At 44.0% G+C, this 144,179-nt stretch overlaps 3 protein-coding genes and 2 long non-coding RNA genes across 8 annotated transcripts; 3 read left to right on the top strand and 2 right to left on the bottom strand.

Annotated features, from left to right (window-relative positions):
• Positions 1-54,688: 54,688 nt before the first annotated feature.
• On the top strand, positions 54,689-55,815 carry LOC110522484. Its single transcript, XR_005051519.1, has 3 exons — positions 54,689-54,827; positions 54,934-55,062; positions 55,388-55,815. It is a non-coding gene; the product is annotated as an uncharacterized LOC110522484 (long non-coding RNA).
• Positions 55,816-81,072: 25,257 nt separating this feature from the next.
• On the top strand, positions 81,073-97,546 carry LOC110522480. The gene is made up of 10 exons (XM_036976085.1): positions 81,073-81,673; positions 81,940-82,269; positions 82,387-82,665; positions 82,882-82,932; positions 83,347-83,403; positions 95,901-95,999; positions 96,117-96,145; positions 96,266-96,313; positions 96,450-96,521; positions 96,727-97,546. Exons 1-10 carry the CDS (start codon positions 81,613-81,615, stop codon positions 96,835-96,837), a joined length of 1,137 nt encoding a protein of 378 aa, XP_036831980.1. The 5' UTR covers positions 81,073-81,612; the 3' UTR covers positions 96,838-97,546.
• Positions 97,547-111,942: 14,396 nt separating this feature from the next.
• On the bottom strand, positions 111,943-118,586 carry LOC110522477 (alpha-1,6-mannosyl-glycoprotein 2-beta-N-acetylglucosaminyltransferase). 3 transcript variants are annotated; one of them, XM_021600906.2, is made up of 3 exons: positions 118,130-118,586; positions 113,807-114,160; positions 111,943-113,473 (listed from the first exon to the last, which is right to left on the bottom strand). In XM_021600906.2, the coding sequence occupies exons 2-3, from the start codon at positions 113,861-113,863 to the stop codon at positions 112,103-112,105; spliced, it is 1,428 nt and encodes a 475-aa protein (XP_021456581.1). In that variant the 5' UTR covers positions 113,864-114,160; positions 118,130-118,586; the 3' UTR covers positions 111,943-112,102. The 3 variants fall into 3 exon arrangements, with proteins under 3 accessions (XP_021456581.1, XP_021456579.1, XP_021456582.1); XM_021600904.2 differs by lacking the exon at positions 118,130-118,586 and adding an exon at positions 116,978-117,200; XM_021600907.2 differs by lacking the exon at positions 118,130-118,586 and adding an exon at positions 116,978-117,200 and having other exon boundaries at positions 113,837-114,160.
• Positions 118,587-120,338: 1,752 nt separating this feature from the next.
• On the top strand, positions 120,339-121,396 carry LOC110522478 (40S ribosomal protein S29). The gene is made up of 3 exons (XM_021600908.2): positions 120,339-120,492; positions 120,983-121,082; positions 121,305-121,396. Exons 1-3 carry the CDS (start codon positions 120,431-120,433, stop codon positions 121,311-121,313), a joined length of 171 nt encoding a protein of 56 aa, XP_021456583.1. The 5' UTR covers positions 120,339-120,430; the 3' UTR covers positions 121,314-121,396.
• A 15,918-nt stretch (positions 121,397-137,314) lies between these two features.
• Positions 137,315-138,783, bottom strand: LOC110522479. 2 transcript variants are annotated; one of them, XR_002473325.2, is made up of 3 exons: positions 138,273-138,783; positions 137,965-138,057; positions 137,315-137,698 (listed from the first exon to the last, which is right to left on the bottom strand). It is a non-coding gene; the product is annotated as an uncharacterized LOC110522479 (long non-coding RNA). The 2 variants fall into 2 exon arrangements; XR_002473324.2 differs by having other exon boundaries at positions 137,318-137,650.
• Positions 138,784-144,179: the final 5,396 nt, after the last annotated feature.

Genomic DNA, 144,179 nt, shown 5'->3' with positions numbered 1-144,179 from the left:
GTAGGTGTCCTGGAGGGCAGGTAGTTTGCCCCCGGTGATGCGTTGTGCAGACCTCACTACCCTCTGGAGAGCCTTACGGTTGAGGGCGGTGCAGTTGCCATACCAGGCGGTGATACAGCCCGCCAGGATGCTCTCGATTGTGCATCTGTAGAAGTTTGTGAGTGCTTTTGGTGACAAGCCAAATTTCTTCAGCCTCCTGAGGTTGAAGAGGCGCTGCTGCGCCTTCTTCACGATGCTGTCTGTGTGGGTGGACCAATTCAGTTTGTCTGTGATGTGTACGCCGAGGAACTTAAAACGTACTTCCTCTCCACTGCTGTTCCATTGATGTGGATAGGGGGGTGTTCCCTCTGCTGTTTCCTGAAGTCCACAATAATCTCCTTAGTTTTGTTGACGTTGAGTGTGAGGTTATTTTCCTGACACCACACTCCGAGGGCCCTCACCTCCTCCCTGTAGGCCGTCTCGTCGTTGTTGGTAATCAAGCCTACCACTGTTGTGTCGTCCGCAAACTTGATGATTGAGTTGGTGGCGTGCGTGGCCACGCACTCGTGGGTGAACAGGGAGTACAGGAGAGGGCACAGAACGCACCCTTGTGGGGCCCCAGTGTTGAGGATCAGCGGGGTCGGAGATGTTGTTACCTACCCTCACCACCTGGGGGCGGCCCGTCAGGAAGTCCAGTACCCAGTTGCACAGGGCGGGGTCGAGACCCAGGGTCTCGAGCTTGATGACGAGCTTGGAGTGTACTATGGTGTTGAATGCCGAGCTGTAGTCGATGAACAGCATTCTCACATAGGTATTCCTCTTGTCCAGATGGGTTAGGGCAGTGTGCAGTGTGGTTGAGATTGCATCGTCTGTGGACCTATTTGGGCGGTAAGCAAATTGGAGTGGGTCTAGGGTGTCAGGTAGGGTGGAGGTGATATGGTCCTTGACTAGTCTCTCAAAGCACTTCATGATGACGGATGTGAGTGCTACGGGGCGGTAGTCGTTTAGCTCAGTTACCTTAGCTTTCTTGGGAACAGGAACAATGGTGGCCCTCTTGAAGCATGTGGGAACAGCAGACTGGTATAGGGATTGATTGAATATGTCCGTAAACACACCGGCCAGCTGGTCTGCGCATGCTCTGAGGGCGCGGCTGGGGATGCCGTCTGGGCCTGCAGCCTTGCGAGGGTTAACACGTTTAAATGGCTTACTCACCTCGGCTGCAGTGAAGGAGAGACTGCATGTTTTCGTTGCAGGCCGTGTCAGTGGCACTGTATTGTCCTCAAAGCGGGCAAAAAAGTTATTTAGTCTGCCTGGGAGCAAGACATCCTGGTCCGTGACTGGGCTGGATTTCTTCCTGTAGTCCGTGATTGACTGTCTGCAATGATGTGAATGGTCCTTCTGGCATGGGGTTGCTGTCGGGCAGGAGTAGGCATTGTTGGTGCAATATTACGTTGGGCACATATCACACACCTTTTAACCCAGTCCCAAAATGTTCCTTACCCCCATTTCCCACCACGTCGTCTTGAACTGAGAGTACATGTTCACAGCCGATTGATGAGTTGGTCCATGATACATTTTAGAAAGAGTAACATGTATCCCACTTGGCGCCACAGGCCTTCCAGTGGTAGGGTTTTACCATAACCCTTCACTGTCTACTTTCTTGTTAGTTTGCTGCTGTAAATCTATTAGACTCACAATCCCAGCCTTTGTATTCACAATATTTACATATGGTTCTCTAACACTTTCTCTCACCAAGACAGCCGCTTTAGCCATTTTGTCTGCTCTACGATTACCTATGGCTATTTTATCTGTGCAACTAATATGAGCTTCACATTTCACCACTAATTTATTGGGCAACTGACATGCTTCTAATAATGCCTCTACATCTAGTCCATTTTTAATTGGTGTTCCTGTCGCTGTTAACATGCCCCGTTGTGACCACAATGTACCAAAATCATGAACTACTCCAAATGCATACCGACAATCCGTGTGTATTGTTACATTCTCCCCTTCCGACAACCTACACCTCAGCCAGTGCATGTATCTCTGCCCCCTGGGCAGACACCGAGTGCATGTATCTCCGCCCCCTGGGCTGACACCGAGGCTGACACCGAGGCTGACATTGGGCCAGCCTTGACTACTCCTCTGTCGCCACACGCTGTGTGTGGCGACACAGGTAACCTGTAACTCTCTTCCCTGCTGTGGTCATGTAACTAGAGCCATCTGTATACAATACTTGTCCTGATTCTAATGCTGTCTCTTGCAAATCAGGCCTAAGTTTTGGAGTAATCTGATCTGGGTTACATGTATGCGATTCACCTTCCCAGGTAACGGCATTAACGACGCAGGATTCAAAGCACTGATCTTATGAAATTGTAGATTTTCCCCATTTTACGTTAACTCCCATTTTGTCCATCTCGCACTAGTAACATGTTGTGCTTTCATGCTGTTCACTATGGTTGCTACTGAGTGTGGAACATACAAATCTACTTTTTGACCCATTGTAATGGAGGCTGTGATATGCAACACCATTTCAGTCGTCTGTACCCCCCTAAGGCACGGTGACATTCCTTTTGCGAGTCTAGCGATTTCCTCCAGTACATTACTGGTCTCTCTCTACCCCCATGATTTTGCGTAACCACCGCGCTACAAGGTCCTTCTTGTTCATGAACAAAACTTTTAAAAGGTAATTTTAGGTTTGGCAATCCCAATGCTGGCGTTTGACACAATTGCTTCTTTAACTCGATTCCACTCTATCGACTCATGGGGACCCTTCCCCCCTTTCGTCAACTCTGTAAGTGGCTCAGCAATTTCAGAGAATGAAGGAATAAAATGTCTAACATAATTGAAAACTCCTAACGTTTTCCTGAGCGTGCAAGGAGTGTTTGGCCGTGCCAAAGAATGCATGGTTTCAACCCGATCCCGGGTAATGTGTTTCGTTCCCTTAGAAATCGACACCCCCAAATAGGTTACCTCTTTCTTTGCAAGTTGTGCTTTCTCATAAGATACTATATGACCCTGGTCCGCCAAATAGTCAACCAATGTGGTGAGGTCTCGCTTATGAGTTTCTTCGTCTTTTGACGCTAATAACAAATCATCCACGTATTGTACCAACACAGGACCTTCAAATGTACACCCTTTTAACGATTGTTTCAATGCAGAATGATACCAAATGGGACTATTTGTAAATCCCATTGGTACTCTAGCCCACGTAAATTTCTCCCCCTGGCAAGGGAACCCAAACCAGTGTCATGACTACTCAGCCACCGGAACAGACCAAAATAGTCTGAGGAAATAGATGCCAGTAGGTCTGCCAAACCTGCTAACACTGGTGTGATTTTCACTGCATCTTTGTTATGCCACGGAAATCCAAAGTAATACGCAATTTTAGTCCTTTTTTTTACTGGGTATAAAGGGCTGCTGCATCGAGCCGCGGATCATCATGCTACGTTCAAGTGATATTGGAAGGTCCTCTGACACCGATTTCTCAGCCTCTGGTTTAATAGGGTATTGCTTCATTGGTGGCGGTGGTTCTCCCTCAACCACAACAGGCTTGCAACCTTTGATTAGCCCACAATCTAATTTGTCTTTTCCCACAATGGATGGTCCTGAAACAACAATTGGTCGGCTTTCGCCGTTCTTACTGCCAATTTTAATTTGTTACCTTTCAGAATCCATTCCCCCGGCATCTCTCAGAAATGATCCAACCCCAAAATCGGTTCTATTCCCGTAGCCATGTAAAATGATCCTGGTATTGTCACTGGTCCTAGGTTTAATGACATAGGTAATAGCTGTATCGCCATAGATTGTGCCCCTGTTACCCCGCTGAACGTGAAACTTTTCAGTTGAAAATTCAGCCAATTTTTCATTGTATGGAATTAGTGATATTTGAGCGCCTGTATCTATTAGAACGTTGTGTGAGACGTGACCTACGTCTTCGTTCACATAAAAACTGTCATCTCTATGAACCACTATTAATCGACCGGAGGCCATGCACTGCTATGCAAAATGTTCCTGTCCTGCTGCTTTTAAGAGGGTTTGCTGCTGCTCTTTTGACAAAGATGCAAATTCTTTACAGCCGCATTTCCTCCCAACGTAGCAGGTTCCAGTACCACCCTACAATCCCTGTGAGGCCGTTGGTAAAATGTACTAAATGCAGAGTCAAGCGCAGGACACAATTCTGAGTAATAATCCAAGATTGTCACCACTGAAGTCGTGACAATCCCTTTTCCAATGTCCCTCAACACCTCACCTAAAACAGGCCTCTGTTGATTTTCTTCCATTCCGTTTCCCACCCTGTCCCTTTGTCTTATTTGGGCCATTGTAACTACTGTTTGTGACTTTCACTGTGGCAGCATTAACTTCTTGGTGACATGGGGGCAGTATTGAGTAGCTTGGATGAATAAGGAGCCCAGAGTAAACTGCCTGCTACTCTGTCCCAGATGATACTATATGCATATTATTAGTAGTATTGGATAGAAAACACTATGAAGTCTCTAAAACTGTTTGAATGATGTCTGTGAGTATAACAGAACTCACATGGCAGATGAAAACCTGAGACAAATCCAACCAGGAAGTGGGAAATCTGAGGCGAGTAGTTTTTTTTTACTCAGCCCCTATTGTAGATATACTAGATGTCAACCGTCTTTAGAAACTGGTTTGAGGATTATAGAGCTGTTTGAGTCAGTGGTCAACAACGACAAGACGGCCTACAGGGAGGAGGTGAGGGCCCTCGGAGTGTGGTGTCAGGAAAGTAACCTCACACTCAACGTCAACAAAACAAAGGAGATGATTGTGGACTTCAGGAAACAGCAGAGGGAGCAGCCCCCTATCCACATCGACGGGACAGTAGTGGAGAGGGTAGTAAGTTTTAAGTTCCTCGGTGCACACATCACGGACAAACTGAATTGGTCCACCCACACAGACAGCGATGTGAAGAAGGCGCAGCAGCGCCTCTTCAACCTCAGGAGGCTGAAGAAATTCAGCTTGTCACCAAAAGCACTCACAAACTTCTACAGATGCACAATCGAGAGCATCCTGTCGGGCTGTATCACCGCCTGGTACGGCAACTCTTCCGCCCACAACCGTAAGGCTCTCCAGAAGGTAGTGAGGTCTGCACAACGCATCACCGGAGGCAAACTACCTGCCCTCTAGGACACCTACACCATCCGATGTCACAGGAAGGCCATAAAGATCATCAAGGACAACAACCATCCAAGCCACTGCCTGTTCACCCCGCTATCATCCAGAAGGTGAGGTAGTACAGGTGCATCAAAGCAGGGACCGAGAGACTGAAAAACAGCTTCTATCTCAAGGCCATCCGACTGTTAAACAGCCACCACTAACATTGAGTGGCTGCTGCCAACATATTGATGGAAATTGATGTAAAAAAATGTATCACTAGCCACTTTAAACAATGCCACTTAATATAATGTTTACATACCCTACATTACTCATCTCATATGTATATACTGTACTCTATCATCTACTGCATCTTGCCATCTTTTTGTAATACACGTATCACTAGCCACTTTAAACTATGCCACTTTTATGTTTACATACCCTACATTACTCATCTCATATGTATATACTGTACTCGATACCATCTACTGCATCTTGCCTATGCCGTTCTGTACCATCACTCATTCATATATCTTTATGTACATATTCTATATCCCTTTACACTTGTGTGTATAAGGTAGTAGTTGTGTAATTGTTAGGTTAGATTACTCATTGGTTATTACTGCATTGTTGGAACTAGAAGCACAAGCATTTCACTACACTTGCATTAACATCTGCTAACCATGTGTATGTGACAAATGAAATTTGATTTGATTTGGTCTGGCAGAGTGCCCTGGGCTCATGACGCGCGGTCACGAGAGAGTTAGCTCTCGTTCCATTGCTTTTCTACAGACAAAGGAATTATGTTAAAAACATCCTAAAGATTGATTCTATACTTAGTTTGGCATGTTTCTACGACCTGTAATATAACTTTTTGAACTTTTCGTCCGACGTTCGGCTGGACCTGAACACGCGTTTGGATTTGTTTGCCAAACACCAAGAGACGGTATTTGGACATAAATGATGGACATTATCGAACAAATCCAACATTTATGGTGGAACTGGGATTCCTGGGAGTGCATTCTGAAGAAGATCATGAAAGGCAAGTGAATATTTATAATGCTTTTTCTGACTAATGTTGACTACCCAATATGGCGGATTTCTTTTTGGCTGCTTTGTTGTCTGAACGCTGTACTCAGATTATTGCATGGTTTGCTTTTTCCGTAAAGTATTTTTGTAATCTGACACAGCGGTTGCATTAAGGAGAAGAATATCACTAATTCCATGTGTAACACTTGAATTTTCGTCAACATTTTTGATGAGTATTTCTGTAACTTGATGTGGCTCTCTGCAAAATCAATGCATGTTTTAGAACTACTGAACGTAACGCGCCAATGTAAAATTAGATTTTTTGATATAAATATGCACTTTAGCGAACAAAACATACATGGATTGTGTAACATGAAGTCCTATGAGTGTCATCTGATGAAGATCATCAAAGGATAGTGATTCATTGTATCTCTATTTGTGCTTTTTGTGACTCCTCTCTTTGGCTGGAAAAATGGCTGGATTTTTCTGTGACTTGGTGGTGACCGACGTAATCGTTTGTGGTGCTTTCGCTGTAAAGCATTTTTGAAATCAGACACTGGCTGAATTAAGGAGAATTTTATCTTTAAAATGGTGTAAGATACTTGTATGCTTGAGGAATTTTAATTATGAGATATTTGTTGTTCTGAATTTGGCGCCCTGCACTTTCACTGGCTGTTGGAGAGGTTAGGTGACAGTGTAGTAGATGGAGCTGGGGTCAGCAGGGTTCTCTGTCTCTCTCCCTCTGGTAGTAGAGGGCTTAACTGAGGAATATGTCACTGCATCTTCCCCCTGGACCCACACACACACAACAAGTAAAGGCTTTAAACCCTGTATAAGAGGGAGAGTCATACCATTACAATATGGTCAGTATAGCTTCACTTAGATCAACTCTCTGAGGAGGATTTTGAGTGAAGTGGTCATGTAATGGTTTTCTTCCTCTTCTGACGAGGAGTAGGAAGGATCGGACCAATGGTAAGTGTGGTAAGTGTTCATGTTATTTTATTGGAACAGAAACACTAAACAAAATACCAAAGAGAGTGAAACGAAAACGAAACAGTCCTGTAAGGTGCAGCAACACAAAACAGAAAACAACTACCCCCAACCCATAGTGGAAAACAGGCTGCCTAAGTATGGTTCTCAATCAGAGACAACGATTGACAGCTGCCTCTGATTGGGAACCATACCAGGCCAAACAGACAGAAATCTAACACACAGAACAAAACATAGAATGCTCACCCCAACTCACACCCTGACCAAACTAAAATAGAGACCTAAAAAAGGAACTAAGGTCAGGACGTGCCAGGTCAATGGAGGTACAGGTGACTCTGTCAGCAGGTTGACTCAACAAGGGTCAACATTATTTTTCACAAGGGGTGGAGTGGTTTACTGCATTCAGACTTTACATAAATGAGTAACAATGGTACTCAATTAACAGAAATATAGTGGGGTCTTAGTTATTTTACAACAACAACATTGTTAAACACTGTTTAACCACAGTGCATCAATGACACGTTTTTGTCAGTTGGCACTTGATTCTCTGAAAATAACAAATAACTGAATAATTTATCAAATGGAACAACTGTCCATGTGTATTACTGTGTTATTATTGCACTCCATTAAACTCAGGAAATGATGAATGTCAGTATGTGCATGTTCTCGTTCTGCATACTATAAAAACAACACACATCGGCTCCCACAGCCACTCCTACATTCACAGGAAGGTTCTGGTTAAGTGGAAAACCTGAAAGGACCAGGAAGAGGAGGGGCGTCTGGTTTAGTGGAGGAGAACCAGCCAGGACCAGAGAGAGGATGGGGGTCTTGTTTAATGGAGGAGAACCAGCCAGGACCAGAGAGAGGATGGGGATCTGGTTTAGTGGAGGAGAACCAGCCAGGACCAGAGAGGGGATGGGGGTCTGGTTTAGTGGAGGATAACCAGCCAGGATAAGAGAGGGGATGGGGGTCTAGTTTAGTGGAGGAGAACCAGCCAGGACCAGAGAGAGGATGGGGGTTTGGTTTAGTGGAGGAGAACCAGCCAGGATCAGAGAGAGGATAGGGGTCTGGTTTAGTGGAGGAGAACCAGCCAGGACTAGAGAGAGGATGCAGAGTGTTTTCTCACATTGTTTAGCAGAAAAGACCATGGTTCCTAGACGAGCAGAAATTCACATAGGAAGAGAGAAGTGTGCTGTGGACCAAATCAAATTGTATTAGTCATATACACATATTTAGCAGATGTTACTGAGGTTGTAGTGAAATGCTGTGGTCAATTCTCCACCACAGAAAAGTTAAAAACATTGTCATGAATGTACAGTTCCTTCAGAAAGTGTCTTTACACCTTTACTTTTTCCACATTTTGTTGTGTTACAGCCTGAATTCAAATGGATACAATATTTATGTTTTTCTCAACCATCTACACACAATACCCCATAATGACAAAGTGATAACATGTTTTGTGAATTTTTTTCAAATTGATTAAAAATACATAAATCTCTCATTTACGTAAGTATTCACACCCCTGAGTCAATAGTTTATAGAAGCACCGATGGTGGTGATTACAGCATTGAGTGGTCTTGGGTATGTCTGTATCAGCTTTGAGTGGTCTTGGGTATGTCTGTATCAGCTTTGAGTGGTCTTGGGTATGTCTGTATCAGCTTTGAGTGGTCTTGGGTATGTCTGTATCAGCTTTGAGTGGTCTTGGGTATGTCTGTATCAGCTTTGAGTGGTCTTGGGTATGTCTGTATCAGCTTTAAGTGGTCTTGGGTATGTCTGTATCAGCTTTGAGTGGTCTTGGGTATGTCTGCATCAGCATTGAGTGGTCTTGGGTATATCTGTTTCAGCTTTGAGTGGTCTTGGGTATGTCTGTATCAGCTTTGAGTGGTCTTGGGTATGTCTGTATCAGCTTTGAGTGGTCTTGGGTATGTCTGTATCAGCTTTGAGTGGTCTTGGGTATGTCTGTATCAGCTTTGAGTGGTCTTGGGTATGTCTGTATCAGCTTTGAGTGGTCTTGGGTATGTCTGTATCAGCTTTGAGTGGTCTTGGGTATGTCTGTATCAGCTTTGAGTGGTCTTGGGTATGTCTGTATCAGCTTTGAGTGGTCTTGGGTATGTCTGTGTCAGCTTTGAGTGGTCTTGGGTATGTCTGCGTCAGCTTTGAGTGGTCTTGGGTATGTCTGTATCAGCTTTGAGTGGTCTTGGGTATGTCTGCGTCAGCTTTGAGTGGTCTTGGGTATGTCTGTATCAGCTTTGAGTGGTCTTGGGTATGTCTGTATCAGCATTGAGTGGTCTTTTGTATGTCTGTATCAGCTTTGAGTGGTCTTGGGTATGTCTGTATCAGCATTGAGTGGTCTTGGGTATGTCTGTATCAGCTTTGAGTGGTCTTGGGTATGTCTGTATCAGCTTTGAGTGGTCTTGGGTATGTCTGTATCAGCTTTGAGTGGTCTTGGGTATGTCTGTATCAGCATTGAGTGGTCTTGGGTATGTCTGTATCAGCATTGAGTGGTCTTGGGTATGTCTGCGTCAGCTTTGAGTGGTCTTGGGTATGTCTGTATCAGCTTTGAGTGGTCTTGGGTATGTCTGCGTCAGCTTTGAGTGGTCTTGGGTATGTCTGCATCAGCATTGAGTGGTCTTGGGTATGTCTGCGTCAGCTTTGAGTGGTCTTGGGTATGTCTGCGTCAGCTTTGAGTGGTCTTGGGTATGTCTGCGTCAGCTTTGAGTGGTCTTGGGTATGTCTGTATCAGCATTGAGTGGTCTTGGGTATGTCTGCGTCAGCTTTGAGTGGTCTTGGGTATGTCTGTATCAGCTTTGAGTGGTCTTGGGTATGTCTGCGTCAGCTTTGAGTGGTCTTGGGTATGTCTGTATCAGCTTTGAGTGGTCTTGGGTATGTCTGCGTCAGCTTTGAGTGGTCTTGGGTATGTCTGCGTCAGCTTTGAGTGGTCTTGGGTATGTCTGTGTCAGCTTTGAGTGGTCTTGGGTATGTCTGCGTCAGCTTTGAGTGGTCTTGGGTATGTCTGTATCAGCTTTGAGTGGTCTTGGGTATGTCTGCGTCAGCTTTGAGTGGTCTTGGGTATGTCTGTATCAGCTTTGAGTGGTCTTGGGTATGTCTGCGTCAGCTTTGAGTGGTCTTGGGTATGTCTGCGTCAGCTTTGAGTGGTCTTGGGTATGTCTGCGTCAGCTTTGAGTGGTCATGGGTATGTCTGCGTCAGCTTTGAGTGGTCTTGGGTATGTCTGCGTCAGCTCTGAGTGGTCTTGGGTATGTCTGTATCAGCTTTGAGTGGTCTTGGGTATGTCTGTATCAGCTTTGAGTGGTCTTGGGTATGTCTGTATCAGCTTTGAGTGGTCATGGGTATGTCTGCGTCAGCTTTGAGTGGTCTTGGGTATGTCTGTATCAGCATTGAGTGGTCATGGGTATGTCTGCGTCAGCATTGAGTGGTCATGGGTATGTCTGCGTCAGCTTTGAGTGGTCTTGGGTATGTCTGCGTCAGCTTTGAGTGGTCTTGGGTATGTCTGTATCAGCTTTGAGTGGTCTTGGGTATGTCTGTATCAGCATTGAGTGGTCATGGGTATGTCTGCGTCAGCTTTGAGTGGTCTTGGGTATGTCTGTATCAGCATTGAGTGGTCTTTTGTATGTCTGCGTCAGCATTGAGTGGTCATGGGTATGTCTGCGTCAGCTTTGAGTGGTCTTGGGTATGTCTGCGTCAGCTTTGAGTGGTCTTGGGTATGTCTGTATCAGCTTTGAGTGGTCTTGGGTATGTCTGTATCAGCTTTGAGTGGTCTTGGGTATGTCTGTATCAGCATTGAGTGGTCATGGGTATGTCTGCGTCAGCTTTGAGTGGTCTTGGGTATGTCTGTATCAGCATTGAGTGGTCATGGGTATGTCTGCGTCAGCATTGAGTGGTCATGGGTATGTCTGCGTCAGCTTTGAGTGGTCTTGGGTATGTCTGCGTCAGCTTTGAGTGGTCTTGGGTATGTCTGTATCAGCTTTGAGTGGTCTTGGGTATGTCTGTATCAGCTTTGAGTGGTCTTGGATATGTCTGTATCAGCTTTGAGTGGTCATGGGTATGTCTGTATCAGCTTTGAGTGGTCTTGGGTATGTCTGTATCAGCTTTGAGTGGTCTTGGGTATGTCTGTATCAGCTTTGAGTGGTCATGGGTATGTCTGTATCAGCTTTGAGTGGTCTTGGGTATGTCTGCGTCAGCTTTGAGTGGTCTTGGGTATGTCTGCGTCAGCTTTGAGTGGTCTTGGGTATGTCTGTATCAGCTTTGAGTGGTCATGGGTATGTCTGTATCAGCTTTGAGTGGTCTTGGGTATGTTTTCGTCAGCTTTGAGTGGTCTTGGGTATGTCTATATCAGCTTTGAGTGGTCTTGGGTATGTCTGTATCAGCTTTGAGTGGTCTTGGGTATGTCTGTATCAGCTTTTAGTGGTCTTGGGTATGCCTGCATATTTTCATGGTGAGTTGCAGTAAACAGCACAGATTTTCAATGTGATTCAAGTCTGGGTCAGGCCAAATAGTAACATTTTTGTTTCATCAGACCACAGAATATTTTTCCTTTTGTTCTGATTCATTCTCATACCTTTTTTCAAATTCCAGGCTTGCTGTCATGTGGCTTTTTCTAAGGAGTGGCTTCCTACTGGCCACTTACTCCGTAATGCACAGACTGGTGAAGTGTTGTAGAGACTGTTGTCTTTCTGGAAGGTTCTCCCATCTCAGCCAAGGAACTCTATATTTCTGTCAGAGTGGTCATTGGGTATTGGTCACCTCCCTGACCAAGGTCCTTCTTGCCCGGTTGCTCAGTTTGGTCTGACGGTTGCTCTAGGCAGAGTCTGGGTAGTTTCATATTTTTTCAGTTTACCAATTATTGAGACCACTGTGCACTTGGAAACTTTTAACACTCGAGAAATGTTTTTATTCTGTTCTTCAGATGCAGTATATGCCTCATTACAATTATATCTCAGAGATCTACAGACAGTTCCTTGGACTTCATGGTATAGTTTCTGTTCTGATATGAACTGTCAATAGAGGACCTTATATAGACAGGTGTGTTTCTTTCTAAATCATGTCCAAACAATTTAATTGGTCACAGGAGGACTCCCATCAAGTTGTAGCGACATCAAGGATGATCAAAGGAAATTGGATGCACCTGAGCTCAATTTGGAGTGTCATATCTAAGAGGTGTGAATACTCATGTGAATGAGACGTTTCTGTTTTTCATGTGAATACTCATGTGAATGAGATGTTTATGTTTTTCATGTGAATACTCATGTGAATGAGATGTTTCTGTTTTTCATGTGAATACTCATGTGAATGAGATGTTTCTGTATTTCATTTAACATGCACCTGCTAAAATAAATAAAAAATTGGTTTTCACATCGTCATTATTGTGTGTAGATGGTTGAGAATTAATATATTTTTTAATCCATTTTGAATTCAGGATGTAACAAAACAAAATGTGGAAAATGTCAAGGGGTACGAATAAATCAAATCAACTTTTATTGGTCACGTACACATGGTTAAACACACCTGTCTGGTAAGTTGGTGGTTGAAGATATCCCTCTAGTGGTGTGGGGGCTGTGCTTTGGCAAAGTGGGTGGGGTAATATCCTTCCTGTTTGGCCCTGTCCGGGGGTGTCCTCGGATGGGGCCACAGTGTCTCCTGACCCCTCCTGTCTCAGCCTCCAGTATTTATGCTGCAGTAGTTTATGAGTCGGGTGGCTAGGGTCAGTTTGTTATATCTGGAGTACTTCTCCTGTCCTATTCGGTGTCATGTGTGAATTTAAGTGTGCTCTCTCTAATTCTCTCTTTCTCTCTTTCTTTCTCTCTCTCGGAGGACCTGAGCCTTAGGACCATGCCTCAGGACTACCTGACATGACGACTCCTTGCTGTCCCCAGTCCACCTGGCTGTGCTGCTGCTCCAGTTTCAACTGTTCTGCCTTATTATTATTCGACCATGCTGGTCATTTATGAACATTTGAACATCTTGGCCATGTTCTTTTATAATCTCCACCCGGCACAGCCAGAAGAGGACTGGCCACCCCACATAGCCTGGTACCTCTCTAGGTTTCTTCCTAGGTTTGGGCCTTTCTAGGGAGTTTTTCCTAGCCACCGTGCTTCTACACCTGCATTGCTTGCTGTTTGGGGTTTTAGGCTGGGTTTCTGTACAGCACTTTGAGATATCAGCTGATGTACGAAGGGCTATATAAATACATTTGATTTGATTTGGTTAGCAGATGTTAATGCGAGTGTAGCGAAATGCTTGTGCTTCTAGTTCCGACCATGCAGTAATATCTACCAAGTAATCTAACAATTTCACAACAACTCCTTATACACACAAGTGTAATGTAATGATTAAGAATATGTACATATAAATATATGGATGAGCAATGGCCGATCTGCATAGGCAAGATGCAGTAGATGGTATAGAGTACAGTATATACATATGAGATGAGTAATGTAGGGTATGTAAACATGATATAAAGTTGCATTGTTTAAGTGACTAGTGATACATTTATTACATCCAATTATTAATTATTAAGTATGCTCTCTCTAATTCTCTCTTTCTCTCTTTCTTTCTCTCTCTCGGAGGACCTGAGCCCTAGGACCATGCCTCAGGACTACCTGACATGATGACTCCTTGGGTCTGTCATCCCCTTCTGGATGATAGCGGGGTGAACAGGCAGTGGCTCAGGTGGTTGTTGTCCTTGATGATCTTTTTGGCCTTCCTGTGACATCGGGTGGTGTAGGTGTCCTGGAGGGCAGGTAGTATTGTGAAGGCACTGTAGAAATACATGCACTGTGTATTGACCAAGGTTATACATCTGACTTTGGCCCAATGCTGTACCACTCATATAATCTACCATAGAACTGAAATAGTATATTAAACAATACTAGAATAATGTGGGGAAGATGGTCCTGCAGTTGAGGCCTTCCTCCCTGGATAGTAATAGAAAACATACAAGATTAGCTGTAACGGTTTTCCTCCTCTTCTGAGGAGGAGTTGGAAAGATCGGACCAATATGCAGATTGGTACTTTTAATAACAATAATTTATTAACATTGAACAGCAAAAAAACAAAATAGCAAGCAGAACGAACGAAAACGAAACAGTTCTGTCTGGTAACGACACAGAGACAGAAAACATTCACGCACAACTAAAATGGGGAGAACAGACTATCTAAGTAAGATTCTCAATCCGAGACAACGAACGACACCTGCCTCTGATTGAGAACCATACCAGGCCAAACACATAAATACTACATAGAAAAAAGAACATAGATCCACCCCAACTCACGCCCTGACCAAACTAACACAAAGACATAATAAAGGAACAAAGGTCAGAATGTGACATTAGCAGAGGTGAGTCCAGCATGACAGAACAGGACACAAAATATTTACTAACTCACTCTGTAAAGTTATAGAGTGAAAAGCCTGTAAAGTGTTCCTCCACTGTAATCTCTAAAAGACTTGTCTCACTAGACAATAGTTCCTATAAATATGTATGGGGCTGTTTTGACGTTATCAGTCTTAGGCTGCTGATGAGTACTGATGGTTGTCCTGACAGGAATCAGAATAGTTCCATCAGAACTGTCTGAAAAACATCAATTCAAGTGTCTTGACTTCAGTTTGGCAAAATGTCCCAACCCAGTCTGAATCCATTAGAGGGACCAGCCCTGACCCAACATTTAGGAAACACTACTTTACAGGAACAGTACTCATGTCTATGTATCCAGATGGCACATGGGAGATGTACTATGTCTGCAGTGCACACATCATACAGGTGGGAGTGTTTTATTTAACCTGGGACCATGAAGGGGAAATTAATGAAGGTCTTCACTGCTCCCTCATTGTCAGTCAACTGACACCTCCACTTCCTCCCTCTGGAGTGTCACAGTCAGAGTGATGTCACAGCCAGACGTCTGTGTGATCTGATGTTTGGAGTTTCTCTGCAGCCAGGGCCGGATTAGGATTAGGTGTCCACCTATGGTGGCAGAATGACGAGGGAGGAATTTTCTGAGCTAAACTGACCCAGACGCACCAACAACAACAACACATAAAACCTCACATAATTCTGCCCCAAAACAACAACATTTTCTCTCAACCAGTGACTTATGGGTATTTTAGGTGAGCACTGATGACACACTGTGATAAGTAGTCTTACCTGTAGCCCCACCTGCAGTCCCAACCGTAGTCCCACCTGAAGTCCCACCTGTAGTCCCACCAGTAGTCTTACCTGTTGTACCACCTGTAGTCTCACCAGTAGTCCCACCTGTAGTCCCACCAGTAGTTTTACCTGTAGTCCCACCTGTTGTCCCACCTGTAGTCCCACCAGTAGTCCCACCTGTTGTCCCACCAGTAGTTTTACCTGTAGTCCCACCTGTAGTCCCCCCAGTAGTCCCACCTTTAGTCTTACCTGTAGTCCAACCAGTAGTCTCACCTGTAGTCCCACCTGTAGTCCCACTTGTAGTCCCACCAGTAGACCCACCTGTAGTCCCACCAGTAGTCCCACCTATAGTCCCACCTGTAGTCCCACCTAGAGTCCCACCAGTAATCCCACCTGTAGTCCCATAAATAGTCCACCTTTGGTTCCACCTGTAGTCCCACTTGTAGTCTTACCAGTAGTCCCACCTGTAATCCCACCTGTAGACCCACCAGTAGTCCCACCTGTAGTCCCACAAGTAGTCCCACCAGTAGTCCCACCTGTCGTCCCACCTGCAGTTCTTCGCAGAGTCACACACAGAGTTTGACTACACACTCGCCCACATAGGGGAAACCAGCTTTGATGAGTCTGTTCCAGCCAGACTATTATCTGCCCTGGATGAGGACGCAGGACCACCAGATGATGACCAGGATTTCACTAAAACTATTGTCCCCATATTAAACAGGCTCCCCTGCTGAAAAAAGCTGTTGTGTCAATTATACATTTTTTTTAAACTCAAGTAGTGTATTCATACTCATGACCAAGTGTTGTATGTTATTCATGTTTCTTTCTTGTTTGTTCCTATGAAAATTATTTTTCATGTATTTTTTCTTGTATTTTATAACAGAAGTGAGAATACTGGAAAAGAGAAGAAGACAAGGAGACGATGCTGAGTCTTCATTCAGGACACTAGTCTGAACATAAACACATAAACTCATATTTTAGTGTACTACACTGTACTCTCCTATCTACTCCACCCTACCCTACCCTACCCTACCCGCTCCTCTCCTCTCCTCTCCTCTCCTCTCCTCTCCTCTCCTCTCCTCTCCTCTCCTCTCCTCTCCTCTCCTCTCCTCTCCTCTCCTCTCCTCTCCTCTCCTCTCCTCTCCCCTCTACACTGCTCTCCTATCTCCTCTCGTCTTGTCTTTGTCTCCTCTCCTCTCCACCCTACACTACTCTCCTTTACTCTCCAGCAACACTGTTCTCCTCTCCTCTACTCAGCCCTCTCCTCTCTTCTCTCTTTTAATCTGCTCTTCTCTACTCTACTGTCATCTCTCTCCTCGATTCTCCTCTACTATCATCTCCTGTCTCCTCTCTCCACTCCTCTCCCCTCCTCTCCACTCTCCTCTTCTCTTCTCTTCTCTTCTCTTCTCTTCTCTTCTCTTCTCTCCTCTCCTCTAATCTACTCTCCTCTACTCTCCTCTACTGTCCTCTCTACTCTCCTATACTCTCCCTTTCTATCCGCTCCTCTACTCTCCACTCCTCTCCATTCTACACAGCTCTACTCAACTCTCACCTCGACTCTCTTCTCTCCTCTCATCTACTCTCCTCTCTCCTCTGTTCTACTCTCCTCTCCTCTCTCCTCTACTCTACTCTCCTCTCTCCATGACTCTCCCCTACTCTCTGTTCTCCTCAACTCTCCTCTACTATCCCCTCTTCTCCGCTCCTCTCCTTGCAACTACTCTCCTCTTCTCTCCATACTACGCTGCTCTGCTCTCCTCTCCTCTCCTCTCCATTCTACGCTGCTCTGCTCTCCTCTCCTCTCCTCTTTCTTCAACGCTGCTCTACTCTCCTCTCGCCACTACTCTGCTGTCCTCTCGAACTCTCCTCGGCTCTTCTCTCCTCTCTACTCTCATCTCTCCTCTCCTCTCTACTCTCCTCTAATATCCTCTCCCCTCTACTCTCCTCTCTCCTCTACTCTCCTCTCTCATCTTCTTTTCTCTCGTCTCATCTACTCTCCTCTATTTTCCTCTCTCCTCTACTCTCTTCGATCTTCCCTTTTCCTCTCTCCTATCTCCTCTACTATACTCTCCTCTCTCATCTTCTCTCCTCTACTCTCCTCTCTCCTCTCTCCAATATTATCTACTCTCACCTCCTCTCCTCTCCTCTCCTCTCCTCTCCTCTCCTCTCCTCTCCTCTCCTCTCCTCTCTTCTCCTCTCCTCTCCGCTCTCCTCTTTTCTCCTCTCCTCTCCCCTCCCCTCCCTTCCTCTCCTCTCCTCTCCTCTCCTCTCCTCTCCTATGTTCTCCTCTTTCTTCTACGCTGCTCTACTCTCCTCTCGCCACTACTCTGCTGTCCTCTCGAACTCTCCTCGGCTCTTCTCTCCTCTCTACTCTCCTCTCTCCTCTCCTCTCTACTCTCCTCTAATATCCTCTCCCCTCTACTCTCCTCTCTCCTCTACTCTCCTCTCTCATCTTCTTTTCTCTCGTCTCATCTACTCTCCTCTACTTTCCTCTCTCCTCTACTCTCTTCTATCCTCCCTCTTCCTCTCTCCTATCTCCTCTACCATACTCTCCTCTCTCATCTTCTCCCCTCTACTCTCCTCTCTCCAATATTCTCTACTCTCACCTCCTCCCTGCTCTCCTCTTGTCTCCTCTACCCTCTCCTCTCCTCTCCTCTCCTCTACTCTCCTCTCCTCTCCTCTCCGTTCTCCTCTTTTCTCCTCTCCTCTCCCCTCCCCTCCCCTCCTCTCCTCTCCTCTCCTCTCCTCTCCTCTCCTCTCCTCTCCTCTCCTCTCCTCTCCTCTCCTCTCCTCTCCTCTCCTCTCCTCTCCTCTCTACTCTCCTCTCTTCTCCTCTCCTCTCCTCTCCTCTCCTCTCCTATGTTCTCCTCTTTCTTCTACGCTGCTCTACTCTCCTCTCGCCACTACTCTGCTGTCCTCTCGAACTCTCCTCGGCTCTTCTCTCCTCTCTACTCTCTACTCTCCTCTCTCATCTTCTTTTCTCTCGTCTCATCTACTCTCCTCTATTTTCCTCTCTCCTCTCCTCTCTTCTATCCTCCCTCTTCCTCTCTCCTATCTCCTCTACCATACTCTCCTCTCTCATCTTCTCCCCTCTACTCTCCTCTCCCCAATATTCTCTACTCTCACCTCCTCCCCGCTCTCCTCTCCTCTCCTCTCCTCTCCTCCCTTCTCATCTCCTCTCCTCTCTACTCTACTCTCCTCTAATATCCTCTCCCCTCTACTCTCCTCTCTCATCTTCTTTTCTCTCGTCTCATCTACTCTCCTCTACTTTCCTCTCTCCTCTACTCTCTTCTATCCTCCCTCTTCCTCTCTCCTATCTCCTCTACCATACTCTCCTCTCTCATCTTCTCCACTCTACTCTCCTCTCTCCAATATTCTCTACTCTCACCTCCTCCCCGCTCTCCTCTTGTCTCCTCTACCCTCTCCTCTCTTCTCCTCTCCTCTACTCTCTTCTCCTCTCCTCTCCTCTCCTCTCCGCTCTCCTCTTTTCTCCTCTCCTCTCCCCTCCCCTCCCCTCCTCTCCTCTCCTCTCCTCTCCTCTCCTCTCTTCTCCTCACCTCTCCTCTCCTCTCCTATGTTCTCCTCTTTCTTCTACGCTGCTCTACTCTCCTCTCGCCACTACTCTGCTGTCCTCTCGAACTCTCCTCGTCTCTTCTCTCCTCTCTACTCTCCTCTCTCCTCTCCTCTCTACTCTCCTCTAATATCCTCTCCCCTCTACTCTCCTCTCTCCTCTACTCTCCTCTCTCATCTTCTTTTCTCTCGTCTCATCTACTCTCCTCTACTTTCCTCTCTCCTCTACTCTCTTCTATCCTCCCTCTTCCTCTCTCCTATCTCCTCTACCATACTCTCCTCTCTCATCTTCTCCCCTCTACTCTCCTCTCTCCAATATTCTCTACTCTCACCTCCTCCCCGCTCTCCTCTTGCCTCCTCTACCCTCTCCTCTCCTCTCCTCTCCTCTACTCTCCTCTCCTCTCCGCTCTCCTCTTTTCTCCTCTCCTCTCCCCTCCCCTCCCCTCCCCTCCTCTCCTCTCCTCTCCTCTCCTCTCCTCTCCTCTCCTCTCCTCTCCTCTCCTCTCCACTACTCTGCTGTCCTCTCGAACTCTCCTCGGCTCTTCTCTCCTCTCTACTCTCCTCTCTCCTCTCCTCTCTCCTCTACTCTCCTCTCTCATCTTCTTTTCTCTCGTCTCATCTACTCTCCTCTATTTTCCTCTCTCCTCTCCTCTCTTCTATCCTCCCTCTTCCTCTCTCCTATCTCCTCTACCATACTCTCCTCTCTCATCTTCTCCCCTCTACTCTCCTCTCTCCAATATTCTCTACTCTCACCTCCTCCCCGCTCTCCTCTCCTCTCTTCTCCTCTCCTCTCCTCTCCTCTCCTCTCCTCTCCTCTCCTCTCCTCTCCTCTCCTCTCCTCTCCTCTCCTCTCCTCTCTACTCTACTCTCCTCTAATATCCTCTCCCCTCTACTCTCCTCTCTCATCTTCTTTTCTCTCGTCTCATCTACTCTCCTCTACTTTCCTCTCTCCTCTACTCTCTTCTATCCTCCCTCTTCCTCTCTCCTATCTCCTCTACCATACTCTCCTCTCTCATCTTCTCCACTCTACTCTCCTCTCTCCAATATTCTCTACTCTCACCTCCTCCCCGCTCTCCTCTTGTCTCCTCTACCCTCTCCTCTCCTCTCCTCTCCTCTCCTCTCCTCTCCGCTCTCCTCTTTTCTCCTCTCCTCTCCCCTCCCCTCCCCTCCTCTCCTCTCCTCTCCTCTCTTCTCCTCACCTCTCCTCTCCTCTCCTCTCCTATGTTCTCCTCTTTCTTCTACGCTGCTCTACTCTCCTCTCGCCACTACTCTGCTGTCCTCTCGAACACTCCTCGGCTCTTCTCTCCTCTCTACTCTCCTCTCTCCTCTTCTCTCTCATCTACTCTCCTCTCTCATCTTCTTTTCTCTCGTCTCATCTACTCTCCTCTACTTTCCTCTCTCCTCTACTCTCTTCTATCCTCCCTCTTCCTCTCTCCTATCTCCTCTACCATACTCTCCTCTCTCATCTTCTCCACTCTACTCTCCTCTCTCCAGTATTCTCTACTCTCACCTCCTCCCCGCTCTCCTCTTGTCTCCTCTACCCTCTCCTCTCCTCTCCTCTCCTCTCCGCTCTCCTCTTTTCTCCTCTCCTCTCCCCTCCCCTCCCCTCCTCTCCTCTCCTCTCCTCTCCTCTCTTCTCCTCACCTCTCCTCTCCTCTCCTCTCCTATGTTCTCCTCTTTCTTCTACGCTGCTCTACTCTCCTCTCGCCACTACTCTGCTGTCCTCTCGAACTCTCCTCGGCTCTTCTCTCCTCTCTACTCTCCTCTCTCCTCTTCTCTCTCATCTACTCTCCTCTCTCATCTTCTTTTCTCTCGTCTCATCTACTCTCCTCTATTTTCCTCTCTCCTCTACTCTCTTCTATCCTCCCTCTTCCTCTCTCCTATCTCCTCTACCATACTCTCCTCTCTCATCTTCTCCCCTCTACTCTCCTCTCTCCAATATTCTCTACTCTCACCTCCTCCCCGCTCTCCTCTCCTCTCCTCTCTTCTCTTCTCCTCTCCTCTTCTCTCCTCTCCTCTCCTCTCCTCTCCTCTCCTCTCCTCTCCTCTCCTCTCCTCTCCTCTCCTCTCCACTCTACTCTACTCTACTCTCCTCTAATATCCCCTCTCCTCTCCTCTCATCTACTCTCCTCTACTTTCCTCTCTCCTCTACTCTCCTCTCTCATCTTCTTTTCTCTCGTCTCATCTACTCTCCTCTATTTTCCTCTCTCCTCTACTCTCTTCTATCCTCCCTCTTCCTCTCTCCTATCTCCTCTACCATACTCTCCTCTCTCATCTTCTCCCCTTTACTCTCCTCTCTCCAATATTCTCTACTCTCACCTCCTCCCCGCTCTCCTCTCCTCTCCTCTCCTCTCCTCTCCTCTCCTCTCCTCTCCTCTCCTCTCCTATATCCTCTCCTCTCCTCTCCTCTCCTCTCCTCTCCTCTCCTCTCCTCTCCTCTCCTCTCCTCTCCTCTCCTCTCCTCTCCTCTCCTCTCCTCTCCTCTCTACTCTACTCTCCTCTAATATCCCCTCTCCTCTCCTCTCCTCTCCTCTCCTCTCCTCTCCTCTCCTCTTCTCTCTTCTCATTCACTCTCCTGTACTTTCCTCTCTCCTCTACTCTCTTCTATCCTCCCTCTTCCTCTCTCCTATCTCCTCTACTATACTCTCCTCTCTCATCTTTCTCTCCTTCTCTCCACTATTCTCTACTCTCACCTCCTCTCCGCTCTCCTCTTATCTCCTCTGCTCTCCCCTGCCCTCCCCTTTCCTCTCCTCTCCTTTTTTTCTACAAGCCTCTGCTCTTCCCTCTTTTCTCCTCTCCTCTCCTCTCCTCTCCTCTCCTCTCCTCTCCTCTCCTCTCCTCTCCTCTCCTCTCCTCTCCTCTCCTCTCCTCTCCTCTCCTGACCTCTATTCTGCTGTCCCATCTACTCTCCTCTACAACCCTCTAATCTAATCTCTTCTCTTCCCTCTCCTCTCATCTCATCTCCTCTCTGCTCTACTCTCCTCTGGTCAACTTTGCTCTACTCTCATATACACTCCCCAACACTCCTCTCCTCTCTTCTATGCTGCTCTTCTCTCCTCTCTCCACTACTCTGTTGTTCTCTCCTCTCTCCTCTTGTCTCCTCTCTTCACTACTCTCCCCTCCTCTCTGGTCTCCTCTTCTCTCCTCTCGCCTCTCTCCTCTCTCCTCTAATCTGCTGTCCACTCTAGTCTCCTCTACTCTCCTCTCTCCTCTGTTCTCTCCTCTACTCTGCTGTCCTCTCTACTCTCCTCTCTCCTCTGCCCTCTCCTCTGCTCTCGTCTCCTCTCTCCTCTTCTCTCTCATCTAATCTGCTCTGCTCTGCTGTCCTCTCTACTCTACTCTACTCTACTCTACTCTACTCTACTCTACTCTCCTCTCCCCTCCTCTATTCTGCTCTCTCCTCTGCTCTACTCTGCTCTGCTGTCCTCTCTAATCTACTCTGCTCTACTCTCATCTCCTCTCTCCTCTTCCCTCTCCTCTAAACTACTCTCCCTTCCTCCACTCTCCTCTTCTCTCTTATATGCTGCTCTACTCTCCTCTCTCCACTACTCTCCTCTCTCCATTACTCTCCTCTCTCCACTACTCTCCTCTCTCCTCTACTCTCCACTCTCCACTACTCTCTTCTCCTCTCTCCACTGCTCTTCTCTCCTCACCTCTACTGTCATCTCCTCTCCTCTCTCTAATCTCCTCTACTCTCCTCTACACTCATCTACTCTCCTCTCCTCTGATCTAATCTATCCCCTCCTCTTCCCTCTCCTCTACTCTGCTGTTCACTGCCCTCTCCTCTCCTTTCTCTTTTACTCTGCTCTCCTTCTCTACACCACTGTCATCTCCTCTATCCTTTACTCTCCTCTACTGTCATCTCTTCTCTCCTCTCCTCTCCTCTCTCCTCTACTCTCCTCTACTGTCATCTCCTCTCTCCTCTGCTCTCCTCTCTCCTCTACTCTCCTCTCTCCTCTACTCTCTTCTCTCCTCTACTCTCCTCTACTGTCATCTCCTCTCTCCTCTACTCTCCTCTCTCCTCTCTCCTCTACTCTCCTCTACTCCGCTCTAATCTCCTCTCTCCTCTACTCTCCTCTACCTTCATCTCCTCTCTCCACTACCCTCCTCTTCTCTCTCCTTTACTCTCCTCTACTCCGCTCTCCTCTACTCTGCTGCCCACGCTAATCCACTCTGCTGTACTCTCTACTCTCCTCTACTCTAATCACCTCTCTCCTCTGCCCTCTCCTCTCCTCATCTCTCCTTTCCTCTCTGCTCTCCTCCTCTACTCTCCTCTGCTGTCCTCTCTACTCTCCTCTAAATTGCTCTCCTCTCCACTACTCGACTCGACCCTCATCTGCTCTGCTCTCCTCTCTCTTCTACACCTCTCTCTCACCACTCTACTCTCTTCTCTTCTCTTCTCTTCTCTACTCTACTCTCTTCTACTCTACTCTCCTCCTCTCTCCCCTCCTTTCATCTCCTCCGCTCTCCTCTCTCCTACTCTCTCCTCATCTCCTCCGCTCTCTTCTCTCTACTCTCCTCTCTTATCCTCTCCTCTCTCCTCTCCTCTCATTATCAATTTCTCTCTCTGCTCAGCAACAGAAAAACAGAAGTGGTCTGCGCTGAAATAACCACTGAAAGAAGGACCAGTTGCAGACATAGACATACGTATTATTCTGTTTATGTACATCATTAACTGCAGTTACATTCATGTTTATAACAATTTAAATATGTACATTTACATCAAACCCAACAGCCAAAAACAGGTTGTAACTAGAAGGAGTACAGCTATTGAGGGAAGTGACTTTTCTTAGCAGGTTAGGAGATCATTTAAGATAAACCTAACCCTTTTCCCAAATGTATCCTAATTCTCCTAACCTGCTATGTAAGTTCTCCTAACCTGCTACGAGAAATGTATTTCCATCCATAGCTGTATACCGTCTAGTAATACCATCTAGTAAAAACCCCAAAACAGTGTATCTATGTCAACTCCCATACAAACAGTACAGTCCACTGTTCCCACGGTATCTTTGTGTTGTTTTCTACTTCTGTTGAAGGTGTGAAATGACCAGCTGTGTTATTTTAGGGTGAGATAATATTCCTGTGGTAAAATGTAAAGACAACCCATCACTATGACTTATTTCTCTCTCTCTGCTCAGCCTCAGAAAAACAGAAGTGGTCTGAGCTGAAATAACCACTAATAGAAGGACCAGTTGCAGATATAGACATTCATTTTCATTGTCCTGTGTACATCTACATCATTGGTTGCAGTTACATTCACCTCTCTAACATTTGAAATTCACTCATCTGTCCTTTTTTATACTGATTCTTTACAAACACAGTTATGTGCTGCTTCAATAATCTGGTAAGAGGAATATACCCTGGTATTACAGGAACATGATTTGATATCCACTTCAGTCCTTGACAGGTTTAGAACATATTGGTACATATGTAGAAACATAACATGTGATGTCATACACAAACAGGTAGAATCTGCCTTAATATACGGACAGTGGGTCATCAAAGTCACACAACAAATAGACACACCACCAAATCAATAAATAGTCATATTAAATGTCTTTAGTGATGGAGAAAACCATTTGCATAGTTTGAGAGCTCTTGTCAAGAATGATCTGTGGTCTCTGGTAGTACAGCTTGTTACATTGAACTCCTCAGATCATACTGTTGCTGTGTAAGGGTTAGAAACTGTTACTGTAATTTAAATATACCAAATGTGTTTTCATTAATTGAATTCCCTTAATCTATTTTATGAGAATTTGTAAGATTATTGTTTGCATAAAATAGACGGAGACCAGTCTTATCAATAATAGGTAACATAATTTATTCTCGGAGCGCTCTGCCACGTTACCACGAGCAACAATTTATATGCAATAACATGAAATCATTTCATTGCTCCTAAAATGAATCCCCTCCTCCCGACCTAGAATCAAGTGAGGTTAAAAGTTCATTCTAACTCACTAACACACTCACAGGTCACACAACATAACTGAATTAACTTTTGACCCCTCAACATTATCGATCACCACTTACCTGACAGTTCTAATTAACAGAAAACCTAGGAATGCACTCACAGCCTTATCTAAAACACCCCAGAGCTCAGTTTCGTCGGTTCAACCATAGGTTAACTACCTTATCTGCTTACTTAATCCACAACCCATTCGTTTCTGCCTAGTTTGAATGGTGTTCATTAACTTTAATTACTCCTTGTCCGTGTCACACAATCCCTTCTTATGAACTCATATTGTTAATCAGATATAAGAAAACAGAGTATAAGTTTACTTAGTTACAGTTCCATTTAAAATGATTTGTTCAGTCATTTAATCATAATTTTCCTAACATAAACTTGTTCAGAGGACTGGTGGTTGTGCAGGAGCACTTTGAAGGCCTTGGGAGGGAGTTGGAAGTGCCAATGATGTGGCCGCAGCATCTCTGAAGGACTTCCAATCCTGGAGAGACAAGAGACTTGATTACACTGATATGTCATGTTGACGTGTTGACTATGTCACTTGACTATGTCACTTGACTATGTCATTTGATTTATTTGGGTTAGGTTTGCCTGGTTGTCCTCGTCTCATCGTACTCTAGCGACTCCTGAGGCGAGCCGGGAGCAATGCAGGCTGACACGGTCACCATGTGTACAGTGTATCCTCCGACACATTGGTGAACATTGTGTCAAGAAGAAGTGTGGCTTGGCAGGGTCGTGTTTCGTAGGACGCATAGAAAGAAGGAAAGAAAGCATCAGAGAATGAATCTAGTACTGAAAGCATAAGCTATAGCTACAGTAGCTAGCACTGCAGTGTATAAAATGTGGTGAGTAGGGGACTCAAAGAGAGAGAAGAACAATAGTTGAACAGTTTAGAACAAAATAATTTCTTTAAAATGAAGGAGAAGCAAGAGAGAGAGAGAGAGCTATACTTAGTTGTATGTTTGAGTAGGCTCGTTTAGCACTTCTCAAACACCTTTCTCAAACAGAGAGGGATGCTATGTTAGCTAGCTGGCTATGGCTGTACAACACTGGAACTCTTCCAAGGCAAGGTAAGCTTTTGATTTTATTAACTTATTGCCACCGGGGCCAGCTTGCTAACTGTACACTCTACAGCATTATTGTAGAGGGTTTATTAACGCGTTAGTTCTAGTAGCTATGTTGACTGACCTTAGCTAATATGGTGAAAATGATGTAGGTTGCATGTAGCAGTTAGCGTTTATGATATGAAGGTTTGGCTTGGAAAGGTTTAGTCACCTGGACACAGACAGCTGAGGTGTTTTGCACTGGATCCCACAAGCGAAGGGAAAAGGTGAAAGGAGGAGAGTGTAGATGCGAGAAAGAATTAACAATATTTATTTTGTTAATTTTAATCAGGGGTTTATTCATTCTAGTATCATGTAGTAGCCTAAACTTATGAATGTTACACTGAGCTAGGTGACTGGATTATGAATGAATCATCCAATTAAACGGCACCGACCACCACTTGAATATGACCACATTAATGCCAAATCCTCTCAAGACTCTCATCCATGTGAAGAAGGCCTTCAACTGCTGGTGAGCTGGAGGATTCTCACTAAGGTGTCAGAAACTAGATGAAAACCATGACCACTTTGAGGAAGTGATGCTATAGTGGTGAATAGAGATGCTGCTGTATGGTGAGAAACTCATAGTGCTGAGACACTCTGAAAGAGGAAAGAGGAAAGAGACAGAGAAACATACACACACAGAGACAGAGAGCGACAGAGAGACAGAGAGAGACAGACAGACACAGAGACAGAGGAGAGAGAGAGAGACAGAGAGAGAGAGAGAGAGAGAGAGAGAGGATCATGGCTGATGTCCCTCAATCATTTTTGGGATTGCTTGTGACCGTTTTGTACCTGCTAACAGGTAAGACAGAGGAGAGAGAGTAAGAATATGTCATTAGAGATCATAGAACACATTTATTTCACACTGCCAAACTAGTTCAGTTTACATTTGACTAACATTATGATGACATTTCTGTTGTGTATCTGTTTACTCTTATCTTCACTATTGTATAATAGACAGTATATTACACTATTATTCATACTGAAGAATATCAATAAGAAAACCTATGAAATATAATGTCACCTGTATTACCAGTTAATAATTATCTGATGTCATACTCCTTCCAGGTGTCAGTGGAGAAACTCTCTCTATGTTCTCCAGAGTGGGAGATGATGTCAGTCTGCCGTGTAACAATGTGGTTTATCCAGACTGTTCCTCAACTATATGGATCTATAACAGAGCTGGATCTACTGGTACTATTCAAAAGGTCACATTGGGGAAGATCAAAAGTGACCAGACAGAGAGAGCAAACAGACTGAGTTTAGGGTCTAACTGTTCTCTACATGTTAGTGATGTCAGAGCTGAGGATGTTGGACTCTACACCTGTCGACAGTTCCTTACAGAGACTGGACCACAACATGGAGGTGATGCTGATGTTGATCTGTCTGTTCTAACTAGTGAGTATTACTGTTTAAATCAGAGTTTAAATGTCACTGTGTAAAAGTGTGGTGTTAATAATCATGTGTAATGTGAAAACAGCCAACTAAAACTGTATACCTTTTTCTCTTTCTCAGTCTCCTCTACCACACCAGTGACAGATCTGAAGCCTAATGCAATTATGACATTACGATGTTCTCTGCTCACCGATACGAGAAATCGAACGTGCCTGTCAAGATTATATTATATGTATATATTATTATTATTATTATAATTATTATAATAATAATTATTATTATAATTATTATTATTATATATATATATATATATTATATGATTATATTATATGTATTTGTGATATTAGTGAATGATGATGAATTTGATTTGAATCCTACTGCTGTCTGATGAAGATGATGATGATGATGATGATGGGTTATTTAATAAACTAAAAGAGGATGTTCATCTCCTACTGATTTAGATATTGAAGAAAATACCACTGATAGTGATGATGTCATCTCTACTGTCCCAGGTAAAATACTCCCATCTGAATGATGTGTGCAGATATAGTAAATGTTTTATCTGTCCTCTGGATACATAGAACTGGGTAGTGTGTTTTCCTTGCTGTGTCAGTGTTTGAGACTGGGTCAGGAAAGACACTGTAACGGTTTTCTGTCTGAGAAGGAGAGTCGGACCAAAATGCAGCGTGTAGATTGCGATCCATGTTCTAATAAACAAACGTAAAACATGAATCAATACAAACACTACAAAATAAAGAACGTAACGAACCTAATGAAAACCTAAACAGCCCTATCTGGTGAAAACACATAGACAGGAACAATCACCCACAAACACACAGTGAAACCCAGGTTACCTAAATATGGTTCCCAATCAGAGACAATGACTAACACCTGCCTCTGATTGAGAACCATATCAGGCCAGACATAGAAATAGACAAACAAGACATCCAACATAGAATGCCCACCCAGCTCACGTCCTGACCAACACTAAAACAAGGAAAATACACACAAACGATGGTCAGAACGTGACAGACATTTGATTTGTTGTTTTTCAGACAGTTCTGATGTAATTGTTAAGAGAACCACCAGTTTAGTCTTGTGTTAGAAAGGTAATGTAAAAACAACAACAACAACTCAGATGCTTTTCAAAAGGTCTAAGATTCACTGTTTTTTCTCTTTTTTGTAACCTGAACTGCTGTGGTGAGACTCTCTCTCTACCTCCCTCTCTCTTTCCCTCCCTCTCTCTCGTTCTCTCTCCCTCTCTATCTCACTCTCTCTTTATCCCTCTCTCTCTCTTCCTTCCCTCTCTATCTCGCTCTCTCTTTATCCCTCTCTCTCTCTTTCCCTCCCTCTCTATCTCACTCTCTCTTTATCCCTCTCTCTCTTCATCCCTCTCTATCTCACTCTCTCTTTATCCCTCTCTCTCTCTTTCCCTCCCTCTCTATCTCACTCTCTCTTTATCCCTCTCTCTCTTTATCCCTCTCTATATCACTCTCTCTTTATCCCTCTCTCTCTTTCCCTCCCTCTCTATCTCACTCTCTCTCCCTCCCTCTCTATCTCACTCTCTTTATCCCTCTCTCTCTTTATCCCTCTCTATCTCACTCTCTCTTTATCCCTCTCGTTCTCTTTCCCTCCCTCTCTATCTCACTCTCTCTCCCTCCCTCTCTATCTCACTCTCTCTCCCTCCCTCTCTATCTCACTCTCTTTATCCCTCTCTCTCTTTATCCCTCTCTATCTCACTCTCTCTTTATCCCTCTCGTTCTCTTTCCCTCCCTCTCTATCTCACTCTCTCTCCCTCCCTCTCTCTTTATCCCTCTCTCCCTCCCTCTCTCTCTTCCTCTCGCCTTCTCTCTCTCTCCCTCTCTATCTCCCTCCCTCTCTTTCTCTCTTTCTCTCTCTATCTCACTCTTTAATTCAATTCAATTCAATTCAAGGGCTTTATTGGCATGGGAAACATGTGTTAACATTGCCAAAGCAAGTGAGGTAGATAATATATAAAGTGAATATATAAAGTGAAATAAACAAAAAAAATGAACAGTTAACATTACACATACAGAAGTTTCAAAACAATAAAGACATTACAAATGTCATATTATATATATACAGTGTTTTAACAATGTACAAATGGTTAAAGGACACAAGATAAAATAAATAAGCATAAATATGGGTTGTATTTACAATGGTGTGTGTTCTTCACTGGTTGCCCTTTTCTCATGGCAACAGGTCACAAATCTTGCTGCTGTGATGGCACACTGTGGAATTTCACCCAGTAGATATGGGAGTTTATCAAAATTGGATTTGTTTTCGAATTCTTTGTGGATCTGTGTAATCTTAGGGAAATATGTTTCTCTAATATGGTCATACATTGGGCAGGAGGTTAGGAAGTGCAGCTCAGTTTCCACCTCATTTTGTGGGCAGTGAGCACATAGCCTGTCTTCTCTTGAGAGCCATGTCTGTCTACGGCGGCCATTCTCAATAGCAAGGCTATGCTCACTGAGTCTGTACATACTCAAAGCTTTCCTTAATTTTGGGTCAGTCACAGTGGTCAGGTATTCTGCCGCTGTGTACTCTCTGTGTAGGGCCAAATAGCATTCTAGTTTGCTCTGTTTTTTTGTTAATTCTTTCCAATGTGTCAAGTAATTATTTTTTTGTTTTCTCATGATTTGGTTGGGTCTAATTGTGCTGTTGTCCTGGGGCTCTGTAGGGTGTGTTTGTGTTTGTGAACAGAGCCCCAGGACCAGCTTGCTTAGGGGACTCTTCTCCAGGTTCATCTCTCTGTAGGTGATGGCTTTGTTGTGGAAGGTTTGGGAATCGCTTCCTTTTAGGTAGTTGTAGAATTTAATGTCTCTTTTCTGGATTTTGATAATTAGTGGGTATCGGCCTAATTCTGCTCTGCATGCATTATTTGGTGTTCTACGTTGTACACGGAGGATTTTTTTGCAAAACTCTGCGTGCAGAGTCTCAATTTGGTGTTTGTCCCATTTTGTGAAGTCTTGGTTGGTGAGTGAACCCCAGACCTCACAACCATAAAGGGCAATGGGCTCTATGACTGATTCAAGTATTTTTAGCCAAATCCTGATTGGCATGTTGAAATTTATGTTCCTTTTGATGGCATAGAATGCCCTTCTTGTAACGGTTTTCTTCTATCTCCTCCTCTGATGAAGAGGTAGAACAAGGATCGGACCAAAATGCAGCGTGTAGATTGCGATCCATGTTTTAATAAACAAACGTAAAACACCAATCAATACAAACACTACAAAATAAAGAACGTAATGAACGTAACGAAAACCTAAACAGCCCTATTTGGTGAAAACACATAGACAGGAACAATCACCCACAAACACACAGTGAAACCCAGGCTACCTAAATATGGTTCCCAATCAGAGACAATGACGAACACCTGCCTCTGATTGAGAACCATATCAGGCCGAACATAGAACTGGACAAACTAGACATGTAACATAGAATGCCCACTCAGATCACACCCTGACCAACCAAAACATAGAAATATACAAAGTAAACTATGGTCAGGGTGTGACAGTACCCCCCCCCCCCCAAGGTGCGGACTCCGGCCGCAAAACCTGAACCTATAGGGGAGGGTCTGGGTGGGCATCTGTCCGCGGTGGCGGCTCTGGCGCTGGACGTGGACCCCACTCCATAATAGTCTTACTCCACCTCCTTAGCGTCCCTAGATAGGTTACCCTCCTTAATGACAGCTCGGGACAGAGGGGCAGCTCGGGACAGAGGGGCAGCTCGGGACAGAAGGGCAGCTCGGGACAGAAGGGCAGCTCGGGACAGAAGGGCAGCTCGGGACAGAAGGGCAGCTCGGGACTGATGGGTAGCTCAGCACTGAGAGGAAGCTTAGCACTGAGAGGAAGCTCAGCACTGAGAGGAAGCCCAGGCAGGTAGTTGGATCTAGCAGATCCTGGCTGACTGGCAGAGCCTGGCTGACTGGCAGATCTGGCGGATCCTGGCAGCTCTGGCTGCTCCATGCTGACTGGCAGCTCTGGCTGCTCCATGCTGACTGGCTGCTCCATGCTGACTGGCAGCTCTGGCTGCTCCATGCTGACTGGCTGCTCTGGCTGCTCCATGCTGACTGACTGCTCCATGCTGACTGGCTGCTCTGGCTGCTCCATGCTGACTGGCGGCCCTGGCTGCTCCATGCTGACTGGCGGCCCTGGCTGCTCCATGCTGACTGGCGGCCCTGGCTGCTCCATGCTGACTGGCGGCCCTGGCTGCTCCATGCTGACTGGCGGCCCTGGCTGCTCCATGCTGACTGGCGGCTCTGGCTACTCCATGCTAACTGGCAGCTCTGGCGGCTCCTTGCAGACTGGCAGCTCTGGCGGCTCCTTGCAAACTGGCAGCTTTGGCGGCATCCTGCAGACTGGCAGCTCTGGCGGCTCCTTGCAGACTGGCAGCTCCTTTCAGACTGGCAGGTCTATGCAGACTGGCAGCTCCTTGCAGACTGGCAGCTCCTTGCAGACTGGCAGCTCTATGCAGACTGGCAGCTCCTTGCAGACTGGCAGCTCCTTGCAGACTGGCAGCTCCTTGCAGACTGGCAGCTCCTTGCAGACTGGCAGCTCCTTGCAGACTGGCAGTTCCGAACAGGCGGGAGACTCCGGCAGCGCTGTAGAGGCGGAAAGCTCTGACAGCGCTAAACAGGCGGGAGACTCCGACAGCGCTGGAGAGGAGGAAGGCTCCGGCAGCGCTGGACAGGCGAGGCGCACTGTAGGCCTGATGCGTGGTGCTGGCACTGGTGGTACTGGGCCGAGGACACGCACAGGAAGCCTGGTGCGGGGAGCTGCTACCGGAGGGCTGGGGTGTGGAGGTGGTACTGGAAAGACCGGACCGTGCAGGCGCACTGGAGCTCTTGAGTACCGAGCCTGCCCAACCTTACCTGGTTGAATGCTCACGGTCGCCCTGCCAGTGCGGCGAGGTGGAATAGCCCGCACTGGGCTATGCAGGCGAACTGGAGACACCGAGCGCAAGGCTGGTGCCATGTAAGCCGGCCCAAGGAGACGCACTGGGGACCAGCTGCGTAGAGCCGGCTTCATGGCATTAGGCTCGACGCTCAATCTAGCCCGGCCGACACGCGGAGCTGGAATATACCGCACCGGGCTATGCACCCGCACCGGAGACACCGTGCGCACCACTGCATAACACGGTGCCTGTCCGGTCTCTCTAGCCCCCCGGTAAACACAGGGAGTTTCCATACTCCCTGTTAGCCCCCCCCCCCCAAGAAATTTTTGGGGCTGCCTCTCGGGCTTCCTTCCGCGCCGCCGTGCCTGCTTCGCCAACTCCATTCTCTGATAACCTTCCGCGCACTGCTCCATCGAATCCCAGGCGGGCTCCGGCACTCTCCCTGGGTCGACCGCCCACCTGTCTATTTCCTCAAAAGTCGTATACTCCTCTTTGGGCTGCTCCTGTTGTTTCTTCTCCCGCTGCACCTTTGGGCGGCTACACTCCCCTGGTTTAGCCCAAGGTCCTCTCCCGTCGAGGATTTCCTCCCATGTCCAGAAATCCTTATTCCGCATCTCCTCTTTGGGCTGCTCCTGCCTGTTGACACGCTGCTTGGTCTGTTTGTGGTGGGTGATTCTGTAACGGTCTTCCTCCTCTTCATCTGAAGAGGAGAGGCGAGAAGGATCAGAGGACCAAAATGCAGCGTGTAGATTGCGATCCATGTTTTAATAAACAAACGTAAAACACAATTCAATACAAACACTACAAAATAAAGAACGTAATGAACGTAACGAAAACCTAAACAGCCCTATCTGGTGACAACACATAGACAGGAACAATCACCCACAAACACACAGTGAAAACCAGGCTACCTAAATATGGTTCCCAATCAGAGACAATGACGAACACCTGCCTCTGATTGAGAACCATATCAGGCCGAACATAGAACTGGACAAACTAGACATGTAACATAGAATGCCCACTCAGATCACACCCTGACCAACCAAAACATAGAAATATACAAAGTAAACTATGGTCAGGGTGTGACACTTCTAGGCCAAGGTATGTATAGTTTTTTGTGTGTTCTAGGGCAACAGTGTCTAGATGGAATTTGTATCTGTGGTCCTGGTGACTGGACCTTTTTTGGAACACCATTATTTTGGTCTTACGGAGATTTACTGTCAGGGCCCAGGTCTGACAGAATCTATGCATAAGATCTAGGTGCTGCTGTAGGCCCTCCTTGGTTGGTGACAGAAGCACCAGATCATCAGCAAACAGCAGACATTTGACTTCGGATTCTCTCTCTCTCTCTTTATCCCTCTCTCTCTCGTTCCCTCCCTTTCTATCTCACTCTCTCTCCCTCCCTCTCTATCTCACTCTCTCTTTATCCCTCTCTCTCTCGCTCCCTCTCTCTCTTTCTCTCTCTCCCTCTCTCTCTCACTCTCTGTGTCTCTCTCCCTCTCTCTCTCTCTCTCTCTCTCTCTCCACCCCATGGACTTTTGGGAAATGGCCTTTCAGGCTATGATTTCTCTCTCTCCCTCCCTCTCTTCCTCTCTCTCGCTTTCTCCCTCTCTCTCTCCCTCCCACTCTCTCTTTCTCTCTCCCTCTCTCTGTGTCTCTCTCCATCTGGCTCTCTCTCTCTCTCTCTGTGTCTCTCCCTCTCTCTCTGTGTGTCTCTCTCCCTCTCTCTCTTTCTCTCCCCCTCTCTCTCTCACTCTCTCTGTCTCTCTCTCTCTCTCTCCACCCCATGGACATTTGGGAAATGGCCTTTCAGGCTATGATTTCTCTCTCTCTCCTTCTCTTTTTCTCCCTCTCTCTCCCTCCCTCTCTCTCTTTCTCTCTCCCTCTCTATGTGTCTCTCCCCCCTCTCTCTCTCTCTCACTCTCTCTCTCTCTCTCTCTCTCCACCCCATGGACTTTTGGGGCATGGCCTTTCAGGCTACGATTTCTCTCTCTCTCTCTCTCTCTCTCTCCCTTTCTCTTGCTCTCTCTCTGTCTCTCCCTCTCTCTCTCCCTCCCTCTCTTCATCTCTCTTTCTCTCGCTCTCTCTCACTTTCTTTTTCCCTCTCTCTCCCCCTCTCTCTGTGTCTCTCTCTCTGTCTCTCTCACTCTCTCTCTCTCTTTCCCTCCCTCTCTCTCTGTCTCTCTCCCTCTAACTCTCTCCCTCTCTGTCTTTCTTCTCTCTGTCTCTCTGTCTCTCTCTCTCTCACTCTCTCTGTCTCTCTCTCTCTCTCTCTCTCTCTGTCTCTCTCTCTCTGTCTCTCTCCCTGTCTCTCTGTCTCTCTCAATTCAATTCAATTCAAGGGGCTTTATTGGCATGGGAAACATGTGTTAACATTGCCAAAGCAAGTGAGGTAGATAATATACAAATGTGAAATAAACAATACAAATTAACAGCAATCATTACACATAAAGAAGTTTCAAAACAATAAAGACATTACAAATATCATATTATATATACTGGATATCTCTCTCTCTCTATCTCTCTCTCTCTCTCTCTCTCTCTCTCTCTCTCTCAAATTCAAATTCAAGCTGCTTTATTGGCATGAAAATCATTGTGTCAATATTGCCAAAGCAACAATTTATACAATATACATTGTAACAAAATTATAAATGACAGCAAATAATAATATAAAATGGTAGTAAATAATAATACAAAATTAAATACAAAAATAATAACAATAAAATGGTAACAGTCAATAGTAGAAATGCAATAAATATAAAATCAAATTATGGAAAATGAAACTATAACTAACTTATAACTAAATAACGGTAATCTTCTTCTTTATATCAGTACTACAACTACAATCATCATTACTACGACTACTACTACCATCACTAAACTGTTATCACTGTTATCACTACCATTACCACCCATATTTGGATTGATAAACATGAATAATTAAAGTAATAACAATAATAGTAATATTAAGTAAGTTACTGCTTACTATGCAGATGTTATTATTCAGTGTCCCTCAGGCTATGGCAGGAAAATACATATTTGGCTGCAAGAGGAGCCATTGCTCCTTCGCCCATGAGTATTCTTAGTTTTTCCTCTGGGTTCAATTTGTAAAAATGTGGAATATATGTAGTCATTTCTGTGAATAATGAATCTCTTTGTGAGGAATATTTATCACAGTAAAGGAGAAAGTGCATCTGTCTCTACCTCCCCTGTCATGCAGTGACCACATACACGCTCCTCTTTGGGTAGCCATGTCTTTTTATGTCTGCCGGTTTCTATTGCCAATCGGTGGTCACTCAGCCTGTACTTGGTAAGGATCTGTCTCTGCTTCGTATCTCTGACAGAGTAGAGATAATTAGCCAATTCATATTCTCTGTTTAGGGTCAGATAGCAATTTAGTCGGCTTTGGGATTTTGTTTCGTTTTTCCAGTATTGTAAATATGATTCCTTTGATTGGTTCATGATTTTGCTTATTGGAATTCTTTCTTTTGAAGCAGTGCTGGTGTCAGCTTGGTTGGTGAGGTCCAACACCAGCTGACTGAGAGGGCTCGTTTCTGGGCTCAGCTCTTGGGTTTGAAGTGCTTTAAATTGCAGACTCGAATTTGGACTTGAATTTAGATGTAGCCAAAATTTTAATGATCTTTTCTGTATTTTCATTATTACTGGAAAGTGGCCCAATTCTGCCCTACATGCATTAGTTGGTGTATTTCTCTGGACTTGTAGGATTTTCCGACAGAATTCTGCTTGTAGGGCTTCAATTGGATGTTTGTCCAACATTTTAAAATCCAGTTTATTGAGTGGCCCCCAAACCTCACTTCCATAAAGTGCTATTGGTAGGATTACACTGTCAAATATTTTAGTCCAAATTTTAATTGGGATGTTGATTTTGAATAATTTCATTTTTATTGCATACATTGCTCTGCGGGCTTTTTCTTTGAGTGCATTCACTGCCATATTAAAGTTTCCCGATGCAGATATGGTCAGACCAAGGTAGGTGTAATTTTTTATGTGTTCAATTAAGGTGTTGTTCAGGGTGAATTTACATTTGTGTTTCTGACATCTGTTTTTTTGGGGGAAAATCATGATTTTAGTTTTTGGGAAATTTACTGCCAGGGCCCAATTATGGCAATATTGCTCCAGAATATTAATGTTTTGTTGAAGACCTTCTTTGGTTGGTGATAGAAGTACCAAGTCATCAGCATATAGCAGGTATTTCACCTCTGTGTCAAATAGTGTGAGTCCTGGGGCTGGAGATTCGTCCAACATGTCTGCTAATTCATTGATATAAATGTTGAAAAGATTTGGACTCAAATTGCAGCCTTGTCTCACACCTCGACATTGTGAAAAAAATTCTGTTCTTTGGTTTTTGATTTTTATTGCAAACTTGTTTTCTGTGTACATACATTTTGTTAAGTCATACACCTTACCACCAAGCCCACTTTGTAGAATTTTGTAGAATAGCCCTTCGTGCCAAATCGAATCAAATGCTTTTTTAAAGTCAATAAAGCAAGCAAAGATTTTGCCATCTTTTTTTTGGTGGACGTGTTTATTAATTAGTGTGTGTGAGGTGTATATATGGTCAGTAGTGCGATGGTGTTTATTAATTAGTGTGTGTGAGGTGTATATATGGTCAGTAGTGTGATGGTTAGGAAGAAAGCCAATTTGACATTTACTTATTACATTTTTTTCTTGAAGAAAGGTTTGAATTCTTGAATTCAAAATGCTACAGAAAATCTTTCCCAAGTTACTGTTTACGCAAATTCCCCTGTAATTATTGGGGTCTGATTTGTCTCCACTTTTGTGGATAGGGGAGATGAGCCCCTGGTTCCAGACATCAGGGAAGCAGCCAGAAGTTAACACCATGTGGAACAATTTAAGCACAGCCTTTTGCAACTCAGGTGTGCTGTTTTTCAGCATTTCATTTCTGATTTTGTCTACACCACAAGCCTTCTTTGATTTAATAGATTTTAGCTTTTCATTTCGTTCTTGTTGGGTTATTGGGTAATCTAATGGATTTTGGTTGTTTTTAATGACTGATTCAAGGATGTTAAATTTTTCTTTAATTTCTAATTGGTTCTGTTGTAAATCTTTTTGTGGGATGTTTTTGTATAGATGATCAAAATAAGTTTTCCAAATTCCTACATCTTGTATGGCTAATTCTTGTGGCTTTGTTGTGCTTAAATTGTTCCACATGTCCCAGAACTGATTTTGGTCAATTGCGTTTTCAATTTCATTAAGTGTCTTGTTGGTATAATTCAATTTCTTGCATTTCAGTGTTTGTTTATACTGTTTCAGAGTTTCAAAGTATTCATATCGTAGCTCTGGGTTGTTTTGCTGCTTATGTTTTTTGTTTGACATTTGTCTTAGGTGTTTTCTAATTGTTTTACATTCATTATCAAACCATTTGTCAGAAACATTTTGATTTTTGCTTCTGATGTTGCATTGCTTTGGTTTTCTCAAATTTGCTTTCGATGCTGCTTTTTGGAATATGCAGTTGATGTTTTGGGTAGCTGAATTGACACCATCTTTATTGTTTTGGTACTGTGAGTTATTGAAAAACTGTATCGAGTTCATCATTTCATTTGAGTTCAATGTTTCAATGAATGTCTCTGCACTGTTTGGAGCCCATCTGTACGATTGGTTTATGTTGTAGAGTTTATTGGGCTGTTTTTCCGAATTAATATTGCCGGTTAATTTCTTCAGAAACACGTTGATCTGACTGTGATCTGACAATGGTGTCTGTGGTCTGACAGTGAATGCACTAATGGAGGAGGGGTCAATGTCAGTGATGGCATAATCGACTACACTTGTCCCAAGAGCTGAGCAGTAAGTAAACTGACCTAAAGAGTCCCCTCTGATTCTACCATTAAGCATGTACAGGCCTAAGGCTTGACAGAGATGTACTAACTCTTTTCCATTTTTGTTCAGTATTTGGTCAGGACTGTTTCAATTATTTATAATAGGGCTACTGTACACGGAGGGGTGTCCAAATATGTGGTGGTTACCTCCCGCATCAGTGTAGTCAGGCTCAGAACCTGTTCTTGCATTGAAATCTCCACAAAGAAGCACTTTACCCTGCGCATGAAATGTAATGATTTCTGTCTGGAGATTGTCAAAAAACTGATCATCATAATATGATGAATCTGAAGGAGGAGCATAAGCTGCACATATGTATACATCATTGTCACAATAGATTATACCTTTGTTAAGTTTTAGCCAAATGTGAGTGGTACCTTTTTTCATTTCATTCAGTGCTAAGTCCTGCTTATGCCAAATGATGATTCCACCTGAGTCTCGGCCCCGTTTAACATTTTTATGTTTGATTGATGGTAGTAAACTTTCTCTATAGTCTGAGGGACACTGAGTATCTATGTCTCCACGACACCATGTTTCCAGTAGGATTATGATGTCCTGTCCCTTGATGTTTTTAATCAATTCTGGATTTGTTGTTTTAGAACCAAAATGTGAAGAGTATAGGCCCTGGATATTCCAAGAGCTGATAGTTAATGATCTCATTTATAATAAGTGATATTCACTGGTTTGAGTAAAGTACATCGGAAAAAAAAAAAAAAAAAAAACTATATATATACAGTGCCTTGCGAAAGTATTCGGCCCCCTTGAACTTTGCGACCTTTTGCCACATTTCAGGCTTCAAACATAAAGATATAAAACTGTATTTTTTTTGTGAAGAATCAACAACAAGTGGGACACAATCATGAAGTGGAATGACATTTATTGGATATTTCAAACTTTTTTAACAAATCAAAAACTGGAAAATTGGGCGTGCAAAATTATTCAGCCCCCTTAAGTTAATACTTTGTAGCGCCACCTTTTGCTGCGATTACAGCTGTAAGTCGCTTGGGGTATGTCTCTATCAGTTTTGCACATCGAGAGACTGACATTTTTTCCCATTCCTCCTTGCAAAACAGCTCGAGCTCAGTGAGGTTGGATGGAGAGCATTTGTGAACAGCAGTTTTCAGTTCTTTCCACAGATTCTCGATTGGATTCAGGTCTGGACTTTGACTTGGCCATTCTAACACCTGGATATGTTTATTTTTGAACCATTCCATTGTAGATTTTGCTTTATGTTTTGGATCATTGTCTTGTTGGAAGACAAATCTCCGTCCCAGTCTCAGGTCTTTTGCAGACTCCATCAGGTTTTCTTCCAGAATGGTCCTGTATTTGGCTCCATCCATCTTCCCATCAACTTTAACCATCTTCCCTGTCCCTGCTGAAGAAAAGCAGGCCCAAACCATGATGCTGCCACCACCATGTTTGACAGTGGGGATGGTGTGTTCAGCTGTGTTGCTTTTACGCCAAACATAACGTTTTGCATTGTTGCCAAAAAGTTCAATTTTGGTTTCATCTGACCAGAGCACCTTCTTCCACGTGTTTGGTGTGTCTCCCAGGTGGCTTGTGGCAAACTTTAAACACTTTTTATGGATATCTTTAAGAAATGGCTTTCTTCTTGCCACTCTTCCATAAAGGCCAGATTTGTGCAATATACGACTGATTGTTGTCCTATGGACAGAGTCTCCCACCTCAGCTGTAGATCTCTGCAGTTCATCCAGAGTGATCATGGGCCTCTTGGCTGCATCTCTGATCAGTCTTCTCCTTGTATGAACTGAAAGTTTAGAGGGACGGCCAGGTCTTGGTAGATTTGCAGTGGTCTGATACTCCTTCCATTTCAATATTATCGCTTGCACAGTGCTCCTTGGGATGTTTAAAGCTTGGGAAATCTTTTTGTATCCAAATCCGGCTTTAAACTTCTTCACAACAGTATCTCGGACCTGCTTGGTGTGTTCCTTGTTCTTCATGATGCTCTCTGCGCTTTTAACGGACCTCTGAGACGATCACAGTGCAGGTGCATTTATACGGAGACTTGATTACACACAGGTGGATTGTATTTATCATCATTAGTCATTTAGGTCAACACTGGATCATTCAGAGATCCTTACTGAACTTCTGGAGAGAGTTTGCTGCACTGAAAGTAAAAGGGCTGAATCATTTTGCACGCCCAATTTTCCAGTTTTTGATTTGTTAAAAAAGTTTGAAATATCCAATAAATGTCGTTCCACTTCATGATTGTGTCCCACTTGTAGTTGATTCTTCACAAAAAAATACAGTTTTATATCTTTATGTTTGAAGCCTGAAATGTGGCAAAAGGTCGCAAAGTTCAAGGGGGCCGAATACTTTCGCAAGGCACTGTATATATATATATATATATATATACAAACATATACATACATATACACACATACATACATACACATACATATGCATATACATATATACATATATATAAAGTGCCTTGCGAAAGTATTCGGCCCCCTTGAACTTTGCGACCTTTTGCCACATTTCAGGCTTCAAACATAAAGATATAAAACTGTATTTTTTTGTGAAGAATCAACAACAAGTGGGACACAATCATGAAGTGGAACGACATTTATTGGATATTTCAAACTTTTTTAACAAATCAAAAACTGAAAAATTGGGCGTGCAAAATTATTCAGCCCCTTTACTTTCAGTGCAGCAAACTCTCTCCAGAAGTTCAGTGAGGATCCCTGAATGATCCAATGTTGACCTAAATGACTAATGATGATAAATACAATCCACCTGTGTGTAATCAAGTCTCCGTATAAATGCACCTGCACTGTGATAGTCTCAGAGGTCCGTTAAAAGCGCAGAGAGCATCATGAAGAACAAGGAACACACCAGGCAGGTCCGAGATACTGTTGTGAAGAAGTTTAAAGTCGGATTTGGATACAAAAATATTTCCCAAGCTTTAAACATCCCAATGAGCACTGTGCAAGCGATAATATTGAAATGGAAGGAGTATCAGACCACTGCAAATCTACCAAGACCTGGCCGTCCCTCTAAACTTTCAGCTCATACAAGGAAAAGACTGATCAGAGATGCAGCCAAGAGGCCCATGATCACTCTGGATGAACTGCAGAGATCTACAGCTGAGGTGGGAGACTCTGTCCATAAGACAACAATCAGTCGTATATTGCACAAATCTGGCCTTTATGGAGGAGTGGCAAGAAGAAAGCCATTTCTTAAACATATCCATAAAAAGTGTCGTTTAAAGTTTGCCACAAGCCACCTGGGAGACACACCAAACATGTGGAAGAAGGTGCTCTGGTCAGATGAAACCAAAATTGAACTTTTTGGCAACAATGCAAAACGTTATGTTTGGCGTAAAAGCAACACAGCTGAACACACCATCCCCACTGTCAAACATGGTGGTGGCAGCATCATGGTTTGGGCCTGCTTTTCTTCAGCAGGGACAGGGAAGATGGTTAAAATTGATGGGAAGATGGATGGAGCCAAATACAGGACCATTCTGGAAGAAAACCTGATGGAGTCTGCAAAAGACCTGAGACCAGCACGGAGATTTGTCTTCCAACAAGACAATGATCCAAAACATAAAGCAAAATCTACAATGGAATGGTTAAAAAATAAACATATCCAGGTGTTAGAATGGCCAAGTCAAAGTCCAGACCTGAATCCAATCGAGAATCTGTGGAAAGAACTGAAAACTGCTGTTCACAAATGCTCTCCATCCAACCTCACTGAGCTCGAGCTGTTTTGCAAGGAGGAATGGGAAAAAAATTCAGTCTCTCGATGTGCAAAACTGATAGACATACCCCAAGCGACTTACAGCTGTAATCGCAGCAAAAGGTGGCGCTACAAAGTATTAACTTAAGGGGGCTGAATAATTTTGCACGCCCAATTTTTCAGTTTTTGATTTGTTAAAAAAGTTTGAAATATCCAATAAATGTCGTTCCACTTCATAATTGTGTCCCACTTGTTGCTGATTCTTCACAAAAAATACAGTTTTATATCTTTATGTTTGAAGCCTGAAATGTGGCAAAAGGTCGCAAAGTTCAAGGGGGCCGAATACTTTCGCAAGGCACTGTATATACACATATACATATATATATATATATGCATATATATATATATATATATACACATATACATACACACACATACACATTCACACATACATACATACATACACACACACATATATACAATATACATACACACACATACACATACATATATATACATACATGCACATACACATATACACACATACATACACACACACGCGCACACACACACACACACACACACCATTACATATAATAATTATTATAATACCGGTGTCAATACATTTAGGAATATTTGTAAACAAATTAATAAGAATGGAATAAGATTGCACATAAAATAAGTACAACGCAATCTGCAACCCTGTGTGTTTGTGTGTGTGTGTGTGTATTAAAGGGACTGTCTAGCTTAGTAGTCTGCATATTAGTTGCAGTAGTTGGTGCACCTCTCCTATCTCTGATTGTTCTAGGGGTCTTCTGCCAGAGGTTACCTCAGCATATGTAGGCTGACGATCTGACTGATACATGGTGTGGACTGCATCATGTTGTCTACTTCCCTGAAGGGCAGTGTTCTGACCGACCCTGGAGTAGTGGTCAGAGCTGTGTTGTGATGGGCCAGGTCTAGTAGAGCTGTGTTGTGATGGGCCGGGTCTAGTAGAGCTGTGTTGTGATGGGCCGGGTCTAGTTGTGCTGTCCTGAGGCGGGTCTGGTCTGGTAAATATATGCTGTGTTGGGCCTGGTCTAGTAGAGCTGTGCTGTAATAAGCCATGACTGGCTCTTTTCTCCTCGGGATGGTGGAGGTACTGTTGTTTCAGAAGGTGGGGCGGGGGACCTTTGTTGCTGGGGTGATGGGTGTGTGGGTCCCTGCCAAGTGTTGCATCTTTTAGGTCCTTGGCAAAGGTTCTGATACTGTCCTGATCAAGATGTATATTATCATATAAGTGTTGACATGTCAGAGTGGGGTGGTGAGTCGTTCTGACGTTGAGCAGTGAGGCACAGTCCACAGTGATCTGTTGATTTATTTTGTCGATCAACTTTCCTGGGAAGTCTTTTCTTGGTAGAAGGGTGGACACAACTATATTGGTTGTTGGGAACATAGCCTGTGCCCGTTCTGCCACTCTTCTCACTGCCCCAGATACATTTTCACCTTTGGCATGAAGGTCGTTTGTGCCAGTGTGGATGATGATGTTGTCAGGGGTGTCAATCCTGGTCTGACTGAGTAGCTGCATTGCACTCTCAGTTGTAGGACACCAGAACTTATACACCTGGTGTCTAGGGAATAATCTTTCCTGGACTAAGAACTTCCCATTTGAATCAATTAGGATTGCAGTTGTGGGTGATTGTCTGGGTGGAGCAGACTGGGAGGCTGGTATTCTGACCTGGGCTGGAGCAGACTGGGAGGCTGGTATTCTGACCTGGGCTGGAGCAGACTGGGAGGCGGGTAGGTTGACCTGGGCTGGAGCAGACTGAGAGGCTGGTAGGTTGACCTGGGCTGGAGCAGACTGAGAGGCTGGTAGGTTGACCTGGGCTGGAGCAGACTGAGAGTCTGGTAGGTTGACCTGGGCTGGAGCAAACTGAGAGGCTGGTAGGTTGACCTGGGCTGGAGCAGACTGAGAGGCTGGTAGGTTGACCTGGGCTGGAGCAGACTGAGAGGCTGGTAGGTTGACCTGGGCTGGAGCAGACTGAGAGGCTGGTAGGTTGACCTGGGCTGGAGCAGACTGAGAGGCTGGTAGGTTGACCTGGGCTGGAGCAGACTGAGAGGCTGGTAGGTTGACCTGGGCTGGAGCAGACTGGTAGGCTGGTGCAGTGTCATCAGGCTGTGTGGTGGAGGCCATGCTGGTCTCAGGTTCTGCTTGTGTTGTACCAAGCTGGTGGACATGTTCTCTAGATGCAGAGGACACAATGACTCTCTGCCAGTTGAGGGTGTCAATGTACCTCTCTTTTTGTTCGAGCTCCTTTCTTGTTGTGCTCAGATGGTCTCTGAGGTCATCATTTGTCTGACTCAGCTTGTCCATTCTGCTTTCTAATTTAGCAATAGATGCTCTGCTCTCCTCCCTGAACTGTTTCATCTCTTCTTTGAGTTTCTGGACAGTGTCCTCCTCTTGAAGCTTGTTCTCTCTGAGTTCTATGACCTCTGCTTCGATTAGAGAGAGGGTGTTGTGGAAACGTTGCATAGCAGGTGTTCTTATTGAAATTGACATGTCCTTGACTCTGTCTGCTGCAGGTGAGGTAGGTAAAGGGACATTGAGGGCTTCCTGCTGGGTCACAGAGACCATTGGGGTCTGCTTTTCTCCATCTCCCTCCTTGACTTTTTCCTCATTTTCTGAGATGATGTCAGCGTCTGCTTTTAGGGTAGCAAACCTATTCTCAAAAGCCTGGAGGCTTGAATCATTGCCTTGTATCAATACAGTTCCATTATTATATAAGTTTACTGTTTGATATGTGTTGCTCTGGTCAGCTTCTTCAGAAATGCTGATCTGACATCCTTGGCTGATGCCCCTCTTTTTTGAGAAAGGGAAATGGTTGCAAATAACCTTTTTCCATATGTTCCCTCGATTGGTATTAAAAATGTAATTTGCTCTTGTTTTGTAACTGGTGAGATCTGCAAACAGGCATTCATGGTTCTGTCCCATCAACAAACCTTTTAAACTTTTCTTAGCTTTCTGTTTGGATGTCTGGTGGGTAAACAATTTCCATAGCAACGCTGGTGATGTTGGCTACAATGTTGCAATAGAAGTGCTGTTTCTTGTATTATGGTCTCTTGTTTCTTTAGAGGACTTTCACTTTGTTGTCCTGTTTTCTTTTTCCTTTTCTTCTGTCCTTATTTTGTCTTCCTTTCTTCTGTTAACTAGATATTTTTTTTGTTATTCTTTGTAAGCTAGCTAGCTTCTTCTAGGAGAGTCCCTAGCAACAGGTAAACAATTCAGCTAGCTAAGATAACTGTACAATTTTATAAAAAATAGTTAGGCTTTTGAAAAAGTGTCTTTTTGGTGTTGCTTGTTTTGTCTTCTATTGAGTCTTGCAGTTTTCTCTTGATTTTTTTCGATGTACTTCACTCTAAAAACCATTTAAATCTCAATATATACAGGAGCTCATTTTTCAGCAGCTGCTCAATTTGGAACTCCAGAACTCTGTCTCTCTCTCTCTGTCTCTCTCTCTGTTGTTACGCACGCCTCTATGAAGAGGGAACGCAACACCCTGCTACAACTAAACTCTCTGTGAAGTGAAAGAGGTATGGACTGTAGGCGTGAGTAAGGATGACAACAGGTAGAATGTGGTACCGTTTACAAGGACTTTATTCCTTTACACGGTAATATGGGGAAAAGGGGCTGGACGGATCCAAAGCAAAGAAAGTAAATCTCAAAGCCCTCCCTCTCCTATCTTACCTGCCTACCCACTACTTACGTACTTTAGCGCCACCTGGTGCCCTAACCAAAATACAGGGGGTGGTCCGCCCAGGTCTTACCTATTGTGCCTAGACAATGAATATACTACGGGTATATGTATGCCCGCGGGCCTCTTGCCCAAGCACTCCCTAGGTGCCTTCCCCTTCCCCCCCTGGGAACAAATGAAACAGGAGAACAAATCATTTCTCAAGCAAACTAAGAAACAAAGGACATCAAATAAGCTCTACCTGAGCAACAAACTCACAGAACATACCAACTCTACCAACAACTAACATAGTAAATTATCCACAGCCATCAGCCTCCTCTCTCAGCAATGACCTCCTACACATTCAATCTCTCTCTGCAATGACCTCCCAGCAATGAACCTCAGCAATATCAACCTCCAGCAAAATCTCTCTCCTGAACAGAACACTGGCTTTATATATAGCTTCAGAAGGAATGGGTAATTGGAGACAGCTGTGTCTTGACGAGGGGGCGGGGTCAGCTCTCCACTTAGCCATGGAGTCGACCAATCAGCTGCTTGAGGGATTTCAGAAAGCCATTTCCTGAAATAAACACATGCAAATACACAAACTACAACACATCATCTGGGGAACGTAACACTGTCTCTCTGTCTCTCTCTGACTCTCTCCCCCTTTCCCCCCTCTCTCTCTCTCTCTGTCTCTCTCTTTCTCTCTTTCTCTCTCTCACTCTCTCGCTCTCTTTCTCTCTCTCAATTCAATTCAATTCAATTCAAGGGCTTTATTGGCATGGGAAACATGTGTTAACATTGCCAAAGCAAGTGAGGTAGACAACATACAAAGTGAATATATAAAGTGAAAAACAACAAAAATGAACAGTAAACATTACACATACAGAGGTTTCAAAACAGTAAAGACATTACAAATGTCATATTATATATATATACAGTGTTTTAACAATGCACAAATGGTTAAAGGACACAAGATAAAATAAATAAGCATAAATATGGGTTGTATTTACAATGGTGTGTGTTCTTCACTGGTTGCCCTTTTCTCGTGGCAACAGGTCACAAATCTTGCTGCTGTGATGGCACACTGGAATTTCACCCAGTAGATATGGGAGTTTTTCAAATTTGGATTTGTTTTCGAATTCTTTGTGGATCTGTGTAATCTGAGGGAAATATGTCTCTCTAATATGGTCATACATTGGGCAGGAGGTTAGGAAGTGCAGCTCAGTTTCCACCTCATTTTGTGGGCAGTGAGCACATAGCCTGTCTTCTCTTGAGAGCCATGTCTGCCTACGGCGGCCTTTCTCAATAGCAAGGCTATGCTCACTGAGTCTGTACATACTCAAAGCTTTCCTTAATTTTGGGTCAGTCACAGTGGTCAGGTATTCTGCCGCTGTGTACTCTCTGTGTAGGGCCAAATAGCATTCTAGTTTGCTCTGTTTTTTTGTTAATTCTTTCCAATGTGTCAAGTAATTATTTTTTTGTTTTCTCATGATTTGGTTGGGTCTAATTGTGCTGTTGTCCTGGGGCTCTGTAGGGTGTGTTTGTGATGGTGAACAGAGCCCCAGGACCAGCTTGCTTAGGGGACTCTTCTCCAGGTTCATCTCTCTGTAGGTGATGGCTTTGTTATGGAAGGTTTGTGAATCACTTCCTTTTAGGTGGTTGTAGAATTTAACGGCTCTTTTCTGGATTTTGATAATTAGTGGGTATCGGCCTAATTCTGCTCTGCATGCATTATTTGGTGTTCTACGTTGTACACGGAGGATATTTTTGCAGAATTCTGCGTGCAGAGTCTCAATTTGGTGTTTGTCCCATTTTGTGAAGTCTTGGTTGGTGAGCGGACCCCAGACCTCACAACCATAAAGGGCAATGGGCTCTATGACTGATTCAAGTATTTTTAGCCAAATCCTAATTGGTATGTTGAAATTTATGTTTATTTTGATGGCATAGAATGCCCTTCTTGCCTTGTCTCTCAGATCGTTCACAGCTTTGTGGAAGTTACCTGTGGCCCTGATGTTTAGGCCAAGGTATGTATAGTTTTTTGTGTGCTCTAGGGCAACAGTGTCTAGATGGAATTTGTATTTGTGGTCCTGGTGACTGGACCTTTTTTGGAACACCATTATTTTGGTCTTACTGAGATTTACTGTCAGGGCCCAGGTCTGACAGAATCTGTGCATAAGATCTAGGTGCTGCTGTAGGCCCTCCTTGGTTGGTGACAGAAGCACCAGATCATCGGCAAACAGCAGACATTTGACTTCGGATTCTAGTAGGGGGAGGCCGGGTGCTGCAGACTTTTCTAGTGCCCGCGCCAATTCGTTGATATATATGTTGAAGAGGGTGGGGCTTAAGCTGCATCCCTGTCTAACCCCACGACCCTGTGTGAAGAAATGTGTGTGTTTTTTGCCAATTTTAACCGCACACTTGTTGTTTGTGTACATGGATTTTATAATGTCGTATGTTTTACCCCCAACACCACTTTCCATCAGTTTGTATAGCAGACCCTCATGCCAGATTGAGTCGAAGGCTTTTTTGAAATCAACAAAGCATGAGAAGACTTTGCCTTTGTTTTGGTTTGTTTGGTTGTCAATTAGGGTGTGCAGGGTGAATACATGGTCTGTTGTACGGTAATTTGGTAAAAATCCAATTTGACATTTGCTCAGTACATTGTTTTCATTGAGGAAATGTACGAGTCTGCTGTTAATAATAATGCAGAGGATTTTCCCAAGGTTACTGTTGACACATATTCCACGGTAGTTATTGGGGTCAAATTTGTCTCCACTTTTGTGGATTGGGGTGATCAGTCCTTGGTTCCAAATATTGGGGAAGATGCCAGAGCTAAGTATGATGTTAAAGAGTTTTAGTATAGCCAATTGGAATTTGTTGTCTGTATATTTGATCATTTCATTGAGGATACCATCAACACCACAGGCCTTTTTGGGTTGGAGGGTTTTTATTTTGTCCTGTAACTCATTCAATGTAATTGGAGAATCCAGTGGGTTCTGGTAGTCTTTAATAGATGATTCTAAGATCTGTATTTGATCATGTATATGTTTTTGCTCTTTATTCTTTGTTATAGAGCCAAAAAGATTGGAGAAGTGGTTTACCCATACATCTCCATTTTGGATAGATAATTCTTGTTGTTGTTGTTTGTTTAGTGTTTTCTAATTTTCCCAGAAGTGGTTAGAGTCTATGGATTCTTCAATTGCATTGAGCTGATTTCTGACATGCTGTTCCTTCTTTTTCCGTAGTGTATTTCTGTATTGTTTTAGTGATTCACCATAGTGAAGGCGTAGACTCAGGTTTTCCGGGTCTCTATGTTTTTGGTTGGACAGGTTTCTCAATTTCTTTCTTAGATTTTTGCATTCTTCATCAAACCATTTGTCATTATTGTTAATTTTCTTCGGTTTTCTATTTGAGATTTTGATAGGGAAGCTGAGAGGTCAAATATACTGTTAACCTGTTGTGTCGACCAAACCCGGATCCGGGATCCTATTTACAGACCTAAGCTCATTACCATAACGCAACGTTAACTATTCATGAAAATCGCAAATGAAATGAAATAAATATGCCATCTCTCAAGCTTAGCCTTTTGTAAACAACACTGTCATCTCAGATTTTCAAAATATGCTTCTCAACCATAGGAAAACAATCATTTGTGTAAAAGTGGCTAGCTAGCGTAGCATTTAGCGTTAGCATTAGCGTTAGCATCCAGCACGCAATATTTCAACAAAAACATAAAAGCCTTCAAATAAAATCATTTACCTTTGAAGAACTTCGGATGTTTTCAATGAGGAGACTCTCAGTTAGATAGCAGATGCTCAGTTTTTCCAAAAAATATTATTTGTGTATTAGAAATAGCTCCGTTTTGTACATCACATTTGGCTACCAAAAAAAAAATGAAAATTCAGTCCTCAAAACGCGAACTTTTTTCCAAATTAACTCCATAATATCGACTGAAAACATGGCAAACGTTGTTTAGAATCAATCCTCAAGGTGTTTTTCACATATCTCTTCAATGATATATCGTTCGTGGAAGCATGGTTTCTCCCCTCAATCAAATGGAAAAGTACAAGCAGCTGGCGTTTGCGCACCGAATTCCACGCAGGACACCAGGCGGACACTTGGAAAATGTAGTCTCTTATGGTCAATCTTCCAATGATATGCCTACAAATACGTCACAATGCTGCGAACACCTTGGGGAAACGACAGAAAGTGTAGGCTCATTCCTTGCGCAATCACAGCCATATAAGGAGACAATGGAAAACAGAGCTTCAGAGATTCTGCTCATTTCCTGCTTGACGCATCATCTTGGTTTCGCCTGTAGAATGAGTTCTGGGGCACTTACAGACAATATCTTTGCAGATTCTGAAACTTCAGAGTGTTTTCTTTCAAAAACTCAGTCAAGAATATGCATAGTCGAGCATCTTTTCGTGACAAAATATCGCGCTTAAAACGGGAACGTTTTTTATCCAAAAATGAAATAGCGCCCCTAGAGATCCAACAGGTTAAGATTTTCTACTGCCAAGTTTACACCTTCACTATTACAGCGGAACGTTTTTCCCAGGAAATTGTCTAAAAGGGATTGAATTTGTTGTTGCCTAATTGTTTTTTGGTAGGTTTCCAAACTGCATTCCTTCCATCTATAGCATTTCTTAATGTTACTCAGTTCCTTTGGCTTTGATGCCTCATGATTGATTATTGCTCTGTTTAAGTAGACTGTGATTTTGCTGTGGTCTGATAGGGGTGTCAGTGGGCTGACTGTGAACGCTCTGAGAGACTCTGGGTTGAGGTCAGTGATAAAGTAGTCTACAGTACTACTGCCAAGAGATGAGCTATAGGTGTACCTACCATAGGAGTCCCCTCGAAGCCTACCGTTGACTATGTACATACCCAGCGTGCGACAGAGCTGCAGGAGTTGTGACCCGTTTTTGTTGGTTATGTTGTCATAGTTGTGCCTAGGGGGGCATATGTGGGAGGGAATGCTGTCACCTCCAGGCAGGTGTTTGTCCCCCTGTGTGCTGAGGGTGTCAGGTTCTTGTCCGGTTCTGGCATTTAGGTCGCCACAGACTAGTACATGTCCCTGGGCCTGGAAATGATTGATTTCCCCCTCCAGGATGGAGAAGCTGTCTTCATTAAAATATGGGGATTCTAGTGGGGGGATATAGGTAGCACACAGGAGGACATTTTTCTCTGTTAGGATCATTTCCTTTTGAATTTCTAGCCAAATGTAAAATGTTCCTGTTTTGATTAATTTAATGGAGTGAGTTAGGTCTGCTCTATACCAAATTAGCATACCCCCTGAGTCCCTTCCCTGTTTCACACCTGGTAGTTTGGTGGATGGGACTACCAGCTCTCTGTAACCTAGAGGGCAACCAGTGGGTCCGTCTCCTCTATACCAGGTTTCTTGCAGGATGACAATGTCTGTATTACCGATTTCTTTGGTGAAGTCCGGGTTTCTGCTCTTTAGGCCAAAGGCAGATGACCTCAGGTCTTGGATATTCCAGGATAATATAGTGAAGGCTGTTTGTTCCATAGAGTGTCCAATGTTGTTGGTCGTGGTTTGGCCTCAGGCCAGTAAGTGTGAGCAGAGCCTGCTGAGCATCTGTTACATGCCATTGGCTTGGGCGAGTGTGAGAGTGGGGGTTGGGACTGTTTGCCCGCTCACTACCTGGGCGTATGTGTGGCTTCCATGTTGAGGCCCTCTTTGCGGGGGTGGGGTGCATGGGGTGGGCAGGAGTGGCATAGGTCTGATCTGAGGGGGCCTAAATGGGGTGTGGGCATGGTTGACGTGGGGGGGTGTTGATTGGTTGGGGTGGGGGTGTGGATGTGTCTGGGTGTACTGTGGTCTGGATGTAATTCCTCTTGGCGTGGGTCCTCTATGTGTAGGTCCAGGGGGGGGTCCTGCAGATCTGGGAGGGTGTCTCGCTGGTCTGAATGGGGTGTCTATTGATCTGTTGCTCCTGTGTGAAGTGTTGGGGATACGTTTGAGAGCGATGTCCTTTAGAGTTCGGGCAAAGGTGGGCACTGCTGCCTTGTAGAGGTGGACCTGGTCATAGAGGCTGTTCAAGTCCAGGGTGGAGTGGTGGGCCAGGAAAACGTTTGGTTTTGAGGCACAGTCACGGGAAATACTTGCATTTACCCGTTGTATTGTGGCAGGGTGGAAGTCTTTTCGTGGTAGCAGGGTGGAGATAACCACTTGTGCGTTGGGGAAAGTAGAAGAAGCCTTTTCAATCACTCCCTTCAGTGCTGTGGCCACTCTTTCCTGCTGTGCTCTCAGGTCGTTTGTGCCTGTGTGTATTATTATGTGGCTGGGTGAGCCTAGTTTGGCCTCAGACAGAAGGTCTAGGGCGCGTTGGGTGTTTGGACACCAGAGTTTAGACACACTGTGTTTGGGAAAAAGTTTTTTTTCTTCTATATATTTCCCATTTGAGTCCATAAGTAGTACAATCTGTGTCTTGTCTTTGTCCTCAGTGGGTGTGGGGGGGTTGTCAAAAGGGCTATCAGGGTGGCTGACAGGGGGGGTGCTCAGAGAGGGTGAGAGCCTCTGGGCTTAGGGTTCTTCATCTGTCTGTTCTGCTGTGATGTCGACTCTATGGTCAGGGTCTGGTGTGGACTGTTCTGCTGTGGTGTCGACTCTATGGTCAGGGTCTGGTGTGGACTGTTCTGCTGTGGTGTCGAGACTTTTGTTGGGTGCTGAGGTGGGCTGTTCTGCTGGCTTCTCTGTGGGGGTGGCCACCTCTCTAGTGGGTTGTTCTCTGTCACACGCCGTCCCCCTCAACTTCTCCTCCATCCCCCTCACCCTCTCCTCCATCCCCCTCAACCTCTCCTCCACCAGCAGTCTGATACTCTCTTCTAGTGTTCCGTTCTGCTCCTCTTTCTCCTGTTGTATTTGTCTCACCACTGTCCAAAGTGCAGATATGTCTCTGTCCACCTCCAGCTCTCAGGGTCTGGTTAAGGGGCTGTTGTTGTGCTGGACTGTTGTCTGGGTCTGTGCTGACTGAAGTGTAATCACCTGCTGTTCCAGCTCCACCTGCCTTACCTCCAGCTGGGTGAATTTGTCCTTCATTTCAATGAGGGAGTGGTAATCTGTGCTGGGAGGTTGACTCTCCGCTGGGGGTTGCTCATCTGTGGGGTTACATAATGAAGAGGTCTGGTCTGACCCGCTCGGTGTGGGGGTATCTTTATCAAGGGAGAGCTTCTCCTGCTGGGCTAATTCTTTGATTAGGTGAAAGTCCAGCTGAAACTGTTTGTGGTTATTCTGTACCATTACTGATCCGGATTTATAGATATTTATATTACTTAACTCAGAGTCCTCGTTATCAAGTATTCTGAGTTTCCACCCCTCGTTAACCCCCCCTCTCTTAACAAAGTGGTAGTGTGCTAATATGGCACTGTGCCATGCCAGGGGATGGTTTGTGTGGAAGATAAGGTTGCTGATGTTCCCATTTTTGTAATAGTCAGCAAAAAGTGTTTCTTGATTTTCCATAAGGAGCTTCTTCTTGTGGTCTTTTCTTGCCTTATCATTCTTTACGTGCAAAGGGTACTGTATTTTAATTACCTCTGAACAGCGGGAGGGAGCTTCTAAGGCCTCTCCATTTGGTTGGGGTAGACTGTGTGACTCTCCTGCCATTGTTGGGCTAATGGGCTTTGACACCTCTCACTTGACACGTCAGTGCTAGTTGAAGCTGTATCAAGCTTGGTAGAATTATGTTAGAATTCAGTCCTTATAAAGTAATGTTGTGTATTTTTCTTCTTGGCTTTTGGAAATAAAATATTGTTTCAGACTAAACATTACTCACTCAGTTCCAGGTTGGATGGTGTTTTCAGGTTTCTGTTGTTTTCCAGAGAATTTGCTGTATAGGGTAATAAGTCCTTGGTTGTTGTGAACTTTCCAGGTGATTCCGTAATTCCGTCCAAAATCAGGTTGTAGGTTTTAAGTTTTGATTTGAAGTAGGGGTTATGTTGAAGAGGGTAGAATCCAGTATGTGTTCCTGACAAAAAAATCCAAGTTTATCTAACTCCTAATCTATCTTTTTTAAAGAAAATGCTGAAAAATGCAGGAGCTCTGATCCTGACCTTCTCTCTCCCCCCCCCCCATGGACTTTTGGGGCATGGCCGTTCAGGCTATGATTTCTCTGTCTGTCTGTCTCTCGCTCTCTCTCTCTCTCTCTCTCCATGCTTAGAACAATGTGTTCTTCTTAAATGCTTCTTAAATCTTTGAAACTTCAGCTTGATGCCTTGTATGTGAAACCATTAATAAAACAATATTTAAAAAAGTGAAAAAAGTGATTATGCACTTGTATTTAGAATTCCAATCTCATGACAACTATTTCATCTTAGTCAGCTAAACGACTAATAATTGTTGCATATGGTTCAACCATATCCTCTTGCATGTTACAATTTATCTCATGGAGTCAGATCTACATAATAATAGGCTAATTTCATGGTCTTAATACAAGTTGAAGGTGATATATATATAATATACTGTATAGACACTATTCAAATATGTCTATCCACTACACTACTATCCAGGAAGTACAGCCTCTACTGCAAGACCAGCCTTGTCAACCACCTCGCCGTCTTCTGCTGGTATTGTGTTTAAAATTATTTCCCTTCTCAGCTGTGTGGTAGATTGTATGAGTGGTACATCATGGGTCCAAATTCAGATATATTACCTTGGTCAATACACAAAGCATGTATTTGTACATGAAACTAAACTTTCATGTTACATTTTAGAACTTGGCTGTTGTGCCGTTCACACTTCTCTCTTCCTGTGTGAATTTCTGCCAAATACCAATACTCCAGGTTTAAGGTGTTATATAACCTTTCAAATATTTAGTGGATGGTGTGAACAATCATAATCCATTACACACAAATTAAAAACTGTAATGGTTTTCCTCCTCCTCTTCGTCTGAGGAGGAGAGGCGAGAAGGATCGGAGGACCAATGCGCAGCGTGGTAAGTGTTCATGGTTTTTTAATATGAGAAACTCAAACATGAACACACTACAAAACAATAAACGTGGCAAAACCCAAAACAGTCCTATCTGGTGCAGAGAACACAAAGACAGGAAACAACCACCTACAAAACCCAACACAAAACAGGCTACCTAAATATGGTTCCCAATCAGAGACAATGACTAACACCTGCCTCTGATTGAGAACCATATCAGGCCATACATAGAAACGGACAAACTAGACACACAACATTGAATGCCCACCCAGCTCACGCCCTGACCAACACTAAAACAAGGAAAACACACAAGAAATATGGTCAGAACGTGACAAAAACACTCAGCTAGATCGTTGGTGTTCAGACAGAGGTGAAGTTGTAGAGGTGTTTGGCTGATGGATATTGGTCCTCAACATCCTCTATTGATCAATCTAAATGATTGACTGTGTTTAATCACTGTCTGTCTCATTGTCCAGGTACCAGTAATGCTGTTAAGTTGCCCATCAGTCACATCATGCTCTTTGTGACACTGACCATCATGGCTGCCATAGTCACTATTCACACAAGGAGGATCCGCCCACCCAAGGCTCTGCCCACACAAGCAGGTGAGAGTCACAGGCATTGGTCCAGTTCCATTTAGGTTCCTAACTCCTCCCACATCGTCAGAGTTCACAGATCTGAAAGGACTGTATAGACCTAAACATTTTGAATGGTTCCATCAATCCATATAACACATGGAGCAAACAACACATTACATTCACATATTCTGATCTTCAGACGTGTGAACTGAAATGGAATCAGGTCATAAATAGTCCTTTGACGTAGTCATCTTGTCCATCTAATCGCCTATTAACTAGTTCATCTTTATGGTCTGCTATAGAATGAATGGTGAGACATGTTGTCTGATGTATTGTTTTGTTCTCTGTATAGAAGAAGCCTCTGGTATGGAGATTCATGTCCTGGAGGAATGACCCCTTGTTCCTCACTCTTCTCCCTGTGCTGGACTAAGACTTTCAAACTGTCTGTAGCTTTATTGATTCATTAAGGGCAGTATAAATGTTTTTTTCAAAAGCCGACGTTAATCTATTTTAGTGCATAGTGTGGAAGATGTATTAATTTGTAGTTGTGTTCTAATATTTTAGTATATTTTTATACACCTCTATGTAGAAGGGATTCAAATATCAGCAAACCTTGGTTGATGTTTTACATTTTTTCTGTCCATTGTGAATGACGTCAGCATGGAGAAATTCCTTGGTTTTGTTTAATTAATAAGTTGTGTCCGAAGCAGACTTAAAATGAGCACAATGCTTCTTCTAAAATGTACATTAATTACTAAAACTGTTTTTAAATAAACTAATAAAAATACAGTACTTCCTACTTGTCACTTACAGGTGTTTTCAGGCTACGCTTCCATAATGTAAGGTAAAGCATGAATGCATTGTCCCTATTTAATTTACAACCTTCTTCTAGTCAGCAGCAAAGATTGATTTGTCTGTCCTTTTTCTGAAAGCCTATTCAGAATTTCTATGACAAAATAAAGAATTTGAAGCAGTAGAAGGCCTAGCTTACGATAGCCACCAGTTCTTCCCGTTGACATTCCAAATGACTTTAGCCTACAGCCTTCCTTCGAAATAATGTTACAGACTACTCTATTTATCACCTTTACCTGCAGCAGAGTTGCCAGGAGTAGTGGTGCTGCCTCTAACCCAAGCATCTGTAGTCTGTAGCATGCTATGCTGAACAGGTGTCCACACCAAGTTTAACAGGTGTCCACACCAAGTTAAACAGGTGTCCACACCAAGTTAAACAGGTGTCCACACCAAGTTAAACAGGTGTCCACACCAAGTTAAACAGGTGTCCACACCAAATTAAACAGGTGTCCACACCAAGTTAAACAGGAGTCCACACCAACTTAAACAGGTTTCCACACCAACTTAAACAGGTGTCCACACCAAGGTAAACAGGTGTCCACACCACTCCTACAGTCACATGGAGGATCTGGTTAAGTGGAGAACCTGAAAGGACCAGGAAGAGGATGGGGTCTGGTTTAGTGGAGGAGAACCAGCCAGGACCAGAGAGAGGATGGGGTCTAGTTTAGTGGAGGAGAACCAGCCAGGACCAGAGAGAGGATGGGGTCTAGTTTAGTGGTGACCTGACCGGACCAAAGAGAGGATGGTTTAGTGGGGGACCTGACAGGACCAGAGAGCGGATGGAGGAACTGGTTTAGTGGGGGACCTGACAGGACCAGAGAGGGGATGGAGTATCTGGATTAGTGGGAGACCTGACAGGACCAGAGAGGGGGTGGAGGGATGGTTTAGTGGGGGACCTGACAGCACCAGAGAGGGGGTGGAGGGATGGTTTAGTGGGGGACCTGACAGGACCAGAGATGGGATGGAGGATCTGGTTTAGTGGGGGACCTGACAGGACCAGAGAGCGGATGGAGGGCTGGTTTACTGGGGGATCTGCAGGAACAGAGAGGGGATGGAGGATCTGGTTTCTGGATCTGACCCCGGTCGCCAGTTGAACAGTTTTTCCTCCGGGATATTGGTGCGTCTGGCTTCCGACATCACTGGCGGGTGTTAAAACCAGTTGAAGCGAGGCGTCCCACTCAGGTTCCGCCACCCCCCCCCCCCGTTCAGCTGAAACCGTGGCGCAGGCAATGCAAAAATATTCTTAGAAATATTTAACCTCCACACATGAACAAGTCCAATACCTCAAATGAAAGATAAACACCTTGTTCATCTACCCAGCATGTCAGATTTTTTAAAATGTTTTACGGCAAAAACACAGCACATATTTATATTAGACCACCACCAAAACAAAGACAAGAGGCAGCCATTTTGTCCCAGAAAATATAAAATTATAAAAGCAGGATTAAAAAATAAATAATTCACTAACCTTTTGAAAATCTACATCAGATGACAGTCATATGACATGTTACACAGTACATTTATGTTTTGTTCAATAATATGCATTTTATATCCATAAAGCACGGTTTACATTGACGCCATGTTCGGAGAAATTATGGAAAGCTACGCCAGATAACAGAAATACTCATCATAAACTTTGACTAAAGATACATGTTTTACATATAGTTAGAAAGATACACTGGTTCTGAATGCAACCGCTGTGTCAGATTTGTTTTTAACGTTACAGAATTAGTTGACTATGCAATAACCTGAGACGCTCAGACGTAAGCAATATTTCTCCGCTATGTTGAAGTCAACAGAAATACAAAATTACAACATAAATATTCCCTTACCTTTGATGGTCTTTGATCAGAATGTAGTGGAAGGAGTCATACTTACCCAATACATCGTTTTGTTTCAGTTCGTGTGTCCTTATCGTAGCATCTGCTTCCACTTTCAGCTGAAATGCATCCAAAATGACTTCTGGTCCCGAACAGTTGCGCATCAAAACTTCAAAATTACATATTATATGTCGACTAAACTGCTCAAACTAAGTGCAGAATCAAGCTTTAGGATGTTATAAACGTACAAAACAATTCTCAAATCAACCGGACAATCATACTTCTTCTCAGGCAAGCTGGAACAGAGGAAGGTCTGTGTCCAATTCGCGCCCTAACGCACATGTATTTTCTCGCGACACCCACTCTTTCGCGGGATTTGCTCTACTGAATGAGGACATCTAGTGGAAGACATAGAAAGAGTCTCCAGATCCATAGCTGGTTGGGAAGGGTGGGGGCGATGACGTCAAAGTTGCCCCAAGTTTCAGGCTTCCAAAACTAGTTTGGGAGATTGTCTGCCCTGTGAGTTCTGCTATACTTACAGATATAATTCAAACGGTTTTAGAAGCTTTAGAGTGTTTTCTATCCAATAATAATTATTATATGCATATATTAGCTTTTTTAGATTTTTTTTCAGTTTACTATGGACACGCAATTCATCCAAAGGGGGCAGTATTATGCCTAGCCTTAACAGGTTTTAAGGAGCGTGGTTTGGCTGGTCATGTTTTGGAGGATGCATGACTCCACCTTCTCCTCTCCCCAGCCTGTTGGGGAGTTGCAGCGATGAGACAAGATCTAATTGGGGAGAAAAAGGCTGGGTAAAATACAAAAAAAGGCAAAAATAATTGAACATGAATCACGTAACAGATATAGGACATGGCAGAAAGAATGTGGCCTTTTCTGTAACTTACAGACTGGAGACTAAATGTATGACAATATAATGAGATGGACACTTTTTATATCATGCAGGTTTCTCTGATCAAATAGCCTAAACTAAATGTCACCCAATCAAATAAAAAATGCACTGACTTGTTAACAAATAACATATCCTAACAACAGGACAGGTCAAAGTAAAATGGACAATATGGAAATGACAATCAGGTTACTCACATCTGCAGAAATTTCACCTAATGGGCTAAAATGTCATGATCAGTGGTTTCAAGTTTGTATCCGTCAATGTTTGACAACCTGATTATTGAAAAAATTAAATATTTCTGCATTTCCCGCTGTGTAAACACATTGCAAACGGCTCAGAAGAACTCCTGATTAAGTTGGGTAGCTGATATTCAGGGGTTAAATAGACTAAATGATTAGTCACAGGAATCAGGACTAATAAAGCCAATGCAACGGCCTGTTTTTACAAACGGTGTGTCTACATCATGGAAGAGCATTCATAACATTCCATTGTGGGCCGACACAGTAGACTACACCCCAGTAAGCACGGACTGGCGCTGATGTCTCTTGGTTGTCTTTTTTTGGTGTTTTACAAATGGTAGGCCTACCACATTCTGAAACTCACCACTGTTACGACTTCTATGAATGGTTAGTGGAGGAGTCAAGCGCATAGAGCAGATAATTCCGTACGTTGATCTTTATTCCAACGATAGCAGAGACATGGACATGCAAAACACAATGGCTCATGAAACAACCCGTCCAAAATACACAGGACTAAAACTGTCCGGAAAAAGAGCGATCATACTAATGCACCAACACCAAATAAACAGAGAACAAGCCCGCACAATAATCCAGCGGGCCTAGTGCACTTAAATAGCCTATAAACAAAACTAACTCAAAACAGGTGTACCCAATTAGACCCAATTAACAGAAACAAAAGGAAAGGGAATCGATGGCAACTAATAGGCCGGCGACGACGACCGCCGAGCGCTTCCCGAACAGTAAGAGGCACCATCTTCGGCGAGATTCGTGACAGTACGCGGATGACCCGGAGGACGAGGCGTGGGACGGTCCGGGTGGAGGCGGTGGAAATCCCTCAAAAGGGAAGGATCTAAAATGTCCCTCCCCGGTACCCAGAACCTCTCCTCCAGACCGTACCCCTCCCAGTCCACGAGGTACTGCAGGCCCCTCACCCGGCATCTCGAGTCCAGAATAGCTCGTACTGTGTACGCCGGGGACCCCTCGATGTCCAGAGGGGGCAGAGGGACCTCCGGTACCTCACCTTCTTGTAGGGGACCAGCTATCACCGGCCTGAGGAGAGACACATGAAATCAGGGGTTAATGCGATAGTAAGAGGGAAGTTGCAATCTATAACACACCTCGTTTATCCTCCTCAGAACTTTAAATGGCCCCACACACTGCGGTCCCAGCTTCCGGCAGGGCAGGCAGAGGGGCAGGTTTCGGGTCGAGAGCCAGACCCTGTCCCCTGGTGCGAACACAGGGGCCTCACTGCGGTGGCGGTCAGCGTTTCTTTTCTGCCGTTCACTGGACTGCCTGCCAGGTCTCTCTAGAGCGCTGTACCCACTCCTCCAATGCAGGAGCTTCGGTCTGACTCTGATTCCACGGAGCCAGGACCGGCTGGTAGCCCAGTACGCATTCAAATGGCGACATGTTCGTGGATGAGTGACGAAGTGAGTTCTGGGCCAACTCTGCCCATGGTACGTACCTCGCCCATTCTCCTGGCCGGTCCTGGCAATACAACCTCAGAAACCTACCCACTTCCTGGTTTACTCTCTCCACCTGCCCATTACTTTCGGGTTGATAACCAGAGGTAAGGCTGACCGAGACCCCCAGACGCTCCATAAACGCCCTCCAAACCTGGGACGTGAACTGGGGACCTCGATCAGATACGATGTCCTCTGGAACCCCGTAGTGCCGGAAGACGTGGGTAAATAGAGCCTCAGCAGTCTGTAGGGCGGTAGGGAGACCAGGCAATGGGAGGAGACGGCAGGACTTAGAGATCCGATCCACAACGATCAGAACGCTAGTGTTCCCCTGAGATGGGGGAAGATCAGTAAGGAAATTCTTAAGGGAATTTTTATCAATGATGACTAATTATGTATACATTTCATTCAGGACTGACTAATCAGAATACTATTCTATATATGTATGAGTTTTCTCTCCCATTACTGAAAATAATGTGTGTGAACGTGGTCAAAAGTTAGAACAATGACTGTCTGTTCCTTGGTACAAATCTCCAAACTGACTAGAATGCTTATCTACACTTACTGACCTTGGCTCTAGGCGAGGAGGGAAGGCTTGAGAACTATAGAGCCTTTCTACCAGTGTCAAGAAGAGACGGAACATTTAGAAAACGCTGACGTCATTTTCAGTTTATAACCTGTGGTAAAATGTGTATGTACTCAGTACTCTCTTGAATAAAGGCTGTTACTTGACTTTTAAGATCGGGCTCTGTCCATTCCTATAAAATAAGGGTCTTACAAATTCTTATGAATTGACAGAGTGTTTAATTTGAATTGGGAATTAAAACAGAGGAATTAAATTCCTTCAACAATTGGTTTCTTCGAAGCCGGGATCTAAAAATCCATCCCTGCCATCTGGCGGGTCGTACTCCGGAAAAATCGTGCACATTTTAAAAAGACCTGGCTTCTGGATTGAGGTTAAAAACAGGCCGGTGTTTAACCCAGATGACAGGTACGGTGACAGATCCAAACGAACCGTGCTTTTCCCAGTCGGCAGCAGGTCAGTAGCCTTTATTCTCGAATTTGGGAAGGATTATTTAGGATATTTATTGATTAAAATGTTATAAAGGAGTTGGATTTGATCAATAATAGGTGCTTGAATATTCTGAACAAATAAAATGGGTTTCTACCTTGGGTTTTAACCAAAATCGATAGGAAGGAAACAGGTCTGAAATTGACCTGTGGTAAGGTGCACTACCATAAATAAACTAGAGCTTAATAAATCCTGGTTTTGCAAGCCAGAAGGTTATTAAGGAGAGATATAGTACGCATTGGAGAATTAGGACGCTTGTTCCGTACAAATAGGATAGCCATTAATTCAAAAAACATACCTAAATAAAGTTTGAACCTGAGTAGTCTATCTGTATATGGGAAGTAGTCTGACTATCAAAAAGTAGCAGATAAGATATATATAAAACAGGTGAGGATAAATTAGGCTTGGTGAGAAGGCAGGGTAATTTTAGGCAAACAGAATAATTGAACCTGTACAATGCTGAAAGAAATTAATATCAAAGGATGAGGTTAACTTAGTCTAGAGTAGTGAGATATGAGACATTAACGTTGAAAGTCCCAAGGAGAATATCCTACGGGTGAAATGTAATATCCGAACAAAAGTCTTCTATAGACGTGGTTCACAGGAAGGAAAATACATACTGATTATCTTTAAAGAGACACACACATAGTCAGACAGAAAAGGACTAAAAGTAACTAAGTAACGGTAAATTGCAAATTCGTAGAAAGACACGCACATAGGATTTAAAATTAAATATAGAAAGGCATAGATAAGTGATTAAATACCAGAGCTAAGTAACGGTAAGGATGTTTGGAAATTCCTGAAAATAAGTGTCGGAAACTAGCGGGAGATTACCGTTATAGGAGAACAAAGAGAATGGAAGGGAGGCGTCCAAAATCTGACTCAGACAAAGAACCTGAATGGAAGCTGATATTACTAATATAGCCAATAAGGGTTTTAAATTAGGATGATTTTCTGGGAATTCCCGGTGTCGAAGTTTTGCGACTACAGACAATTATAATAATATAATTATTGGCGGGGAAACACAATCATTTTAATAGCGGGACACCAAGGTACAGTATTTTAGCTTTGAAACCGATAGACTAAAATTGATTTTAGATTGTAAATTCACCTATTTGCATGTTTTGCCGGAAAAATACGGTCGCCAGTGTTTGTATAAAATATGAACTGAAACGTTAAAATGTGTTTTAGATAGAATTGAAAAAAGAAGTAGTTAAAAACAATGGCAAGACAATTTCGATGGAATGCGCGATTTAGCCCAAAATGATCTGGTGGAATAATGTATTGAGATGGGAGTCGTATTTAAATAAATGTATCATAGAAGAGAAAGTCACCTTTAGGGAATAACGGAGAGATACGATACAATTTCGTGCTATCCAGATGTTATAGCTCTTTATGAATCAACTGACATACGATAAATTTAGCACAAAACATGGTACGTTTAAATGTTAGGGTATAGAAAGTTGAGAAGTTTGGTTGGTTTTACTCTGTTGACTAGAATTTAAAACTGAACTCAATCTGAATAGGGAATATATATTTTACAGAGGCAGGCAGATTTGCGTCGTCGTTTCACGTTGAACAACATCGTTCCTCAAATTTAAACAGAGATAATCCCGACGATGAGGTGGTGATGGCTCAGAGGAGAGTGCAATTGCCGCTCCGTGCTGAGCCTCCCCCAGCTTATGATCTGGGAGCGGATGGTGAGAGTCCGGAGGGGCAGAAAGGCACAGAGAGAGAGCAGGAGCTGACTAGGGCAGTATTGAGGAAGGTGCAGATGGAAAGAGCATTGGTAGAGACTCAGATAGAGAAGGAGGAAAATAGGAGGGAAAAATATCAGATACCTTCACCGAATCAGAACCGATCAGGACTACTCAGAAAAACCTCCGATATAGGAGAAAAAAATAGACCAAGGCATAGGAGAGATTTCCAGTATTATAGCAGGGAAGACGATAGTGCAGAGAGAGAAGAGCAGTTTCCCCTGATAGAGCTACCCAACCCCCAAGGATGGACGGCAACAAACCCACAGTTCGGGTCTATCGACCCTGGACACAGAGGGACGTAGAAAAGGCAGTAGAAGGAATTCCAAACCCTAAAACAGGAATGTCAGGTTTTGAGAGAGATCTCAACGGACTGGCATCCAGTTTCAGGCTAAACACAGGGGAGGTGGAAAGAGCAGTTAGAACCATAGTGGGAAAGGATTGGTTTGCTGTGCCCGGAGCCTGGGTGCCAACGGGGAATAATGGGGACATTATACAGTGGAGCGCGGGACTTGGGGAGCCATTTAGAGCAAAAATTACAGAACTCTGCGCTAACCTAACTGAACATTACCACCGACACGTCGACTTCTCTAAGGTAACTGAATGTAAACAGGGGGAAAATGAGACAGTCAGTCAGTACCTAGAACGTTTAAAAGATGTATTTAATGCCAACAGTGGTACGCCAGAACCAGCCCCCGGGGGGGATCAAAATACTCCTTATCATCAGCAACTAAAAATAGCCTTATTAACTGGAATGCGCATTGAAATCAGTAAGGAGGTGAAAAATAACTTAGTGGGGTGGGGGTTGGCAACTCTAGCAGAGGTAAAAAGAACAGCACGAACAGCACGGACAGACAGAAAAAAGGAAAAAAGAGAATAGGAAAGATGAGTTTTTAATGGCAGTACTAGAAGATAAAGCAACGGAAGGTAAGAACAGAGAATGGACAGAAGGCGGGGCCATTGCGTCTCCCACTGGTCTGCTTGCTGGGGTGAATGAAGATTTGTGTGTGTATGGTGTAAATTGAAGCTTACTGGCGTAAATGAAGATTTGTGAGACTCAAATCGTGTGCATGAAATACGCTTGATATTCAGTCGGGGACTAATATCGGGGACTAATATCAGTATGAATGAGGTCGGGGACCAAGCGAGTGTGGTACATTAGGTATTACAGTTGGAGCTGGTACCGGTGAGAATGTTGAGGCTTGCTGATGAGATGTTTGCACAGAGTTATATCATAGAATATTGAAGGGGTGTGCATGACTGTTGGAAAAAGTGTTAAACTCTATTAACGTAAAATTCTGTGTGTAGATTTATATTATGAGGTTTGAACTATGCTAATATTGTAGAATTCCATAATCAACATCTGAACATACTTACGTTAAACATTAATTGAGCCACTGAGTAATAGATAAGATATACACTAGGTACGGGAGACGGGGCGACGGGTGTGGTCGATGTAAGACGGGAGTGGTGTTCTAACCAAGTGCTGAGAAATAAGGTATATTTATTTTGTTCTTTTAATTAATTTACACAAGTACTTCCTGGTTATTGATTTTGGTTTGATTGTTCAGATAACACCATTGAAATTAAACAGGAGGTTAAGGTATACTAACATTAGAATCTGTTTTCATTATGGGGAACAATGAAAGGCTCGCAGAGTGGATTGCAGGCTGAGTTTTTTTATGTTAAAGGGACAGTATACGTTTATCACAGTTGTGTGTGTGTCAAATGGCTGGGTATTTAAGAAGTATTTTGGGGAGACAATTTGGAGAAACACGAATAAGACATGAAACATCGAGATGAATTATTTGAGTTTGAGGGGATTATCATAATTTTTAGGTTTTGTTTTTGTAGTAAATGTTTGGATTAAGGGGATTTCCATGTTCCCAGAGACATGATATCTTAAAGGGGTACACTCACATATGGAACCTTATGAGTTTTTATTTTATGAGTTTTAGTTAAACAAGTGATTTTTTTTATTTTAAGGATAAAGGGTTCTTTAATACGTCTAATGTAGTATGGAACATGACTATAAAAAGGGTGGTATGACCTATTGACCTTATCGTGGCTATCTTTTGGGGTCTGATCAGCCCCGGGGGAGAGCCATTTGTATAATGAATTGTGGTCAGTTGGGTTACTAATTTTAAGGTAAATTAGATATAATGGAGTTTTAGTTTGGGGTTTAGAATTATTGTTTGAATCACTGAAGAGAAAGTGTTTCAGGATTCTGATTTACAATATTAGCTGTGAAGTTTTTGAATTGGCTATTATGGATTTGAAATTACAACAGAAAATAGTTATATTTATCATTGAGAATAAATAGGGGTGATAAATTACTGTAGATAAGGTATTCCACACTATGCAACATATATTAAAATCATGTTATTGTCAGATAGAATACTGAGTTTCCCTGAAGGAAAGAGCTTGTAAAGTGTAGGAAGGATTTTGATATGGTTAGCATTTGTTCAGGCTCTGGTTAACCATTAGGAGTTTTTTTTAAAATATTATTAAGTTTAACAGGAATATAGGACATCGGTGGTGATTAAGGATTATTGTAAGGATTAAGATAGATTGATTAAGGAAATGTAAGGACTTTAGAGATGGCCACTTATAGACATGTTTTTTTCTAAAATCAATGATTTTAGATAGTCAAACAGTGAGACGCTTAGTGGCATTTTGAGAGATAGGAGAGAAAGGAATTACTGTTTAAATCGGTAAATATATATATTTAAGAACATATATAAATAGAGCAGATACTTCTTAAACTAGATAAGACATTTGACAGATAATTGATACAGGATTGAGTTGAATGGAAGCCCAAGGGAGAATTGGACATACATGATAATGTCAGAAAATAAGGATAATTTACTAATCCTACCTAAGTCATTATTTAGGGTATATAAGGTTACCTGGGCAGAGTCAGGTATCAAAAAGGGGGGTGGGTAAGTTAGTGGCCTATTGGATAAGAAACTAATAATAATAAAAAAAAATTTTTAGCTAACAAATAGGCATATAAGTTAAAGATATAATCAGATAAAACATATGAGAAACTGTTTGTTAACCAAGCCTGTATGTCCAGGATTTTATGCATTACAGGTGAACTACAGGTGAAGTCACTCAATCCAGTCCCAGAGGCTTGTTGGGGGGACCATACCAAGGACTCCTGGTGACAGCTAGCTGAAAGAGCTACCCGGATTCATATCGCATGGCGGGAGGGTAAGACACACTGACACTGTCAAACAATAAACAGTGTTCGAGAGGAGAACTGGAATTAACAGAGTTCCGGGGGCCATCTCTCGAATGAAGTAATCCTCCCTGTCCTATCACCCCTGTTTTTGTTCATAGAAGTGAAGGTGTGTCTGGCTCTTGCTAGTGATGTGTTCTCGGGGAGAGGGTGGGGCTTCACATGGAAGCTGTTCATCTGAGCTGTCTTATCGTGGGTGCCATATTCCTGATACAGCACGTCCTACTTGAGTATGCGGAGTGATAATTTGACCCATGGTTTAGACAATGAGGATTTTGTTCCAAAACAAGCATAAGATATCCCTAGATCTGGGTAGACAGGAAGTTTGAGTAGAGGTTGGGAAGGATCTCTCAATGGAGTTTTATGTAGACCAAATGGGGTCTCTAACTACATGGCAGTCTAGGACTCTGAGCTATTATGGCATATATCGGTGCAGGTTCCCATATTGATCGTGGACACAGGTCATAGCTCATTTGGAGAGAGAGGGCTATATGAATCCACTCACCCAGTATGGGACCAGGTGGGGTATAGTAAGGGTTGGTGTTTCGGATAGTGTTCCCGAGCAGAGGAAGTATTGTATAAAGGTGCGAATTAAGATTAAGGCGGTCAATACCCAGGATCTCGGGTTATGGTATGTAGGATTCGACCAGTTTTCAACTGATACTATGGTACCGTTCCAGGTGGCAGAAGTTAGAGTTGATAAGGAGAATATGATTGACCGAAGTTCAACCAATCTCTCTAACACAACGGCTACTCCTAGTGTAATAATCCAGGGTAAAGGACCAGTACGAATTGTTCAGACCAAAGACCTTAAAGAAGTTATAGAGGTGGAGACTGGGTTTGGGGATTTCAACTTATGGTTGGAATGGATTCAATATACTGCCAGATCAGTAGCTAAAGAAGAATGTCATGCCTGAGCAAATGCAAAACCCCAGTAAACAACTATCCCTTTTCCACTGAATTAATTCCCCTAAGGGAATGGCCTGTATGGTAAAGCTGTTCATGAAAGCAGGAATGCCAGATAATGGGCAGGGCCGACATCTGGTGAGGGAATGATTTTATGGACAGGATTATGTGCCCTTGTACATTTGGGAATGCCTTTCACACTCATTTAACACCGAGACATGAAGTTTAGCCAAATGGGGGAAAAGAGCTACTCCATCCGGGTCTCTTATTGACAAAGTATACCTTGATAACATTGGGGTTCCACGGACGTGGACTGGATTAATTATATTTATTATAATCAACAGCGCTTTAACAATGATACCAGAGATGCTATTAAAGGTTTTGCAGAACAGACTGAAGCAACAAGCCTGATGGCTTGGCAGAATAGAATTGCATTAGATATGTTATTGGCTGAAAAGGGAGAAGTATGCGTGATTATCGGGACCATGTTTGAGCTTACATCCCAAATAACACAGCTCCGGACGAATCAGTGCCCGAAGCCTCAGCTGGTTTGACCACCCTGGCTCACGGTTTGGCAGAAAACTATGGGGTGGATACTTCTCTGACTAAATGGTTTGATAGTATGTTCGTAAAATGGGAAAAAATGTTATATTCACTGTATTATGGGCTACATTCACCTGTGTGACTGTTTAGTTTTATGGGGCTGTTGTCTAATTCCCTGTGTATGAGGCCTTATTTCCAGGACTCTGGAGAAATTGATGACAATAGATGGTGACGTCCCGGTCGATTCCAGGTTCTGACCCGCGGAGTGCTGAATGTAAGTGGACGAATCTGGATCCTTCAGTTGCGGGGAATTTATGTTTGAAGAGACCATTTTTGATGTTTAGGGAGGCTAGGTTGTATCCTGTTTCAATATTAGACAGTTTTTTTTATGAAGATTGTAACGAAAATCCTGATAAGAAGAGTTATGATTCTGATGTAGGCCTGAGAAATAGTTATGGCGAATGCAAGTAGTGGGTTATGTTTAGGTGATGTTTTGATGACAAGAAATATGTCCAATAAAAATAGAAATAGGCTTTTTAATATTGCAATATAACTACAGGTGTGATTGGATGTATAATATTTAATCAAAGGGTGAATATGTTAGGGGAATTTTTATCAATGATGACTAATTATGTATACATTTCATTCAGGACTGACTAATCAGAATACTATTCTATATATGTATCAGTTTTCTCTCTTGATCCCAGTACTGAAAATAATGTGTGTGAACGTGGTCAAAAGTTAGAACAATGAATGTCTGTTCCTTGGTACAAATCTCCAGACTGACTAAAAAAAAATCTACACTGACTGACTAAAAAAAAATCTACACTGACTGACCTTGGCTCTAGGCGAGGAGGGAAGGCTTGAGAACTATAGAGCCTTTCTACCAGTATCAAGAAGAGATGGAACATTTAGAAAACGCTGACGTCATTTTCAGTTTATAACCTGTGGTAAAATGTGTATGTACTCAGTACTCTCTTGAATAAGGGCTGTTACTTTACTTTTAAGATCGGGCTCTGTCCATTCCTATAAAATAAGGGTCTTACAAATTCTTATGAATTGACAGAGTGTTTAATTTGAATTGGGAATTAAAACAGAGGAATTAAATTCCTTCAACAGAAATCTACCGAGAGATGAGACCATGGCCGTTTTGGAACCAGGAGGGGTTGTAACTTCCCTCTAGGCAGATGCCTAGGAGCCTTGCTCTGAGCGCATACCGAACAGGAAGAGACATAGAGCTTCACATCCTTAGCTAAGGTGGGCCACCAGTATTTCCCCCTAAGACCCCTCACTGTCCTATCAATCCCCAGGTGACCCGAAGAAGGTAGTGTGTGAACCCACCAAATCAATTTATCACGGACACCAAGCGCCACATACCTAAGACTGGTCGGACACTGTGAAGGCGCAGGTTCAACCCTCAACGCCCGCTCGATGTCCGCGTCCACCTCCCATACCACCGGGGCCACCAGCCGAGAGGCTGGAAGGATGGGAGTGGGATCGATGGACCGGTCCTCGGTGTCATAGAGACGGGACAGCGCGTCGGCCTTAGTGTTAAGGGAACCTGGTCTGTAAGAGATCGTAAATCTAAAGCGTGTAAAGAACATGGCCCACCTAGCCTGACGCGGATTCAGTCTCCTCGCTGCTCGAATATACTCCAGATTGCGGTGGTCAGTCCAGATGAGGAAAGGGTGTTTAGCCCCCTCTAGCCAGTGTCTCCAACGCAAAGTCCTGCACACTCCTCGTCTCCTGTCTGAGGTGGAACAGTCGCTCACCCGCTGCTTTGCCCTCTGGGGGGTGGTCGAACACAGCTCGAAAATGGCGGGTGAACTCCAGGTAGTGGTCCCGAGCCGAGTCTGGGCTGTTCCAGACAGCGTTGGCCCAGTCCAGGGCCCTACCCGACAAACAGGAGACGAGGAGGCTCACACTCTCCTCACCCGAGGGAGTCTGACGTAAGGTAGCCAGGTAGAGCTCGAGCTGGAGCAAAAATCCCTGGCACCTAGCCATCGCTCCATCGTACTCCTTCGGGGGGAGAGACACAATGTGCTGGACCCAGACGACAACGTAGGTGGAGTGGGTGGCGTCGTCTGTGGGGGAGCTGGGGTAGACGTCGGTAGACCACTCCTCTCCCATCGCTCCATCCTCTCCATCATCTGGTCCATCGCTGAACCGATCCGATGGAGGACAGCTGTATGATGTTGTACGCACTCTTCCATAGTTGGGAGAGGAGTGGTCGTCGCTGCTCCTGCTGACTCCATTCAGGTGGTGCGGGCTTCTGTTACGACTTCTATGAATGGTGAGTGGAGGACTCAAGCGTAGAGAGCAGATAATTCCGTACGTTGATCTTTAGTCCAACGACAGCGGAGACATGGACATGCAAAACACAAGGGCGCATGAAACAACCTGTTCAAAATACACAGGACTAAAACTGTCCGGAAAAAGAGCGATCATACAAATACACCAACACCAAATAAACAGAGAATAAGCCCGCACAATACCCAGCTGGCCTAGTGCCCTTAAATAGCCTATAAACAAAACTAACTCAAAACAGGTGTACCCAATTAGACCCAATTAAAAGAAACAAAAGGAAAGGGAATCGATGGCAGCTAACAGGCTGGCGACGACGACCGCCGAGCGCAGCCCGAACAGGAAGAGGCACCATCTTCGGCGGGATTCGTGACAACCACCTGCCTCAATCTGCATCATCCAGTCACAGGCAGATCAGACTAACATCTTGGTTAATACCTGGGGAACATGTTCTAGTTCTGTCAAATGTGAGCAGAGAGCACCTTAATGTTACTGGTCTGTCAGGCTTCACTGGTGTTGAAGAGGAGACTGAAGAAGAGAAATATCTTGATATACTGCTTATATTGCATATTACCGTAAAAACTATACTTTTGTGCAGTGAAATTTAAGCTCTGATTGATGACTTGTTCTTGGGTACTACTAGCTAGGTCAGCTGGTGTGTGAGTGTAATATGAATAATAATGGTATGAAAGTTAGTAATAAATTAGTAAATGTCTGTCCCTTTTAGAGAAAGATTGCAGACAGAGTTGACGTAGTCTCAGGGACAAGATTCAGAGAGAAAAGAGGGCAGAGAAGGGCAAGAAGAGAATTGGGGCAGCAGTCTCAAATAGTGTTTCATGGACATCTTAGGTTTTTCAGGACCACTGGTCAAAGCGCGTAACACCACTTTCAATTTCCCATTCACAGGTGAAAGAGAGAGCCAGGGAGAGTCAGAGAGACAAGGAGAGAGACCAACAAGAGGTAGATGAGGAAATGGGAGAAGGAGCCAGATAGGAGGTAGAAGGACCAACTGATGAAGTAGAAGAAGAGTTAGGAGAGAGAAGACAATGAAAATTAAGAATGGAGGACACAGGAGGAGGAAAGATATGATATGGAGAGAGGAATGGAGACAGGAAGGACCTAGAGCTCCAAACGGAGCCTCACCTGTTGTCCCACCTGTAGTCCCACCTGTAGTCTTACCTGTGTCCCACCAGTAGTCCCACCTGTAGTCCCACCTGTAATCCCACCAGTAGTCCCACCTGTAGTCCCACCTGTAGTCTTACCTGTAGTCCCACCAGTAGTCCCACCTGTAGTCCCACCTGTAGTCCCACCTGTAGTCCCACCTGTAGTCCCACCTGTAGTCTTACCTGTAGTCCCACCTGTAGTCTTACATGTAGTCCCACCAGTAGTCCCTCAAATAGTCCACCTGTAGTCCCACCTGTCGTCCCATAAATAGTCCATATTTGGTCCCACCAGTAGTCCCACCAGTAGTCCCACCTGTAGTCCCACCTGTAGTCCCAACTGTATTCCCACCTGTAGTCCCACCTGTAGTCCCACCTGTCGTCCCATAAACAGTCCACCTTTGGTCCCACCAGTAGTCCCACCTGTAGTCCCACCTGTAGTCTTACCTGTAGTCCCACCAGTAGTCCCACCTGTAGTCCCACCTGTAGTCCCACCTGTAGTCCCACCTGTAGTCCCACCTGTAGTCTTACCTGTAGTCCCACCTGTAGTCTTACATGTAGTCCCACCAGTAGTCCCTCAAATAGTCCACCTGTAGTCCCACCTGTCGTCCCATAAATAGTCCATATTTGGTCCCACCAGTAGTCCCACCAGTAGTCCCACCTGTAGTCCCACCTGTAGTCCCAACTGTATTCCCACCTGTAGTCCCACCTGTAGTCCCACCTGTCGTCCCATAAACAGTCCACCTTTGGTCCCACCAGTAGTTTTACCTGTAGTCCCACCTGTAGTCCTACCTGTAGTCCCACCTGTAGTCCCACCTGTAGTCCCACCAGCAGTCCCACCTGTAGTCCCACCTGTAGTCCCACCAGTAGTCCCACCTGTAGTCCCACATGTAGTCCCACCAGTCATCCCACCTGTAGTCCCACCAGTAGTCCCACCTGTAGTCCCACCAGTAGTCCCACCTGTAGTCCCACCTGTAGTCCTACCTGTAGTCCCACCTGTAGTCCCACATGTAGTTTTACCTGTAGTCCCACCAGTAGTCCCACCAGTAGTCACACCTGTAGTCCCACCTGTAGTCCCACCAGTAGTCCCACCTGTAGTCCCACCTGTAGTCACACCTGTAGTCCCACCTGTAGTCCCACCTGTAGTCACACTTGTAGTCTAACCTGTAGTCCCACCAGTCGTCCCACCTGTAGGCCCACCTGTAATCACACACAGAGTCACACACAGAGTTTGACTACACACTCGCCCACATAGGGGAAACCAGCCATGATTACTCTGTTCCAGCCAGACTATTATTTGCCCTGAATGAGGACACAGGACCACCAGATGAGGACCAGGATTTCACAAAAACTTTTGTCCCCATACTTTATCTGAGATGGCATAGTAGTTCAGACGTCTTTTGTCCTCGTCTTGTCGTGTCGTGTCCTCGTCTTGTACTGTCGTGTTGATTACACACAGGTGGATTGTATTTATCATCATTAGTCATTTAGGTCAACATTGGATCATTCAGAGATCCTCACTGAACTTCTGGAGAGAGTTTGCTGCACTGAAAGTAAAGGGGCTGAATAATTTTGCACGCCCAATTTTTCAGTTTTTGATTTGTTAAAAAAGTTTGAAATATCCAATAAATGATTGTGTCCCACTTGTTGTTGATTCTCCACAAAAAAAATACAGTTTAATATCTTTATGTTTGAAGCCTGAAATGTGGCAAAAGGATGCAAAGTTCAAGGGGGCCGAATACTTTCGCAAGGCACTGTATCTGAATAGACAATCGGACAATTTATATATTTATTTGTATTATTATTTTATTTATTTTTCTTCTTGGGCCTCTATAACTATATCTATTGTTTTTATTTTTGTTGTTGTTGTGTGATTTGGATTAATCCCCTCTACCACACGGAACCCCACTAATCTACTGACGGAACGCAAGAGGTGGCTAATAACAGACCTCCATCCTATGCTAGCTTGCTACCGATGGCCTGGCTAGCTGTCTAAACCGCCGTGACCCCCAACCAACCTCTCCACTCACCGGACCCTTTTGATCACTCGACTAAGCATGCCTCTCCTTAATGTCAATATGCCTTGTCCATTGCTGTTCTGGTTAGTGTTTATTGGCTCATTTCACTGTAGAGCCTCTAGTCCTGCTCACTATACCTTATCCAACCTATTAGTTCCACCACCCACACATGCAATGACATCTCCTGGTTTCAATGATGTTTCTAGAGACAATATCTCTCTCTTCATCACTCAATACCTAGGTTTACCTCCACTGTATTCACATCCTACCATACCTTTGTCTGTACATTATACCTTGATGCTACTTTATCGACCCCAGAAACCTCCTTTTACTCTCTGTTCCAGACGTTCTAGACGACCAATTCTTATTGCTTTTAGCCGCACCCTTATTCTACTCCTCCTCTGTTCCTCTGGTGATGTAGAGGTGAATCCAGGCCCTGCAGTGCCTAGCTCCACTCCTATTCCCCAGGCGCTCTCTTTTGACAACTGTAACCATAATAGCCTTGGTTCCATGCATGTTAACATTAGAAGCCTCCTCCCTAAGTTTGTTCTATTCACTGCTTTAGCACACTCTGCCAACCCGGATGTTCTAGCTGTGTCTGAATCCTGGCTTAGGAAGACCACCAAAAATTCAGACATTTTAATTCCAAACTACATCATTTTCAGACAAGATAGAACTGCCAAAGGGGGCGGTGTTGCAATCTACTGCAAAGATAGCCTGCAGAGTTCTGTCCTACTATCCAGGTCTGTACACAAATTATTTGAATTACTACTTTTAAAAATCCACCTCTCTAAAAACAAGTCTCTCACCGTTGCCGCCTGCTATAGACCACCCTCTTCCCCCAGCTGTGCTCTGGACACCATGTGTGAACTGATTGCCCCCCATCTATCTTCAGAGCTCGTGCTGCTAGGCGACCTAAACTGGAACATGCTTAACACCCTAGCCATCCTACAATCTAAACTTGATGCCTTCAATCTCACACAAATTATCAATGAACCTACCAGGTACCTCCCCAAAGCCTTAAACACGGGCACCCTCATAGATATCATCCTAACCAACTTGCCCTCTAAATACACCTCTGCTGTCTTCAACCAAGATCTCAGCGAACACTGCCTCATTGCCTGCATCCGTAATGGGTCAGGGGTCAAACGACCTCCACTCATCACTGTAAAACGCTCCCTGAAACACTTCAGCGAGCAGGCCTTTCTAATCGACCTGGCCAGGGTATCCTGGAAGGATATTGATCTCATCCCGTCAGTAGAGGATGCCTGGATATTTTTTTTAAATGCCTTCCTAACCATCTTAAATAAACATGCCCCATTCAAGAAATTTAGAACCAGGAACAGATATAGCCCTTGGTTCTCCCCAGACCTGACTGCCCTTAACCAACACAAACACATCCTATGGCGTTCTGCATTAGCATCGAACAGCCCCCGTGATATGCAGCTGTTCAGGGAAGCTAGAAACCATTATACACAGGCAGTTAGAAAAGCCAAGGCTAGCTTTTTCAAGCAGAAATTTGCTTCCTGCAACACTAACTAAAAAAAGTTCTGGGACACTGTAAAGTCCATGGAGAATAAGAACACCTCCTCCCAGCTGTCCACTGCATTGAAGATAGGAAACACTGTCACCACTGATAAATCCACCATAATTGAGAATTTCAATAAGCATTTTTCTACGGCTGGCCATGCTTTCCATCTGGCTACTCCTACCCCGGTCAACAGCACTGCACCCCCCACAACAACTCGCCCAAGCCTTCCCCATTTCTCCTTCTCCCAAATCCGTTCAGCTGATGTTCTGAAAGAGCTGCAAAATCTGGACCCCTACAAATCAGCCGGGCTACACAATCTGGACCCTTTCTTTCTAAAATGATCTGCCGAAATTGTTGCCACCCCTATTACTAGCCTGTTCAACCTCTCTTTTGTGTCGTCTGAGATTCCCAAAGATTGGAAAGCAGCTGCGGTCATCCCCCTCTTCAAAGGGGGGGACACTCTTGACCCAAACTGCTACCGACTTATATCTATCCTACCATGCCTTTCTAAGGTCTTCAAAAGCCAAGTCAACAAACAGATTACCGACCATTTCGAATCTCACCATACCTTCTCTGCTATGCAATCTGGTTTCAGAGCTGGTCATGGGTGCACCTCAGCCACGCTCAAGGTCCTAAACGATATCTTAACCGCCATCGATAAGAAACATTACTGTGCAGCCGTATTCATTGATCTGGCCAAGGCTTTCGACTCTGTCAATCACCACATCCTCATCGGCAGACTCGACAGCCTTGGTTTCTCAAATGATTGCCTCGCCTGGTTCACCAACTACTTCTCTGATAGAGTTCAGTGTGTCAAATCGGAGGGTCTGCTGTCCGGACCTTGGGCAGTCTCTATGGGGGTGCCACAGGGTTCAATTCTTGGACTGACTCTCTTCTCTGTATACATCAATGACGTCGCTCTTGCTGCTGGTGAGTCTCTGATCCACCTTAACAACCCTCCAGGCAAGCTTCAATGCCATACAACTCTCCTTCCGTGGCTTCCAATTGCTCTTAAATACAAGTAAAACTAAATGCATGCTCTTCAACCGATCGCTACTTGCACCTACCCGCCTGTCCAACATCACTACTCTGGACGGCTCTGACTTACGTGGACAACTACAAATACATAGGTGTCTGGTTAGACTGAATACGTGGACAACTACAAATACATAGGTGTCTGGTTAGACTGTAAACTCTCCTTCCAGACCCATATCAAACATCTCCAATCCAAAGTTAAATCTAGAATTGGCTTCCTATTTCGCAACAAAGCATCCTTCACTCATGCTGCCAAACATACCCTTGTAAAACTGACCATCCTACCAATCCTCGACTTTGGCGATGTCATTTACAAAATAGCCTCCAATACCCTACTCAACAAATTGGATGCAGTCTATCACAGTGCAATCCGTTTTGTCACCAAAGCCCCATATACTACCCACCATTGCGACCTGTACGCTCTCGTTGGCTGGCCCTCGCTTCATACTCGTCGCCAAACCCACTGGCCCCATGTCATCTACAAGACCCTGCTAGGTAAAGTCCCCCCTTATCTCAGCTCGCTGGTCACCATAGCATCTCCCACCTGTAGCACACGCTCCAGCAGGTATATCTCTCTAGTCACCCCCTAAACCAATTATTTCTTTGGCTGTCTCTCCTTCCAGTTCTCTGCTGCCAATGACTGGAACGAACTACAAAAATCTCTGAAACTGGAAACACTTATCTCCCTCACTAGCTTTAAGCACCAACTGTCAGAGCAGCTCACAGATTACTGCACCTGTACATAGCCCACCTATAATTTAGCCCAAACAACTACCTCTTTCCCTACTGTATTTAATTAATTTATTTATTTTGCTCCTTTGCACCCCATTATTTTTATTTCTACTTTGCACATTCTTCCATTGCAAATCTACCATTCCAGTGTTTTACTTGCTATATTGTATTTACTTTGCCACCATGGCCTTTTTTTGCCTTTACCTCCCTTATCTCACCTCATTTGCTCACATCGTATATCGACTTGTTTATACTGTATTATTGACTGTATGTTTGTTTTACTCCATGTGTAACTCTGTGTCGTTGTATGTGTCGAACTGCTTTGCTTTATCTTGGCCAGGTCGCAATTGTAAATGAGAACTTGTTCTCAACTTGCCTACCTGGTTAAATAAAGGTGAAATAAATAAATACAAAATAAATATTAAACAGGCTCCCTGCTGAAAAAAAGCTGCTGTAAAGCTACAAATCCACCATCTGTAATTCAAAGTGGATTTAATTATATAGATTTTTTTAAACTCAGATAGTGTATTCATACCCCTTGACCAAGTGTTGCATGTTATTCATGTTTTTTTTTTGTCTGTTCCTATGAAAATGAACTTTACATTTCTTTTTCATGTATTTTTTCTTGTATTTTATAACAGAAGTGAGAATACTGGAGAAGAGAAGAAGACAAGGAGACAATGCTGAGTCTTCATTCAGGACACTAGTCTGTACATATACACATAAACTCCTCTGCTCTTCTTTAGTGTACTACACTGCTATCCTACTCTCCAATCTACTCTACTCTACTTTACTCTAGTCTCTCCTCTCCTCTCCTCTCCTCTCCTCTCCTCTCCTCTCCTCTCCTCTCCTCTCCTCTCCTCTCCTCTCCTCTCCTCTCCTCTCCTCTGCTCTGCTCTGCTCTGCTCTGCTCTGCTCTCCTCTCCTCTCTACACTACTCTACTCTCCTCTGTCCTCTAATCTCCTTGACTCTCCTCTCGTCTCCTCTCCTCTCGTCTACTCTCTCCACTCCTCTCCTCTACTCTCCTCGACTCTCCTCTACTCTGCTGTCCTCTCCTCTCCTCTCCTCTCCTCTCCTCTCCTCTCCTCTCCTCTCCTCTCCTCTCCTCTCCTCTCCTCTCCTCTCCTCTTCTCTCTCCTCTGCTCTACTCTGCTGTCCTCTCTACTCTACTCTGCTCTACTCTCATCTCCTCTCTCCTCTTCCCTCTCCTCTAAACTCCTCTCCCTTCCTCCGCTCTCCTCTACTCTGCTCTTATCTCCTCTCTCCACTGCCCTCTCCTCTCCACTACTCTACGCTCTTCTCTCTTGATTCTCTGTTCTCTTCCCCTCTCTCTGCCATACTCTCCTCTCTTCTAAGCTGCTATGCTGCTCTACACTCCTCTCTCCACTACTCTCCTCACTCCACTACACTCCTCTCTCCACTACTCTCCTCTCTCCTCTACTCTTACTATCATCTCCTCTCCTCTACTCTCCTCTCTCCTCTACTCTACTCTCTTCTCCTCTCTCCACTGCTCTTGTCTCCTCTCCTCTACTGTCATCTCCTCTCTCTAATCTCCTCTACTCTGCTGTTCACTGCCCTCTCCTCTCTCTTTTACTCTGCTCTCCTTCTCTACACTACTGTCATATCCTCTCTCCTCTACTGCCATCTCCTCTCGCATCTACTCTCCTCTACTGTCATCTCCTATCTCCTCTCTCCTCTCCTCTCCTCTACACCGTCCTACAATCTCCTTTCTCCTCTGCAGTCTCCTCTCCTCTCCTCTCTCCTCTGCCGTCTCCTCTCCTATCGTCTCCTCACTCCACTACCCTCCTCTCCTCTCTCCACTACTAGCCTCTACTCTGCTCTAATATCATCTCCTCTACTTTCCTCTCCTCTCCTCTCCTCTCCTCTCCTCTCCTCTCCTCTCCTCTCCTCTCCTCTCCTCTCCTCTCCTCTCCTCTCCTCTCCTCTCCTCTCCTCTCCTCTGCTGTCCTACCTACTCCACTCTGCTGTACTCTCTACTCTGCTCTCTCCTCTACACTCTCCCCTCCTCTACTCTAATCCCCCCTCTACTCTGCCCTCTCCTCTCCTCTCCACTACTCTCCCTTTCTCTCTGTTCTCCTCTTCTCTCCTCTACACACCTCTGCTGTCCTCTATACTCTACTCTGCTGTCCTCTCTCCTCTACTCTGCTCTCTCCTCTGCTCTCTCCTCTACACTCTCCCCTCCTCCACTCTAATCTCATCTCTCCTCTGCCCTCTCCTCTCCTCCTCTCTCCCTTGCTCTCCACTACTCTTCTCTCCCCTCTGTCCTATCCTCTGCTCTACACCTCTCTCCCTTCCTGTCTTCTCTCCTCCTCTACTCTACTCTGCTGTCCTCTCTACTCTCCTCTACATCTGCTCTGCTCTACTCTCTCTCCACCACTCTCCTCTCTTCTCTTCTCTACTCTACTCTACTCTCCTCTCTCCTCTCTCCTCTCCCCCTCTCTCCTCATCTCCTCCGCTCTCTTCTCTCCTCTCTTATCCTCTCCTCTCTCCTCTCCTCCTCTCTTTTCATCTCCTCCGGTCTCTTCTCTTGTTATCTATTTCTCTCTCTGCTCAGCAACAGAAAAACAGAAGTGGTCTGAAATAACCACTGAAAGAAGGACCAGTTGCAGACATAGGCATACTTATTATTCTGTTTATGTACACCTGTAACTAGAAAGAGTACAGCAACGCACAGAAGTTACTTTTCTTAGCAGGTTAGGAGATCATTTAAGATAACCCTAACCCCTTTCCCAAACGTATCCTAATTCTCCTAACCTGCTATGTACGTTCTTCTAACCTGCTACGAGAAATGTATTTCCATCCATAGCTGTATACCGTCTAGTAATACCATCTAGTAAAAACCCCAAAACAGTGTCTCTATGTCAACTCCCATAAAAACAGTACAGTCCACTGTTCCCACAGTATCTTTGTGTTGTTTTCTTCTTCTTTTGAAGGTGTGAAATGACCAGCTGTGTTATTTTTAGGGTGAAGTAATATTCTGTGGTAAAATGTAAAGACAACCCATCACTATGACTTATTTCTCTCTCTCTCTACTCAGTCTCAGAAAAACAGAAGTGGTTTGAGCTGAAATAACCACTAATAGAAGGACCAGTTGCAGACACAGACATACCTATTCATTCTCCTGTGTACATCTACATCATTGGTTGCAGTTACATTCACCTCTCTAACATTTGAAATTCACTCATCTGTCCTCTTTTATACTGATTCTTTACAAACACAGGTATGTGCTGCTTCAATAAGCTGGTAAGAGGAATATACCCTGGTATTACAGGAACGTGATTGGATGTCCACTTCAGCCCTTGACAGGTTTAGAACATATTGGTACATATGTAGAAACATACATAACGTGATGTCATACACAAACAGGTAGAATCTGCCTTAATATACGGACAGTGGGTCATCAAAGTCACACAACAAAGACACACCACCAAATCAATAAATAGTCATATTAAATGTCTTTAGTGATGGAGAAAACCATTTGAAAAGTTTGAAAGCTCTTGTGAATGATCTGTGGTGTCTGGTAGTGCAGTGTTACATTGAACTCCTCAGATCATACTGTTGCTGTGTAGGGGTTAGACACTTGTTCAGATGACTGGTGGTTATGCAGGAGCACTTTGAAGGCCTTGGGAGGGAGTTGTAGGAAGTGCCAATGATGTGGCATGATGATTACACTGATATGTCATGTTGACGTGTTGACTATGTCACTTGACTATGTCATTTGACTTATTTGGGTTAGGTTTGCCTGGTTGTCCTTGTCTCATCGTACTCTAGCGACTCCTGTGGCGAGCCGGGAGCAATGCAGGCTGACACGGTTGCCATGTGTACAGTGTTTCCTCCGACACATTGGTGAACATTGTGTCAAGAAGAAGTGTGGCTTGGCAGGGTCGTGTTTCGTAGGACGCATAGAAAGAAGGAAAGAAAGCATCAGAGAATGAATCTAGTACTGAAAGCATAAGCTATAGCTACAGTAGCTAGCACTGCAGTGTATATAATGTGGTGAGTAGGGGACTCAAAGAGAGAGAAGAACAATAGTTGAACAGTTTAGAACAAATTAATTTCTTTAAAATGAAGGAGAAGCAAGAGAGAGAGAGCTATATTTAGTTGTATGTTGGAGTAGGCTAGTTTAGTACTTCTCAAACACCTGTCTCAAACAGAGAGGGATGCTATGTTAGCTAGCTGGCTATGGCTGTCCAACACTGGAACTCTTCCAAGGCAAGGTAAGCTTTTGATTGTATTAACTTATTGCCACCGGGGCCACCTTGCTAACTGTACACTCTACTGCATTATTGTAGAGGGTTTATTAACGCATTAGTTCTAGTAGCTGTGTGTAGCGTTTTGCGGTGATGATATGAAGGTTTGGTTTGGAAAGGTTTAGTCGTCTGGTCACAGACAGCTGAGGTGTTTTGCACTGGATCCCACAAGTGAAGGGAAAAGGTGAAAGGAGGAGAGTGTAGATGCGAGAAGGAATTAACAACATTGATTTTGTTAATTTGCACGTGATCAGGGGTGTATTCATTCTAGTATCATGTAGTAGCCTAAACTTATCGATGTTACACTGAGCTGGGTGACTGGAATATGAATGAATCATCCAATTAAACAGCACCGACTGCCACTTGAATATGACGACATTAATGCCAAATCCCTGCATCACTAATACAGGCTCTCATACATGTGTAGAAGGCATTCAACTGCTGGTGAGCTGGAGGATTCTCACCAAGGTGTCAGAAACTAGATTAAAACCATGACCACTTTGAGGAAGTGATGCTATAGTGATGAATAGAGATGCTGCTGTATGGTGAGAAACTCATAGTGCTGAGACACTCTGAAAGAGGAAAGAGGAAAGAGACAGAGAAACATACACACACAGAGACAGAGAGCGACAGAGAGACAGAGAGAGACAGACAGACACAGAGACAGAGGAGAGAGAGAGAGACAGAGAGAGAGAGAGAGAGAGAGAGAGAGGATCATGGCTGATGTCCCTCAATCATTTTTGGGATTGCTTGTGACCGTTTTGTACCTGCTATCAGGTAAGACAGAGGAGAGAGAGTAAGAATATGTCATTAGAGATCATAGAACACATTTATTTCACACGGCCAAACTAGTTCAGTTAACATTTGACTAACATTATGATGACATTTCTGTTGTGTATCTGTTTACTCTTATCTTCACTATTGTATAATAGACAGTATATTACACTATTATTCACACTGAAGAATATCAATAAGAAAACCTATGAAATATAATGTCACCTGTATTACCAGTTAATAATTATCTGATGTCATACTCCTTCCAGGTGTCAGTGGAGAAACTCTCTCTATGTTCTCCAGAGTGGAAGATAATGTCAGTCTGCCGTGTAACAATGTGGTTTATCCAGACTGTTCCTCAACTATATGGATCTATAACAGAGCTGGATCTACTGGTACTATTCAAAAGGTCACATTGGGGAAGATCAAAAGTGACCAGACAGAGAGAGCAGACAGACTGAGTGTGGGGTCTAACTGTTCTCTACATGTTAGTGATGTCAGAGCTGAGGATGTTGGACTCTACACCTGTCGACAGTTCCTTACAGAGACTGGACCACAACATGGAGGTGATGCTGATGTTGATCTGTCTGTTCTAACTAGTGAGTAGTACTGTTTAAATCAGAGTTTAAATGTCACTGTGTATAAGTGTGGTGTTAATAATCATATGTAATGTGAAAACAGCCAACAAATACTGTATACCTTTTTCTCTTTCTCAGTCTTGTCTACCACACCAGTGACAGATCTGAAGCCTAATGTAAATATGACATTACGATGTTCTCTGCTCACCGATACGGGAAATCGAACGTGCCAGTCAAGATTTAGTCTCAGCTGGGTCCCTAAAACAGGTACTAATGCCCAGGTCACACAGGATTCTTCCTGTGACATCACTCTGTCTGTGACACTCCAGAAGAAGGACAACAACAGGAAGTGGACGTGCACGCTGACTGGAAAGGGAAACGTGAAGATCTCCATTGACTTCACCTCCACATTCTCAGGTATGTGTTCTTGTTATGCTCCTATAATATGAATAAGTTTACAAGATCTGTGATGATATTAAAGTTAATATCAAACCTGATCCTTTATCCTGATATTAGTGATATAAATGATTGATGATGAATTTGATTTGAATCCTCCTGCTGTCTGATGATGATGATGATGATGATGGGTTATTTAATAAACTAAAAGAGGATGTTCATCTCCTACTCATTTAGATATTGAAGAAAAGACCACTGATAGTGATGATGTCATCTCTACTGTCCCAGGTAAAATACTCCCATCTGTATGATGTGTGCAGATATAGTAAATGTTTTATCTGTCCTCTGGATACATAGAACTGGGTATTGTGTTTTCCTTGCTGTGACGGGGTTTGAGGCTGGGTCCAGAAGGTCACTTGAATATATGTTTTTCAGACAGTTCTGGTGTGACTTCTCTCATTCCCATCAAGACAACTAGCAGTTCTCCACAACAGTATAAGACTGGTCATGTAAAAACAGCCCCAAACATATTAATAGGAAGTACTGCTTGTCTAGTGCTCTAGAGGTTGGAGAAAGATGTAACATATTGAGTAGAGAAAACTCTACAGCCAACACAGAGTGAGTTGTGGATCCATTCTGTACTGTGATGTCACCATTACTCACCAATGAAAAGTGGTCACTCTGTTTTCAACTACTATCCAGGAAGTACAGCTTCTACTGCAAGACCAGCCTTGTCAACCACCTCCCCATCTTCTTCTGGTATTGTATTCAATACTATTTCCCTTCACAGTTGTATTGTAGATTGTATGAGTGGTACAGCATGGGGCCAAAGTCAGATGTATTACCTGGGTCAACACAAAGCATATACAGTATGTGTATATGCAGTCTAACTTATGTTTTGATTTTTACATTTGCTGTGGTGCATTTCACACTTCTCTGTTCCCATATGAATCCCTGCTTGTCTATGTAACTCTGACATCCCACGACAGTGCTAAACTTTAATGACATTAAAGTAAACTCCTGATATCAGTGATGAGTGAACAAGCACACTGCTCTCTACTGTATGTGTCTGATGATGAAGAGTTATTTAAAAGAAGATGTTTTTCTCCTCCTGAACTAGATATTAAAGACAAGGGCACAGAAGATGGTGGTGACGTCACCTTCAACACCTCAGGAAAATTTTAATCAGAAATAGTACATCTTCCATGTGCCATCTAGATACATAAATGAGTACTGTTCCTGTTTTTTATTTATTATTTTGACCTTTAGTTAACCTAGCAAGCCAGTTGAGAACAAGTTCTCATTTACAACTGCTACCTGGCCAAGATAAAGCAAAGCAGTGCGACACAAACAACACAGTTACACATGGGATAAACAAACACAGGCAATAACACAATAGAAAAATCTATATACAGTGTGTGCAAATGTAGTAAGATTAGGGAGGTAAGGCAATAAATAGGCCAGAGTGGCGAAATAATTACAATTTAGCAATTAAACACTGGAGTGATAGATATGCAGAAGATGAATGTGCAAGTAGAGATACTGGTGCAAACAAGCAACAACAAAAAATATAACAATATGAGGGTGAGGTAGTTGAATGGCCTATTTACAGATGGGCTGTGTACAGGTGCAATGATCTGTGAGTTGCTCTGACAACTGGTGCTTAAAACCTGTTGGGGCTAGGGGGCAGAATTTTCACTTTTGGATGAAAGCCGTGCCCAGAGTAAACTGCCTCCTACTCTTTCCTACTCTTTAATAGTTCATATGCATGCCACTAGAATACACCATATTACTAAATATGGGTGTATATCAGTGATATTACTGTTCTGCTAATGTGCATGGACCTTGTAGAGAAAAAAAAAACTGATCCAAATGGTTGCCCAGTCAGGCAGGCTCGATGCAGTTATTTCAAAACGAACATGCATTGAAAATGCCATGCTATTGAGCGGTTAGCCAAACATCGGCTATTCACTGCAGTTTACAGATTAGTTTTGTACTCACTTGAAAACAATAACATTCTCTGTTACATTGTGTTGTTGTAGGACACATTTATTTTCCCTAAAAAACTGAAATAATAAGGTATCTTTTTGAACGGCATACCCATGGTGAGGGAGCTCACTCAGCGCAGCCCCCGTAGTGCACATAGTGTAAGTGGTACACTTTTTTTTCTTTCACTGTGTAAATTGACTGGATAAATTCACTGCAGTATGAAGCCTAACATTGAGTTAAAAACTTCGTAGGGATAGCCCCCGTTTTTTCAATTTTCACCTAAAATGACATATCCACATCTATCTGCCTGTAGCTCAGGCCCTAAAGCAAAGATATGCATATTCTTGGTACCATTTGAAAGGTAACACTTTGAATATTGTGGAAACGTGAATTGAATGTAGTAGAATATAACACAATAGATCTGGCAAAAGATAATACAAAGAAAAAAAAACAACTGTTTGCTTTCTACCACCATCTTTGAAATGCAACAGAAAGGTTCCAAATCTAGCCATCACTCTGGTTGTAATTCCGATGGCAGCAGTGTATGTGCAAAGTTTCAGACGGATAACTTAAAACCTCTCCGGGATATTTGGGACGCTAGCGTCCCACCTGGCCAAAAGCCAGCGAAAATGCAGAGCGCCAAATTCAAATAAATTACTATAAAAATCAAACTTTCATGAAATCACACATGCAAGATAACAAATTAAAGCTACACTTGTTGTGAATCCAGCCAACATGTCAGATTTCAAAAAGGCTTTTTGGCGAAAGCAAACGATGCTATTATCTGAGGATAACACCTCCGTAAACAAAGAGAGAAACCATATTTCAACCCTGCAGGCGCGACACAAAATGCAGATAACCAAAAATAAAAATACTGTTCTAAATACATTTACCGGGCTTCCTAACATTCATGCCCACTATGTGAGCACCCTACTACGGCCCTCTATCAATGGGGGCCGTCCTGAGTGCTTTATGGACGGTTTAAAATATTTTTGTAGGATGCGGATTCGGATATACCTCTGTGCAACTGGTGATTGAAAATAGGCACCTGGTAACCCAAAAGTAAAAATACGGTGCTAAGTGCATTTACCGGGCTTCCTAACATACTTTTTTAATACAACTTTAGGTATTTTTTTTACGTAAATTATCAATAAAATTGAAGACGGGATGATCTGTGTTCAATACAGGAAGAAAACAAACTGTAGCTAGCTTTCTGGTCACGTACCTCTATCTAACAGTACACTTCAAGTGACCCTCGTTCAAGATGGCCATACCTCTTCATTACAAAAAGGAAAAACCTCAACCAATTTCTAAAGACTGTTGACATCCATGGAAGCGATAGGAACTGGAAGAATGTCCCTTGAATCTGGATTCCCAATGAAAACCCATTGAAAAGAGAGTGACCTCAAAAAAAAACATCTGAATGGTTTGTTCTCTGGGTTTCGCCTGCTAAATAAGTTATGTTATACTCACAGATATGAGTGTTTTCTATCCAAATCCAATAATAATATCTTCTGGGGATGAGTAGCAGGCAGTTGAACTTGGGCATGCATTTCATCCGGACGTGAAAATACTGCCCCCTGTCACCAAGACGTTTTAAAGTATGATCAAACTACATGACATTTAGTGTGAAGTCACCCAGGTACATTTAGGCAAATCGTGAAGGAGATATTTACATTCACATTATATTTTTCTACAGGAATATTGTCAAATCTGTATACTTGGACTTTTATTTAGCTTTTCCAGTATTAGTAGCCATATTGTAAGTTCAACATTTGCAAAACAACCAGTTTTCATAACTTCATAACTCTCCACATTCTTATGATTTTTGTCCAAAAGGAAAAGACTTGCTGTCGCACAAGGTTAGCAGCTACATTTTGCGACAAAAACAGGGTTTCCCATAAAGTCCAGCTCATTGGCTATCTAGCTAGCTTTGTTTGACCCCGATTGGTGCTTATTTCACAAAGTTACAGTAAATCAAATCAAATCAAATCTAATCAAATTTTATTTGTCACATACACATGGTTAGCAGATGTTAATGCGAGTATAGCGAAATGCTTGTGCTTCTAGTTCCGACAATGCAGTAATAACCAACAAGTAATCTAACTAACAATTCCAAAACTATTGTCTTATACACACAAGTGTAGGGGGATAAAGAATATGTACATAAAGATATATGAATGAGTGATGGTACAGAGCGGCATAGTCAAGATACAGTAGATGGTATCGAGTACAGTATATACATATGAGATGAGTATGTAAACAAAGTGGCATAGTTAAAGTGGCTAGTGATACATGTATTACATAAAGATGCAGTAGATGAGAGTACAGAGTACAGTATATACGTATACATATGAGATTAATAATGTAGGGTATGTAAACATTATATTAGGTAGCATTGTTTAAAGTGGCTAGTGATATATTTTACATCATTTCCTATCAATTCCCATTATTAAAGTGGCTGGAGTTGAGTCAGTGTGTTGGTTGCAGCCACTCAATGTTAGTGGTGGCTGTAACAGTCTGATGGCCTTGAGATAGAAGCTGTTTTTCAGTCTCTCGGTCCCAGCTTTGATGCACCTGTACTGACCTCGCCTTCTGGATGATAGCGGGGTGAACAGGCAGTGGCTCGGGTGGTTGTTGTTCTTGATGATCTTTATGGCCTTCCTGTAACATCGGGTGGTGTAGGTGTCCTGGAGGGCAGGTAGTTTGCCCCCGGTGATGCGTTGTGCAGACCTCACTACCCTCTGGAGAGCCTTACGGTTGTGGGCGGAGCAGTTGCCGTACCAGGCGGTGATACAGCCCGCCAGGATGCTCTCGATTGTGCATCTGTAGAAGTTTGTGAGTGCTTTTGGTGACAAGCCGAATTTCTTCAGCCTCCTGAGGTTGAAGAGGCGCTGCTGCGCCTTCTTCACGATGCTGTCTGTGTGGGTGGACCAATTCAGTTTGTCTGTGATGTGTATGCCAAGGAACCTAAAACTTACTACCCTCTCCACTACTGTTCCATCGATATGGATAGGGGGGTGTTCCCTCTGCTGTTTCCTGAAGTCCACAATCATCTCCTTAGTTTTGTTGACGTTGAGTGTGAGGTTATTTTCCTGACACCACACTCCGAGGGTCCTCACCTCCTCCCTGTAGGCAGTCTCGTCATTGTTGGTAATCAAGCCTACCACTGTTGTGTCGTCCGCAAACTTGATGATTGAGTTGGAGGCGTGCGTGGCCACGCAGTCGTGGGTGAACAGGGAGTACAGGAGAGGGCTCAGAACGCACCCTTGAGGATCAGCGGGGTGGAGATGTTGTTGCCTACCCTCACCACCTGGGGGCGGCCCATCAGGAAGTCCAGTACCCAGTTGCACAGGGTGGGGTCGAGACCCAGGGTCTCGAGCTTGATGACGAGCTTGGAGGGTACTATGGTGTTAAATGCCGAGCTGTAGTCGATGAACAGCATTTTCACATAGGTATTCCTCTTGTCCAGATGGGTTAGGGCAGTGTGCAGTGTGGTTGAGATTGCATCGTCTGTGGACCTATTTAGGCGGTAAGCAAATTGGAGTGGGTCTAGGGTATTAACTAGGGTGGAGGTGATATGGTCCTTGACTAGTCTCTCAAAGCACTTCATGATGACGGAAGTGAGTGCTACGGGGCGGTAGTCGTTTAGCTCAGTTACCTTAGCTTTCTTGGGAACAGGAACAATGGTGGCCCTCTTGAAGCATGTGGGAACAGCAGACTTTGATAGGGATTGATTGAATATGTCCGTAAACACACCAGCCAGCTGGTCTGCGCATGCTCTGAGGGCGCGGCTGGGGATGCCGTCTGTGCCTGCAGCCTTGCGAGGGTTAACACGTTTAAATGTTTTACTCACCTCGGCTGCAGTGAAGGAGAGGCCGCATTTTTTGGTTGCAGGCCGTGTCAGTGGCACTGTATTGTCCTCAAAGCGGGCAAAAAAGTTATTTAGTCTGCCTGGGAGCAAGACATCCTGGTCCGTGACGGGGCTGGTTTTCTTTTTGTAATCCGTGATTGCCACATACCTCTTGTGTCTGAGCTGTTGAATTGTGTTTCTACTTTGTCTCTATACTGACGCTTAGCTTGTTTGATTGCCTTGTGGAGGGAATAGCTACACTGTTTGCATTCGGTCATGTTTCCGGTCACCTTGCCCTGATGAAAAGCAGTGGTTCGCTCTTTCAGTTTCACACGAATGCTGCCATCAATCCACGGTTTCTGGTTTGGGAATGTTTTAATCGTTGCTATGGGAACGACATCTTCAACGCACGTTCTAATGAACTCACACACCGGCGCCGACAGAGATGGCCGCCTCGCTTCGCGTTCCTAGGAAACTATACAGTTTTTTGTTTTTTTACGTGTTATTTCTTACATTAGTACCCCAGGTCATCTTAGGTTTCATTACATACAGTCGAGAAGAACTACTGAATATAAGAGCAGAGTCAACTCACCATCAGTATGACCAAGAATATGACTTTCCCGAAGCGGATCCTGTGTTCTGCCTTTCACCCAGGACAACGGAATGGATCCCAGCCAGCGACCCAAAAAAACGACTTCGTAAAAGAGGGAAACGAAGCGGTCTTCTGGTCAGACTCCGGAGACGGGCACATCGTGCACCACTCCCTAGTATACTTCTCGCCAATGTCCAGTCTCTTGACAACAAGGTTGATGAAATCCGAGCAAGGGTAGCATTCCAGAGGGACATCAGAGACTGTAACGTTCTTTGCTTCACGGAAACATGGCTCACTGGAGAGATGCTATCGGAGTCGGTGCAGCCAGCTGGTTTCTCCACGCATCGCGCCGACAGAAACAAACATCTTTCTGGTAAGAAGAGGGGCGGGGGCGTATGCCTTATGGCTAACGAGACGTGGTGTGGTCACAAAAACATACAGGAACTCAAGTCCTTCTGTTCACCTGATTCAGAATTCCTCACAATCAAATGTCGACCGCATTATCTACCAAGAGAATTCTCTTCGATTATAATCACAGCCGTATATATTCCCCCAAGCAGACACATCGATGGCTCTGAACGAACTTTATTTGACTCTTTGCAAACTGGAATCCATACATCCTGAGGCTGCATTCATTGTAGCTGGGGATTTTAACAAGGCTAATCTGAAAACAAGACTCCCTAAATTGTATCAGCATATCGATTGCGCAACCAGGGCTGGCAAAACCTTGGATCATTGCTATTCTAACTTCCGCGACGCATATAAGGCCCTGCCCCGCCCTCCTTTCGGAAAAGCTGACCACGACTCCATTTTGTTGATCCCTGCCTACAGACAGAAACTAAAACAAGAAGCGTGGAGGTCTGTCCAACGCTGGTCCGACCAATCTGATTCCACACTCCAAGACTGCTTCCATCACGTGGACTGGGATATGTTTCGTATTGCATCAGACAACAACATTGACGAATACGCTGATTCGGTATCAAGTGAAGACCACCCGCGTCATCGGCGTGCCGTGAAGGCGTCGCTCTCTGACCAAATTTGGTGTCCTATAGGATATACTATGGACAATAATTGTGTATTCACAATAATACATTCCTCATTGCACTGTGTTGTTGCAGCCCAATCATTTTTTTGTCTAAAAACGTAGGCCTAACATTATGATTGTCAAATATTATAGTTTATGGCTTTGCATTCCAGGGACCACAGAGAGCTGCCTGGAGAAAAGCAGGCAGGTCCTTGCCATTCAGGCAAGACCAAGAAATGGCTCCCAGCAAAACTGTTAGAGTCCCAGTATTCAAAATGAGGTTGAAAAGACGTCTTAAAGACGTATTTACCAGACGTTGAAGTTGGGATCAATTTAGGTTCTGAATGAAAGTTGAAAATACGTATTTTCAGAATGTTGAAAATGCATATTTTACAGATGTTGAAAGTATGTATTTTTTTTCCTGCAGTTGAAATCAGGGACATTTTTGTTATGAATGAAAGTTGAAAAACCAAGGCTGGTCCAGACCGGAAAAATCAAGGCTGGTCCAGACCGGAATAAATCTTAATCAAACATTTATGTGTTGTTGTTGGAGGTGCATCTTGGTCAGTTTATCTCAGAAAATGCTGCCCTCGTCCATCTGCTACCATAGGCGGCCGCGTAGGTTTTCCACCACTCCCGAATACACCAGAGAAAAGTTCTGCCCCCATTAAAGTTCAACGGGAGCACACGGAGCAATGTGCAAGGGATTGTGGGAAGGTGAGTGGTGGGAACCTTACTAGCCGAGTGATAGAAGAAGACAGCTCTGCTCTAATTTATGCCGTTAACCAATCAGGTGAGGAGCAGATGTTTGCTTGAAAATCTTCCGTTCAGGAAACATAGTTCTGCCTGTCATTACAGCCAAAGAGATGGAGGAAAGACAATCATCGCTGTGTTGGGTTTTCCAATTCTATATGATTTTGCTTTGCTAGAATACAGAGACAAAATTATAGTCAATGGCATGGAGGAGGAGTGCAGAGATTGTTGGTGTTGATGGTGGGTGAAGTGAGATTTGCACAACAATGTTTGGTTGTGCTTCTAGCTAGCTTTCAACATCAAGCACTCTAAACCTCATAACTGTGATCATACTGTAGCCATCTTTTGTGAATGTGTGGAGCAAATTGAATTGCAAAATTTGCCCACCAAAAACCAATGTCCATGTGTGCACTGGGGCTTTGTCATGCTGAAACAGGAAAGGGCCTTCCCCAAACTGTTGCCACAAAGTTGGAAGCACAGAATAATCTAGAATGTCATTGTATGCTGTAGTGTTTACATTTCCCTTCACTGGAACTAAGGGGCCTAGCCCAAATCATGAAAAACAGCCCCAGACCACTCCTTTTCCACCAAATTTTACAGTTGGCACTATGCATTGGGGCAGGTAGGGTTCTCCTGGCATCCACCAAACCCAGATTTGTCTGTTGGACTGCCAGATGATGAAGGATGATTCCTCACTCCAGAGAACGCGTTTCCACTGCTCCAGAGTCCAATGGTGGCAAGCTTTACACCATTCCAGTCGAAGCTTGGCAATGTGAATTGTGATGTTAGGCTTGTGTGCAGCTGCTCGGTCATTTTTACCCACTGCGCACTTCAACACACGGCGGTCCCGTTCTATGAGCTTGTGTGGCCTACCACTTCATGCTGAGCCGTTGTTGCTCCTAGAGGTTTCCACTTCACAATAACAGCACAGTTGACCAGAGCAGCTCTAGCAGGGCATAAATTTGACCAACTGACTTGTTGGAAAGGTGGCATCCTATGATGGTGCCACTTTGAAAGTCCCTGAGCTCTTCAGTAGGGCCATTCTACTGCCAATGTTTTACTTTGGAGATTGCATGGCTGTGTGCTTGATTTTATACACCTGTCAGCAACGGGTCTGTCTGAAATAGCCGAATCCACTTATTTGAAGGGGTGTCCACATACTTTTGTATATAGAGTGTAGCTTACCTCTTGTAAAATACATAGGCCTATATACACATAAATGGGTACTTTGGGTAAAGGAAATGGTGGCTTTGACTTGCGAACAGTTTCATGCAAATCTTTACCTACCATCAACAGCAACATCTCTGCAATCCTCCTCCATGCCACTGACCATTTGATTTAGTCTTTGTGTTCTAAAATCATCCTCAGCAAATAAACAAGGTAGAATACCCACACTCCCCAAGACATATTATTTTCCTTTTACATTTTTAATTAGCCTACAAATTGCCTGCTCCTTATTTTCATGTACAGTACAGTACCTAGAATACAAGGGTTACATTTGCACTAAACAATTTCATGTCTGAAAAATAGTGTCTAAAATCGGGCTTATGGTTAATCTCATATACATCATCTACTAGTATCATTTTTAATAGAGATCATATAGCTAGCTCATCAGTATGCAAATGATGTGTGAGTTTAGCTATTTTCTGATTCAGATACAATGACACGTGCACATTAGGCCAGTTATCATACTGTAGGTCTGTGGCTGCATTGGTGATGCATAACATTATGATAAGCTGCAAAATTGGTTCACATGGCTGATATCCTGAGACAGTGACAGTCAAATACAACTGACTGGTGAAAGGTCATGTCATTTGAGAAAGCCACAAACACAGACAAGCTTTAGAGACTGATCCCCTTCACACCTTTTTTATTGTAGAATTATGATCTGTGATGAATGAACATTGACACTACTTCATCTTGAATAATGTTTTTAAATTAACAATTAGAACACGTTTAAACTCTTCAATGAATCAACATTGAATTAATCAAAATATAATTAAACAATGTACAAATAATCTAACTTGTTTGCAATAGCCTGATGGACTTGAAGAGCTCATCTCTCTCGCCATCTGCTTCCACAACCATCTCCTTGAGCGTCGGAGAGAAGGCAGAACCTAAACCCACACGGCTCGACCGGGCACGTCCCTCTCCTGAGGAGAGGCAGCGGCGAGTCAGCACCAGGGGCTGCCTATACTGAGGCCAGGTTGGTCACTTTGTCTCCACTTGTTCGCTGCGGCCAGCTAAAGGGGGTGGCTTGGAAGTTGTGGGGGATATACTGCTGAGTCAAAGCGCCGGTCCATCATTCCCCAGACCCTTGCTAGACAGCACTCTTGTATGGCAAAGCCAGGCCTTTTCTCTACCTGCCCTCATCGACTCGGGTGCTGATGAGAGTTTCCTGGCCCGAGGTGTTGCCCAGTTGGGCCTGGACACTGTTCCACTCGATTCACCCCTCGATGCCAACGCTCTCAATGGACAGCTCCTCGTCCGTGTCAGTGAGAGGACCGTGCCAGTCATCCTGCTTCTCTCTGGGAATCACCAGGAAATTATTAGTCTCCACATAATCGACTGCACTCACTCTCTTCTGGTTCTTGGCCATCCTTGGTTAAAGCTGCACATCCCAGAGATCGACTGGACTGCTGGAAGGGTAACCACTAGGTGTACATTTTGTCACTCTAAGTGTCTCCACCCATTCTGCCCTTCCCCCTGCCTTGTCTGTGCCCCAGTCCATTCCAGAACCCTCGGACCTGTCATCAATTCCTCTAGAGTATCACGATCTAGCTCGTGTTCAGCAAGCTCCACACCCTGTCTCTGCCGCCTCATCGGCCATATGACTGCGCTATTGACCTCCAGCGTGGAGCTCCTCTCCCCTGTAGCCGGTTGTATAACCTCCCTCACCCTGGGCAAGAGGCTATGGAGGTGTACATCCAGGATTCCCTGGCTGCAAGACATTGTGGGCCTTCTTCCTCTCAGGTAGGGGCTGTGTTTTTGGGTCACTGAGGTCGTGCATAGGCTTCCGTGGGCTGAATAGTTTCACTGTTAGGAACAAGTATGCCTTGCCACGCACCAGTTCTGCTTTTGCCCCCCTCCATGGTGCCATGGTGTTCACTAAACTGGACCTCTGGAATGCCTACCACCTTGTCTGCATCAGAGAGGGGGACGAGTGGAAAACGGCGTTCAACATACCACTTGGACACTGAGTATTTGTTCATGCCATTTTGGTCTCACTAACGCTCCTGCTGTTTTCCAGAGCCTGGTTAATGATGTTATGTGGGATGTGACTGGACGCTTCGTTTTTGTCTATGTGGAGACCTCACTACCCTCTGGAGAGCCTTACGGTTGTGGGCGGAGCAGTTGCCGTACCAGGCGGTGATACAGCCCGCCAGGATGCTCTCTATGTTTTCTAAGGACCCTGAGGCTCACCAGCAACACATTCACCAAGTACTCCAACAGCTGGGGTTTGCCATTTTTTTAAACGTTTCATCTGTAACTACAGCCGTTTGGCAGACCCTCACCACTCTCACCTCCACCTCCACTCAGTTCCACTGGACCCCTGAGGAAGAGGCAGCGTTCCGGGAACTCAAGCTTCACTTCTGCTCCGATCCGAACCCAGCCCAACCCAGAACTCCAGTTCGTCGTCGAGGTGGATGCCTCAACACAATAGGGTAGGTGCTGTTCTGTCTCAACGTCCCCCCTCTGATCAGAAGCTCCACCCATGTGCCTTCTTGTCCTGCAAACTCTCACCTGCAGCAAGAAATTTTGACAAAGGTAACCAGGAACTTCTGCTGAGAAGCTGGGTCTTGAGGAGTGGCGTCACTAGTCGGAGGGCTCAGGTTCTCCCCTTTATTGGGTGGACGGACCACAAAAACCTGTCCTACATCCAGACTGCCAAACGTTTGAGCTCCCGGCAGAAATCACAGGCAACAACGTTGCCTATGGGCACAAACCCACAGTTGCTGGACCAGACAGGACTGGCAAAAAGTGCTCTTCTCTGACGAGTTGCCGTTTTGTCTCACCAGGTGTGATGGTCGGATTCGTGTTTATCGTCGAAGGAATGAGGTTACACCGAGGCCTGTACTCTGGAGCGGGATCGATTTGGAGGTGAAGGGTCCGTCATGGTCTGTGGCGGTGTGTCACAGCATCATGGGACTGAGCTTGTTGTCATTGCAGGCAATTTCAGCGCTGTGCGTTACAGGGAAGACATCCTCCTCCCTCATGTGGTACCCTTCCTGCATGTTCATCCTGACATGACCCTCCAGGATGATAATGTCACTAACCATACTGCTCGTTCTGTGTGTGATTTCCTGTAAGACAGGAATGTCAGTGTTCTGCCATGGCCAGCGAAGAGACCGCATCTCAATCCCATTGAGCACGTCTGGGACCTGTTGGATCAGAGTGTGAGGGCTAGGGCCTTTCCCCATAGAAATGTCCGGGAACTTGCAGGTGCCTTGCAGGTGCCTTGGTGGAAGAGTGGGGTAACATCTTACAGCAAGAACTGGCAAATCTGGTGCAGTCCATGAGGAGGAGATGCACTGCAGTACTTAATGCAGCTGGTACACCAGATACTGACTTACTTTTGATTTTGATCCCCCATTTGTTCAAGGACACATTATTCAATTTCTGTTAGTCACATGTCTGTGGAACGGATTTAGTTTATGTCTCAGTTGCTGAGTCTTGTTATGTTCATACAAATATTTACACATGTTAAGTTTGCTGAAGATCAGTGCAGTTGACAGTGAGAGGATGTTTCTTTTTTTGCTGAGTTTATATAAAACACAGGAAATCATGTTTTTGACTGCACTGGGCCTTTAAAACTGCAAAATGTTCTATTCACCACACAGTAGGAAATTGACTTTAAAACGGAAATGTTTCTCTCCGCCATCAGGATGGGGGCCACTTAAGTGTTTTGCTGTGAGAGAAATACCCTCTCTAGCCTTTTAGGGGCTTTAGCATTTTTGGTTGGGGGGGACCCCAAAAGGTGAGAGCTGGCCCTGCTGTAAGGTCCCCCACTAACCAGACCCTTCTCCCCTCTCTGGTCGTCTCAGGCTCTCAGGACCTCTTCCTCATGGTGACTGTAGGATTGGCTTTGGCAGCAGCGGTGTGTGTCACTGCTGTTGTCATCATAGTACGCAGGAGGAGAGACAGTACGGACTTACATTTGTCTCTGAGTTTAATGGAGTGCATTAATTACACAGTAATACATGGAGACAGACAGTTGTTTCATTGAAATTCTTCTGATTTATTTTATTTGTTCTTGTCAGAGAATCAAGAGCCAACTGATAACAGCATTGTGAGTGAACTGTGACTTAATTAACACAGTTAGATATTTTACTAATAGTATAATACACCAAGAGTTTGCACTATAATTCTATTGTTTTTAATATATTACATTTGTTATTAATTGATAAAGGGTCTGAATGCAGTAAACCACTCCACCCCACCAACCAATGAGGACAAGGTTAGTGCATCAACATTCTAATGGGGTTTGAAACATGATTAATATGAAACATAATCTGACCCAGTTGTTATCATGCAATCAGACTAATGTCCAGTTTAAATTATTCATGTTTCAATAACCATGTTGACCCTTGTAGAGTCAACCTGCTGACAGAATCACCTATGCCTCCATTGACCACTTCAATCAAAATCTCCCTGAGAGAGTTGATGTAAGTGAAGCAAAACTGAACATATTGTAATGGTATCACTCTCCCTCCTATACACTGTTTAAAGCCTATACTTTGTGGTGTGTGTGTGTGTGTGTGTGTGTGTGTGTGTGTGTGTGTGTGTGTGTGTGTGTGTGTGTGTGTGTGTGTGTGTGTGTGTGTGTGTGTGTGTGTGTGTGTGTGTGTGTGTGTGTGTGTGTGTGTGTAGGCCAACAGTAAAGATGCAGTGATGTATGCCTCAGTTATGCCCTCTTCTGGCAGAGGGAGAGAGATGGAGAACCCTGCTGACCCCAGCTCCCTCTACTCCACTGTCAAGTAACCTCAGGGAGACAAGACATCAACATGAAGACTACACTCTCTCATTCACACCCTGATTCCAGACATGATTTGGTTCTAGGAACAGAGATTTTGGTGCTATTAAAAGGGACAATCTGCACTAGTTACATCAATTTCTGGACGTATTAATTAATGATATGCACCCATTGACTCTAGAAAAATAAAACGTAGAAATGCCTCATGAGTTTAATTAAACTGTCATAACCCATCAGAACCCAAAATATATGCTTGTTTTACTCCAATGTTTGTAATCAAATGAAATGTAAACAAACACAATGTATAGCCTCAAAACATGGTTTAAACTATAATGTTGATATCATGGATGGCCATTCCTTGCTTCCATAGCTGTCTATGAATTTAAGAGTGGTTACATTTCTCCTACCCCATACCTCAGATTTTTAGCAAAACAGTGGAGGGGAGTGTGCTTTGTTACTGTTTCAACTGCAGATTGCCGCTTTAAGATGTGTATATTTTATTGATATAGACCAATGAGATAAGAGACTGGAAAAGTGGAAGAGTTTGAGAATCAAAAGGGCATGATTCAGATTCACTCATGCTGACTCTGGTAGCCCAGGCTGTAAAGGGCATTCTGGGAAGTATTCAGACTTGTTCCTCATTTTGATAAGTTACAGCCTTATTCTAAAATTGATTAAATCATTTTTTCCTCATAAATCTACACACAAAACCCCATAATGGCAAAGAAGAAACTGTTTTTTAGACATTTTTGCAAAGTTATATAAACTCGGCAAAAAAAATAAACGCCCTCTCACTGTCAACTGCGTTTATTTTCAGAAAACTTAACTTGTGTAAATATTTGTATGAACATAACAAGATTCAACAACTGAGACATAAACTGAACAAATTCCACAGACATGTGACTAACAGAAATGGAATCATGTGTCCCTGATCAAAGTGGGGGGGTCAATATCAAAAGTAACAGTCAGTATCTGGTGTGGCCACCAGATGCATTAAGTACTGCAGCAGTGCATCTCCTCCTCGTGGACTGCACCAGACTTGCCAGTTATTGCTGTGAGATGTTACCCCAATCTTCCTGCAAGGCACTTGCAAGTTCCTGGACATCTCTGGGGGGAATGGCCATAGCCCTCAACCTCTGATCCAACAGGTCCCAGACGTGCACAATGGGATTGAGATCCGAGCTCTTCGCTGGCCATGGCAGATCACTGACATTCCTGTCTTTCAGGAAATCACACACAGAACAAGCAGTATGGCTGGTGGCATTGTCATGTTGGAGGGTCATGTCAGGATGAGCCTGCAGGAAGGGTACCACATGAGGGAGGATGTCTTCCCTGCAACACACAGCGCTGAGATTGCCTGCAATGAAAACAAGCTCAGTCCAATGATGCTGTGACACACCGCCCCAGACCATGACGGACCCTCCATCTCAAAATCGATCCCGCTCCAGAGTACAGGCCTCGGTGTAACGCTCATTCCTTCGGCGATAAATACGAATCCGACCATCACACCTGGTGAGACAAAACGGCAACTCGTCAGAGAAGAGCACTTTTTGCCAGTCCTGTCTGGTCCAGCAACTGTGGGTTTGTGCCCATAGGCGACGTTGTTGCCGGTGATTTCTGGTGAGGACCTGCCTTACAACAGGCCTACAAGCCCTCAGTCCAGCCTCTCTCAGCCTATTGTGGACAGTCTGAGCAGTGATGGAGGGATTGTGCATTCCTGGTGTATCTCGGCAGTTGTTGTTGCCATCCTGTACCTGTCCCGCAGTTGTGATGTTCGGATGTACCGATCCTGTGCAGGTGTTGTTACACGTGGTCTGCCACTGCGAGAAGCTGTCCGTTCTGTCTCCCTGTAGCGCTGTCTTAGGCGTCTCATAGTACGTACATTGCAAATTATTGCCCTGGCCACATCTGCAGTCATCATTCCTCCTTGCAGCTTGCCTAATGCATGTTCATGCAGATGAGCAGGGAGCCTGGGCATCTTTCTTTTGGGTATTTTTCAGAGTCAGTAGAAAGTTCTCTTTAGTGTCCTACATTTTCATAACTGTGACCTTAATTGCCTACCGTCTGTAAGCTCTTAGTATCAACCATTCCACAGGTGCATGTTCATTAATTGTTTATGTTTCATTGAAAAAGCATGGGAAACAGTGTTTAATCCCTTTACAATGATCTGTGAAGTTATTTGGATTTTTACAAATTATCTTTGAAAGACAGGTTCCTGATAAAAGGGACGTTTAATTTTTTTGCTTAGTTCCTAAAAAAAAGTATGGTAATATCACATTTACAAAAGTAAATTCATACCCTTTACTCAGTACTTTGTTGAAGCACCTTTGTCAGCAATTACAACCTATAGTCTTCTTGGGTATGGCACTGCAAGCTTGGCACACCAAGCTCTGTCAAGTTGGATGGGGAGCGTCGCTTCAATGCTATTTTCAGGTTTCTCCAGAGATGTTCGATTGGGTTCAAGTCTGGGCTCTGGCTGGGTCACTCAAGGACATTCAGAGACTCATCCCGAAGTCACTCCTGCGTTGTCTTGGATGTGTTCTTAAAGTCGTCGTCCCAATGGAAGGTGAACCTTTGCTCCAGTCTGAGGTCCTGAGCAGGTTTTCCATCAAGGATCTCTCTGTACTTTGCTCCATTCATCTTTCCTCAATCCTGACTAGTCTCTCAGTCCCTGGGCTGAATAACATCCCCACAGCATGCTGCTGACACCACCGTGCGTTACCGTAGGGATTGTGCCAGGTTTCCTCCAGACGTGACACTTGGCATTCAGGCCCAGTAGTTCAAACTTGGTTTCATCAGACAAGAGAATCTTGTTTCTCATTTTCAGAGTCCTTTAGGTGCCTTTTGGCAAACTCTAAGCAGGCTGTCATGTGTATTTTACTGAGGAGTGGCTTCCATCTTGCCACTCTACCATAAAGGCCTGATTGGTGGAGTACTGCAGATATGATTGTCCTTCTGGAAGGTTCTCTAATTTCCACAGATGATCTCTGGAACTCAGTCAGAGTAACTATCTGGTTCTTGGTCATCTCCCTGACCAAGGCCCTCCTCCCTAGATTGCTCAGTTTGGCCGGGCAGCCAGCGCTAGGAAGAGTCTTGGTGGTTTTAAACTTTTCCCATTTAAGAATGATGGTGGCCACTGTTCTTGGGGACCTTCAATGCTGCAGACATTTTTTCTGGGCATCGACACAATCCTGTCTCGGAGCTCTACGGACAATTCCTTCAACCTCATGGCTTGGTTTTTGCTCTGACCTTACATAGACAGGTGTGTGCCTTTCCAAATCTTGTCCAATCAATTGAATTTACCACAGGTGGACTCCAATCAAGTTGTAGAAACATCTCAAGGATGACAATGGAAACAGGATGCACCTGAGCTAAATTTTAAGTCTCATAGCAAAGGGTCTGAATACTTACGTGAATAAGGTATTTGTTAAATGTTTTAATAAATGTGCAACAAAATCTAAATACCTGTTTTGACTTTGTCATTGTGGGGTATTGTGTGTAGATTGATGAGGAAAATGTTTTATTGAATCCATTTTAGAATAAGCCTGTAACGTCACAAAACAAGAAAATTTAACGGGTCTGAATACTTTCACTGTATACAAGTGAACCACTGGACCACACAGGCCACTAAAATATGTTTTTAAATACTAGATGGATGAGGTAGAACACTAGTGTTAAGTTTTCTTTTAGGATGACATTTAGCTTTGCAGATAAACTCATGGCAATTATTTTCCTGCATTTCTCTTGTTTCAAATTATATTGACTAAAGTGATATACTTAATAAAATGGAAATCAATCTTTACTGAATGTTTCATTTTGATTCACTCCAGAATTTGACAGAGTTCAAAAACCTTGTATTGCCTATTGGGGTTTTATTCAGTAATTTACTCCATTCTTCAGTAGGAGGCGGTATAATTCTCAAATGTTATATAGGCCCAAATTGATTCTTTACTTTTTGTTCTACTAAGAAAACATCTGCCATAATGAAGCAGAATATTTATTCTGAAAAGAAGTGTTAGTAAAGGGTCCTGAGGACTTTGGGAAACCTTGTAGTATTACAAGAAGCAGAGCCCTGCCTAACCTTAGTACAGGGGTACCTAATGTAAAAAAGGTATGGGCATGGATCAGAAAACCAGTGAGTATCTGGTGTGAACACCAGTTGCCTCATGCACATCTGCTTCTCATAGAGTTGATCAGGCTGTTGTGATTGTGGCCTGTGGAATGTTGTCCCACTACTCTTCAATTACTGTGAGAAGTTGCTGGATATTGGCGGAAACTGGAATACGTTGTCGAACATGTCGATCCAGAGCATCCCAAACATGCTCAATGGGTTACATGTCTGGTGAGTATGCAGGCCACAGAAGAACTGGAACATTATCAGCTTCCAGGAATTGTTTACAGAGCCTTGCACCATGGGGCCATGCATTATCATGCTGAAACATGAGGTGATGGCGGCAGATGAATGGCACGACTGTGGGCCTCATGATCTCGTCACGGTGTCTCTGTGCATTCAAATTGCCATCAATAAAATTAAATTGTGTTCATTGTCCATACCTTATATTTTCCCATACCATAACCCCACCTCCACCATGGGGCACTCACAACATTGATATCAGCAAACCACCCGCCCACACGACGCCACATGCACTGTCTGCCATCTGCCCAGTACAGTTGAAACCGGGATTAATCCGTGAAGAGCACACTTCTCGAGTGTGCCAGTGGCCATCGAAGGGGAGCATTTGCTGGTGAGGACAACGAGCCCGCAGATGAGCTTCCCTGAGACAGTTTGTGACAGTTTGTGCAGAAATTCTTCAGTTGTGCAAACCCACAGTTTCATCAGCTGTCCAGGTAGCTGGTCTCAGACGATCCTGCAGGTGTAGAAGCCGGATATGGAGGTCCTGGGCTGGTGTGATTACACTTGGTGAGGCCGGTTTGACGTACCACCAAATTCTCTAAACAAAGTTGGAGGCAGTTTATGGTAGAAAAATTAACATTCAATTATCAGGCAACAGCTCTGGTGGACATTCTTGCAGTCAGATTGACAACTGCACACCCTCAAAAATTCAGTCATCTGTGGCATTGTGTTGTGTCACAAAACTGCACATTTTAGAGTGGCCTTTTATTGTCCCCAGCATAAGGTGCACCTGTGCAATGATCATGCAGTTTGATTAGCTTCTTTATATTCCACACCTGTCAAGTGGATGGATTATCTTGGCAAATGAGAGATGCTCACTAACAGGAATGTCAACAAATGTATGCACAACATTTGAGAGAAATAAGCTTTTTGTGCATATGGAACATTTCTGGGATATTTTTGGGACCAACACTTTACATTTTCCATTTATATTTTTGTTCAGTGTACCTCTATGATGTCACACCAATGAAGTGATGTAATTTCGATCATGTGGTTTCTCTGCAAGGGTTTAGTAACAACAGTTTTCTCTTGTCAGACCAAAAAATAAACGCGTTAGGATTAAGCTGTCCCAGTTTATATGGTGTCGCACTCTTTCCAAATTCACCCAATAGATCCTTTTTCATTTTAACTTGGACAGCAGATGAAGTTACTGCACATATTTCGAAATGTGAAATAAATAAACAAACATTATACAATTTTATATAGCTTATGGGCTACTGAATTATAAACATTTATAAACATTTGTCTTGACTTAAATATCCCAGTCAAAACAAGACTTCTCAAAAACCCCTAATAAGGATAGGCGCTAAAGACAGTGGCATGATTTATCAAATAAAGGTTATTTTATTATGCATACGTCAACAATTTCATGTCCACAGAATAAACTTTTGGTCTTCAGTTGCGAAAAGGAGAGAGAGAGAGCGAAAGAGAGACAGAGAGAGAGGGAGAGAGCGAAAAAGAGAGAGAGAGCGAAAAAGAGAGAGAGAGTGAAAAAAGAGCGAGAGAGAGAGAGCAAAAAAGAGAGAGAGCAAAAAAGAGAGAGAGAGCAAAAAAGAGAGCGAAAGAGAGAGAGAGCGAAAGAGAGAGAGAGCGAAAGAGAGAGAGTGAAAGAGAGAGAGCCAAAGAGAGAGAGAGCGAAAGAGAGAGAGAGCAAAAAATAGAGCGAAAAAGAGAGAGCGAAAGAGAAGAGAGAGCGAGAGAGAGCGAAAAAGAGAGCGAAAGAGAAAGAGAGAGAGAGCGAAAAAGTGAGAGCGAAAGAGAGAGATAGCGAAAGAGAGAGAGCAAAAAGAGAGAGCAAAAGAGAGATAGCGAAAGAGAGAGAGCGAAAGAGAGAGAGAGAGAGCAAAAAAGAGAGAGCGAAAGAGAGAGCGAAAGAGAGAGAGAGCAAAAAAGAGAGAGCAAAAAAGAGAGAGCGAAAAAGAGAGAGAGAAAGAGAGAGAGAGAGAGCAAAAAAGAGAGAGCGTAAGAGAGACATAGCGAAAGAGAGAGCGAAAGAGAGAGAGCGAAAGAGAGAGAGAGCAAAAAAGAGAGAGAGCGAAAAAGAGAGCGAAAGAGAAGAGAGAGAGAGAGAGAGAGCGAAAGAGAGAGATAGCGAAAGAGAGAGAGAGCAAAAAAGAGAGTGAAAGAGAGAGAGAGCAAAAAAGAGAGAGCGAAAAAGAGAGCGAAAGAGAGAGAGAGAAAGAGAGCGAAAGAAAGAGAGCGAAAGAGAGAGAGAAAAAGAGAGAGAGAGAGAGCAAAAGAGAGAGAGCGAAAAAGAGAGCGAAAGAGAAAGAGAGAGAGCGAAAAAGAGAGAGCGAAAGAGAGAGAGAGAGAGAGCAAAAAAGAGAGAGCGAAAGAGAGAGAGAGCAAAAAAGAGAGAGCGAAAAAGAGAGCGAAAGAGAGAGAGAGAGAGCGAAAGAGAGAGCGAAAGAGAGAGAGCGAAAGAGAGAGAGAGCGAAAAAGAGAGAGAGCGAAAAAGAGAGAGAAGAGTTAGCGAAAGAGAAGAGAGAGCCAAAGAGAGAGAGAGCCAAAGAGAGAGAGAGCCAAAGAGAGAGAGAGCGAAAGAGAGAGAGAGCAAAGAGAGCGAAAAAGAGAGAGAGCAAAAGAGCGAAAGAGAAGAGAGAGCGAAAAAGAGAGAGAGAAGAGAGTGAAAAAGAGAGAGAAGAGAGAGCGAAAGAGCGAAAGACAAGAGAGAGCAAAAAAGAGAGTGAAGAGAGCAAAAAAAAGAGAGAGCGAAAGAGAGAGAGCGAAAGAGAGAGAGAGCGAAAGAGAGCGAGCGAAAGAGAGAGAGAGCAAAAAAGAGAGAACGAAAAAGAGAGCGAAAGAGAGAGAGAGCAAAAAAGAGAGAGCGAAAGAGAGAGATAGCGAAAGAGAGAGAGAGAAGAGCGTGAAAAAGAGAGAGAAGAGAGAGCGAAAGAGCGAAAGACAAGAGAGCAAAAAAGAGAGCAAAGAGAGCAAAAAAGAGAGAGTGAAAGAGAGAGCGAAAGAGAGAGAGAGAGCGAAAGAGAGAGAGCGAAAGAGAGAGAGAGCGAAAGAGAGCAAGCGAAAGAGAGAGAGAGCAAAAAAGAGAGAACGAAAAAGAGAGCGAAAGAGAGAGAGAGCAAAAAAGAGAGAGCGAAAGAGAGAGATAGCGAAAGAGAGAGAGAGCAAAAGAGAGAGAAAGCAAAAAATAGAGCGAAAAAGAGAGAGAGCAAAAGAGCGAAAGAGAAGAGAGAGGTGACGCGTCCCTAGGAGGGGTGCGTCACTTGAGTGGGTTGAGTCACTGATGTGATCTTCCTGTCTGGGTTGGCAACCCCCCTTGGGTTGTGCCGTGGTGGAGATCTTTGTGGGCTATACTCGGCCTTGTTTCAGGATGGTAAGTTGGTGGTTGAAGATATCCCTCTAGTGGTGTGGGGGCTGTGCTTTGGCAAAGTGGGTGGGGTTATAGCCTACCTGTTTGGCCCTGTCCGGGGGTGTCCTCGGATGGGGCCAAGGAGTCTCCTGACCCCTCCTGTCTCAGCCTCCAGTATTTATGCTGCAGTAGTTTATGTGTCGGGGGGCTAGGGTCAGTTTGTTATATCTGGAGTACTTCTCCTGTCCTGTGTGAATTTAAGTATGCTCTCTCTAATTCTCTCTTTCTTTCTCTCTCTCGGAGGACCTGAGCCCTAGGACCATGCCTGAGGACTACCTGACATGAAGACTCCTTGCTGTCCCCAGTCCACCTGGCCGTGCTGCTGCTCCAGTTTCAACTGTTCTGCCTGTGATTATTATTATTCGACCATGCTGGTAATTTATGAACATTTGAACATCTTGGCCATGTTCTGTTATAATCTCCACCCGGCACAGCCAGAAGAGGACTGGCCACCCCACATAGCCTGGTTCCTCTCTAGGTTTCTTCCTAGGTTTTGGCCTTTCTAGGGAGTTTTTCCTAGCCACCGTGCTTCTACAGCTGCATTGCTTGCTGTTTGGGGTTTTAGGCTGGGTTTCTGTACAGCACTTTGAGATATCAGCTGATGTACGAAGGGCTATATAAATAAATTTGATTTGGATGAGATCCCACTGCATCCTATCAAGCAAATCACTCATCACAGTGAAGTGTCTCTCTATGTACCACCTCTCCCTCCCTGAGACCCTGCTTTCCTCCTTGCCTCCCTCCTCAAGGCTCACAAATCAATGTTGCGTTGCGCTGAGCCAATGTAATTCCAGTCTCACATGAACCCAGTAAGCTAGTTTACTATAAAGAGAACATCTAGAGCCAGTGTCTTCTAAGGAAGATCTGACACAATCAGGGAGAGAGGAGGTCAATCCTCTTATCCAATAACTTTCTATTTCTAATTCATAGTGGATTATCTGGTAATAGAGGATTCTGAATCAACTATTACTAATCAGGTTAGACAATCTGGGTAGAAAATTCATGAACAAAAATACTCCACATTAGGCATAAATGATGTCACAGTGTTGAACGCATAATAATGAAGCTAAATCTGTATTATGGATTAAGAAAGATATACAGGTCTTGGGATCCAATTGATTGAAAGACTATGACAATTGATTGAAAGACTATGACAATTTATTGACTTGGCAACGTGCTTCAGCATTACTCACCCCTCTCTCTCTCTGAAAAGTTGCTCCCTTAGTGTGTAACTCTGCAATGACCTGGCGTTGTGTTTACCCTGCACTGTGTGCAGTAGCTATCAATAATTTAAAAGTATACACTCTCACCAGAGCCCTGATGGCTTGGACTGTTGGAAATATAAAACACAGGTCTACTCCTGCCTAAAATAGACTACACTAGACCAGGCCTGCACATTGGAGGTTTTCGTCTACCTTCCCTGTGTGGTAGTGTGGTGCAGTGTCCCCAACCCTGCTCCTCCAGTACCCCCAACAGAACATATTCTTATTGTAACCCTGGACAAGCACACCTGATTCAACTTGTCAACTAATCATCAAGACTTCAATGAGTTGAACGAGTCACGTTTGTCAAGGGCTACAACAAAACGGTGTACTGTTGGGGGCACTGGAGGACCAGGGTTGGGAAACACTGCTGTGTTGTGTACCCAGTAATGATTTGACCTGCTATCTTCCTTATGTTAAGCAGACACACTTGCTTTGTGTTTGGGTGAGGAGATAGGGTACTCCTTGTAGAGATCTCATATTCTGAGCAGGCTTCCCCAAAAGGTTTCCTTAGACACAGATGTTGTATCATCTTAGTCTATGCACCATTCCTAGGTCACATGACCCCCCCAGCAGCACCGGGCACTGTCACATGCTTTTACACAAGGCCACACCAGATTAGGAGTTAAATCAACCCTTTGTTTTGCACTTAACACAACACATTGAGTTCTATTCTGTCCTCAAAGATTCCTTCTTTGAATGGTCCTTGCCAAAATCTTGTTGATGGGGTTGGTTGGGTTGTGCTTGTGAAAAAATATACAGTATTTACAGACTCCTCAATACTGATATAACTTGTATCATACAAGAAGTGAGGGGTGGAGAGTAGACCATCAATAATTATTGGTAAATTGGTAAAATATGTACACTGAGTTTATTAGATACCAATCTTCTTGAAAAAAGTAAATAAACAACAGATTGAAAGTAAGTATTATGTGTCAGACTACAGTCGTGGCCAAAAGTTATGAGAATGACACAAATATTAAATTCCACAAAGTTTGCTGCTTCAGTGTCTTTAGATATTTTTGTCAGATGTTACTATGGAATACTGAAATATAATTACAAGCATTTCATAAGTGTCAAAGGCTTTCATTGACAATTACATGAAGTTGATGCAAAGAGTCAATATTTGCATTGCTGACTCTTCTTTTTCAAGGCCTCTGCAATCCTGCCTGGCATGTTGTCAATTAACTTCTGGGCCACATCCTGACTGATGGCAGCCCATTCTTGCATAATCAATGCTTTGAGTTTGTCAGAATTTGTGGGTTTTTGTTTGTCCACCCGCCTCTTGAGGATTGACCACAAGTTGCCAATGGGATTAAGGTCTGGGGAGTTTCCTGGCCATGGACCCAAAATATTGATGTTTTGTTCCCCGAGCCACTTAGTTATCACTTTTGCCTTATGGCAAAAGTGTTCCATCATGCTGGAAAAGGCATTGTTCGTCACCAAACTATTCCTGGATGTTTGGGAGAAGTTGCTCTTGGAGGATGTGTTGGTACCATTCTTTATTCATGGCTGTGTTCTTTGGCAAAATGGTGAATGAGCCCACTCCCTTGGCTGAGAAGCAACCCCACACATGAATGGTCTCAGGATGCTTTACTGTTGGCATGACACAGGACTGATGGTAGCGCTCACCTTGTCTTCTGCGGACAAGCCTTTTTTCAGGATGCCCCAAATAATCGGAAAGGGGATTCATTCGGGAAAAATACTTTACCCCAGTACTCAGCAGCCCAATCCCTGTACCTTTTGCAGAATATCAGTCTGTCCCTGATGTTTTTCCTGGAGAGAAGTAGCTTATTTGCTGCCCTTCTTGACACCAGGCCATCCTACAAAAGTCTTTGCCTCACTGTGCGTGAAAATGCACTCACACCTGCCTGCTGCCATTCCTGAGCAAGCTCTGTACTGGTGGTGCCCCGATCCCCAGCTGAATCAACTTTAGGAGACGGTCCTGGCGCTTGCTGGACTTTCTTGGGCACCCTGAAGCCTTCTTCACAACAATTGAACCGCTCTCCTTGAAGTTCTTGATGATCCGTTAAATGGTTGATTTAGGTGCAATTTAACTGGCAGCAATATCCTTGCCTGTGAAGCCCTTTTTGTGTGAAGCAATGATGACTGCACGTGTTTCCATGCAGGTCACCATGATTGAACGAGTAAGAACAATGTTTCCAAGCACCACCCTCCATTTGAAGCTTCCAGTCTGTTATTCGAACTCAATCAGCATGACAGAGTGATCTCCAGCCTTGTCCTCGTCAACACTCACACCTGTGTTAACGAGAGAATCACTGACATGATGTCAGCTGGTCCTTTTGTGGCAGGGCTGAAATGCAGTGGAAATGTTTTTTGGGGGATTCAGTTCATTTGCATGGCAAAGAGGGACTTTGCAATTAATTGCAATTCATCTGATCACTCTTCATTACATTCTGGAGTATATGCAAATTGCCATCATACAAACTGAGGCAGCAGACTTTGTGAAAATTAATATTTGTGTCATTCTCAAAACTTTTCACCACAACTGTAGTGGATTTACACTTATGGAGATGAGAAACGGAGTCGGCCTTCACTCTGCAGTCATCCCAGATAGATCTTATATACAGTGATCAGGCAAGCTTTAAACCATTGCTTTAGGCGGGGGTAAGGGAATGGAAATCAATCCCGCCTCAGAGAAGCCACCAAGCTAGCTTGGCCTAGAGGAAACTGTCAATAGAGAGCTGCATCCTAAGCACTTCAAATGTAAATGTTTCTGCTACAGCACCAAAACCAGGAATTTATCATTCATCTCAATGCGGTGAATGTTGTCTGGGATTCCTCCACATATTAAACCATGAATTTAAATAATTACTTTAATAATATGTATAGTACCAGTCAAAAGATTGGACACACCTAATCATTCAAGGAATGTTTTATTTTTTAAATATTTTCTACACTGCATGTAGAATAATAGTGAAGACATCAAAACTATGAAATAACCCATATGGAATCATGTAGTAACCAAAAACCTGTAAAACAAATCAAAACATATTTTAAATTTGTGATTCTTCTAAGTAGCCACCCTTGATGACAGCTTGGCACACTCTTGGCATTCTCTCAACCAGGTTCATGAGATAGTCACCTGGAATGCATTTCAATTAACAGGTGTGCCTTGTTAAAAGTTAATTTGTGGAATTTGTTTCCTTTTTAATGTGTTTGAGCAAATCAGTTGTGTTGTGACAGGTTAGGGGTGTATACAGAAGACAGCCCTATTTGGTAAAATAACATGTTCATATTATGGCAAGAACAGATCAAATAAGCAACAGTGATACGACAGTCCATCATTACTTTAAGACATGAAGGTCAGTCAATACGGAAAATATCAAGAACTTTGAAAGTTTCCTCAAGTGCAGTCGCAAAAACCATCAAGCGCTATGATGAAACTGGCTCTCATGAGGACAACCACAGGAAAGGTTGACCCAGAGTTACCTATGCTGCAGAGAATGAGTTCATTAGTTACCAACTTCAGAAATTGCCGTCCAAATAAATGCTTCACAGAGTTCAAGTAACAGACACATCTCAACATCAACTGTTCAGAGGAGACTGCGTGCATCAGGCCTTCATGGTCAAATTGCTGCAAAGAAACCACTACTAAAGGACACCAACAAGAAGAAGAGACTTGCTTGGGCCAAGAAACAAGAGCAATGGACATTAGACCGGTGGAAATCTGTCCTTTGGTCTGATGGATTTTGAGATTTGGGGTTTCAACCACCGTGTCTTAGTGAGACGCAGAGCAGGTGAACGGATGATCTCCGCATGTGTAGTTCTATGGAGGAGGAGGTGTGATGGTGCTCTGTGATTTAAAAAAATGTCAATGCACACTTAACCAGCATGGCCTACCACATCATTCTGCAGCAATACACCATCCCATCTGGTTTACACTATCATTTGTTTTTCAACAGGACAATGACCCAACACACCTCCAGGCTGTGTAAAGGATATTTGACCAAGATGAAGAGTGATGTAGAACTGCATCAGATGACCTGGCCTCCACAATCACTCGACCTCAACCCAATTTGAGATGGTTTGGGATGAGTTGGACCGCAGAGTGAAGGAAAAGCAGCCAACAAGGGCTCAGCATATGTGGGAACTCCTTCAAGACTGTTGGAAAAGCATTCCAGGTGAAGCTGGTTGAGAGAATGCCAAGATTGTGCAAAGCTGTCATCAAGGTAAAGGGTGGCTACTTTGAAGAATATAAAATAAATGTTGATTTGTTTAACACTTTTTTGGTTACTACATGATTCAATATGTGTTATTTCATAGTTTTGATGTTTTCACCACCATTCTACAATGTAGAAAATAGTCAAATAAAGACTTTTGACTGCTACTGTATATATATATATATATATATATGTGATTCTTTACAAACACTGAGTGTACAAAACATTAAGAACACCTTCTTAATATTGAGTTGCAATTCCTGACATTTAATCCAAGTAAAAATTCCCTGTTTTAGGTCAGTTAGGATCACCACTTTATTTTAAGAATGTGAAATGTCAGAAAAATAGTAGAGAGAATTATTTATTTCAGCTTTTATTTCTTTCATCACATTCCCAGCGGGTCTGAAGTTTACATACACTCAATTAGTATTTGGTAGCATTGCCTTTAAATTGTTTAACTTGGGTCAAACATTTTGGGTAGCTTTCCACAAACTTCCCACAATAAGTTGGGTTCATTTTGGCCCATTCCTCCTGACAGAGCTGGTGTAACAGAGTCTGTAGTTTGTAGGCCTCCTTGCTCGTACATGCTTTTTCAGTTCTGCCCACAAATGTTCTATGGGATTGAGGTCAGGGCTTTGTGATGGCCACTCCAATTCCTTGACTTTGTTGTCCTTAAGCCATTTTGCCACAACTTTGGAAGTATGCTTGGGGTCATTGTCCATTTGGAAGACCCATTTGCGACCAACCTTTAACTTCCTGACTGATGTCCTGAGATGATGTTTCAATGTCTGTATCCACATAATTTTCCTATCTCATGATGCCATCTATTTTGTGACGTGCACCAGTCCCTCCTGCAGCAAAGCACCCCCAGAACATGATGCTGCCACCCCCATACTTCACAGTTGGGGTATTGTTCTTCAGCTTGAGAGCCTCCCCCTTTTCCTCCAAACATAACGATGGTCATTATGGCCAAACAATTCTATTGTTGTTTCATCAGACAAGAGGACATTCCTCCCAAAAGTACGATCTTTGTCCCCACGTGCAGTTGCAAATCGTAATCTGGCTTTTTATGGCGGTTTTGGAGCAGTGGCTTCTTCCGGCCTTTCAGGTTATGTAGATATAGGACTCGTTTAACTGTGGAAATAAATAATTTTGTACCTATTTCCTCCAGCATCTTAACAAGGTCCTTTGCTGTTGTTCTGGGATTGATTTGCACTTTTCACATCAAAGTACGTTCATCTCTGGGAGACAGAACGCATCGCTTCCTGAGCGGTATGAGGGCTGCGTGGTCCCATGGTGTTTATACTTGTGTACTATTGTTTGTACAGATGAACGTGGTAGCTTCAGGTGTTTGGATATTGCGCCCAAGGATGAACCAGACTTGTGGAGGTCTCCAATTTTTTTTCCTGAGGTCTTGGCTGATTTTATTTTATTTTCCCATGATGTCAAGCAAAGAAGCACTGAGTTTGAAGGTAAGGCCTTGAAATACATCTACAGGTACACCTCCAGTTGACTCAAATGATGTCAATTAGCCTATCAGAAGCTTCTAAAGCCATGATATAATTTTCTGGAATTGTCCAAGCTGTTCAAAGGCACAGTCAACTTAGTGCATGTAAACTTCTGACCCACTGGAATTATAATACAGTGATTTAAGTGAAATAATCTGTCTGTAAACAATTGTTGGAAAAATTACTTGTGTCATGCACAAAGTAGATGTCCTAACCGACTTGCCAAAACTATAGTTTGTTAACAAGACATTTGTGGAGTAGTTGAAAAACAAGTTTTAATGACTCCAACCTAAAAGTACTTCCGACTTCAACTATCTATTTATATATAAATAAAAATCAATGTCTTGGATATATAAAGAGACATGTGACAAAGAAGCCCAAACCCAACAAACTGTTTATTTGGAAGAGTCAGATAAAACAGGCAATATGAAGAAATATTCCATGAAGATTCTTTTCAAAAGGCTTTCTTTTTCTTAAATTCAGAGGATGCAAAAAAGAGAATAGTAACGATATAGGCCTAACAATTATAATAAGGTCACTGTAATCGAGGGTAGCTCTTGCAGAGTTCATGGTCCCTAATGTCCCCCCAACCGCCGTTCTTCACGTGGGGCGCCACCCCCCCTGCCCCGTTAGCCGGAAGTCTCTTAGTAATCAGCAGGTTCTTGGGGAACAGCTGATTGCTGCTGCTCTGTAGAATGGTATCTATCTTGGTCTTTTGGCTGGACGGCATGCACACGGACTTCTTGTGGTGCATCCCGCAGTCCCCGGCATGGAAGACGCGGGGTGCCTCGCTCACCATGACCTTCCAGTAGGAGGGCAGGCAGGTTACGGTCAGGTGCTGCAGGGACCAGTCCCAGTTGTAGTCGTCATAGGTGCAGAAGGCGTCGGTGCATTGAATGAGTTTCTGGTAGGTCTCCCTGCTCAGAGCCATGCCCATGTTGTGCTCGGTGGACTTCCAGGCTTTCACCTCCACCTTGTTGGCTTTACTGGGGTAGCTGATGTGGCCGTAGCTCCCCAGAGATAGGATGTCACAGTCAGGGCAATTCTCCCTCTTCAGGATGGACATCAGCTTGAGGAAGTGGAGGAAGTCAGGGGAGAGGAAGTGGTCCTCCTCGATGAGAAGCACCAGACCCCGGTGGTCCTTCAGGGCCCGGACCCTGTCCCACACAAAGTGCAGCTTCCACCACCAGTGGTGCTTGGTCTGGGAGAACTTGGCCTCGCGGTAGTGGCCAAACGAGTCGGGGTACTCTGCGTTGATGCAGCCCAGCTTTAAGGCGTCTATCTTGGAAATGTCTCTGGGGCAGTCCCTGGGGTCGTGGCCCGGGAACTCCTGGGGGTACAGTTGGATGCTGAAGGGAAAGAAGATCTGGAGAACCTGGCAGAAGTCCACTGAGGCCACCACCTGGTTGATCTCGGGGGACCAGAAGTCGTGGCTGAAGATGAGCAGGATGCTCTCCACGCCCCTGGCCTTTCTCAGACTCTCCACCAGCAGCCTCAGGTAGTCAGGTCTGTTGTGCACCTGGACCACCACCACCAGATCATCCTTCTTCCTCGCTGCCCTGAACTGCTCCTCATGTCTCACTGTCTGGTCAAAGTTGAGCTGGAACACAATGCCACGGTAGACCTGGGTGGTGTTGTCCACCTCTGGTTTTACCACCTCCTCTTTCTCCAGGTGCTTTTCAGGCTGGTTCTTCTGGTGTGTCTCGTTGACAGGTGCGATGGGTGGTAGGTTAGGTATCCGGCTGACTGCAGGTGTGGCCTGCGGCTGTGGCTGCACCTGGCTACTGCTGCTTCTCCTCGCCCCCTCAGCCTCTTTCAGGACCACCACCCCACTGCTCTTCTTCTGCTTCCCACTGGTCCAGAAGGCTAGGCCACACACCACCACCACCAGCGTCAGTATCACCACCTGGAGATAAAATACAAATCATATCCTGTGCCCAGTTTTGGACTCAATCCTGCCTGCTATTGCAGTAATTTTACTAATGTTGTCATTGGCATTGTTATTTATATTATCTTTTTTGAAATACAGATACAGTAAGATTATGCAACAGAGTTCATATGAGTTTACAGGAGTTAATAGGTTATTCAATCATTCAATTGATCCAGTGGGTCCGGCTTCTTCAACTGAACTAAATGTGTCACAATATATGACATTTTATTGTATATGACTGTTCTCAAATACATTTGATTTGTTTGTGCCATTTAAAACATGCCCAGTACAGAAACATGCAGCACATACACATGACTTGGGACTCGTCGTGTATTGTACCTTCCTCTTGTAGACTCGGAATCTCATGACAGGCAGTCACCCCCCTTGGGAAGGAGAGGAGTTGATTGTAGAGAAACTGAAAAAAGGCAGGTTTGCAATTTCTAATGGCACTGCTGTGCTTGGGAGAGGCAGGCAGGAAAGGAGGCAGGCAGGGAGTCCTGATAGAAAACAGTTTACAATTCTGTTGGTTGCTAACACTTGTTGCTAGCACACATTTTTAGAATGTAGACATGTGTCTTTGTGGAATATAAGTGATGCCATGTGAGATTCCCATAAGGCATGTTGGTCTCAGAGGCTGCAGTGTAGAGTTGTGCATGGAACCCACTGGAAAACAAAATAAGAGAAATAAGAGACATTTTTACCATTTCTTATTGTCTTTACTAAACATGGCTACTTTATTAAATGCAACCCACCTACATACCATAAATAATAAAACAATGGCTGTTATCGGGGTCCATATACAATTTTCCAGTAAAATAAAACAACTTATTTTTTAATAAGAGCGGATACGGTGCACTCGGAAAGTATTTAGACCCCTTGACTTTTTCCACATTTTGTTACGTTACAGCCTTATTCTAAAATGTATTAAATCATTTTTTTCCCCCTCAATCTGTAAACACCCCATAATGACAAAGCAAAAACAGGTTAGACATTTTTGCAAATGTATAAAAAAAAAAGTCTAAATGGAATTATCACATTTACAGTATTCAGACCCTTTACTTAGTACTTTGTTGAAGCACCATAGGCAGAAATTAAAGCCTCGAGTCTTCTTGGGTATGACGCTGCATGCTTGGCACACCTGTATTTGGGGAGTTTCTCCCATTTTTCTCTGCAGATCCTCTCAAGCTCTGTCAGGTTGGATGGGGTGCGTCACCACACCACTATTTTCAGGTCTCTCCAGAGATGTTCGATTGGTTTCAAGTCCGGGCTCTGGCTGGGCCACTCAAGGACATTCAGAGACTTGTCCCGAAGCCACTACTGCGTTGTCTAGGCTGTGTGCTTAGGGTCAATGTCCTGTTGGAAGGTGAACCTTCACCACAGTCAGAGTGCTCTGGAGCACGTTTTCATCAAGGATCTTTCTGTACATTGCTGTGTTCATTTTTCCATCGATCCTGACTAGCGGCAAAAAACATCCCCACAGCATGATGCTGCCACCACGTTTCACCATAGGGATGGTGCCAGGTTCCCTCCAGACGTGACAGTTGGAATTCTGGCCAAAGAGTTCAATCTTGGTTTCATCAGACAAGAGAATCTTGTTTCTCATGGTCTGAGAGTCTTTAGGTGCCTTTTGGCAAACTCCAAGCAGGGTGTCATGTGCCTTTTACTGAGAAGTGGTTTCCGTCTGGCCAGTACCACAAAGGTCTGATTGGTGGAGTGCTGCAGAGATGGTTGTCCTTCTGGAAGGCTCTCCCATCTCCACAGAGGAACTCCGCAGCCCTTTCAAAGTGACCAGCGCGTTCTTGGTCACCTCCCTGACCAAGGCCCTTCTCCCCCGATTGTTGAGTTTGGCCGGGCTGCCAGCTCTAGGAAGAGTCTTGATTGTTCCAAACTTCCATTTAAGAATGATAGAGACAATGGTGTTCTTTGGGACCTTCAATCCTGCAGGGATTGTTTGGTACCCTTCCCCAGATCTGTGCCTCGACACAATCCTGTCTCTGCGCTCTACGGACAATTAATTTGACCCCATGGCTTGTTTTTTGCTCTGACATGCACTGTCAACTGTGGGACCTTGTATAGACAGGATTGTGCCCTTCCAAATCATGCCCAATCAATCGAATTTACCACAGGTGGACTCCAATCAAGTTGGAGAAACATCTCAAGATTGATCAATGGAAACCGGATGCACCTGAGCTCAATTTCGAGTATCATAGCAAAGGGTCTAAATACTTATGTAAATAAGGTAATTATGTTTTTTTCCCATATATATATATATATATATATATATATATATATATATATATATATATATATGCTAATATTTCTAAAAACCTGTTTTTGCTTTGACATTATAGGGTATTGTGTGTAGATTGATGAGGAAAATGTGTTATTTAATTTATTTTAAACAAGGCTGTAATGTAACAAAATGTGGAAAAGGAGAAGGGGTCTGAATACTTTCTGAATGCACTGTAAGTGACAACCCATGTAACAAATGCACCACTGCCAATGCCCCATACATTGACAATAACGTTCCCGATAACCAGTAGACTAAATGTCAAACTGTAAGAGACATGATCATCATGTAGGCCTAATACTTTGTGAAGATAAAGTATCTGCAGCCAGTCCTCACGATTTAGATTCTTCATTTAGACACACCAGCCCTCCCATACCAGCCTATGATTAGTTCCCTGTTCTCTTCTCGTCTTTGCAGCGTTTCTTGGTTGAACTAGCTCATCTGTGTCTACTGCCCAGAGGCACTATCACAATCAATACCACATATCAAGACATCCACAAAATGGAAAGCTAAATAACCTTTGCACTGGATCAGACTCCCTAGCCTAAAACACAACAATGATCAAATAGATTGTAGACATCAGCCTACGGTGTCCTTATGTCCTTAACAGTGTACATTATACGCCTGTGCTAACTTTCACTACATGACACGATACACGCACAGTTAACAAGATGTAGAGCTAAACTAGCCACCGCCTATCATTTCAATCTAGACCGTTTTCTATGTTTCTGAACAGTAATGTAATAAACATTTCGGTATAACATGTACTCCTTCCCATGGCACATGTTGGTCAAGAAGGAAATGGGGGTTCTCTAGCCAAATCTAGTTCATGTAAGTGAACGTAGCTTCCTCCTCCCTACACCATCAATCGTCTTGTTAGCGCCTGGAGCGGTGGACACCGACATCAAACCACCAACCCCATTTCGCTCGAGATTCGTGCCGTGTAGGTGTAACGTTACAACATTCACAACTAGTTAGCTAGCTATATTTAGACGCTTAAACGTTGTTTACCGGGTGATGTTATGGTAGCTAATAGCTAGCTAGCAAGCTAGATTTGTCTCGTAGAAGTTAGCTGGAGCGAGCGTATTATATTTAAAAGCAATCACTCCGTAGTCGCGCCTCGGTCATTGGCCAAAACAGACTGTCGCAACCACTCTCACAGTGCGAAGAAAATGCGTTTGTATAGTTACCTAAAATATTAGTCGTGCTGTGCAGCTTTCTCTGCCGAAATTAACAGTGCGGTGAATCGAGGTATTCATTCTCCTCCATTCCTTCTCTCCTGCTCCCAATTTCGGGGCAAAATAACACATTAGCCAGCTAGCTAGCTAGCTTACGTTGGCAAGAAGTACCAAATACGGAACCACTGCCTAGCTTTGACTCCCACAATGCATTACTCCATAGGGTCTCTCAAGACATAAAACATAAATTGATATATTAGGCTAGTGTGCTACAATGTTGCATTCAACTGAACTATTGAATTGTAACTTATAACAATGTAACAATATGGAGATTTTACATGTAGTCGGTATACTATTTATTTAGAATTAGTAGTTTGTTTGTAGATAAACAAAGGCTTCTTCTGATCTTTTTTCTTACAGAATTTTTTTTATAGGCGACTATGATAATAATCTAAACCAGTTCGATATTATTGTCGGTATATTACATTATTCTTGATTATATTCTATACAAAAGAGAGGCAAAACGAGTATCATTACTAGCCTAACTTCAGGCCATTATTGTTAAATATTCAAGAAATCATGAAAAATAAATGATGGTCCAATTGGCATTACTTTACATTTCAAAGTTGGAAAGTATCCAAAGAATTTTTACTGGAACACTTCTGTGTTGGTAGTTGTTGTACACCGTACGTTCTGTTGTATTTGTTTTTCTTATTAAATACTAATTGCAGTATGAAACAAATTGAATCTTGCTGATTTTATTATGTACTTTTCTATTGATTCACATACTATTGGTATAATTACCTTTTTTTTTCAATCACTTTGGTGCAATTTTCACAAGTAAGTTGTACATTTTCACAACTCTAAAAACACAAATCTATACAGATCATCAAAATGGCTCATGTTTCAAAACTCTAAGCACATTTTCAATTTACAACACACAATTCAATTGTTGATAACACCAAATCACTCAATTTGGATACATATTCAATCTAATTATCTGCTTTCAAATGCAATATTCACTTTACTTTGGATATGATTTTCTTGTCATTTGTAAACAATACAATTAACTATATCACTTAATCAAATTGCTCAAACCGGATAACTAACTACTGAACCAGGAAGTTTGGGGTGGGGCAGGTTGGGGACAGGGGGAGCAGGTACCTGACTATTGGTGGCTATTCAGCAGGTTGATGGTCTTGGGGTAGAAGCTATAGGCCAGTGTTACAGTTTAGCATACACGCATTACGTTCTGCGGCGGTGGAGTACCAGGCTGTGATGTAGCTCGGCAGAATGCTCTCGATGGTGCTCCTGTAGAATAGTGCGAGGGCCCTCGGGGACAAGCTGCATTTCTTCAGCATCCTGAGGTTGAAGAGTCGCTGTCATTACTTATTCACCACGGTGTCCATGTGGTTTGACCATTTTATCTCCTTGGAGATGTGTACTCCGAGGAACATGGAAAGAATGGGGTCGTGCCCAGCCTGGTTCCTCTGGAAGTCCACAATCAGCTCCTTTCTTTTTCTGATGTTGAGGGTGAGGTTGTTTACCTGGCACCACACCGTCAGAGGTCCTACCTCCTCGTCGTTGTTGGTAATCAGGCCTGTTACTGTCGTGTCCTCAGCAAACTTGACGATGAAGTTGGGACTGTGTGAGGCCACGTAGTCATGGGGGTGGCCCGTCAGCAAGTCCTCCCATAGGGAGGAGTTCACTCCCAGGGCCGTGAGCTTAGAGTGCAGTGTGGAATGCAATGGTGATTGTGTTGTCCGTGGATTTGTCTGGGTGGGAAGCGAAATGAAGAGGATTGAGTGTGTCGGGGACAGAGGAAGTGAGTGGTCTTTGACTAGCCTCTAAACCCACTGAATTGTGTAGTGTACAATACACTGCTGAAATGACTAGGTTATACACTCCCCAATCAGTTTATAAGGTACACCATCCCGTTCACAAAAATAGATTGCTCTTACAGACAGTGAGCAACGTGGCCGTGGCTTGCTATATAAAGCAGGCAGGCAGGCAGGCATCGAGGCATTCAGTTACTGTTCGTTTGAACATTAGAATGTGCAAAACAAGTGACCTAAGCGACTTTTAGCATGGTATGATTGTTGGTGCCAGGTGCGCCGGATCCAGTATCTCAGAAACGGCCGCCCTCCTGGAATTTTCACTCACGACAGTGTCGCCATCGTTTACAGAGAATGGTGCGACAAACAAAAAACATCCAGTCAGCGGCAGTCCAGTGGGCGAAAGCAGCTTGTTGATGAGAGAGGTCGAAGGAGAAAGGCAGGAATTGTGCAAGCTAACAGGTGGCCACAAACAGACAAATAATGGTGCAGTACAATAGTGGTGTGCAGAACGGCATCTCGGAACACACAACTCGTTGATCCTTGTCACAGATGGGCAATTTGCAGCAGACGACCACACCGGTTTCCACTCCTATTGGCTAAAGACAAGAAGAAGCAGCTCCAGTGGGCACGCGATCACCAACACTGGAGAGTTGAGGAGTGGAAAACATTGCCTTGAACATGACAGTGAGTTCAGTTTACTTGAGTGGCCTGCGCAGTCCCCAGACCTCAATCCAATAGGATGCAATGGTACAGGCTGTTCACAGCATGAATGTACTGCTGTCCAGGGGTGGCAGGGTAGCCTAGTGGTTAGAGCATTGGACTAGTAACCGGAAGGTTGCAAGATCAAATCCCCGAGCTGACAACGTACAAATCTGTTGTTCTGCCCCTGAACAGGCAGTTAACCCACTGTTCCTAGGCCGTCATTGAAAATAAGAATTTGTTCTTAACTGACTTTCCTTGTTAAATGAAGGTTAAACATTTTTTTTTAAATACGCGTTTATATTTTTGTTCAGTATACATCGGAAAAATGTGCCAAAGCGATTGAATTTAAAAAAAATTAAGAATGTTAATATTGTTCATATCACATTTAAGGCATTTTTTTCATGCATGTTATTTAATGTATGATTGCACCAGGACCCTGCATCAAAACCAGATCATTGGGGCCACTTGGGTATAAGGTCCATTTGAGAGCATTTCGCTACACTGGCATTAACATCTACAACCATGTGTATGGGACAAATACATTTGATTTGATATGGAGAAAGATGGGCAGACTAGTTATGGGTATCTAATATTGCATGTCTCGTTTTGAATGAATGATTTCTGCTTGTGCAAATGCTTTGTTGAGCTCTTCAACCAAATAACTATCCTGATATGGGGTGGTGGAACTGAAAACCTGTACCTTCAGAATCTATGTAAGTCCGCAGCCGCACAATGGTCCAGATGGAGCGATTGATGTGTTGCTACTGCATGTTGTTGGCGTCTTCTAGTGGTGTACTACAAGAATGCACGCAACGCGATGTTTCCCACTATGCTTTGCGGGCGGAAGAAGCCCAGAAGAATAGTTTTATTTACGCATGCGCATCCGTCTTCCTTCCTTTTCGACATTCTACTCGAACGAGACAAGATGGGACATCAGAGCCTCTACTGGAGTCACCCAAGAAAATTCGGTCAGGGATCCCGATCCTGGTCAGTCTTGTTTAATATATTGTTTAGTATTTGTTATTATTCAGTTTTGAGTACATTTTAGACTTCGGAAGTTTTTCACGGACCCACATTTTGAGTGTACATTTCGAACCACATGGGAGTCTTCGCTCGACCTAATATGGCGGCTGATGTAGATTAACCCCCGACCCTCACATTGTTCTCGCATGTTAAACTCAGCAGTTTGCATTTTCTAGTAATGTGTTTCTAATAAACATGTATTTCCAGCCATCAATATACCACTCAATCTGAATGTTGCCGCTTTATCCATTGCTACAACTTCGCGGCCTAAATAATTAGCTACTACTTAGTAGCTACAGTACAGGAGCTCGTTAAATTGGCTTGAAGCTAACATTGGCTATGGGGAAAATTGATGTCGGCTAACCGGGTACATTTGAATGCGCTTGAACTTGCTGGACATTTTTTATTAAATCATCTTCGCCGTGTTTCTCTAATACGTGCATTTGTTTTTCAGCCGGGTATGCTCGAACAGACACGGTCTGATCCGTAAATACGGGCTCAACATGTGCCGCCAGTGCTTCAGGCAGTACGCGAATGACATCGGCTTTGTCAAGGCAAGTATTTGTTTGCGCTGTACTCTTGCAAATGTAACTTAGTCACCGTTGGCTATTCGTTGACATTACCGATGGTATACGCTAATATAAGGGGTGAAAATAATATAACGCATTCTTCCTCTGGACGATGTACTATACAGGGTTTAGGCTACAATTTCTTGACAGAAATTGATTCCTTATTCTGTAATATATTATATTAACCCTGATGCTTTATGTACACAGCTGGACTAACTGCATTGGATGCTGAAGGTTCCCCACTGGATGCGAAACCAACATGGGATGTTGCATTATTCCAAATAAATGTTTTAGTCCAACATAGTTGTCTTGTTTTTTTGTTGGTCTACATTGTCTAACTCGTTCCACTGATATCATAGTGTCTGCAGGTTTTCACTCCACCCTTGTATTTGATTGAATTACGGTCACTAATTAGTAAGGACCTCACCTGGTTGTCTAGGTCTTATTGGAAAGGGAAAAACTAAACCCGCTGACACTCAGCCCTCTAGTGAGTTAGCTGGTGACTCAGGATAAACTGGTTGAATTACAATGTCACATGGGTTTACTTATAAAAGTGTGGCCTGTGTACATGACAAGAGTGAAATGTAGTGTAATTTTTTGATATGGCCACCTGTTAAGTTTATTCCAAGGTTGAAACTAATTCAAACAATGTGTTGGGAATTTTAGTGATTCCTTGTTGGTATTGTGGTAGAGCTTTGAACCTCTTTCTGGATAACATTGAGGGATGCTGCAAGTAATCACTGTACCATTACTTGAGGTATAAATAACTAATTTGATTTCTTATGTAAATGTTCATGGCTGTTAACAAAGGCAGCCCAATTCTGACCCCACCCCAACTAATTGGTATTCAGCAATTGCATATCTTTTTCTGATCTGAGCAAAACACCAATTAAAGGAGAATTTGTCTTCCTATGTAAACGAGGCATACTTTACCAATTTGTTACATGCTTCAGCCAATCCTGGTTTAGGAAGAGCACCGTTAGTGCAGACAATCCTTTCAATGTGCAATTGATCCAGATTAGTAGCAAATTACATGCATGCTCACTCACACATTGTGTTGTGTCCTATCCCCTGAAGTTTACTATAAAAGGGAATGAGCAAGTGCACACTGAGGAAAGAATTGGGACGTGGGAAGGTTATTTCCAACCAGGTGGGCACATGTCTCTGTAGTTTGTGATAAACAATGAGAAGAATGGGTGTAACAAGATGTGAAATTAACTCATCTGATCACCTTTGTGCATTTGACATGTTTATAATACTGCCTCTTAAAATGTACAGTCACTTCTAACGTAATTATATTTGAGGTATCAGACAGGCCTATACTGAACAAGAATATGAACGCTACAATTTCTAACATTTCACTGAGATCATATGGAAATCAGTCCATTGAAATACATTAACCCCGAATCTATGAATCTCACACGACTAGGCTATAGACCCACCCAATCAGACTGAGTTTGCCCTGACTAAATGGCGTTATTATAAATGTAAGTACTCATTGGAGGCAGTTTATGGTAGAGGCAGGAACAATAAATTCTCTGGCAACAGCTTTGGTGAACATTCCTGCAGTCAGCATGTCAATTGCACGCTTCCTCAAAACTTCTGGCATTGTGTTGTGACTGCACATTTTAAGTGGCCTTTTATTGTCCCCAGTGCAAGGTGCACCTGTGTAATGATCATGCTGTTTAATCAGCTTTGTGATATGCAATATGTTTCAGGTGGATGGATTATCTTGGCAAAGGAGGAATTCTCATTAACGGATGTAATCAAATTTGTGCATTTCCATAGAAATAAGCTTTTTTGCCTATGGAAAATGTGTTTCGCCTCATGAAACATGGGACCAACACTTTACATAATGTGTTTATATTTTTGTTCAGCGTACTAGTCGATGTCTACAAATCAGTCTTTGTGTTGGTGATTTTTCTTTTACCACTAGATGGCACAGACACTGTATTTTTAAATGTATCCTAACAATGTATTGTTGTGGAGGTGCTCAGGGGCCCCCTCTCAGTTCAAAGGACCTTATTGGCATGGGAAACATGATTGCATTTCCAAAGCAAGGGAAATAGATTATTAACAAGAGTGAAATAAACATAAAATGAACAGTAAACATAACACTCAAAAGTTTCAAAGTAATAGTGACATTTCAAATGACATTATGGCTATGTACAGTGTTGTAATTGTGCAAATAGTTGAAGTACAAAAGGGAAAATAAAGATCAATATGCAACCTGGTCTCAGAGCATTTCTTATTATTTTGTATGTAAATCTGAGGCACTCCATTTAGTATGATATGTTACCTTGCATATGGTATGTATTAAATTGTGGATGTCTGTCACCCATTAATTATGATCTGTTCCAAATTACAATTCATACTATGTTATGAATTTGCCAACCTTGCAATTTGGAATATGATATTTTACTAATTCTAGCTAGGTTTCTAAAGTTAGCTAGCTGGCTAACCTTAGTTAGGCTAGTGGTTAAGTTTAGGAGATGGGTTAGCTAAAATAGTTAGGGTTAGCTAATATGGTAAGTAGTTGAAAAGTTGTCCTCAATGAGATTTGAACTCTCAACCTTTGGGTTGCTAGATGTTTGTGTTATACGTCCACCCCTACCAACAACCCTACTTTAGTTTTTGCCTGAAGTAACCATCTGTTTAATGTAGCCATACCAAACATAACGTATACTCATTTGATTATTTTGGTTTACATTTGCTACCTTATCTCTAGTCTATGAGACCAGGCTGAAATATGGGTTGTATTTACAATGGTGTTTGTTCTTCACTGGTTGCTCTTTCTTGTGGCAACAGGTCACAACTCTTGCTGCTGTTATGGCACACTGGTATTTCACCTAATAGATTTGGGAGTTTATCAAAATTCGATTTGTTTTCAAATTAGTTTGGGGTCTTTGTAATCTGAGGGAAATATGTCTAATATGGTCATAAATTTGCCTTAAGGTTAAGAAGTGCAGCTGTTTCCACCTCATTTTGTGGGCAGTGTGTGCACATAGCCTGTCTTCTCTTGAGAGCCAGGTCTGCCTATGGCATCTCTACATAGTCAAAAGTTTCCTTAATTTTGGGTCAGTCGCAGTGGTCAGGTATTCCGCTACCATGTACTCTCTGTTAGAGTACACGGTACTCTCTGTTTTTGGTTAGTTCTTTCCAGTGTTTCAAGTAATTATATTTTTGTTTTGTCATAATTTGGTTGCCATCCTAGGGCTCTGTTGGGTTGTTTGTGTTTCTGAACAGAGCGCCAGGACCAGCTTACTCTTCTCTAGGTTAAGGTCTGTAGGTGATGGAATGTTATGGAAGGTTTGGGAATCGCCTCCTTTCAGGTGGTTGTAAAATTTAACGTCTCCTTTCTGGATTTTGATAATTAGCGGGTATTGTCCTAACTACATGCATTATTTGGTGTTTTACGTTGTATGCGGAGGATATTTTTTTGCAGAATTATGCATGCTAATTGATGGATTGAAGCCATTGCGATGCAATTTTTGTACTATATTTTGGAAGCTTAAAAACAGAGTTGTTTAAAGTGTACATTCGTTTTTGACAAGTATTCTATTCCAGACACCTTAAAATGCATACTTTTCAATTATGTTATGTGAACGGAACACACACATATCTATATCTGCAGTACAAGTCAAAGGTTTGGACACAGCTACTCATTCCAGAGTTTTTCTTTACTTTTTAAACTATTTTCTACATTGTAGAATAATAGTGATGGCATCAAAACTATTAAATAGCACATATGGAATCATGTAGTAACCAAAAAAGTGTTAAACAAATCAAAATATATTTTATATTTGAGATTCTTTGTAAAAAATAAAGAATAACCCTTGTATGAGTTAGTGTGTCCAAACTTTTGACAGGTACTGTATATATATGTACACACACACACATATATATATATATATATATATAAAAAACCTATTCCGTAATTATAATAATTTTTTGTTCTAAAGATCTGTGAGAACTAATCACTGATCGCAGTTCTTATTTATGCTTTTCCTTAGCTCCTTGACTGTCAGTCTGTCACAGTCTCCCCAATATTAGGTTTCCATCTGAATAAATGCCAGGGCTAATAGAAAAAGACTACAAATTAAAAACCATCAACTAGTCAAAAGACAGTGATTATTTCATGTTGGTTAAAAGTGCAGATCTACAGGTTAAAAAAAATCAGAATACAGTCAATACTCAAGTTACATTACATTAGTAGTGGGCACTTCACTTGCGTATGATATTTCTTATTACATATTAATCTGTGCTTTACCGTGTCTGCCTGTCGGATGAAGTCTTCCATTAAGTTCTATTTGGAGTGCCTCTAGTCTAGACTCGAGACGACAGTATTCCAGTTGCTTGAGGGGCTCCGTCAAGCCATTTTATTCCCCAATGAGAGATCCCAAGGGAAATGTCTCACACTAAGGCTAATTTCTCATTCCACCACAGACTCAATCAACGGGCAATGCAGCGTGTTTACTGTGTGTAGACATATTCCATCTCAAGATACCTCTCACTGGCACAGTCTGTCTATTCAGTGAATCTATTGCTGTTCTTGTTGATCATCCCAATTTATGATCTAACTCAGTAAATCATCCATAGTGTTACTCTACCACTGTGACTCTATCCTTCTTGAAATATGCTAATTTCAGGACAGTGTGTGCTACTCCCTCCGTCTCAGGGGAGAACGACTGCCCTTCTCATTGAAGCCACAGGAGTTCAAGGCCGACCACGGTATTGCAGGTAATGTTAACAGAAAATAGGATCCTCCATTATAATTAATGGCAAAATGGCAATCTATGTGATTCATCTCTGGGTAAAAAAATTGGAATAAATGGTACCAAGAATTGCTTCTAATTCAACAAATTGAGTAACTCAGCACTTGCAATGCTGAGTTACTCAATGCGAAGGGGCAAAACTATAGTGATAGTGACTCTTCACATAGGAATGAATGGTGGCATGTGCTCGATGGCTTTGTCCGTTCATATATACAGTCTGTTTTCCCTTTCCTGCTGCAACCATGATTATTTTCAGCCTGGTCTCATAGACTAGACGTAACATAGTTAATGTACATTGCATTTGGAAAGTATTCAGACCCCTCACCAATCTACACACAATGCCCCATAATGATAAAGCAAAAATAGTTTGTTTTATATTTTGTCAAATGTATATATATATATACAAAGTACTGAGTAAAGGGGCTGAATACTTAATGAAATGTGATATTTCCCTTTTATTTATATATATATATATATATATATATATATATATATATATATCCAAATTCCCTTTTATTTATATATATATATATATATATATATATATATATATATATATATATATAAATAAAAGGGAAATATCACATTTCATTAAGTATTCAGCCCCTTTACTCAGTACTTTGTTGAAGCACAGTTGGCAGATTGCAGCCTCGAGTCATCTTGAGTATGACACTACAAGCTTGCCACAGCGGTATTTTGGGAGTTTCTCCCATTCTTCTCTGCAGATTGTCTCAATCTCTGTCAGGTTGGTTGGGGAGTGTCGCTGCACAGCTATTTTCAGGTCTCTCCAGAGATGTTCGGTCGGGATCAAGTCCAGGCTCTGGCTGGGCCACACAAGGACATTCAGAGACTTGTCCTGAAGCCACTCCTGCTTTGTCTTGGCTGTGTGCTTAGGGTCATTGTCCTGTTGGAAGGTGAACCTTCGCCCCAGTCGGAGGTTCTGAGTGCTCTAGAGCAGGTTACTCTGTACTTTGCTCCATTCATCTTTCCCTCAATTCTCCCTATCCCTGCCTCTAAAAAACTTCCTGACAGCATGATGCTGCCACCACCGTGCTTCACTGTAGGGATGGTGCCAGGTTTCCTCCAGACATGACACTTGTCATTCAGGCCAAAGAGTTCAACCTGGTTTCATCAGACCAGAGAATCTTGTTTCTCATGGTCTGAGAGTCCTTTAGGTGTCTTTTGGCAAACTCCAAGCAGGCTGTCATGTGCCTTTTACTGAGAAGTGGCTTCCACCTGGCCATTCTACCATAAAGGCCTGATTGGTGGAGTTCTGCAGAGATGGTTGTCCTTCTGGAAGGTTATTCCATCTCCACAGAGGAATTCTGGAGCTCTGTCAGAGTGACCATCAGGTACTTGGTCACCTCCCTGACCAAGGACCTTCTCCTCTGATTGCTGAGTTTGGCTGGGTGGCCCGCTCTAGGAAGAGTCTTGGTGGTTCCAAACTTCTTCCATTTAAGAATGATGGAGGCCACTGTGTTCTTGGGGACCTTCAATGCTGCAGAAATGTTTTAGTACCCTTCCCCAGATCTGTGCCTCGACATAATCCTGTCTCAAAGCTCTATGGACAATTCCTTTGACCGCATGGCTTCATTTTTGCTCGGACATGCACTGTCAACTGTGGGACCTTATATAGACAGGTATGTGCCTTTCCAAATCATTTCCAGTCAATTGAATTTACCACAGGTGGACTCCAATCAAGTTGTTAAAACATCTCAAGGATGATCAATAGAAACCGTATGCACTTGAGCGCAATTATGAGTCTCATAGCAAAAGTTCTGAATACGTATATAATAAGGTATTTGTGTTTTTATTATTTTTAATACATTTACAAAAACATCAAAAAAACAGTTTCGCGTTATCATTGTGGGGTATTGTGTGTAGATTCATGAGGAAGAAATTGTAACTTAATCCATTTTAGAATTAGGCTGTAAGGTAACAAAATGTGGAAAATGGGAAGGGGTCTGAATACTTTCCGAATGCACTGTAAATCCAGAACACTCAAATTAGCATGAGATGTTACGTTTGGTATGGGCACATAAGATAGAAGGTTACCTAAGGCAACAACAAAAAGGAGGGTGGTTGGTTGGGCATATAACATCATGTACAATTTTAGCTTTTTAGCAACTTTGCTTCTACTTAGTACTTTTTAGCTACTTTGCAACGACATGGCATGTTAGCTAACCCTTCCCCTAACCCTAACCTTAATCCTTTTTGCTAACCCTTCCCCTAACACTAACCTTAACCCTTTAACCCAACTGCTTACCTTAACCCTAACCTTAATCCTTAACCCCTAGAGCAAGCTAATGCTAGCCACTTAGCCACCTAGCTAACATCAGCCACAACAAATTGGAATTTGTAACATATTGTACTTGTTGTAAATTTGTAACATATTGTACGAATTGTAATTCTTAACATATTGTATGAATTGCAATTCGTAACATATCAATCGAAATGGATGTCGGACATCCACAAATTACTACATACTGTTATAAAATTTGTTGTTTTTTTGCGTTGTTTTTTAAACTTATTTTGTGCATAATGTTGCTGCTACCTTCTCTTATGACCGAAAATAACTTCTGGACATCAGAACAACAATTAGTCACCACGAACTGGTAGAAGATTTTTCCTTTAACAAGTCCGACGAGTCTGACGTGAAGGTTATACTGCTTTCCCGGGAACAGGCCAGTCATTTGCGTGAAGAGAAGACAGAGAAAAGGGGGGCGGAGGTCAGGCTGCCTTCTGTGAATTGGTAGACGAGTGAGTAAACCCCCCACTGCCATCCGTTATATTGGCAAATGTGCAATAATTGGAAAATAAAATCGATGACTTAAACAACATACAGCAGGCGGGTTTTACACTATATCGGCAGGTTAGAACAGCAGCCTCTGGTAAGACTAGGGGTGGCTGTCTATGTATATCTGTAAACAACAGCTCCTAGTGGCCGGAACATTAATGCAGGGAAACTTAAATCCGTTTTACCTCATTTCCACCAGCATGTTAAATGTGCAACCAGAGGGGGAAAAAACTAGACCACCTGTACTCCACACACAGAGACACATACAAAGCTCTCACTTGCCCTCCATTTGGCAAATCTGACCATAATTATGTCCTGCTGATTCCTGCTTACAAGCAAAAATAAAAGCAGGAAGCACCAGTGACTCGGTCTATGAGAAAGTGGTCAGATGAAGCAGATGCTAAGCTACAGGACTGTTTTGCTAGCACAGAATGTCATTGAGGAGTACACCACATCAGTCAGTGGCATCATCAATAAGTGCATCGATGAAGTTGTCCCCAAAGTTACTGTACGTACATACCCCAACCAGATGCCATGAATTACAGGCAACATCCACACTGAGCTAAAGGGTAGAGGTGCCGCTTTCAAGGAGCAGGACTCTAACCCGGATGCTTATATGAAATCCCGCTATGCCCTCCGACGAACCATCAAAAAGGCAAAGTGTCAATACAGGACACTGCCCTTTCCCACCTGGACAAAAGGAACAACTATGTGAGAATGCTATTCATTGAATTCAGCTCAGCGTTCAACACCATAGTGCCCACAAAGCTCATCACTAATCTAAGGACCCTGGGAATAAAAACACCTCCCTCTGCAACTGGATCCTGGACTTCCTGATGGGCCACCCCCAGGTGGTAAGAGTAGGTAACAACACATCCGTCACGCTGATCCTCAACACGGGGGCCCCTCAGGGGTGCGTGTTCAGTCCCCTCCTGTACTCTGTGTTCACTCATGACTGCACGGCCAGGCATGACTCCAACACCATCATTAAGTTTTAGATGACACAACAGTGTCATAGCCTGATCACCGACAACGACGAGACAGCTGGTATAGAGGAGGTCAGAGACCTGGCCGTGTGGTGCCAGGACAACAACCTGTCCCTTAACATGATCAAGACAAAGGAGATGATTGTGGACAAAAGGAAAAGTAGGACCAAGCACGCCCCCATTCTCATCGATGGGGCTGTAGTGGAGCAGGTTGAGAGCTTCAAGTTCATTGGTGTCCACATCACCAACAAACTAACATGGTCCAAGCACACCAAGACAGTTGTGAAAAGGGCACGACAAAATCTATTCCCCTTAGGAGACTGAAAAGATTTGGCAATGGTCCTCAGATCCTCAAAAGGTTTGACAGCTGCACCATCGAGAGCATTCTGACTGGTTGCATCAACGGCCTGGTGTGGCAACTGCTCGGCCTCTGACCGTAAGACACTACAGGGGGTGGTGCATACGGCCCAGTACATCACTGGGGCCAAGCTTCCTGCCATCCAGGACCTCTATACCAGGCAGTGTCAGAGGAAGTCCCTAAAGATTGTCAAAGACTCCAGCCACCCTAGTCATAGACTGTTCTCTCTGCTACCGCATGGCAAGCGGTACCGGAGCGCCAAGTCTCAGTCCAAGAGGCTTCTAAATACAGCTACTACCCCCAAGCCATGAGACTCTTGAACATCTAATCAAATGACTACCCAAACTATTTGCTTTGCCCCCCCCTGTCTTTTATACTGCTGCTGCTCTGTTATTATTTATGCATAATCACTTTAATAACTCTATATACATGTACATATTACCTCAATTACCTTTACTAACCGGTGCCCCCGCACATTGACTCTGTACCAGTACCCCCTGTTTATATAGCCTCGCTATTGATATTTTACTGCTCTTTAATTATTTTTTACTTTTATTTCTTATTCTTATATTTTTTTAGGTATTTTTGATTTGTTGTTATTTTTTAACTGCATTATTGGTTTGGTGTAAGGGATTTCACTGTAAGGTGTAAGGGATTTCACTGTAAGGTGTAAGGGATTTCACTGTAAGGTGTTTTATTCGGCGCATGTGACAAACAACATTGGATTTGATTTGATTTCTCATTCAAATGCTGCATGCAATACAACGAGGGGGCAGTGGTGCACCACAGCTGAAACCCAACAATTCAAGACAATAGGCTTGGAACATTCAAAGAGTGACTCGATGGGGGGCCTGCCCAACTCCCTGGGGAGAGGCTCTCTTCCCATTGTTAAGAAATACATGCAAATGCCGACTGATAAGAGTCAGCCTTTATAAGGCTGTCAGCTTGGGCATAGCTAATTGAATGCTGCACGCCATTTGAACTGCCGCACAGAGAGGGAGCAGATGGGTGAGACCGCAGGGAAGGGGTCAAATTGGGGGGGAAGGGGGCAGCTAAAACCAAACAATGAGGAGGGGATGAGTCAAAGGGTGGACATGATGTAATGATGTAATGTATCTATCACTGATTCCACTGTGAAGTACGTGTGCACGCCTGTGTGTGTATATGCATGCATATACACTGAGTATACCAGACCTTATGAACACCTTCCTTATATTGAGTTGCCCCCCCCCCCCCCCCCCCCCCCCCCCCTTTCCCCTCAGAACAGCCTCAATTTGCGTTCCACAGGGATGCTGGCCCATGTTGACTCCAATGCTTCCCACAGTTGGGTCAAGTTGGCTGGATGTCCTTTGGGTGGTGGACCATTCTTGATACACACAGGAAACTGTTGAGTGTGAAAAACTCCCGTTCTTCTACACTGATTGAAGTTGATTTAATAAGTGACATCAACAAGGGATCATAGCTTTAACCTGGATTCACCTGGTCAGTCTATGTAATGGAAAGTGCAGCTGTGTGTGAGAGAATGTATAGTCAAAGCAGCATAAGCTGTGCTTAATAATGAATTAGACAAAGCACAAGAAGAGACACAGAGAGGACTAATGAATTAGACTAAGCATAAGAGAGGACACAGAGAGGACTAATGAATTAGAGTAGTCAAGAAGAGACAGAGAGGACTAATGAATTAGACTAAGCATAGGAGAGGACACAGAGAGGACTAATTAATTAGAGTAGTCAAGAAGAGACAGAGAGGACTAATGAATTAGACTAAGCATAGGAGAGGACACAGAAAGGACTAATGAATTAGAGTAGTCAAGAAGAGACAGAGAGGACTAATGAACTAAACTAAGCATAGGAGAGGCCACAGAGAGGACTAATGAATTAGAGTAGTCAAGAAGAGACAGAGAGGACTAATGAATTAGACTAGTCAAGAAGAGACAGAGAGGACTAATGAATTAGACTAGACACAAGAAGAGACACAGAGAGGACTAATGAATTAGAATAGACACAATAATAGACAGAGAGAGTGAGGAGAGACATATGGAGAGTAATATTCTGTTCGCCATCTATCCACACTGAAACTCAGCAAAAAAAGAAACGTCCCTTTTCTAGGACACTGTATTTCAACGATAATTCGTAAAATACAAATAACTTCACTTATCTTCATTGTAAAAGGTTTAAACACTGTTTCCATGTTTGTTCAATGAACCATAAACAATTAATGAACATGCATGTCACGTTCTGACCTCTATTTCTGTTGTTTTGTATTTATTTAGTATGGTCAGGGCGTGAGTTGGGTGGGCAGTCTATGTTTGTTCTATGTTTTGGGGCATTTCTATGTTTTCGGCCTAGTATGTTTCTCAATCAGAGGCAGGTGTCATTAGTTGTCTCTGATTGAGAATCATACTTAGGTAGCCTGGGTTTCACTGTGTGTTTGTGGGTGATTGTTCCTGTCACTGTGTTTGTTGTCACAGGATAGGCTGTATAGGTTTTCACGTTCCGTTTGTTGTTTTTGTAGATTTGAGTTATTTCATGTATCGTTCAGTTTTCCATTAAAGAACATGAATAACCACCACGCTGCTTTTTGGTCCGCTTCTCCTCCTACAGACGAACGTCGTTACAGAATCACCCACCTACCAAGGACCAAGCGGCGTGGTAAACAGAGGCAGCAGCAACAGCAGCAGCAGGAGAAGCGACTGGTGCAGCAGGAGCAACAGCAGCAGCAGCAAAAGCAGCAGCAGGAGGAGCAACAGCAGCAGCAGCAAAATCAGCAGTGGGAGAGGCTGCACTACTTGGAGAGATGGACTTGGGAGGAGATTCTAGACGGGAAAGGACCCTGGGCAGAGCCAGGAGAATATTGCCGCCCCAAGGCCGAGCTGGAGGCAGCAAAAGCAGAGAGGCGGCATTATGAGGAACTAGCACGGCAGAGCGGATGGAAGCCCGAGAGTCACCCCCAAAAATTTCTTGGGGGGGGGCACAGGGGGAGTGTGGCAGAGTCAGGAGTCAGACCTGAGCCAACCCGGCCCGTCTGAGCCTCCCGCCTGTCCGGTGCCGGCCCGCTGCCGGAGCCTCCCGCCTGTCCGGCGCCTCTGCCGGAGCCTCCCGCCTGTCCGGCGCCTCTGCCGGAGCCTCCCGCCTCTCCGGCGCTACCTGGGCCTTCCTCTTCTCCAGCGTTGCCGGAGCTTCCCGTCTGCCCAGCGCCAGCTGAGCTTCCCGTCTGCCCAGCGCCAGCTGAGCTTCCCGTCTGCCCAGCGCCAGCTGAGCCTCCCGTCTGCCCAGCGCCGCCAACGCCGCCCGTCTGCCCAGCGGCGCCAGCGCCGTCCGTCTGCCCAGCGCCGCCAGCGCCGTCCGTCTGCCCAGCGCCGCCAGTGCCGCCCGTCTGCCCAGCGCCGCCAGTGCCGCCCGTCTGCCAGGAGCCGCCAGTGCCGCCCGTCTGCCAGGAGCCGCCAGTGCCGCCCGTCTGCCAGGCGCCGCCAGTGCCGCCCGTCTGCCAGGAGCCGCCAGTGCCGCCTGTCTGCCAGGGGCCGCCAGTGCCGCCCGTCAGCCAGGGGCCGCCAGTGCCGCCAGTCAGCCAGGGGCCGCCAGTGCCGCCAGTCAGCCAGGGGCCGCCAGTGCCGCCAGTCAGCCAGGTGCCGCCAGTCAGCCAGGGGCCGCCAGTGCCGCCAGTCAGCCAGGGGCCGCCAGTGCCGCCAGTAAGCCAGGGGCCGCCAGTAAGCCAGGGGCCGCCAGTGCCGCCAGTCAGCCAGGGGCCGCCAGTAAGCCAGGGGCCGCCAGTGCCGTCAGTCAGCCAGGGGCCGCCCGAGCAGCTGCCCCTCTGTCCAGAGCAGCTGTCGCCCCTCTGTCCCAAGCTGCTGCCGCCCCTCTGTCCCGAGCAGCTGTCCCTCTGTCCCGAGCAGCTGTCCCTCTGTCCCGAGCAGCTGCCCCTCTGTCCCGAGCAGCTGCCGCCCCTCTGTCCCGAGCAGCTGCCGCCCCTCTGTCCCGAGCAGCTATCGCCCCTCTGTCCCGAGCAGCTATCGCCCCTCTGTCCCGAGCAGCTATCGCCCCTCTGTCCCGAGCTGCTATCGCCCCTCTGTCCCGAGCTGCTATCGCCCCTCTGTCCCGAGCAGCTGCCCCTCTGTCCCGAGCAGTTGTCCCTCTGTCCCGAGCAGCTGTTTCACCTCTGTCCCGAGCTGCCCCTCTGTCCCGAGCAGCCCCTCTGTCCAGTGGGGTCATTGAAAGGGGTGGCCATGGTGAGTAAGCCAGGGAGGCGGACAATAAGGCGGACTAAGACAATGGTGAAGTGGGGTCCGCGTCCCGCGCCAGAGCCGCCACCGCGGACAGACGCCCACCCAGACCCTCCCCTATAGGTCAAGGTTTTGCGGCCGGAGTCCGCACCTTTGGGGGGGGGGGGGGTACTGTCACGTTCTGACCTCTATTTCTGTTGTTTTGTATTTATTTAGTATGGTCAGGGCGTGAGTTGGGGGGGCAGTCTATGTTTGTTCTATGTTTTGGGGCATTTCTATGTTTTCGGCCTAGTATGTTTCTCAATCAGAGGCAGGTGTCATTAGTTGTCTCTGATTGAGAATCATACTTAGGTAGCCTGGGTTTCACTGTGTGTTTGTGGGTGATTGTTCCTGTCACTGTGTTTGTTGTCACAGGATAGGCTGTATAGGTTTTCACGTTCCGTTTGTTGTTTTGTAGATTTGAGTTATTTCATGTATCTTTCAGTTTTCCATTAAAGAACATGAATAACCACCACGCTGCTTTTTGGTCCGCTTCTCCTCCTACAGACGAACGTCGTTACAATGCACCTGTGGAACGGTGGTTAAGACACTAACAGCTTACAGACGGTAGGCAATTAAGATCACAGTTATGAAAACTTAGGACACTAAACGGGCCTTTCTACTGACTCTGAAAACACCAAAAGAAAGATGCCCAGGGTCCCTGCACATCTGCGTGAACGTGTCTTAGGCATGCTGCAAGGAGGAATGATGACTGCAGATGTGGCCAGGGCAATAAATTGCAATGTCCGTACTGTGAGACGCCTAAGACAGCGCTACAGGGAGACAGGACGGACAACTGATCGTCCTCGCAGTGGAAGACCACGTGTAACAACACCTGCACAGGATCGGTACATCCGAACATCACACCTGCTGGACAGGTACAAGATGACAACAACACTGCCCTAGTTACACCAGGAACGCACAATCCCTCCATCACTGCTCAGACTAAGAGAGGCTGGACTGAGGGCTTGTAAGCTTGTTGTAAGGCTGGTCCTCACCAGACATCACCGCCAATCGTTGCTGGACCAGACAGGACTGGCAAAAAATGCTCTTCACTGACGAGTCGCGGTTTTGTCTCGCCATGGGTGATGGTTGAATTCGCGTTTATCGTCGAAGGAATGAGCGTTACACCGAGGCCTGTACTCTGGAGCGGGATCGATTTGGAGGTGGAGGGTCTCGGACGGTGTGTCACAGCATCATCGGACTGAGCTTGTTGTAATTACAGGCTATCTCAACACTGTGCGTTACAGGGAAGACATCCTCCTCCCTCATGTGGTACCCTTCCTGCAGGCTCATCCTGACATGACCCTCCAGCATGACAATGCCACCAGCCGTACTGCTCGTGCTGTGCGTGATTTCCTGCAAGACAGAAATGTTGGTGTTCTGCCGTGGCCAGTGAAGAGCCTGGATCTGAACCCCATTGAGCACGTCTGGGACCTGTTGGATCGGAGGGTGAGGGCTTTGGGCCATTCCCCCCAGAAATGTCCGGGAACATGCAAGTGCTTTGCTGGAAGAGTGGGGTTACATCTCACAGCAAGAACTGGCACATCTGGTGCAGTCCATGAGCAGGAGATGCACTGGAGTACTTAATGCAGCTGGTGGCCACACAAGATACTGACTGTTACTTTTGATTTTGACCCCCCCCCCCCCCCCCCCCTTTGTTCAGGGACACATTATTCAATTTCTGTGGAACTTGTTCAGTTTATGTCTCAGTTGTTGAATCTTGTTATGTTCATACAAATATTTACACATGTTAAGTTTTCTGAAAATAAACGCAGTTGACAGTGAGAGGACGTTTCTTTTTTTGCTGAGTTTATAAACCTGGTCATACATTCTTCAGTTTGATGTAGAAAGGGGTCAGGGGTATTTGCTATTGAGAATTTCTCTACAGGAGTTTGCTGGTTAGATGAAAAGGGAGAGAGACTTGTTCTCTGAATGTGCTACATAACCTCACTCTTAAACCCTCACACCCAGCAAAATTACATTTTCGTAGACGTCTTATCCAGAGCGACTTACAGGATCAATTAGGGTTAAGTGCCTTGCTCAAGGGCACAATGATAGCCTTTTCACCAAGACGGCTCTGGGATTCAAACCGGCAACCTTTCTGTTACTGTTCCAACGCTACCAGGCTACTCGTAAATGGAATAGATCAAGAAGTGACATTTAACAATATGCAAAGGAATGGTGTCACAGCACACAGTCCCCTCTCAGTCGGATCATTGTCCCTAGGCTGCCTGGGAGCATGTGGTACTCTGCCAGCTCTCTCTCTCTCTCATTTATTTCAGTGTTACTGGCCATGGATGAATAATCATACCATATACCTTAATGGATTGGCCACAGCCGTCATCCAGCTAGAGCTGTTTCTGCTTCTGGCCAGATGATGTGTGTGAAGCATGTCGATGTCCTACGTGTTCAGCTAAATGTCATGTTCCACATGAGACTAACCTGTAACCACATATATACCTCCTTGTCAGTGAATCCCTCTGGAATATTTTTGAATATATGCATTGTAACCTGACTATTAGCGATCGTTAGGCCTACTACCAGAGCTGTCTTACATAATAGAGGACTATACCCGCCAATAACCGTATAGTGGGAATTCGATTTTCCTCTTGTGAAATTCTCCTGACGTTGTTTTTGATCTTAACCTTTTGAACCTCTGTGACATTAAAGATTGAACATGGTTAACATGTAAGTTTTTACATTAAACCTGTGGACTGTACTGGCCCAGCTTTGATTCACATGATAATTGCTATGGCTGAATTACTGGAAACATCGCGTTAGACATGATGGACATTCAAGGTTTCTGCCGCCCACACATTTACAGTGTTGAATATTTCCCTCTGTCTGCGGTATATAGTGATATGTCTGTGACTGTCAGCGGCCAGTTATGGCCTTCATTTTCTCCATTCACATGTCAATGCTAGCAGTTCTATTAAAGGGGCAATCTGGGATTCAAACAACACCAAAATGGCCACAACAACATTTTTTTTGCTAAAGAGCTGAGTGATGGGGCTGGAGAAATGTAACAACTCTCAAATTCATAGATGGAGCTATGGATGCAAGGACTGACTATACAAGAGATCAAAATCATAGTTTTAATCATGTTTTGAAGCTATACATTGTTTACAATGATTTGGTTTACAAACAATTGTCTAAAGCAAGCATATAGTTGGGGTTCTGATGGGTAAGACAGTTCAACTAAGCTTGTTAGACATTTATGTCATATTCTTTGAGAATCAATGGCTATTTAATTCATTTAAAAGTAAAAAAATTCAGGGTAGAAAATTAGCTGTCATGCATGTTGACGGTTCTAAAGTGGCTGCCAGACTGGTTTCCGTGACAACATCTCTGCCATTGAGAGTCCGGAGATTATTCCTGAGGGAAAGGCATAAGGAGGCGTTGTTCTCTTGTCTAAATTTCAACCTTCAATTTTGAAGAGGGGGAAATTAGTTTAGGGCTGACTCATAGATGCTGTATGGAGAATAGAAGGATATCAAAACACAACACGAGCTGTACTTTCTCTCTACAATCTGAGTGGTGCTTCAACCAGTGACCTCAGCTACAATTACTCCTACTACTGCCACCACTATTATTTCTACTACCATTAATGTATCCACAACTATTACGACTACCACTGCCACTATAACTGCAAAGGATTCAGAGATTTTACCCTTTTTTAGAATACTCACATGGAAGACTGCAGTGACAGCTTTGTGATTCCAGGGTAGAAGAGGCCAGGATCCTTTCCCAGGAAATGTAGGTTATATCAGAATAGACGCATGCTGAAAAACAGTGGGACGACACTTTGAACACATGTCACTTTCAGAAGCGTTCTCCTTCCTGTTTCTCTCGGCCAGAACTGTGAATATCACATCCAAACGCCTGTCTAGAGTCCAGAGACGAGATTTAAAGATGAATAGTTTATGAGTCACTCACTTTACCCTTGACCCATGGCTGAATAATTTGGTGACTTGCGTGGTTACTCACCACCACTCACCGTTTGTATTTGAAATGCAGGTCAGCCAGCCGCCGATCACCATGGAAATGCCTTCCCTCTTGCACACACTCACGATGCCCCACCATGGCGACCTGTCGCTGCTTGTTGGTGGAGGATGTTTTATGAAGCAGGAGCCCAAACTCAAGGACGCCTGGATCAAGAGCTTCTTAAGCTGCATTTCTGAAATAGCTTTGCCTCACTGAAGAGATCTATTCCAGAGTTGTTATTTCAATGGGGACTGACACGAGCCTCTTGTCAAAACGACAGCCATTGAATTGCTACGGTTATGTAAGTTGTTCATTTTCTTCATGTGTTTTTTCATGTCTTGCCATAGCTAGATAGCCTATGCATTTTAATACCTATGAGGAATCATTTGAAGCTCTCTTACATAGCTAGTCGCCACCCGCCCCTGTGGGGTAAGCAAAGAGATTCATGCCTGCAGCGTCGACAGACAGGTGTGAGATTAAGACACATTGCAGCAGAGCAGTCAGAGAGACCCTGGCTAGGTAGTAGTTCTTGTGCTGGTGTTGTGATATGTGAGGCTCCCAGTAGATTTGCTCTGCCTCTGGCATCCACCCACCTCCACCTCTGCCTATCAGATCTTTGCATCTCTCCCTGGTACAGAGAGAGAAAGACCCTCTCTCCTCTCCTCTCTCTGCCATTATTGATTTCAGTGTGTTGACCTGCTGGAGGATCCAATACCAGTTAACCAGTTATCAGTTATCATACCAGTTATCAAATCAAATGTTATTTGTCACATGCGCTGAATACAACAGGTGTAGGTAGACCTTACATTGAAATGCTTACTTTAAAGCTCTTAACCAACAATGCAGTTTTATGAAAATCCCTAAAAAAGTAAGAACTTTTGCACTACACGGTCAGGTCCCTGACCTCCTCCCTATAGGCTGTCTCATCATTGTCGGTGATCAGGCCTACCACTGTTGTGTCATCAGAAAACTTAATGATGGTGTTGGAGTCGTGCCTGGCCGTGCAGTCATAAGTGAACACGGAGTACAGGAGGGGCCCCCGTTTTGAGGATCAGCGTGGCGGATGTGTTGTTACCTAACCTTACCACCTGGGGGTGCCCCGTCAGGAAGTCCAGGATCCAGTTGCAAAGGGAGGTGTTTAGTTCCAGGGTCCTTAGCTTATTGATGAGCTTTGAGGGCACTATGGTGTTGAACAACATTCACATCTTGTGAATGTTGACCTGTTTAAAGGTCTTACTCACATTGGCTGCTGAGAGCGTGATCACACAGTTGTCCGCAACAGCTGGTGCTCTCATGCATGTTTCAGTGTTATTTGCCTCGAAGCGAGCATAGAAGTTATTTAGCTTGTCTGGTAGGCTCATGTCACTGGGCAGCTCTCGGCTGTGCTTCCCTTTGTAGTCTTTAATAGTTTGCAAGCACTGCCACATCCGCCGAGCGTCGGAGCCGGTGAGGTACGATTCAATCTTAGTCCTGTATTGACGCTTTGCCTGTTTGATGGTTGTTCAGAGGGCATAGCGGGATTTCTTATAAGCGTCCGGGTTAGAGTCCCGCTCCTTGACAGCGGCAGCTCTACCCTTTAGCTCAGTGCGAATGTTGCCTGTAATCCATGGCTTCTGGTTGGGGTATGTACTGTGGGGGACGACGTCATCGATGCACTTATTGTTAAAGCCAGTGACTGATGTGGTGTGCTCTTAAATGCCATCGAAGAACATTAACAAGAACATTAACAAGAACAAGAACATTAACAAGAACAAGAACATTCCTATCTGTGCAGGCAAAACAGTTCTGTAGTTAGGCATCTGCTTCATCTGAACACTTTTTTATAGACCGAGTCACTGGTGCTTCCTGCTTTAATATTTGCTTGAAAGCAGGAATCAGGAGGATAGAGTTATGGTCAGATTTGCCAAATGGAGGGAGAGGGAGAGCTTTGTACACGTCTCTGTGTGTGGAGTAAAGGTTGTCTAGAATGTTTTCCCTCTGGTTGCAGATTTAACATGCTGATAGAAATTAGGTAAAACTTATTTAAGTTTCCCTTCATTAATTTCCCCGGCCACTAGGAGCGCCACCCTTGGATGAGCGTTTCCCTGTTTGCTTATGGTGGAATACAGTGCGGTTTTAGTGCCAGCCTCAGTCTGTGGTGGTATGTAGGCAGCTACGAAAAATACAGATGAAAACTTTCTAGGTAGTTAGTGTGGTCTACAGCTTATCATGAGGTACTCTACCTCAGGCAAGCAAAACCCTGAAACTTTCTTAGATATTGTGCGCCGGCTATTGTTTACAAATATGCATAGACCCCCGTCCCATGTCTTACCAGAGGCTGCTGTTCTATCTTGCCGATAGAGTGTATAACCCACCAGCTGTATGTTCTTAATCTCGTCTTTCATCCACGACTCGGTGAAACATAAGATATTACAGTTTTAATGTCCCGTTGGTAGGATATACATGCTTTCAGTTCGTCCAATTTATTTTCCAGCCAGCAGAACGGAAGGCAAGGGCAGATTAGCCACTCGTTGCCTGATCCTTTCAATGCATCCTCATCTCTTTCCGTGAAACCTACATTTCCTTTTCCAGCGAATCACAGGGTTCTGGGCCTGGACAGGTGTCCGTAGTATATACCCGCATCCGAGTCATTGAAGTAGAACTCCTCTTCCAATTTGAGGTGAGTAATCCCAGTTCTAATGTCCAGAAGCTATTTTCGGTCATAAGAGACGGTAGCAGCAACATTATGTACAAACAACCTGAAAAAACAAACAAAATAGCATGATTGGTTGAGAGCCGATAAGACGGCAGCCCTACCCTCCGGCGCCATCAGGGTACAGCGCCATGATGCAGCATCCACATATTTAATGGAATACCTTGGATTTGTCAATAAGGACCTTATTTACAGTACTTCCCCAGTCATTGCGCTAACGCTAGTTAGCATTGGCTCGCAAAACTACATCTAACTTCCTTCATAATGGACACAGAGACATAAAATGGTATCCACATGTTCATCTGACTCTTGGGGAAGTCGATAAAGGGCCTCATTGCCAAAATCCCGAAGTATCCCTTTAAAGGAGTGGAGGACTGGAGTGTGTGTGTGGTGTGTTTGTGTGAGGAGGGGGTGGTGATGGGAGTAATAGATAGAGATCAGATAAGAGGCAGGTTCCCATTGATTAGTGCAATGTACAAACAGATAGACAGATCAATAGAGAGAGGTCAATGGAAATTATAACCATTTTGAAGAGAAGAGTGATCGCTGATGGGATGAGCACCGCACCGGGCGAATTAAGAGCTGTTATAGATTTGAATGAAGACATCCATTTTGGTCATGGTGAATGGGAGACATGGCAGCGCTGTATCACGGTAAGTAGGTGTCTCGTCAAAGATCCTTGGGGAATGGCATGCATAAAGTAGGGACTTGTGAGACATGCATATTATTGGAGTTTATAAACTTTGTTTCCATTGAACATACCATACAAATAAAGGCATTTTAATTAATGATATGAATAGTGCCTTGGTCCTCCTTTCTTTTTGATGCATATTAATGCATTGGAGTGATACTCATGCCTTAGGCCAGATCTGTAATCGTGCATTAAAAACCAGGACATGGTCAAACCAGCGATAAAAAAGAGTAAAGTTTGAGCCCAATGACTGTCATCTCTCTATCACCTCTTTCCGTCTCACCAGTTCACCTATTGCACCAAGTCAGCCTTAAAATGTGGAATGGTGGGACAAGAGATTGTCAGGAAGTAGCCTGGGTGGGTAGACAGGATGGGGTGGACACTGTAGGGAAGAGGTTGGCATGGTGGCAGGATTTTGAGTGATAACGCACCACAGAGGACTGGACAGTAAACTAGCTAGCGTGTGCCATACTCCAGGAGACTGCTTATCTATCTTTGTCAGGGTCTATCAGCCTCTGTCATGTTGACTCCTCAGGTCTGTCTGTCTGTCTGTCTGTCTGTCTGCCTGTCTGTCTGTCTGTCTGTCTGCCTGTCTGCCAGCCTGCCTGTCTGTCTGCGTGTCTGTCTGTCTGCCTGTCTGTCTGCCTGTCTGCAAAGTTTCCTCTTCTCTGTGTCATTTTCCACCCAAGTTAGATGAGAGGTGCGGTGCATCAGGTCTTCATCAGTAGCAAGAACATCTGGGGTTGGCTCTGTGGACCCGTGTGTGTCGCTACAACAAACAGGAATCACTCCACTTCTCTGTTTCACTTGACAAAGTAAATATGATAAAAACAGGAATAGCGTTTGATTCTAAGAACAGACACCCGGGAGAGAGGGCAGTTCAAATCACCCGAGAGAGTATTTTTCAGAGAGAGAGAGATACAGAAAGAGAGAAATATCTCAAAATGTCGCAGGTGGAAATGTCAGGAGATGTGAGGAGTAGGTACTCAAATCCAGCTGAACATGCTTATACCACAATGTCTATCTCTGAGTCTGGAAGAGTCACTCCAACTGGCCCTGCCATGTCACACACATTCAGCTCCTTCCATTTCCACAGGAGAGGACAAGTGAAGTCACTAGCACCTACACAACCCCTGACCTTTCTCAGGAGCATGCTGTGCTCTTTACCGTTGTACTGCCGCTGGTCTCCAGGCAACCACTCTGACTGTCTGTTAGAATGATCTGATCATTGTTGGTGGGAACAGACATATGTCTGTTGTAACAGCAAGGCTACTGGTAGAGGGATGGTGGCAGGGTGTGTTTGTATGTACTGTATGTGTTTGTGTACAGAGTGCAGACAGTATAGCAATAGAGTCACCCACAACCCTCCTAATGCCAGAGTTGCATGGAAAGAGGCAGCCGGAGCAAGGGTGTGCCTGGGAATCCAGAACCCCCATTTGATCCCATTAACCTGCTATGAAATAGAAACAGCCAGATTAAACTCATGAGCAGTGTGACTGTAGATGTCAGCTTTGAGGTGTGAGACATCTGACTTGCTCTCGTTTCAAAGAAACAATGCAGACAGAGCCCGAGATACTGTCCATTTCTTTGAAACGAGAGCAAGTCAGATGTCTCACACCTCAACGCTGACATCTACAGTCACTCTGCGCATGAGTTTAATGTTATGTGGTTTGAGATTTAAATGTGGTTTGAGATTTTGAATTTAAATCGATGCGTGTGGGGACTAAAAGTTCCAAGTCAGTTATTTTCTAGAATTGATGGAGTGTGAATTAGAATATTGTGATATTGTAGATCATATTGTCTGATACCATCTTGGTGATCCTTGAGTTGTGGTTTTAGACACAGATTTAGCCTAATCCTGGACTTCAATGCACTTCAATGGAAATTCTTCATTGAGAATTATTTTTAGTATGAATTAGAATGATATTGTGAATCGTCTTGGCTCATGGTGGATATTATTCTGAACTCTGAAGACTGGTTTACCGGACACAGATAAACCTAGTCCTGGATTTAAATGCATTGGAATTCAATGCAAATTCTCAATTGAGAATCATTTTTAGTCCAGGTATCGGCTTAATCTAGGTCAGGGCAAGCGGTCCTGAGAGTCTCTGAGTGCAGGAATAGTGGTACAGTATTCCAGAAACATGTCGGGCCACTTCGAGGAAACAAAATGGAAGGCGTGTCAGAGCCAACCTCCTGTTTCTTTAGACGAGGGGAATCCAACCTGTCAGAGAGCCGGAGCTAAAGCCTGCTCTCTCTATGGAGAATATTACCAACATCGTTTCCATCTGCTCTCACATCCTGCTCTCATGAAATATAAAGCCCAAACTCGTGTGCTGCTAGAGTCATTTTATCGCTCTGCGCAAAGCACTGGTTTTCACAGAAAAGGGAGCAATATGAAAAATATATCCTTGCTGAAGATTAGCCAAAACAGACGCAACATAATTAAAAGTGGTGCTTGTCAAACACAACAGGCTGAAATAATTTCTTTTTTTCAGGGTTATTCGCCTCTTAACGTGTGTGTGTGTGTGTGTGTG

The sequence above is a fragment of the Oncorhynchus mykiss genome, chromosome 4 (genome assembly GCF_013265735.2).
Source record: "Oncorhynchus mykiss isolate Arlee chromosome 4, USDA_OmykA_1.1, whole genome shotgun sequence".
NCBI lineage: Eukaryota > Metazoa > Chordata > Actinopteri > Salmoniformes > Salmonidae > Oncorhynchus > Oncorhynchus mykiss.
This window is presented reverse-complemented; position numbering and strand designations above follow the sequence as displayed.

Bases quoted from the DNA above. Each gene is read 5' to 3' on its own strand.
- LOC110522480 (XM_036976085.1), top strand. From the start codon at position 81,613: ATGGCTGATGTCCCTCAATCATTTTTGGGATTGCTTGTGACCGTTTTG. The intron at 82,666-82,881 runs GTATGTGTTCTT...CTACTCATTTAG, and splicing joins CTTCACCTCCACATTCTCAG to ATATTGAAGAAAAGACCACT. The intron at 96,146-96,265 runs GTGAGTGAACTG...TAATTGATAAAG, and splicing joins AGCCAACTGATAACAGCATT to GGTCTGAATGCAGTAAACCA.
- LOC110522477 (XM_021600906.2), bottom strand. From the start codon at position 113,863: ATGAGATTCCGAGTCTACAAGAGGAAGGTACAATACACGACGAGTCCC. The intron at 113,474-113,806 runs GTATGTGCTGCA...TTTTATCTCCAG, and splicing joins CGACGAGTCCCAAGTCATGT to GTGGTGATACTGACGCTGGT.
- LOC110522478 (XM_021600908.2), top strand. From the start codon at position 120,431: ATGGGACATCAGAGCCTCTACTGGAGTCACCCAAGAAAATTCGGTCAG. The intron at 120,493-120,982 runs GTCAGTCTTGTT...TTTGTTTTTCAG, and splicing joins GGTCAGGGATCCCGATCCTG to CCGGGTATGCTCGAACAGAC.